The 132,187-nt window shown below is 47.5% G+C and overlaps 2 protein-coding genes across 9 annotated transcripts; both read right to left on the bottom strand.

Annotated features, from left to right (window-relative positions):
- Positions 1–18,203: 18,203 nt before the first annotated feature.
- Positions 18,204–38,020, bottom strand: TEF (TEF transcription factor, PAR bZIP family member). Of its 6 annotated transcripts, none has more exons than XM_074941689.1 (5): positions 37,737–38,020; positions 28,318–28,641; positions 25,874–26,094; positions 24,887–25,098; positions 18,204–23,114 (listed from the first exon to the last, which is right to left on the bottom strand). In XM_074941689.1, exons 1-5 carry the CDS (start codon positions 37,837–37,839, stop codon positions 23,075–23,077), a joined length of 900 nt encoding a protein of 299 aa, XP_074797790.1. In that variant the 5' UTR covers positions 37,840–38,020; the 3' UTR covers positions 18,204–23,074. The 6 variants fall into 6 exon arrangements, with proteins under 6 accessions (XP_074797790.1, XP_074797791.1, XP_074797787.1 ...); XM_074941690.1 differs by having other exon boundaries at positions 18,204–22,949; XM_074941686.1 differs by lacking the exon at positions 37,737–38,020 and adding an exon at positions 31,598–31,742.
- A 32,039-nt stretch (positions 38,021–70,059) lies between these two features.
- ZC3H7B (zinc finger CCCH-type containing 7B) lies at positions 70,060–131,967 on the bottom strand. Of its 3 annotated transcripts, none has more exons than XM_074941685.1 (23): positions 131,744–131,967; positions 124,068–124,128; positions 121,141–121,174; positions 120,445–120,642; positions 115,779–115,937; positions 111,071–111,151; positions 109,187–109,246; positions 106,962–107,004; positions 104,434–104,693; positions 103,620–103,965; positions 102,534–102,592; positions 101,555–101,717; positions 101,311–101,472; positions 100,366–100,571; positions 99,219–99,319; positions 98,519–98,700; positions 93,890–93,975; positions 84,192–84,325; positions 78,364–78,469; positions 75,467–75,575; positions 74,101–74,234; positions 73,132–73,295; positions 70,060–71,854 (listed from the first exon to the last, which is right to left on the bottom strand). In XM_074941685.1, exons 2-23 carry the CDS (start codon positions 124,118–124,120, stop codon positions 71,662–71,664), a joined length of 3,033 nt encoding a protein of 1,010 aa, XP_074797786.1. In that variant the 5' UTR covers positions 124,121–124,128; positions 131,744–131,967; the 3' UTR covers positions 70,060–71,661. The 3 variants fall into 3 exon arrangements, with proteins under 3 accessions (XP_074797786.1, XP_074797785.1, XP_074797783.1); XM_074941684.1 differs by lacking the exon at positions 131,744–131,967 and adding an exon at positions 131,233–131,353; XM_074941682.1 differs by lacking the exon at positions 131,744–131,967 and having other exon boundaries at positions 109,187–109,243.
- Between the last annotated feature and the right edge of the window lie 220 nt (positions 131,968–132,187).

Raw genomic sequence — 132,187 nt, 5'->3', positions numbered from 1 at the left:
TGGGTCAGCGCCTGTGAAGTGCAGAGCACCTGCAGTGTCCATTGACCAGCAGGCGTTGTTAGTGCAAAGCAACGCTCAGTATTCCTCTGTGTCTGGCCCTCGGATTGTAAACTCCAGGGGCCAACTGGATCTTCTTCCAGGCCTGTGCAGAGTTGAGCACATGGGCAGTGCTCAGCAAACACACTTGGCATAACCACATACTAATGAGTCAGTAATCCAAGGCAGGCTGGCTGCATGAGTACGGAATAGGAGCAGGTGATCTTTGGAAGAAGAGAGCAGACATGTGGCACAGTTATGGGGCAGAGGGCAGCCGTGAACGTGCTTCAAGGCCGCGCAGAGGGGCTGAGAGGCTCATTTTTACATTTAGATGGCACCAGGCTCCTCGCTTCCCCACCACTGCCCAGCCAGCCTGCCTCTGTCCATGTGTCCTCACAACCTGCACTGCCGTGCCTGCACCTCCTACTTGCTGTGGAATTTCCCTGAGTCATCAGTAGCCACAGCGCCAGGCAAAGCTGGGAGGGTGGGAAAGCGGCACATGACAGCAGGTCGGCATCCCAGCCCAAGAATGACCGGCATGAGGAGAATGGAATGCCAGTTTTCTCCTTCACAAGAAGTGGGAGGATTTGGCCCTTTAGCCCTTCCCACACCAACAATGAATGCACTCATTCGTGACCACTGACCCCTAGTCGTCTTCTGATAAAACCTGACCTTCCCCCCGCCACTATTCCCCAAGCACTCTGACCCTCCCCAGAATAGCTGATCTCCCTTTTTCCCCACGTGCCTCAGTTTCGGGTGCCTGCTAACCCAATCCCCTCTGACTGCTGATTTATCAGCTTCCTCAGTAGCGCCCTGGCCTGCCCCTCAATGGCCAATACCCTGATACTCCAACAAACTTCCCCACAACTGCAGATCTCTCCCTCTTCTTCCACCCCTCCCCTGTATGCAATGGAGCCTCTCATTACCTCTTGACAAGAAACCCAACATCCACCACAGCTGAGCTTCCTGCTCCCCCACAAAGCCGCCTGATCCCCGTCCAGTCACTCCACTTCCTGCAGTGTTACCCCCCACTTCAACCTGCTCTCCCCCTCCCAGGACCCTCCCATTACACCCATCGGCACTAATACACCAACTTTTGCCTCTTCCCTAGCCCCACTGTTTCCACATCCCAGCTGCTGGAACCTTTTCCTGCTCGTCACTGCCCCCATATCCTGCCTCCCAAACCCTTAGCCAGTTTCCAGGTGTCAGGCACCTGGCGTCTGCTCCATATTCACAGGCTTGGGCAGGGGCTGGAGGGACAGATTGGGAAACACGCAGCGTAAATGTCACGTCTGTCCCTGTTTCGAGGCTGAAGTGACGCCTGTGTGTCTCCCATTATGTAACTCATGGTATATACCGGTGCTGGGATGCCTCGGGGTGGATTACACATAGTGAGTGACAGCCACAAAAATTAGAAGGGGCTATTTTTAAATCTCCCCTCCCCGTCTCTTCTTTCCCCTCTCGCCCTCATCATGATGTGCAGCTGTCCCTTCACCCCTCCCGACCCCACACCCAGTGGAGAAACAAGGTACGGCAGGCCTTCCCCCAAGCAAATATAATTATTGCTTCTAATCTCAACAGCACCTCTGAGCCGGGAGGATTCCACAGGGCTGCAGACTCAGCCGCTCCAGAGAGCTCTCCAGCTCAGACTGCTGGGCTAGCCGCACGCCTGTTTGCTTCCAGCCCTCCTCCCCTCTTTCCTTTTGTCTCCTGGCCTCCCTGTCTTTCCCCCATCCCTCCACTGCCCCCTCCCCTCTGGACTCTTTGCTCTGTCCCCCTCAGCTTGCATCCCCTCACTTCCCCCCTTCCCCTTCACCAGCAGTACTGGCAGTTCCCATTCTCTCCTGCTGTAACATTAGAAAGGTCACTCCCTCCCCTGCATTCTCACTGGGGGCTGAGCAGAAGGATGGCGAGGGAAAACTGCAGTGTCATGTGGGAACATGAGGTCAAGAGACGGAGGGTCTGGAGCAGAGAATGCTGGGTGTGTGCCAGGCACTTCCAGGTCTGCCATGAGGCACCACAGGCCTGATGGCGCATGGTGCTGGGGCACCTCCAAGCTAGCTCCCCAGCAGATCTGGACCCCAGGGAATTCTCCAGGTGGGGGGGGGGGGGGCGGGAGGAAAGATGTCTCAAATGGCAAAAGGCCAGTACAACAGCCCTACACCATCCCATAACAGTCCCTGACGTAAGGGGCCTGCTGGGAGTTCTCGCAGGGACTGGGTTCATAGCCAGGACAGCACTGGCTGCTGTTACAGCCCCTCAGGGCCAGAAGCACAAGTTAGGGCAGCCCTGGGGCTGATCTAACCTGCAATCGGGGGCCCTGACCAGCCCCCAGACTAGGGGAAGTACAAAGGTCACATAAATCCCCCTTGCCCCATTCCCCATGTCCTTCGCCCAGCTCTGCTCAGGCACAGTGAGGAACTCTGGGCCCCTCTCCCCCTAACACCTTGAATCAGAAAGGAGCAATGGGGCGCCAGTCCCGGCGTAGCGTCCGGTGTCCGTGGGAGCCCTGTGCTCTCCCTGGCTGGGACAGAGACGCTGGCCAGCGTCTAGCACAGCAGGGCCCTGGGCCGTGGCGAGAGCCCCAAGCCACAAGTAACCAAGTATAATAACGGCGCCTTTGGATCAGCCTCCCCTACTCTCCCTTCAGCTCATCGAAGATGGCGGGGTGGCTTCATGGACAGCCAGCGCTTCGGTATGACCTCACGGAGATTGAGGAACGTTCCCAGAGGTTCCTTGACCTTGGTAGACAGGTAAAGACGCATCCATCTTCCTTGAGCCTCCAATTCCCTTGCCTACCACCCCCTTCTCATGTGTTCTCTACTGATGTACATAATCCCCTCCTCCCCCCGGGCCAGATACTGTCCCCACAATGCTGTGCCCCTGTTAACCAACCCCTTTAGTGATCCCCCCTCCCAGTCACAACCTTATCTGCCTCTCCCCCTCACCTTTTCTAGCCTCTGAGTCTAACCTAATCCCCACTATCCTCCTTCCCTGTCCGAAAAGACACACAGACACACACACACAGAGTGTGTCCATTTGTGTGTCTATCCGTCCCTCCCCAGGTTATTTTCACAGGGGATAGATTGTAGAGCACCCAGTAGAGGGACTGTTGCTTGAGCACTTGAACATGGGCCTCCTGACTCAGTTGTGGCTCTAACATCATTATTTCTGAGCACCCAGAGCAGCCCTTAAGAGCCCCTGGGCTTTTCTGAAAGTGCTGTCTAACATCCACCCTCCCAGCGCATACCCTGTCCCACCCCCTTAGAGCACTCATCCCCCTGGGCTCCCGGACAACTTGGATGTGCCTGCCACCAGCTTTGAAAATGCCATGGCCTCGGACTTGGGAGAGCCATGTTCAGTTCCCTGCTCTGACACAGATAGTAAGTGGGACCATGGGCCATTCATTTAGCCTCTCAGTTCAACATCTGTCCAATGCACTTCCCTATCTCCCAAGGGCGTTGTGAGGATAAACCCATTAAGTATTCAGAGTGGTAGCTGTGTTAGTCTGTATCAGTAGAAAGAACGAGGACTACTTGTGGCACCTTAGAGACTAACAAATTTATTTGAGCGTAAGCTTTCGTGGGCTAAAGCCCACTTCATCAGATGCATGCAGTGGAAAATATAGTAGGAAGATAGATATATATATATATATATATATACAGAGAACATGAAAAAATGGGGGTTCCCATACCAAATCTTAATGAGACCAATCAATTAAGATGGGCTATTATCAGCAGGAGAAAAAAAACTTTTGTAGTGCTAATCAGGATGGCCCATTTCAAATAGTTGACAAGCAGGTGTGAGTAACAGTAGGGGGGAAATTAGCATGGGGAAATAGTTTTTAGTTAGTAAAAAGAAAAGGAGGACTTGTGGCAGCTTAGAGACTAACCAATCTATTTGAGCAAAAGCTTTTGTGAGCTACAGCTCACTTAATCGTTGCATCCGATGAAGTGAGCTGTAGCTCACGAAAGCTTATGCTCAAATAAATTGGTTAGTCTCTAAGGTGCCACAAGTCCTCCTTTTCTTTTTGCGAATACAGACTAACATGGCTGCTACTCTGAAACCTGTTTTTAGTTAGTGTAATGACTCATCCACTCCCAGTCTTTATTCAAGCCTAATTTAATGGTGTCCAGTTTGCAGATTAATTCCAGTTCTGCTGTTTCTTGTTGGAGTCTGTTTTTGAAGTTTTTTTGTTGAAGAATTGCGACTTTTAGGTCTGTAATCGAGTGACCAAAGAGACTGAAGTGTTCTCCGACTGGTTTTTGAATGTTATAATCCTTGACGTCAGATTTGTGTCCATTTATTCTTTTGCATAGAGACTGTCTGGTCTGGCCAATGTACATGGCAGAGGGGTATTGCTGGCACATGATGGCATATATCACTTTGGTAGATGCACAGGTGAACGAGCCTCTGATAGTGTGGCTGATGTGATTAGGCCCTCTGATGGTGTCCCCTGAATAGATATGTGGGCACAGTTGGCCACCGGCTTTGTTGCCAGGATAGGTTCCTGGTTTAGTGTTTTTGTTGCCCAGGAACCTATTCTTACAACAAAGCCCTGACTGTTCAGACTACAGAATACTTTGTTCTAAGTGACCAGCCCAATGTCACCCAGTGAGACTTGGCAGTGCTGTGAAATACACAGATATCGTAGCCCCATCCCAGTCTCCCTGTATAAATTGGCAGGGTGCAGAGTCCAAATCAGAGGGTCAACACAGGGTCCAAAAATGGCAGTGCACAAAAACTGGACCACTGCCAGTTTTGTTATCTGGGCCTGAGTGAATTCAGCTGAAGGCACTGCCCCGCCCCACTGGTGCATTAGATAAGACACAAAAGATGGGAAGGGATAGACATGGTCTTGCCTCAGGCCATGAGTCTGTGACAGAGGTTAGGAGGAAAGGGCCTCCATGGGCAGGTTATTCAATAAGTGTCCATGGAAGGTGGGGGTTTCCACCTTCTCCTGACACACCTGAAGCTGGCAAAAAAAGGATAGTGGCCTAGATAGATCTCTGGTCTAAGCTGGTATAGCAATTGGTATGTTCCCAGTTCATTTTGCATGTGACATAAAAGGCTTATTTCACTCAGGCGAGCACGTTCCTGAGGGTTGCCCACTCATCTGAGTGAGATTTATCAGGGAAAGAACTTGATTGGAGTGCATTTGGACTCCTGCCCGATAATAACCCAGCACGCAGGTCCAAGAACAGAAAGAAATTGAAATCTCTAAAGGGAGCGTCCTGTGCCTTTAAATACCCACGCAGCCTGCTGACTTTGGCCTGGATTAATGGCTCTGGGCAAAGAGGTTTTTTTTTCCTCTCATTTTCATTTTAATCCAATATGAATAACCCTGGGATCCTTGCGCAATCCTGAGTTTGAAGGGCTTTTGCTTATTTTTTTAAAGAGACAAGGTCACCCTATTTGTTATGCTACCACAGAGCCCTCTAGTGACCAGTCACTGGAAACACAGAGAGATGTGCTTTAAAAAGAGGTTTAAAACAATAAAATAGAATTGTTAGGTTCAAAGGGCTAAGTGGCAGATGCTTGGAAACCAGGAGCATCAGGCTGTTGGAGGGAGAGGAGGGGGCGCGCTGCAGGGATTGCAAGAGGGTTAGACATGGTGGAATCATCAAGGCATTTGCTGAAGGGTAGCTGGACGTCTTGTCAGCTGAGGCTTTGGGGTGGGTAGTTCAGCATTGGGCAGTTGAGAGGGGATCAGGATGGTCATACAGGGGATGCGGACAGATTCAGCAGCTCCATAGGAATTGCCAAGCTAGTTAGAGGGTAGCAGGCAGTCTCAGGGTCTGGAAAGCAGGCACCAGGTGGAAGGCAGCAGTAGGATTAGGAAGCTTAAAAGAGGGTAGCAACCACAAGCAGTATCTGCAGCTGGTACTGAGGTCTGGCTGCTGGGGGTTACCGGTGGGATGAGAGAATTATGGTGCTGGAAGGAAGAGGGTAGAGATCAAGAGTACATGTGCCTGCACATGGGGCACATGTATTAGTTTACAAGCAAGTAGCCCTCGCAATGTTCTAAGGATAGCAGGCCAGTTTCTGATCTCATCGCTCATTCCTCTGTTACAACCGTGTAACCCCACAGGCTTCAGATTTACATGCCCTAGAAAGTGAGACCCGAAGCAGCTGCTCCATTTCCAGACAACATGCAGGGGTAAGCCGGACCTTGGAAGCACTGTGGAGGAAACATACTGAGCCCCTATTGTGTGGGTGGGAAGCACAGAGGGAAGGACACACTCCAGGCGTCTTCACACTGCAGGGACTTCACCCTCCTGCTGGCTCCAGCATTATGTTGGATCATATTAAAGAAGTTCTGTATTAAAATCACAAATGAGTTTGATTCCCCATAGTTTAAATTCCAGGGTATTACTAATTAAGAGGTCTCTTGGTTTTTGGTACTGTTTCTCTCCCTCTCTGTGTGAAACTTGCAAGCTGCTAATTGTGTTAGTACATTCTAAGACAGAGTCTGTTCTCAAAGCAATTCTTTGTAACAACAACTACTCACACAGAAAGAAAAGGAGGACTTGTGGCACCTTAGAGACTAACCAATTTATTTGAGCATAAGCTTTCGTGAGCTACAGCTCACTTCATCGGAAGCTTATGCTCAAATAAATTGGTTAGTCTCTAAGGTGCCACAAGTCCTCCTTTTCTTTTTGCGAATACAGACTAACACGGCTGCTACTCTGAAACCTACTCACACAGAGAGAGACTCAAAGCAATAATCTGTAACAACAGAAACAGCACCCAGAGGCTCCCCGCCCTTTTGTTAACAATTGTGATTAAAATAGAGATAGAGGATGTATGTGGATGGATGCTTGGTGTGGATAATAACTGAATGATCAGGGAGGTGCCAGCCTAAGAATCCAGTGTCCATCGGCTGAAGAAGGCGTCAAGTGGAAACAACCAGAGGACCCCCAGAGGGCAGACTGGAATCCACCCAACAGCCTCAAGGATGGGAGAACCGAAGAACAAGATAACATCTGGCAGCACGGAGCCGTCAGGAATGTGCCATCTGCTGATTGATTCAGCAACAGCATGATGAAGCAATTCCCATAGACTGGCATAGGAATAAATTCCTATAAAAATGGGCTCTAGAAAGTGAGAACTTTGGGGTCTGATTCTGCAAACCAACTTCCAGGAGCATCAGATGTGCATCTGACAAGGTCCTGTTCCCTCCTCAGGCCACCTGGCCAGTGGCTTGGCATGAACCACTCTAAGGCTGGTAACTATGATAACAACCTTGCAGAACCTGTGTGTGTGTGTGTGTGTGTGTATGAATGAATGTGTGAATAAATATGAGATTGAATGGAATGTTATAGCTATAACTAACTGCTTACTATGATTCTTTCGGTATTCACAATAAATGTGATATTTTGCCTTTTCCCCTTTAATAAGATCCTGCTGGTTTTTATTTTATTGGCATAACACCAGCACTGAGGTCCTCCAGGAGCTAGAAGATGGGCTGTGGAACAGAGCGGGTTGGGGAGGGGAAGAGGGAACCAAGCTATCAGGGGCAATTTTCTTCAGGGCTTTGAAAGCCTCCTCCAAATAAAAGAACAGCAAAAAATTGGGGGAGGGAGCTTCAGTTCATTTGGTAGTTGGTGCCATTGGAATGTCACAGATATTGACTGAGAGACTGAGAGAGAGAGAGAGAGAAATGGGGCTCTTCCGGCCTCCTTATATCTGACATCACCAATGTGGAAGTCATTTCAGGCCACGTGGTCTGGGCACGTGACTGGGAATCAGGAATTTCTGAGTTCAAATCCCTGTCTGACTTTGGGCAAGCCACTTAAACCTCCTCCTGCCTCAATTTCTCCTCCTGCTAAATGGGGAGAATAATTTTCCCATTCAGAAACATTTAATAAAATCATTTGAAATTTATGAATAGAAAAAAAATTCTGTTTCACCAAAATGTTGTGACAAAACCTCTTTGCCACCCTCACAGAGAGAGAGATGGGCTTATAATGTGGCTGGTTACAACCTCCCCGAGGGAGAGATGATCATCACTCAAAAATAAACTCAAAGCACTATTTTAGCCAATAATCCTTACAAATGCTCTGATGCTGCAAACTGCTCTATGCAATGATCTGCGTGTGTAGAGCAGTTTGCAGGATGAGGAACAAAAGTCCTGGGAGGTTTTTACTATTACTACTACCTAGATTATAAGATCTTCAAAGCAAGGACTTTTTTTGTGTGTGGTCAGCATGGGAGGGTGGGCTGTATTTGCAGGCCCAGATCCTCAAAAGTATTTAGGTGCCTCTCTTCCACTGATTTCAATGGGAGTTAGACACCTAATTACCTTTGAGGATCTGGTCTCCACTACCTAGCACAATGGGGCCCTGCTCTCTGAGCAAGGCCACTAAGCACTACCAGAATACACATAACAAATCAATATTAAATACATTTTTGCATATCTGAATCATGAATTAGTATTAGTATTCCACAATTAGAAGATGTGTATGGAGGTTGGTGAAAGACAGTTATAAGTACTATAGATCTGACGGCGTATTATGTGTTGAAAAGTCTTTTTTTTTTTTTTTTCTAGAACTTGTAAACTGAAAAACAGTATTTTTAGTAGTTCTGTCTTTGGGGGTCATAGTTCAGGTGCTTATTGTTTAGTGATGATGTTCACATATCAAGATTTTTTCCTAGAGGTTGTATGAATTGTAAAGGTATTTGATTCTTGATGCACATTAACCCTTACTGTATCTCCATATTGTTTAATGTTAAGGTTGCTTGATACCAACATTCCTGGTATTTATATTCTCCAATATCTGCTACTTACAGTACCAAAATCTTTATGTTTTAGGGTTTTTTATCTGGGAATTATACAGACGTTCAACAACTTCTGACTAGACTGCCGGTAACATTTTCAAAAGCAGCTAAGTTTCTTAAAGCCTAAATCCCATTGACTTTCAATGGAACTTGGGCTTCTAAGTCACTTAGACACTTTTGGAAAATGTTACCTTAGGTCTCATCATTGCTGATGATGACCTGGTCTCAGTCATATGCACTTTCATTACCTTCTGACTGGATTATTGTTGTGCAGTTTACCTGGATTTACAATCAAAGTTTACTCCTGGGGGAATTCTGCGCCAATGCGCGCATGCCGAATTCATGTTCCCCACAGATTTCTTTGCCTCCCCACAGCAAAATGACTTTCTGATGGGGAAGCCCTGAGAGTGGTCACACACTCCTCCCTAGCAGCGGAGATGCATCATTTTGGGCACCTGGAGCAGCCGACAGAGAGGTAATTCACTGCAGGGCAGAGGGGACTGGGGATGCCCCTGCCAGTGGCTTATACCCTGCAGCTGAGCCCGGCGCTAGTCCCAGCTGGGCTGGAGATAGGGGAGGATAGGACTTCCTTTTCCCCTGCAAGGAGTGACCAGGGCCCGCCGCCTGGTCAGACCCACTCCCATAAACCTCCCCTGACTGATGGAAGCTCCATACTCCCTCTCACACTTCCTTCCCCCATTGCCCCTCAGCTGTGGTGGGGAGGGATCACTGCAGGGGGAGCTGCTCCTCATCCACCAACCCCCATGCATCTTGACACCCCTCCTGTACCCAGACCCCCTGCCAAGCCCCCCTCACCCAAACCTCCACCGCATCGAGAGGCACCCCCTGCATCTGGATCTCCCCTGCAGCCAGACCCCCCTGCATCTGGACCCCCACCCATGCACCCTGACCACCTCCTTCTGAGCCCCCACATTTGAACCCCCACACCAACAAGCCCCAACCCCTTGCACCTGAACCACCCCAACAAGCCCCCCACATCTGGACTCTCACCCCACTGAGCCCCAACCAGCTGCACCCAGATCCCCATCCCACCAAGCCTCACTCCCCCAGCACCTGGACGCCCTTGCTGAGCCCCTCAGATGCAGACTCTCCCACCAAGCTGCATTCCCCTCCACACCCAGACCCCCCGACGAGCCCCAACCACCTTCACCTGGACCCCCCTGCAGAGTCCCATTGCCCCTGCACCCAGAATCCCCCAACAAGCCCCTGCGCATCCAGATCCCTCCTGTAACCACCACAGAGCTTCCCGCACCCGGATTGCCCCAGACGGAACCCTCTCACCTCACACCTGGTCCCCCCACACTAAGCCCCTCCACACTTGTATCCTGCCAGGCTGTGCCTGCCTGCCCACATCTGGTGTGCCTAGCATAGAGGGACAGGGCTTTGGGGCATTTCTGGGGCAGGCCCAACCCTTGTGCTATCAGGGTTGGGTGCAGCCTCATCCCCAAGTCCATATCAGGAGGGGGATGCAGAGTGATCTCCCACCTCTGTGCAGCCGGTGGCCAGTGCTCCCCACTGCCCTGCTGAAGCTTCCACATTTATTGACTGACAAATAATATTTGCAGAATTTTAAAACATTGCACACAGAATCTGTAATTGTTTTGGCACAGAATTCCCTCAGGAGTAAAATTTATGCCACTAAGCTATAGTATATCTACCTAGGCTCTCTTCCATGTTGTAAGCATAAAACTTAAAATAACACACTCTACTCACTTTACTTACCTGCACTTAAAAGCATCAGCCCTGAAAATAAATGTGCAGAACGCAGCAGCATCTCCTCTCAGCAACACAGGTTACCACAAACATCAGCCCTATACTCTGCTCACTCTACGTGCTACCTAGAGAACAAATTCACATTTAAGATTTCAGTCCTTATTAGAGTCCAGGGGAAGGTTGCCTGAAGGACCCCTCATCCTCTGAGGGCCAGATGAGCCCATGGCTCAGAACCAGCGGAGCTGTCTACCTGAAGGCAGAAATTTATATCTTAGGCCTGGAACTCCCTCCCAAAGGAAGTAAATACAAACACAGTCTTCACCACTTTCAGTTTCTAATGCAAAGCTCATTTCTTTGACCTCACTTTAACCTTCATTTATGATTTTTTTTAAAACCAAAATCAATCCCCTCATGTAACTTTTCCCTGTGAGAGAAGAACCCTTTATCTGACTGATGGTGGTCACCTGGTTTATTTTTAACTTTGGAGGATGCTCACAAACTCTGGCGATAGGCAGGGTGTAAGAATCTAGACAGAACTGAAGAGATTAGCTGTTTAAGTCTTACTCTGATTTACTTTAGGAGCCTGAAAAAGTGCTGCTTTTGGGTCAAACAGCTCAGGTCACTGACTCCACTGTCTCTCTCTCTGGAGGCAAAGTCCAGGGCTAGAAAAATCTAAGTAATCTTTGACCCTGAACTTGCAAATGTGTATGAAAGGGAAAAGGTGTGTAAAGCTACCTATTGCCACATCTAGAATGTTGCCAGAGTCTCTGCCTTTTACCCTGCTCTTCCTGCCTGTCCACTCCCCTCAGTTCCTCCAATCTCAGCTTTCTCTGTCCTCCCCCTTCCTACAGAGGAGAAAGGCTGGACACTAGCTCTTCTTTCACTTGCACTACGCATTATCCAGGATCCCCTCCCCTTCCCCTCCTCCTGATGTAATTGTCTCTTCAAATCAAACCTTGAAACTCTGCTCCTTTCTCTACATGCCCCCACTGCTTCCTTCTATTCCCCCTCATTCCCGACACACCATGGCTGCCTTCTGCCAGTCTCCCTTCTCAAATAATCATGAAACCTCCACACTTAATTGCGATTCTGAAGGGGAATTCAGTGTCACATTAAAGCTGTGATCACATATGCAAACTAGTCACCTGCTGGTGAAAGAACCTGCATCTCCAGATCAACAGACTATGCCCCAACACACCTGCCGAAGACCATGTGTCGTGCTTGAAATATGGTTCATAAGATGTGCTAGCTAGTAACAAGGGCTAACAGAGTAGCAGAAAAGAAGAGAAATGCCTTGTTTTAAATACACAGCAATTCTCTGCAGATTTAAGTCCTAGTTGGTTTCTTGGGGAGAAAAAATAAATCTGTTGGCAGTGCAATGCCAACACAAAACAGAACAGATTCCAGCTCACTCTCCTGTAGCTCTGCTGGCTTTGTGACAATAGCAGGAGCAAAAAGTACTAAGGGTTTATTCTGGTCACTGAAGTCAGCAGATCTGACTCCACTACAGACAGGAAGTGGACTGGCTGAGGAAGAGTTTTACATTGCCACTCTTCTGAGCATCACTGCACTTTCCTACAGGGAACAGGTAATAAAAATGTGCTTATTTAGCAAGTTTGTAAGTTTCCACAGAAGACATTGACCGGGAGTGGGGGAAGGAGCATCAATGAGTATTTCTACTGCTAGCAGCAGCCATCTTGCTAGGCACCAACCCCAAGTGTTCTCACTGGGATGTTAATCTGTTTCTAGAATGAGACCCATACGTACAGACCTCACTGCACCCACACAGTTCCTCTTAAAATGCGCTATCAAGCCCATGGGCTGGACATGACCTTACATGTTAAATAGGTCAGGTTCTTATTTCTAGTTAACCGATTGAGAGTTTGTTTACGCTCCTAGCCTGAGTCCCCATTGCCAGGTCATTGGCAATCATGGCATTTCTCAGGGGCGTGAGCAGAGAGAAGAGGGAGTAAATAATTTGTAGCAGGAGACAGCTCTAGCCAGTCATCTAGTCTATTCTCTGCAACACCTTAGGGATTTTGTTCAACATTTCATTAATGATCTGGATGATGGGATGGACTGCACCCTCAGCAAGTTCACAGATGACACTTAACTGGGGAGAGAGGTACATATGGTGGAGGGTCATATGGTGGAGGGTACATATATGGTACATATGGTGGAGGGTACATATAGGGATAGGGTCCAGAGTGACCTACACAAATTGGAGGATTGGGCTAAAAGAAATCTGATGAGGTTCAATAAGGACAAGTGCAGAGTCCTGCACTTAGGACGGAAGAATCCCATGCACCGCTACAGTCTAGGGACTGAATGGCTCGGCAGCAGTTCTGCAGAAAAGTACCTAGGGGTTACAGCAGACGAGAAGCTGGATATGAGTCAACAGTGTGCCGTTGTTGCCAAGAAGGCCAATGGCATTTTGGGATGTATAAGTAGGGGCATTGCCAGCAGATCGAGGGACGTGATCGTTCCCCTCTATTCGACATTGGTGAGGCCACATCTGGAGTATCGTGTCCACTTTTGGGCCCCCCACTACAGAAAGGATGTGGACAAATTGGAGAGAGTCCAGTGGAGGGCAATGAAAATGATTAGGGGGGCTAGGGTACATGACTTATGAGGAGAGGCTGAGGGAACTGGGCTTATTTAGGCTGCAGGAGAGAAGAGTGAGGAGGGATTTAATAGCAGCCTTCAACTACCTGAACCTGAAGGGGGGTTCCAAAGCAGATGGAGCTAGGCTGTTCTCAGTGGTGGCAGATGACAGAACAAGGAGCAATGGTCTCAAGTTGCAGTGGAGGAGATCTAGGTTGGATATTAGGAAAAACTATTTCACTAGGAGGGTGGTGAAGCACTGGAATGGGTTACCTAGGGAGGTGGTAGACTCTCCATCCTTAGAGGTTTTTAAGGCCCAGCTTGACAAAGCCCTGGCTGGGATGATTTAGCTTTGAGCAGGGGGTTGGACTAAATGACCTCCTGAGGTCTCTTCCAACCCTATTCTTCTATGAGTGTATGATTTCCATTATCCCTTAACCCATACCTGATAGATGGGCATTTAGTCTGACCCCTGGAGCATCTCCAGTGATAGAAATTCCACTTCAGCCTTCAGCGGTTCCTTCCAGTGCCCAAGCAAATGAATTGATTGCTGGTAAAAGGTGTGCCCCAAGCTGTTGCTGTAGCTTCAGCGCTCCCTTTAGTCCCCGGAGAAGGTAAAATGTAACACGAGTATCAGCAATGCAAGCTTTGTCCCTGCAGCTGTGCCTCAGTCAGACTCTGCTGGAACACTCTAGGGAGGAGATGTCAGTGCAGTCCTTGGACTCTCTGCTGAGACTGCCAAGGAGGCCGCTTGACACCAATGGTGAGCAGCCACTTCATGCAGACCTAGACTGAGAAACTAACTTCACCGCAGTAACTTTTGCTCACCACAGACCTGGGGAGGATCAGAACAAGCAAGAGCCCATCATCAAGCCCCTCCTCATCCAGACTGCAAGGCCATTCTTACAACTCCATGTGGCTCTCAAAGGTTTCATTTAAACAGCAGAGTATGGAACCTCCTGCCTCCACGTGTATTTTGTGTTTATTGTTCAGTCACATCTAGACGCCTTTCCCACCACTGCTTGAGACCTGGGGAAATTTGATTTCACGTTTCTCCCACACCGCACCTTCTGTAGATGAAGCTGACAGGAGATGGGGCTGTTGTTCAATAAAGGGAGATTTGAGTCCAAAAGAGAGATTTGCTGACATTTTGCAAACTTCAATCCTGCTCAGCACAGCTATAGAAAAAACGGGAGTTAGAAGCAGATGACTCAAGGGTCAGGCACGAGAAAAGGAGCTTTAAACCTCTAGTTCATCAGACTGAAGCAGTAGACATTAGAAATCACTGCTACTATCCTATGGCCAGTCACTGTGAAAAATGGTGAAGACGCCTCAGTGCATTTCCTAGTAGAGAGTTGTCCACATAATTTTTTCTACATTGTTCTTTGCAGAGGTAGTCCTCCCCCAGCCTTCCCTTTTATGGGACTGTAAATTTAGACAGTGTCATTACAGACAATACAGTTTTAGGTGCATGGAACAGGTCTTGGTTTGTTTTGTAAAGCACCATGTACATTTAAACAATGAGGAGTCCGGTGGCACCTTAAAGACTAACAGATTTATTTGGGCATAAGCTTTTGATAAATCCATTAGTCTCTAAGGTGCCACCGGACTCCTCATTGTTTTTGTGGATACAGACTAACACGACTACCCCTCTGATACCATGTACATTTACAACACCTTAATTATTCATACTAAAGTCACAACTGGCCCCATTTTTGATAGTCTCAGTGGGAATAGCCAAAGACTGAATGGGGCCAGAGACACCAAAGGCCTTTCCCCAGGAGTGGTCCATTTAAGTTAAGTCTGAGGCACAGGGTTGGGATGGGGGTAGTAAAAAGCATGTACTACCACTATGTAGGATTTACCTGATTGGGGGAATAAGTAATCCAGCACTTTTCACCAGCACCATTTATTAGAAAGTTTGGTTGTGGTTTAAAATAGGCAAGGGGAGGGGGGAAAAGGGAGCAAATCATTTTCAACATATTTTCTCCCTGGAGTCCTAAATAAATTCTGCTTCGTCCACAAGACTGCCAACTAAATCCTAACTACCTCATTGTAGTGCTGAGGCAGAGAGAGCACAGATGATGTTTGTGGCATTGGCAGGTTTTCTTTGGACCTTGCAAAGTGGAAGTTTGATCTGGAAGTGATCAAGGGACATGAAGTATGAATGGTGACATTCGTGACATTTCCGAAGTCAGTTTATAATCACAATGTAATAAAGGAAACAGAAGATGAGAAACTGCGTTGCATGTACACTGTATACGCATACAAAGGGACCAGTAGGACCTAATTTTGGAACATGAAGCACCTTCCAACAACAACTGAAGGATCAGCATCAGGCAGAATGCTGGCAGAGAGAGAGAGAGAGAGAGAGAGAGAGAGAGAAATACATGACTAGATCTTCCTGTAGTGGAATATACACTTTATTTTTTTAAAAAGGAAAAATACTAAACAATTTCATACAGTCAAAACTTTACATATTAAACAAAAAAGCATTAAAAAAAACCAGTAGTCAAGAGCAGAAAGGATTTCAACTACAGTACCCACAAATTCCAAGCGATTTTTCAATTCTTGGAAACTTCAAATCCAGAGTTCGTTCATTAAAAAAAAAAAAAAAAAAAGTCAGAAATGGAAATATAGGAGGATATTGGGTGTACAGTGAAATGCCCCTTTCCTCTTCAAACTGCAATTCAGGTACCTTTATTTTCTTTGATCAGCTAGCAAGAGCATGTGTACAAAATGAGCAGTTTTGGGTACATGATTAATAGCGAAGCTAGATTATTTATGATAACAGACAACTTTACTCACCTGTTTCACAAACATGATAATATCTGGTAAATAGTAGCAATTTTACATTTCTATAGGGCCTTTCATTCAGAATGACCAAAAAGCATTTTACAGACTGACTTACAAAACTATATACAGGAATTACTCTGCCTTCCTCAAAAATGGAGACACCCAAGAGGTGAAACACAGCAATTGTTTAATGACACAAAGCAAAACTATATATTAAAATATTTTGCAGTTAATAAAATATTCCGCAGTCAAATTTTTCCTTTTGAATGAGTGGGATAGAGTGGTGTCATCTGTAGATCCAAATAAAGGACATTTCAAAATTCTCTTGCTTCTGGCATTAAAATGTAGTGTAAACCAAACACACCAAATGCGATTCTTCCAGAAACACTAATTAGATCAAAACGGACTCTCTCCTCTTCTCCAAAAAAGGCTGACAGGTGCAGAACTCCAGTGAATAATTTGCACATAACTTAGCTGCTTCACAGTTACTTAACAGCTTGGGAACATAATACAAAAATGTACCACCATTTCTGCCCACTATAAAAAAAGTGTGTAATTTTCCATTGTTATTTCAATGGAATGCTGCAGCAGCAGATAATGGAGAAGAGGCCACTGCTGTACATCAGTTAAGGTCAGTGAGCTAAAGATATGTCAGCAGGAAGGTTTTATAACAGGGCTGTGGGCCCCAATGCTAGATAAAGTTTGAAGGACAAGGACAAGTTGCTTCCTAACACATTGACCATGATTCTCAACCATTGATTTTGTTTTCCTCTAGTCTAAAATTGACACAAAGAAGAATTTCACTGGCTGATGAAAGTTCCATCTCTGCAGTATCCAATGAAAATGCACTGAAAACTCAAGTCTTTAGTCAATGTATCTCTCCATGCACCAGCGGTGTGCGAGTAGGATAACCATATATTTGTGTGTACACACAACACGACTGATGAAGGTTTATTCTACTTATGTTATGGGTGAGTTGCAGTAACAGTCAATGACAGCGCAGTCTGGTTAGAGGGCTACGTTTAAGCCACAACCAAGCAATTTAAAAAACAAGTTACTGTTTTTTCTGGACTTGCTCAGTGCTTTTTATGAAACTGACCAATCGGAGTGCTTTCTAACTGTTATTGGCCAACAGCAAAACGGACAATCCAGAAAATGGGATTGTCTGAGAACAGTGATGAATGTCACCTCAGTGACTACTGTAAAAAAATAAAATGAAGTTTCTCTATTTGGGTGGTTTATTATTTTTAAATATTTTTGTGAACAGGAAGCATCACAATTAAATGAAAACTCCACAACATCAATCTCACTTTGATTTCTGCAATTCTCTAGAAAAAAAAATCCCAAGTCATATGACATGAAGCACTTTTAACAATTTTCAGGTGTTACAATAGAAGCGTTATTTATTACTTTATAGGACAGATTAATTTTAAAAGTGTATTTACATATTCTAAATTATACAAAATACAATATTCCAATAAATCACATCATCACATAAGAGTGTAGAAGATGAATCCTTCCATTACCCTGACCAGCAGCAAACAGACACCTCATCGCTTCTCTAAAAAGATAGATACCAGCTACCTGCTATTCCATTTAGGTAAGTGAACAAATCCTCACCTCATCTCACATATGGATGCAGTGCTGTCAAGCAGTTCAGGTAACCACATGAGCAAAGTGCAGCATTACTGAGATCTGCACGTCAGAATCAAGTGCCTTAATTTAATGGACATACAGTGAGTAAATTAATATAACTACAGTAGTTAAAAATAATAGCAACTTCCCCCACTCTCCAAAGTTCTTTTCACCTTCACTCTCTATCATGGCCCATAAGAAATATGAGCAAGAAAAGGAGGCACCCATCACTTTAAAAAGTGAACATCTTGGGTATGAGCCCAAGCTGTGGGGATGAGATCTGGATCTGAACTGCCCCGAAGTTAGAAGCAGGTCGCCTTCAGTTTCAGCATTCTGGCTCAGGCTAGTATTTTGCCTTAACCTTATCTTTCGGTTTTTCCTCTTCTTTATGCTCCGCTTACTTTTTTACTTCCCTCACAACTCTCCACTCTATTGTGACTGCCTGAACTTTAAAAGTTTGTATTCCAAAAAAGCCACACAATAAAATATAATGAACCATCCGGCTAGAAATATTGACTTTGTCCCTTCCCCCAACCTGTAGTGGTGGTTTTGGTAGATGTACAACAGACAAATTACTGAAGACCAACAAATCTGGTGAAGATTTTGTATTTGTGTGAGGGGAAAAGCCCTTAAAAAAAAAAAAAAAAGGATACTAAAATAAATGTTCTTTCCTCAGTAAAGATTTAGATCTAGGTTACTGTACCATATGAAGTTAATGGGTCAGGTCACCTCTGCACCTCCCCTTTGTCTTGGGTTCACCCACTACAGCCAGGAGAAAACAATACCGGCACACCCTGATTTTACAAAGCTTTGAGATAACTAAACACTTTGTAAAATCAGAACTTTTGATAACCAGGAGCTTCAATTCTGTAAAGTTTAGGAGCTCTGTGGATCTGAAGTTGCACAGCAGCACTGCTCTCCTGCTGACTACACAAAACATTTTTGTCACAACAATTGTACTTTTACAGTATTCCTAAAAGTATAAGCTGCTGGACCTCCACTGCACCTGCTACCTTAAGATGTACCTGGTACAGTTAGTAGCAGCTCAGCAGATGATGCGGAAAATAGTATTTCCAGCTAGAACACAAGGGACTTCCAAATAGCACAGCAAAGAAATGAAATGGATAATTATCAGCAGTGAAGACCTTATTTAAAAAAAAAAAAGTAAAGAACTATATGACACCTGGAATTAACACATTTCTTCTCTCAGCATACACTGCATATTTCTTCTTTACCCAGACCAAACAGCAAATCAAAGATTAATTAAGCAGACTGTCTGAATAAAAAAAGTTTTCTAGTTTGTAAGATAAACAAAAGTGATGGGAAGATCAGTCCACCAATATTGCACCTGCAATCACAGAGGTCTCTTCTGGTCCCAACTCAGGGCTTGTCTACCCTACAGAGGCAGAAGCTGTGCTGCCATAGCACTGTACACACTTCCTACAGCAACGGAAGGGGTTTTTCCGTCAATGTCACTGATCCAACGCTCTGAAGGGGTTGTAGCTAAGTTGACAGAATTCTTCTGCATCTATATGGGAAGTTAGGTCAACCTAACTATGGTGCTCAGGAGCATACACTTTTCACAGCCCTGAGTGATGTAACTAGGTCACTCTAATTTTTAAGTGTAGACCAGGCTCAGTGTGCTCCAGAGGAAAGCAAAGTCATCCACCGCTCCAATGTTTGATGAAAACTCAAAATCACCAGAGCAGAGAATAAAGACCTTTGTCTATGGAAGTTCATGAGAGCTTTGCCAACAACTTCAATGGGAACAGGATTTGGCTGTAAGTAAAAAATGTACTTAAGGAGTATTTATTGCAGATGTGCACTGCTATTAGATATCTTACGCTGTTAGACCTATTGGGAGACTTTGTATGAAACTAATGCCCATTGAATTCTCTCTTGCATCATTTATTGAACTGTTTTTTCTGGTTATGTAATAGAATAGACATTTTTAAAGCAGACGTTCCCCACAGGTAACCCTAGTAATAGCGGGGACATTTTGAAAGTTTGTAGTCTGATGGCTGTTCAGTGGAAGCTAGATTTAAACCACTAGTCATTTCACAGGGGCTACTGAACAGGCATCCCCATCAAACTGCTCCCTTCATGATAGTCTCTGAAGTAAGGCCAAAGATGCAATTTCCTTTTTTCCCTTTGAGATGGTCCCTATTAGTGAGGCATAGGACACATTGCCATGAAGCAGTGTATGTGAGAACCTTGCTTAATTATTGCTCATGCTGAACTTGTGCTGTTAGAAAACTTCAGGCTCTTGGCCTGTCAATTCAACCCCTTTCAATACTAAATTTGTTTGAAACAACGTGTCAGTATTCCACTGCAGACACTACGGTACTGTTACCAAGGGGAAGAGGCTGCACAGGTAAGATGGCAATCCTAGTTATATTATTGTCTATCACAATCTCAGAGAGTTCATGGTAATTTACTCTAAAAGGAGTGGAAAGCTCTGAAGCAGCATACCTAACCTCCAAGAGACTGTAAGAATTGGAAGAAGTCTGACATAATCTCGCAACAGAAAGCCAGAAAAAGACAGAGAGAGGTGTTGGCCCCGCACAAAGGAGGTGGCTGGTAAGAGCTGTGTTCATATGGGAATAAGAGATCACCACCATTACCTCAGAGAACTTACTGGATGTCTCACAGAATAGTAACCCATTTGCAGATGTTTAGAAACTTTCATGTACTATCCTAGCGAATCTTAAGAGTTCCAACTTATACAAGTACTAGTTGTGTTGTTCCATGGATGTAATTTGTAAAGTCACGTGTCCAAAAAAGCCAAAAATGGCTGTTAACTTATGACAGTAACAGATCACAGCAATGGCTGCACCTGCTGATATTCAGAACAAGAAGAGCTCTCAACCACCCGTGTAGCTGTTTTCCATCGCTTCACACTGACTCTACAGCAAGTTAAAGAAGTATAGGCTGGATGAATGGACGATAAGGTGGACAGAAAGCTGGCTAGATTGTCGGGCTCAACGGGTAATGATCTCCATGTCTAGTTGGCAGCCGGTATCAAGTGGAGTGTCCCAAGGGTCGGTCCTGGGGCCGGTTTTGTTCAATATCTTCATAAATGATCTGGAGGATGGTGTGGATTGCACCCTCAGCAAGTTTGCAGATGACACTAAACTGGGAGGAGAGGTAGATACGCTGGAGGGTAGGGATAGGATACAGAGGGCCCTAGACAAATTAGAGGATTGGGCCAAAAGAAATCTGATGAGGTTCAACAAGGACAAGTGCAGAGTCCTGCACTTAGGACGGAAGAATCCCATGCACTGCTACTGACTAGGGACCGAATGGCTAGGCAGCAGTTCTGCAGGGGGTGGTTTAGGTTGGATATTAGGAAAAACGTTTTCACTAGGAGGGTGGTGAAACACTGGAATGCGTTACCTAGGGAGGTGGTGGAATCTCCTTCCTTAGAAGTTTTTAAGGTCAGGCTTGACAAAGCCCTGGCTGGGATGATTTAGTTGGGGATTGGTCCTGCTTTGAGCAGGGGGTTGGACAAGATGACCTCCTGAGGTTCCTTCCAACCCTGATATTCTATGATTCTATGAATAGGCTTCAGAGACAATCCTGGAATCTTATTACATACATATTACACATTGATAACATTTCTTACTGGTTAGGAAAAGAGTTAAAGCGTGTTCTTTAACACTGAAAACATGGTCCACTTGCAAGACTAGATCAAGCAGTGCACTTGATGGATCAAGCCCATTCATCTTTTCCAGGTTCCACTGAAAAATTAATTGGTTACAACTTTGTTTAAAGAAAGTTTGCAACAGTCTGCTTCTCCCCATTACTACCTTTCCTCTTCACCTTCCTACTAAGAAGTTCTGGGGGCAGGAATCCCTCTGGGGAAGATGAAGACATGGTATTTGTACAGTATTAAACCATACGTCATAAGTTTCAGTTGTAATGGATCCTGAGTCTCCCATTTAGGCCCTTTCCGTTTTGCTGGCTTTCAAAAGGTCTTTATCAGCCAGGTGTCTGCCATTAATCAGCCTCCTGGCAGAGAGTTTAGAGAGTTTTCTGTGTGTCATACAGACACATAGAAAACCTCCTCTCCATTTCTATGTTATTGACATAACCTTGGATACAAGTGCAGCCCTACAATATTTTACTGGAAATAAGCCATTCCATATTCTCTTTCATCTATACATTTGGTTATGTCTGGTTAGGAGTCTTTTGCTGTACTGATGGCATCTTTCCTTCCATGGACATCCTCCCTTTTCTACACAGGGCCAACACCCCTGCAATGCTCTCTAAGTGCCTCATCTATCTCCATACATGCCCAGAGTCTGTTTTTAAAGCTGTTCCATTATGACACAATGGAATTGCTGGATATTTTGGGTCCATGAGACAGATGCACACCATACTCTCTGAGGTGCTTGGGGAATTAGAGTGAAGTAGGAAAAAGAGAAGGATGCACAGCATAGTAGCTGCTAGTCACTGTTCCTCTGGGGCTTCAATACAGACTGACTGGTCTGGCCTGCAGCCAGATACACGGTTCAGCAGCTCAGAGAGGTATACACCTCTCCTCTATTTTGGTGTAGCAGCCAGGGAAATGGATATAATTTGTTTTATTGAGATACAAAAGTATCCCCTTAAAAGTAAAAGGGGAAGGAGGTGGGCTCCCCATAGTGTACATATCAGGAGAGGAAGTAGTTAAGAAGTTGTGTGTCATCTGGGCTATATAACAGGATTTATTGGTTACTCTTTGTACAGCACACTCTATGGTGCTTTTTAGTTTACTTCAACAAATCTGTTGCATTTTCTTGCACTCCTAGACTATTTTCCATGGATGCCTCTGGTTCAGCACCCCCAGCAGTACCTCACAAGATGCTACGCTTGTCAGAACCCAGCTGCAGCAGTAGCTAAAACCTATTCTACTGCTCCCCCCAACCCCCAAAATCGGTGACAATATAGTTTAAGCCATTTTAAGTTAGAATCCCCCTTCCTCCCATTTCATTCAAGTATCAAAACAGAGTCACCATTCACACAAGTCATCAACAGATTGGACTGAAAGACATGAGCTGTGAGTGTCATTGACAAGTGTCAGTAAGTAACATTACTGTAGTTTGATTACAGAGAGAAGAAAAACATTAGTACAAAAAAAAAAAAAAAGAGAGATAAGAAAGCCATACACAGCATTAAGAAGACCTTGCACTTTTCATCATGTCAGCCCCCGTGCAGTTCAGATGGGATACTTGCAGGCAGTGTCCCCGTCAGTTGTTTTTGTTGGATACCTCTCACACATCTCACTGTTCACTCTGAAGACAGATGGTTTCATGTGTGCTTTTTAGTTTCTTTGTTTTTAGAAGTCTTTAAAGTTGCATCACTCGGAATCAGATAAGTCACTTTAAATAAAGCAAAGCAGTAAGTGTGACAATTTATTTACAGTATACTCCATCTACCACCACTACACACCACTCTGTGAAAGAAAAAACCCAGTGGTGTGGGATTCTATTTTCCTGCTGCAAAGTTATCTCCCTCCTTGATGCTCAGGAGGAATCAGACTGGCGCTGCACAAAAAAAACAAAAACAAAAACAAAACAGCTCAGCCCAGACAAGCAGGTAATAATGCAGGGAGAAAACAGCTCCTGTATAGATTTACTTTAATCATGCTGGATTAGCTTCCTTCCCCACTCCATTGGGGAGTGAACATATGAATTTAGACAAGCTGTTTTATTCTCACATTGAGCTCACAAAGCTGACCTAGTCAAAATCTGTTACAGAAAAGAAACCCCATAACTTCTACGTGCTCTTATAAGTTTCTAATTCCTTCACTCAAATCTATCCTAAAACCTTTTATCTCCCACACTCCTCTTGCTCCCAAATACAAACACCATCCCCAGACATCTAACCAACAGTTATAACATATTCACTGCCATAAGCCTGGGATAAAATACATATGACAGTGACAGTCTACTTTTGTACCAGGCATTTTACTAAAGCTCTCCATTCTTGCAGGTGGAGGCAGCCTCCAACATTCACAAGAATGCATTTTTTCTTTAGCACCATTTACTGTACGAGCAGTACCCGGAAGTAATCCATTCTCAGCACCAAGAGGGCAAGTCATGTGCTTGAGAGAAAACCAGCTGGCATAGAGAGACTGCCACCCAAAGAGGCTGTGAGAGAAGTTCTTCATGTTTAGAGTGGGTGTGGCTTCTCCCTTGCTTGCTCAAAAGGTAAAGGACCAAGTATCACTTACAGAGATGCAACTCTTGTACAACTGTGAGGGGTGCAACTCTTGTACGACTGCGAAGATGCATTAGAATGGTGGATTGGGTTTGTCCCCCCTTCCCCGCCCAAAACACAAAGTGCTGGTGATTCCCAAACCAGATGGACCTAAGATTTGATCTGATGAGGCCACAGGTAAATGACTCAAAGTTTGGTGGTGCCCTTCTCCTTCACTTCTGAATGAAGAGTCATTCGCTGCATAATTAGTAGTTCAAGAAAAGAAGTCCCCTAACTGTATTGGGGAAAGGAAGAAAAGAGCGATGCACTCCCTAAAACCCATTGCTGTGAACTCAGAAAGTGTTACCTCACATTAGTAAAGGAGAAGTACGGGGCTCTTTGCCCTGCACCTCATCCTATGCTTCTGGGAGCTAACCAAAGGAAAATGTATAAGTATTGTTTAGATGTGTTCACTGCACTATGGTTTACACAAATGCACGTTCATCTGAATGTTATCTTCACCTCTGCAGAAGACAGACAGTTCCCAGGCCTAGGAGGTTTCCCTGTTCCTCCTGAACAGGAGCACAGAGCCCTGCACAACAGGGGCTGCTCAGCTACGTTCCAGTGTCTAGGAACTGGGGAAGGAATTTTTTTATGATGCTGTCCAGCAGCACCCATTTGTATCCCAAATTATAAAACTAAATTTTAAAAAGAAAGGGGGGGAGAGAGAGAACGAGAACGAACAGGAGACTTTTGCACTTCAGCCAGCTCTCTTTCCATTTAAAATGGAGATTAGAACAGAAAGCAAAAGCCTTGTCCAACAATCTAAACAGATTCACTTTTATTTCCCTGGATGGATGAATCCATTCTCTTGGATTAGCATCACCAACTGCTCTAGCAGTGTTAAAACAAAGCTGTAAAGACGGACACAACTTAGATTCTGGCACCACGAGGGTCAGGAAAGGACCTGACCAAGTTGTGCCATCAGAAGCGGATCTTTGCTATAGATGCACAATGACAAGGCCTCCATGCATGTTATTTCTGGGAGTCTCTACAGAAGGCAGAGAAGTCCAAGAACTAAACAAGGAGCCCTAGCAAGGAAAGAGGGTGTGCTTACAAGGGTCCGTATCTGGTCTCATATTTAGAGACAATGTTCTTGCATTTCCCCACTTCCTTGCGCAGCTCTGCCACCTCTGTCCTGAGGGCAGTGTTCTCCTTCTCCAAGAAGGCTGCTCGGATTGTGATCTGATTCTCTTTCAGTCGCCGAGCGTCACGGGAACGCTTCGCTGCCACGTTGTTCTTCTTTCGCCTTGTCCAATATTTTTCATCCTGTAGGAAAGGGGGGCGGGGGGTGGGGGGGAGAAAAAAAGCCAATCTGACAGCTCAGTATTTCATATCCAGCGTCAAACAGCTACCTTCCTGCCCTACCACAAGGGTCATCCTACCCATAAAAGCCATCCTACTCGCTATCAGATTTCCTCCTGTAGCTCATGCAGGAAGTTGTTGGGTTGGCTAGACTCAGATACTAACTGAAGTTTAGACAACATGGTACTGGAAGATTGTTTAATTTCACCTCAATTTTACTTCCCCACCCCACCCTGAACTATCCTAAATAGGCTTCTTGTGAGGAGACAAAGGGAACATTTCAGCTAGACATCAAGAACAATTTCTTAATAGCTAAGTCTATTAGCCTGTGGAATAATCTCCCAGTGAAAGTGATTAACGTTCCATTGTCTGGGGCACATAGAATTGGACTAGACAAAAGCATTGGCAAATGAGCATGACCATTTGTGGGGTGCAAATTTGCATTAGTGAGGAAGAGCAAAGGAGGAATGAGCTGACACAACTTAGTTTTTCCATCCTTTTCTGCGTCTACCACCACAAGTCACTCCTGCCCAACAATTCACTCACTGTTCCAAGTTAAAGCAGTAAGGGCCTTACAGATGAATAGGAATCAGTCTTCCAACCCTCTTCTGAGCAACGTTCTCCACTCAACCCAGTAGGTATGGCCCACTGGCCTTGCCCCAAATGTATTTCAACATACAAAAAAAGACCCCCACACACTGAGTAAAGCCTTATCAGTCTGATATAAGAAGTCTGTTACCTTTTGCTCATCTGGGACAAAAACCTTCTTGGCCTTTTTAATCATGGGCTGTGGTTTCAGGTCCTCTTCAGCAAACTTGTGCTTGCGAGGATTGAAGAGCTCACCACCGGGCACGCTGGAGAGCACTAAGTCAGCAGGGTCAGGATTAAAGTTCACATCAATCTCAATGCACTCTGGATCAACGGGGCTCGGAGTCTCTCTCTCACTCTCTGGGGAGGAGTCTAGTAAAAGGCAGTAAACATCACAATAGGAGATCAGCATGATGAAGAAAATAAATCCAGGTACCCATATATGGGCATCTCTGCTCACTGTCCTCGTGTATGCCACATTTATCACTTCTATTTAATAGTGAACTCAGTACTGTACAAGACATAGTTCCATCCCCTGCAAGAGATAACATCGCAACCTTACACAGAAGTGCTGGGTAACCTGCGTCACCATGGAAGAAATACAAGCCCTGGGCATGCATGCCCAGAATGAGACACACAAGATAAAAATGGCAGAAAGATATCAAAGTTTCTCCCTTCAGCAAAAATCTTGCGGCCTTGTGCACCTCGCTACATATAAGAAGTATTTGCTCCAACAGAGTGAAATCAGAAATTCAGAGTTCTAGCTCCCTGCCATTTATGGCTCAGAAATTCCCACAGAAGCATGAGCTGGCCTAGAGATTTCTCTCACTGAGCCCACGGAAGACCATAAAAATTTGATTTGCAGCATGAAAAATAGAGGTTTGATAAAAATCCACACATCATGTTCTTCCTTATTTGTTATATGTAAATGGAAGAGTAATAACAGAGGGCCTGGTGTGGAAGAGATGTGTACTGTAACAGAAACAGATTGGTAGCATGATCTTTAAAGACATGAGTTAAAAGCCACATTACAGTAACTTTATGTTTATATACATCTTTCACATTGATGAACTGCAAATTTTAGCACTAAGTGAAATATAGGTAGGGATAAATAAATCTCTTCTTCCACCAGTGAAATGCAGCCACATATCTGGGCAGTAAAACATTAGCAACACTACACAAGAGTTTAGGAGAAGCAACATCAAAAACTATACCCAAAGGATAACATAAAACACATCATATATAAACATGGAGTCAATAAGTGAGCACTTGATGCATGGTTTCTTTCCTCTCTCCTGTCGAAAACCTTTGTACTCCATGTTGTGCATATGTCTACCAGGTTCGTGGAAAGGGGGTCAGGGTTCAGGCCCTTTCCATAAAGCCATCTTGCAGGTTCTTTTCCTCACAAAATAGCCATTAAGTCTGTGCAGTGTTATTGTGTGGAGTTCCCAAGTCCAGCACTAAACAGAAAAGTGAAGGTCCTCTCCAGATACGCACACTGCTATCTAGGATCAGGTCACGGGTAGCTAAGGTGGAGGCACCAGAAATGTGTTTTATTTCTTTGTCTCTCCTTTCTCACCTCAGGTACTCAAGAGACTTCCAAGCATTCCTTGGAGCTTCAAACTAAAGTATAAACAGCCTCTGTCCAAAAAACTTAGCTGTCACATTTCACAAGCCAAATGAAAGGCTTTATTATAACATTTCCATAAAGCACAGTTCATTGGATGTACACTAACTACTAATGGCTTACCTCAATGGACTGAACCACCAAGGTGTTCAAAAGCTTATCTGAACCTATCAAGACTGCAGATCTTATAGTAACAGATTCTTTCACAAGAATTCAAGGAATTCCAGACGCTTGCTAGGTCAGAAGTACCAATCAGAAAGTTGGTATTTCAGATTTGCCAATTCCAGCAAGAAACAAAACAGCACAGAAGCAATGTGTTTTTTGTTTTTTTTAAAAGACAGATATTAAAACCTTAAAAAAAGTCCAGCTTCAGTTGTTGGGGAATGTTTGGGCTGGTTCTTATTTTATCCAGGCTCATTCACCCAGCTCTAGCATCAACAGCCACAAGATCTGCAATCAGATACACTGAATGTGAAGTGGCTAAGCAGCAGTGGCATTAAGGCCTTGTCTACACTAAAGGGAAAAGTCGATCTAAGCTACGCAATTTGAGTTACGTGAATAACGTAACTCAAATCAATGTAGCTTAGATCTACTTACCACAGGGACCATACTACGTGATGTCGAAGGGAGCCGCTCTCCCATTGACTCCCCTTACTCTTCTCGATCAGGTGGAGTACAGGAGTCAACAGGAGAATGATCGACTGCCGATGCATCAATTGCTGCAGCGTGGATGTTCGGGTAAGTGTAGACAAGCCCTAAGTTATTTTGGGGCTGGGAAAGACCTCTTCATAAAGATTAGCAGGAACTTACAGATGAATGAGACTCTATAGGCTAAACACTGTTTATGCTGTTTACGCTTCTGAAGCTAATCTCCTCAGGATGGTAGTGCTTCTCCCCAGGTTAAGGAGGCCTCTTTACATATCACAACAGCAGAAACCATTCACAAGGCTTCAAAGTATTTCACCTACCTGTGCCGGAGGCAGCTTCAGATGGTTGGAAAACTACAGTGGAAGATGATGAGGGAGGAGAGGCAGCAGATGCGCTGGTGGGCTCTTTTCCTTCCAGCTCAGCCACAGGCAGAAGCGGGTTCTGGTTCAAGCCGAGGTGAGCAGGGCTGGAAGGGATTCCATTCTCCAGGAGGAACTCATCCAGATCCATGTACTCCAGGTGGAAAGATTCCCCATCATAAGGGATGGTTTTGTCCCAGATGGGAGGCATGAGGGAGGCAGAGACTGCCATAGTGCTGGCAGCTGCAGCTTCATCCTCCTCAAGTTTTTCCTTCTTTTCTTTATCTAAAAGACAAAAACATAAAGGTCACAGTGTAAAATATGGGTTAGAAGATTAAAGACTAGATTTAAATAATGGTAAGAGTTCAATACAGACTCCATCAGAGCAAGGAAATTAACTCGACATGTTCTACACCAGTTCACTCAGACCAATCTCCATGTGTAACGTTCGATGAAGTGGGTTTTAGCCCATGAAAGCTTATACTCAAATAAATTTGTTAGTCTTTAAGGTGCCACAAGTACTCCTTGTTCTTTTTGCTGATACAGACTAACACGGCTACCACTCTGAAACTTAACAGTTTGTTGGTCTCCATCTAATAGGTAGGCCACAGAGATTTACAGCTACATTAAAGTCTTTGAGTTAAGAGAGCAGGGTCTTTTAGCATAGAGGTCCTCTGTACAATCCGTGCTGCAAACAACCCACCCAGAGGTGGCATAATACACATAGTCCTAAGCACCATGATTCACCGCAGATTAGATTTGATTATCTTTAGGATTTATGGCAGATATTTTGTTTCTCCCAGGCTTTTCCTGGAAGACAGGAAAAGTAGATGTGGAAGGGTCAGGTTACAATGGAAACTATTAAGAAGCCTTTGAGGTAACAAGAGTTTATTACTATTATTATTATTATTGGGAGAGAAGTGCAAATAGGGAAAGATCAGGTACAAGTGGGGGGGGGAGGATTTTCATATTTGATTTGGAAATAAGAAAAAGTCCATCTATATTAAATGCTAACTGTAATGGTTCAGCTAAGCATTTATAAAAGCATTTGTTCCTGAAAAAATTCAGTGTCCCCACACAGTACTCCCTCCAACACTTAATTATACGTCAAAGTACCTATCACACAGCTCCCCAAAAGGGGAGCTTGTAGGAGAACATCTTAGAATTTTCCCCAGAAACTGATGCAATTTTCTGTTTAAACGACACTATAGGGTATACACAGGAGAAGCACAGTTTGTCTCTATGCTAAGCAAAGCCCATTTCTGACTGAATTCCTGGAAGCATCGTCAACTGGCTGCTGAAGGTCCTAGATAAGCGGAGTAGAATCTCAGCAAAGAATGAGGCCCATAAGAATTAGAAGACAGCCTTAAATAATGGCACTACTTTGTTAATGAAACCCACACTCACTCAAGGTCCCTATCTCTAGATCTTACTAGACTGAGTACCGTTTTGGGGGCAGAAACACATCCACAGACTGGTGAAAACATGATGGTGGAGACCTGGGATGAGGAGCAATGGATGCAGAGCAATGAGATCTTTTCAATTTTTGTGAGGTGCTCACTCCCACACAAGAGTACCTGGATGAGAGCTCCTCTCACTTTAGGCAATATAGTGAAGATTTCTCTCTGGAAGCCAGGAACCTCAAGTAATTACTGCTTGATGGGATGTTAATTTGGGGGTTGGAAGTCTACATACAGGCTATTGTGTGGGAAGTGTATACAGCGGTACAAATTCATGCAGCAGGTGTGATCAAAGTATAAATATATACTTGCAAGAATGCTCAGCAATTGTAAACTAAATTTCCTTATGCTGCAATATGGAAATAGACAGTACCGTCATTCGGATTCTGAATAAAACAACAGTGACCAGAATGACAAATTCCAGAGAGATGTAAATCCTGTTGCATCAGAGGTCAGCTCTTCAATGTTCACATAAGGTAGCCTGGCAAAGGGCACAATGCACAAACCTGAGAACACTGGGCTGTTCCAAAGCAGATGGAATAGATCAGTCAGTAGGGTCAACCACACACAGAGACAAGGATAGCCCTTTTTAGCCCTGCTGTGATTTTAGAAGATCCTGCCTACCAACCCTTAGAAAACCCTACCCCGATTAATCTGGCAGACATTACTTCAAACTACTTCCTTAGCAGGAACAGAAGCAAGGTGGAATATGTCTTTTGAAGGCTCAAGGCAAGAATGAGGTTTCCGTTGAAACGGACAGCACTGTGATAGAGTATCGTTACTTCAACCTGCTGTATTTTGCACATTATGTTTAAAAGCACAGAAGAAAATGTAATTCAGAGCAAATGAACAAACCTGGATGAGAAAGTAATTGCTTCGCCAGCCAGAGGCTCAGGACTCCTCAACAGCTGGCAGGAACACACAGGCTGATATTAGATCATAGGCTCTTCAGATAGAACTCTTTCCATGCATTTGTTCAGTACCTAGCATAATCGAGCCCATCCTGCCTGAGATGGCGGGGTACTAGCATAAGTATTAATCATAGAATACCAGGGTTGGAAGGGACCTCAGGAAGTCACCTAGTCCAACCCCCTGCTCAAAGCAGGACCAATCCCCAATTTTTGCCCCAATCCCTAAATGGCTCCCTCAAGGATTGAACTTGCAACCCTGGGTGTAGAAGGCCAACGATCAAACCACTGAGCTATCCCTCCCCCAAATGCACCAAACGACACTGACTTAGTTTTAAATCACGTTGATTCTGGCTGGAGTTGTAAGGCAACTGGACACTTGCATGCACCAAATGGCCACGCCTGGAGCAAAGCCCAGCCCTGGGGGGCAGGCCGCGCTGCTGCGGGGGAGGTTGGTTTTTGGTTTATGTTGCGGTACTTTGCATTGGCAAAGAGCCCCGAGGCTGCAGCCACACTCCGAGCAGGGCAGTCACCCAGGCCACAAGTCTCCTCAGGGCAGCCCTGGCCGCGTGGCTAAGGAAGGGGGGAAGACACTGGACGGGGGGAATCTCTCCCGCCCCCCCTCCATTGCTGCCGCCTGGGCACACCGGGAGGGCCCGGAGCTCCCCGGCCCGCAGCCACTCGAGCCTCGGGCTGGGCCCGGCCCTGCAGCCGGCGGGGCAGGGGAGCAGCACGCGCCACTCGCGGGCCCCGGCCCAGCCAGGGCGTCTCCTTGGCAACCAGGGAGATGGGGCTCGTCCCGCCCCCTCGAGACGCGCGCGTCCCACCGCTCGCGGGGTCGCGCCGTGCGTGCGCGCGCGCTCCCGCCCTCACCGAGGCGCGCGTGCCGCGGAGGATTCTCCATCAGCTTCTTCAGCACCAGCGGGAAGGTGCCCGCCAGGCTCCGCTCCTGCTGCGCGGAGGCGGCCGCCCCCGCGCTCCCCGCTGCTGCCTCCTGGCGCGCGGCGCGGCCGGGCATGCTCCCCGCTGCCCGGCGAGCGGTGCCAACCCCGAGGCCCCCGCAGCGGAAGGCTACGAATTAGGGCTGCGCCAGCAGCTCCGGGAAACAAACCGCCAAGGCGCACGCGCCAGCAGCTGACGCCGCGAACCAGCCTCGCCTTACTTCTTTATTCATGAGCGCGAGCTTCCCTCACTTCCCGCCCACAAGCCAGGCCGCCTTCTGTGATTGGCTGCGCCGCTCCAAGGCAGCGCTCCCATTGGCCGTGGGGGGGGGGGCACGTTCGGCCGGCGCAGGCCAGGAAAGTGCAAGGAAGGCGTGTGACTCATTAGCATGTTAGTCCCGCCCATCCGGCGCCCCAAGCGTTTGCGTCGCCGCTGCCGCTGTTTCTTCCACAGACCGCGCGCGCACGAGTGCCGCGGCGACCGCAGGGGAGCGCGCGGGCGCAGCCACTGGGGCCGGGAGTCGCGAGCCCATTAGCCGCCGTGCCCCCTCGGGAGGGGGCGGGGCTGCGGGCGCGCGCAGCGGCTTCCCCCCTTTCCCTAATAATCCCTTCCCAGAGACGCGGCCCCGCTTCCCTGCAGCGGGCGGGGCCGCGGCTCCGCACCCAGCGGAGATGGGGGGCCGGATTTCGGAGCGATCCCAGCTCGGGCTGCAGCCAGCGCTCGGCCGCGCGGGGGATTATGCACCACGTATGTCCCCGCGAGACCCCCTCAGCGCGAGTGCCTCGTGTGTGGACAGGATAAGCTGCTCCAGGCTGCGACGTGCATCGCCCCAGCTTACTCTGGTTTCAGGCAAACAGCCTCTGTCTACACTAGGGGTCGCATTACTTCAGCTCCACTCCGGGCTGGCCCCAGCTGGCTGTTCGCGAGTCACCTTTCCAGTGAGGACAAGGCTGATCACGTGACACGGGCTCCACTTGCGTGCAGCTGCTAAATGTCAGCAACACACACTAGAAATACGTTCGTTTCTTTAATATTCGTATCCTCTAGAGGCAATTATTGTCATGGCCGCAGCGGAGCTATGGGCCCAGAAATATTTAAAAAAAGGAGTTGTTTGTGCACAACCGGGGAGGGGAACATACTCTGAGATAAAGAACTCCAACTTCTTCTCTTTTCCTTTCCCACCCTCTGCTTCTCCCCAGCATTTGGTGCTTTTATTTTATCTTTATTATGTTAGTGATGAGAGGCCAACCAAGAATCCTTCCCTGTTGTTCCAAGCACTGTACAAACATAGAAGATGTCTGTCTGTTGTCAAAGAGATCATGTCATCACAGTGAAAAAAAATGTGAAATCAGACTCAGCCCCCTCCGTCCGGGGTCTGAAGCAGTGATGTGTATGATCATTCTCCTTGCACAAAAGTCATCATCTAACATTTGTGCCTGACCAGCACCTGCCTTACTTCTTGGAGTAGATTTTCAAAAGTACACAAGCAGGGGTAGAGTTTCAAGAGAGCTCAGTGAGCTAGGAGCTGAGCTCTTGACATCTGGCTGCCAGTACCACAATAGGACCTGCTGGATGCAGCATTCTTTTGAAAATCTTGCCCTAATAGTAGGCAACGAGCACTTGAAAGTCTGGCCTTGAGTTCCTTAGGAAATCTATTCCTTATTTTTCATCCAGGGAATATTGCTGAGTAAAGATGTGTTTAGAGTTCCATCTCTTTAGCTTTTTTTGTTATTAGGGGAGAGCACGGAAGATAAGTCACAGTCTAGTGATAATGATTTAGATTAATGGGAACCATAGCGTATTGACCGACATAAGGAAACTAGGTGAAAGGCAATGTAAAGAGGCAAAGCACTGTATGGTACTACCAGTCTGCTTAAATTCAAATGTCATGCAAATTTATTCTCTATGGCCAACATTGGGGGAGATCAAACCTAACACAACCTCCAGATGGGATACTAGCATTACTGCCTGCATCAGGCAGCATAGCAATTAGGAGGATACATGAAGACCGTAAGAACATTGAGGAATATAATTTGGATCCAGAGATCACCTATCCCCTGTGACATGGATATGATCTCCCCTGTCCTGCATCATGACAATAGCTGCTATGTGTCCTATGTGATGTCAAACTCCTAGGAGAAGGAAGAAACTTTGAGGTTGTTTCCAGCCCTCAAACAAAAAAAGGAAAATGGTGCTGGATTTAGAGGTACAGACCCAATATAACTATACTGGTGAAGTTGGTGAGAAACCACCCAGAGTTACAATCTGACATTAGCAGGCTTTGGATGGTGTGCTCTACGAGTTCTTGTTTTTCTTTCTTGTCTTTAGTAATTTCCCACCTCTGTTCCTGCTGAATGTTTCCTGTATCACTCAAATACATATATGACACTTGCCACCTAAATGCATAAGTGGAGGGACTACATCCTGTAATCTTCCATTTCAAAACACACGGATCTCTACCCAGCCAGGTGTTAAAGGAGTACCTCCAGTAGCTCAGCTAGCAGAGCTAATAAGCTCATAGACAGTGATATACACTTCAAATGGGCAATTTTTTGAACTGCAACACTGTCTTTTACTTGACTGTAAAAGTGCCACACACATCTACAGTGATGTATGAATAAATAATATATTCCAACCAGTGGAGGACAGTGTGACATGTGCTCAAGATGGTCCACCCCATATCTAAACGAGCCACTTCCATAATTCAGCCAGAAGGGAACTGCACTCCTCTGGCACAAGTGCCATTATCTACCACAAAGATGAAGCTCATTTATGCATTTTCATGGGTCAGACCATGACCATGGAACTCACTCCCATAGAATCTAAGAACTACCTCAGATTTCATCACTTTCCGTCCCAGTTGCAAGGCAAACTTTCTTTGACCTGACCTTCACTAATACAAGCTCATAGTACATCAAAATCAATTTCCCACCCATGCTCCAGGGGGATAAATGGAGAAGAGATAGCACATGATAAGTCATGTTGCTCAATGCATCACTGGAAGACATTGAGCATACCATGATGAGCAGCACAGTAAAAAAATCTAAGAAGAATAGAACTGATATATGCCCTCTACAGATTCGAAATAGTAGGCAATTAGTGCCCACATACGCACAGGCAATCTCCTCTAGCTCAGCTGGTAGAGGACAGAAATATACAGATAAGAAGATTTAATATATTTTATCCAGCAAGGGGCAATGAAAGGCATGCACAAGACTACTCATAATAAATCCTCCATTTGCAGACCATGATACTCCATGTGGGGCAACTGGACTGTAAATGAAGTTTCCACCATGTGCTAACTTCCTCCAGCTAAGACGAGAACTCAGCCTGGGGAGACTTAAAAGGAGAAGGAATCTCCCAGGGGAAATGAGATTTTGCAGAGGAGGTGTCACTGAGTGCTTGTCAGAGGGTTACTGTCCTCATATCTGCTTCCCACCATTTTGTTCAAGGCTGCAGTTTCCCTGGCAAGGCTGGTTTCCAGTGACCTACTGCACCCATCCACTTTATTCCATTGGTGACTAGACTCTGAGTATCTAATCCCAGGAAGAGTCCAAGGAAACGAAGATCTGTAAAGGAATCTAAACTACTGTACTTAGGCAGTGAATTAGCTCAACGGTGTCTTCCTCATCTCTCGGCCCCAAAAGTGGAAGACCGTCTGGTGGAGGTGCAGTGTTTGTGCCTAAGACTGACCTTGTTCCCTGACTTACTTCCAGATGAGTTCAGCAGATGCTGAACATTAGGATTAGCTTTGTACAGTCATAGGCATGTGCCTGTGCACAGGGAGTGTTTAATTTACGCAAAGATGATTTTTTGCATAGGCTTTAACAGGAGTTTCCAGGGAGCTTCTTGTGGGATCCTTCACAATGCACTCTGCATGGGTGTCAAGTGTCTGGCTCTTCTTCAGGCAGTGATGGGAGAGGCTGGTTTGAGAACGTTTCCTTGGACTCTTCCTGGGATTAGATACTCAGTCTAGTCACCAATGGAATAAAGTGGATGGGTGCAGTAGATCACTGGAAACTGCAACATCAGCTGCACCCTCCTGCTTTATTTAGATTTTGCAAATGTAACTGTCAGTTTCTCTTTAGCTGTGGTACTAAGAATTGGGGCATGCAAGATGGGAATCCTCAGTGGGCTTAGCTTTTACACTGGGAAGCTTGTGATGGGGAATTCAGCTCCAAAGGGGGTGAGGAGAAGCGCAGCTCTGATGTGACGGGAGGATCTGTACTAAGGAGCCTACGGCCAGGTAGGGGGGTATGTGTGCAAGCAACACCACTAGGAGGTCTGCTGCAGGATAGCAGAGTATGTAAAATGGAGGGGTGTGTGTGTGTGATGACAGACCTGGTCCCTGAAAAAGGGGGTTGGAAAGACTGGCTCTGGCAGGGAGGTGTACTAATAGGGAACTAAGAACTAAAGGAGACTAAGGGAACATGAGGGAGGTCCCCAGGCAAAGGGAGGGAGTTGTCATGGTACCATGTCCCCATGCAGCCAAAGAAAGTCATATCCAATAATCAAAGAATTTCCTCTCTAGCCCCCTCAAAAAATTCTTCCCAGCTCTCCTAGGTTGGATGGATTCCAACCAGTTGCCTCGCTCTGCTGAATCTAGATACCAAGGATCTAAGGAATTTACTTAATCCAGCCTTGGCCAGAGCAGCATCCAGGCACTTGCACTAGTGACACTGTTTTCCTAGCTCTGCCACAACTACACCCTCCTCTCTCAGTCAGCTTTTCACCATGGCACAGGATAGCTGAGAAACACATCCAGGACCAGCCATCCAGCTCCATATTATATAACAGTCTGGTTATTGTACAAGTCTCAGCAAGGGAGGGAGTGAATTTACAGGGAACAGACGGACTGTGCTACAGGGACTTGACAAAATGAATCCGTTCAGAGAGGTGGGGACCTACATTAATCTCTTCGTCATCACAGGTCTTCCTAATGCCACAGGTCCTTGTGTCTAATTATTCTGTGCCATAAGCCACTTACTACCAGCACTCCTGCCCCCATTTATATCCCATTAGCCGCTCTCCTTGGCTAAGAGATTCTTTCATTAATGCCTTTTCTGGTGCACCTCTCCTGTACCATGTTAGCCCCTTTTGCTGCCACAGAACCATATCTGTCCTGGCAGCAGTTTCCTGAGAACATTTAGTTCAGTGAACATCAGTCTGTGAGGTAAGGAGGCACATGTCCAAACATGACTGAGGTGTGCCATGGCATTTCCACGTGCACTCCCACCCAGAATGCTGCTCAGCCAGGAAAGAGTTAAAACAACCACAAAGCAGCCTGCAAGGGACATGTTTCAGAGTAACAGCCATGTTAGTCTGTATTCGCAAAAAGAAAAGGAGGACTTGTGGCACCTTAGAGACTAACCAATTTATTTGAGCATAAGCTTTCGTGAGCTACAGAAGTGAGCTGTAGCTCAGGAAAGCTTATGCTCAAATAAATTGGTTAGTCTCTAAGGTGCCACAAGTACTCCTTTTCTTTTTACAGTCCTTAGAGTGTATCAAGCAAGGGTGGTTTGATCTATCCTGCACTGCCCCGGAGAGGACAAGAGTTTGCACCGGGGGACCTCCTAGGTTTTTTACATCTGGTTTGTGCGGTGCAGTCCTAGGAACACAGCAAGAGGGAAAGTCCAGAAAGGAAGAGGCTCTAAGTGTACAGAAGGTGGGACATCGCTCTTGCTCCCTGCCCAGCTTTGCATTCGTAACCCCTCGCCGCAGCAGCAGACACAGAGTTTGCCCCACAAACACCCAGCCCCCTGGGTGACTAGTTCCCACCGTGGGCCCCTGGGGGCGAGGGGCAGCAGCAACAGCCGGAGGCTCGGCCGTTCTTGTGAAACGGGCCGAACAGGGCAGAGGATCGGCCGGTGGCGAGGAGTTGCGCCTATTGCGGCGCAAAGCCCGCCAGGCTCGCTGGGAGCAGAGCCCCAAAGGCTCGGCAGCCGCGCCCCTGTCCCGGGGCTGGCGATCCGTCTTACCGGGACCCCTGCCTCGCCCTCTCCCGGGGGAGCGCAGCCGGGCAGCGGAGCGCTGGGGGGGGGGCAAGGCAGGGAGGGGGGCCCCCGCCTACCTGCGAGCGTGTCGGCCCAGGGTAAGGAGTACTCCAGCAGGGACTTCAGCACTTCGGGGAAGTCCATGGCAGGCGGGACGCCGAGGTTGTCGCAGCCGGACATGCTGTGTCCCGGAGAGGCCCGCTGGGTGCAGGGCGCAGATGGCGCTAATGGGAGTCACGAGAGAGGTTGCGGCCGTGCCCGGCGCGGGATTGGCGGAGCAGCGCGCGGCTGGGCAGATGAGAGCGAGCGAGAGCAGCAGCCTGTCCCAAGCCGACCCTGCCCTGCCCTGCCCAGCCCGCCTCCGAGCCGCGTCCCCGCTCCGGGGCCCGCTGGTGGAAATGGCCTCCTGACTGGCTGGGCCGGGGCCGCCTGGCACGATTGGCTGATAGGGCCTGCCGCAGCCAACCAGGCTGCAAAGAACTGGGCCTGTTACCTAACTTTGGGAAAGAAGTCACCGGCTGCTTGGAAAGATGTTCGGACAAGTAATACACACACTGAGAGGCAGTCAGTCACACACACCGAGAGCAGACACATGCACAGAGCAAACACAGGTCATCACAGGCGCTGAGAGCAAACACACAGTGGGAAAACATGCACTGAAACAACAGACCGAGAGAGAGAGAGAGAGAGAGAGAGACACACACACACAAAGCAAACGCAAACACACATTGAGAGACAGTGGAACACACACAGAGATACAGCGAGCAAACACGCATACTGAGAGCACATACACACTATGAGACACAGAGCACAGGGACAACGAACAGAGGCAGCAAATACACAGTCACACATACGAGAGTATACATTACCCACTGACAGCAAACGCACAGAGACACAAACAGTAAATACATACAGACTGACAGCAAATACACACATAGATCCAAATACACAGAGACCACAGATCCAGCAAAAATACACATTGAAACACTCACATTGAGAGGCACTCAAACACTGATAACAGACACATGTACTAGTACCACACAAAACACAAATTGTGTATGTCTCCATCTTTTAGTTTGTAGGCTCTTTGAAACTGTCTTTGTATATTGTACAATGTACATTGTCTATACTTAATAAGTTATTGCCTATAATAATGTAAGACATTTTTCTTAGTAATCTTACCAACCACAATTTTGGCCAAATTTGCATCCCCCAAAATGTAGAATTTTACTTAAAAAATGACAAGTTTTTTCAGAGATAAAATGGGCACCTGAGCTGCCTCATCCCCGAATGCTGATTTTATGGGCACTAAGGTCCTGATCCTGTGAACATTTACTCACATGAGTAGCCTGCTGATTCATTGAAACTGTTCACATCTGTGAAGTTCAGCTTAAGGGTTTTGCTTTACCAGGGTCCAGATTCTTGAAAATTGCTTCTTCTTTTGTTGCTGTTCTCCAATAATATGTTTCTTTTCAGAGTGATAGTGAACTTGGTTAGATTTATTTAGATATATAACAAGAAGGTGTGGGGGGGTGGGTGGGAGAAGTGCTTTTTCTGGACTCAAGGGTTGAGATTTTGAAAGGAGAATAGGGGTGCTGTGGAGCTAAATCCCCTAATCGGCTTTGAAAATCTCAATTGAGATGCTTTTAACACTATTCTTAATTAAAATTTAATGATGTAAAACCTTAACAGCTCCCCCCAAAGCAGAAAATAACCAGCCAGCCAAACAACACCCTGCCAATACACCATCACAGCTACAAATACTGGCCTTTATTGTGCCCCTCTCCTGCTAAAAGGCCAGAGGGAAGGAGAGAGGCTTTGTAGAATTCCCTGAAGGACACAGTTTCTGGCTCTTTTGAATCAAAGGAAGGGGAATCAGCATTCCTCCAGGGAGAATAACCTGCCAGCAGCCCCTTCTCTTATATTGAGGCAGCTCCAGCTCGAGAGCCTCCACTTATCACAGCTGTTGCAGTATGCTACAGGGAGACAGTCTCTCAAGAAGGATGCCCATGTGCTTTTCTCAAAAAGAAAAGGAGGAATTGTGGCACCTTAGAGACTAATCAATTTATTTGAGCATAAGCTTTCGTAAGCTACAGCTCACTTCATCGGATGCATTCAGTGGAAAATACAGTGGGGAGATTTATATACATAGAGAACATGAAACAATGGGTGTTACCATACACACTGTAACCAGAGTGATCACTTAAGGTGAGCTATTACCAGCAGGAGAGCTGGGGGGGGGAAAGGGGGGGGACCACACCTTTTGTAGTGATGATCAAGGTGGGCCATTTCCAGCAGTTGACAAGAACAGCTCAGGAACAGTGTGGCGGGAGGGATAAACATGGGGAAATAGTTTTACTTTGTGTAATAACTGGGAGTGAATGGGTCATTACACAAAGTAAAACTATTTCCCCATGTTTATCCCCCCCGCCACACTGTTCCTGAGCTGTTCTTGTCAACTGCTGGAAATAGCCCACCTTGATCATCACTACAAAAGGTTTCCCCCCCCATCCTGCTGGTAATAGCTCACCTTAAGTGATCACTCTCGTTACAGTGTGTATGGTAACACCCATTGTTTCATGTTCTCTAGCTTGTCTATCTTAGTTGCTTAAGGCAAGTGGAGTAGCTGTGGGGGCCATTCATTATTAATGTCTGTTTAATGAGGGGAGGAGACAGACTATCCTCAAATATGCAGAGGCCTGCCCCTCCTCAGGGACCCATTCACTGACACTGGCATGCTTGCCTGTTATCACCAAGTCTAACTTATCCCCTTGATTAAAAAAAAAAAAAAGTTGAGCAGGTAGTGGTTATTCAGTTCCAGATGCATTTGTACACCCAGTGACATCCTGGGTTGATTCCAGGTGGGCTACAACCTCTCTTTGAAGGTGAGACGACACTGGTCAGGGACCAGAATTTTTTTTTATTTGTTTTTGATTGCATATAGCTAGCTATTTGGGGGCTAGAAGACTTCTCAGTAATTTGTGGAACAAATGCCTGTGGATTATTGCTTCTGCAAAAGAAGGAAGTTGCTAGTGTCTGAAATTGCCATCCAGTGGTTTGAGCCATTAACAGAAAAGAGGGGCTGTTCTGTGGTGATAGATATTCATGTGTTATTCACCAAAGGTCTAATAAGTAGTATCCCCCACCATGTGTTCACCATATAAATGAGGCCTTGTGAAGGTTTGGACTCACCCGGCAGCACCTCCTGCTGGCAGCCATCAGCTCATCCAGCCACTGGAGCACCCTCTGCAGGCCGGTGATCCACCTTACCACCGGCCCCTGTGTCCCTCCCACAGCTAGGCCCTTCTCCCTCTGCCTGTAGATAACTAGGCTCCTGGCTCACAGCCTCTTATAGGGGCCAGCTGGGCCTGATTGAGCTGACCACAGCTGTGGCTGCTCCCTTAATCAGCCTGGGCTTTTCCCCACAGCCCCAGCCCTCTCCCAGGGCTGGCCTCAGCCCTGTCAGGACCGGAGCGGGTAACTGCCCCGCTACAGGCCTCTTGCCAAGACTATGTCTTTCATGCTTCATAGACCCATAGTCCCTGCCCTGGAGAAATGCTTGGCTGATTTCACTAGAAGAATGCATCAGAGCGGTCTTGTTTTCAAGGCCTGGGGTATCAAAAATCATGGCAGTAGGTACTCAACGTAACAGGAAGGTTCTCTCTTCCTTTGGGCCCCTGCTGTTGAGGGGGCTTGCTCCGAGATAGTGAATAATGTTTAAAACACTGGCTCTGTCTTTGTCCATGGAAAGCTGTGTGTCAGACATCATAATAAAGTGTTTATTTCAGATGCACAGTTTGTCCTGGCCACATCTTTATCATCTTGCAATGCCCTTGCAGGCCCTCATGCTCCCGTGCAGTTTATTATTGTAATTCCATCTGAGTGGAGCTCTCAGCAGGGCTTCTCCATCATTCACAACTTGTTCAGCCTCTGGAAGCACGTTTGCTCACCGGTTTGAACTACCAGGGTCAAATTACGCCTGCCATGCATTCTTTATATCCTGTACGTAGACGTAGCTTAATTTTAAACTGGCACTCCTGGGTTTTAAAGCCCTCAGTGGTGTAGGCTTGAGTTACATGCAAAACCATTCCCCTAAACCTCATCCCGCCAGGTATCTGATCACACACACCACCTGCTGTGTGGTAATAAGCCTGTTAATCTTGCCTTTTAAATTTGTATGCAATGGTGGCTTGACCACACTGGGCCCTAACGTGGAATATTCTTCCCTTGACATCTATCTTAGTACATTTCTTCCCACTTTTACAGTTTTCACCACAAAGTTGGCTTTTCATATAAAACTAATGTTGAACACATATTTGTTTCCTTTACACCCCCTTCCTACTCTGAGCTTGGCCCTTTTTCCCAGTAGCAGACCCCTCAGTTTGCTTTATTAATTCCACATTTTAAGAAGGTATTTTTCTATAGAGGTTTATTGCATGTTGGTATGGCTTAAAGTGTACAGCAGAGCGTCCTGTTATGAATTAATCCAGTCAGGACACGTACAGTTCGTTGCTAGGCTGAGGCAACCAAATAAAGACAGACTGCAGAGCATCTCAAAGTTTGTAGGTTTATTACGCTCGAGCGTGGTACCGCTCTGTTAAGCAGAACGGGACCCCGATTACAGGTTACACACAGATTATATACTGTTGGCAAAACATCCTGCCTGTGTGCCTCGGTGGGGGGGGCCTAAACCAATAAACAGGCCTTCTCCTTATCTACCACCAATCCCCTGCAGCCACCTTCCCCCTACAAAAAAGCCGAATTAGCAACTGTTTCAGGCATGTTGGCTGGTTCCTGTCTCCTTTGTTTCCCTTATCTTGAAACTGTCCAGCTGTCCACCCTGAAGGATCCTCCCTTGGTACGTGATGTGCTCGCCTCTAGTTAATGGCTGAGAGGAAACCAAAAATGGAGTCACATATGCTAACTAGGTTGATTTCCCCTAACAGTCCTGAGTGCAGTTATTATTAATTCTTCATCTACCACTCCGCCTCTGTGTAGGTGAGGCAAAACTCTGTTCAAAGCAACTTGGTTATCCAGTAGTTTTGTCTCCTCTAGTAAACATATGCTATTTTTTCTTCAGCTGAGACAATTGATTTTTGCAGCATTGTCATTTGCTTTGGAATGTCACAATTGCCCTCACCGAGACTTCGCATCATTCTGCCACATGTCCTGTGGATCAAGATGACTCATAGCGTTCGCCATCAAGGCTCCAAGCCCTGAGGATGCAAAAACTCAGCATTGGCAGTTGGCCCCTCTTTCCCATTAGAAAAGTTTCTTGGAGGCCAGGCAATGACCTTTCCACATATTTCTTCTTTTCTTTGTCTAAACCAGGAATTGGGCTAGGTAGTCAATTGAAGTCAAGGGGAGTTTTGCCTACTTCCTTCAGGACTGAACTTGGCTTCTTTGGGGATTTTTGTAACTTTTGATGAGAGCCACCTTCTCTGCCAATGACCTAAATTTCACCACAACCTTTTGAAAAAGAATGTTTGTACCAAATCCCAGCTCCCCCTTTATGGTGGACTTTATCCAACCCAGTGCAGCAGGGGTTCTAGGACAATTTTTATAGTAGGGGTACTGAAAGCCATTGAACAAAACTGTAAACCCTGTATATGATGGAAACCACTTCTGCACTCCCAGCATCCCTAGTTCTTGCACCCCTGAATTGCAGTAGTTCATGAAGTAAGAGAGAGATGGAGATTAGAAGTGAGGGGCATTTGGCAGAGCTGCGTGGGACCTCAGAACTGCAACACAAGGGGAAGCTGAAGCTCAGGCTTGAAATGCATTGGCAGTAGGGTTGCCAATTTGGGTTCAATGTATTCCTGGTAGGGCTGTCAAGCAATTAAAAAAATTAACGCAATTAATGACATGATTAAAAAAATTAATCGCGCTTAATCTCACTGTTAAGCAATAATAGAATACCATTTATTTAAATATTTTTGGATGTTTTCTACATTTTCAAACATATTGATTTCAATTACAACACAGAATACAAAGTGTACAGTGCTCACTTTATATTTATTTATTACAAATATTTGCACTGTAAAAAACAAAATAAATAGTATTTTTTGATTCACCTAATACAAGTACTGTAGCACAATCTCTTTTTCATGAAAGTTGAACTTACAAACGTGGAATTATGTAGAAAAAAACTGCATTCAAAAACAAAACAATATAAAACTTTAGAGCCTATAAGTCCACTCAGTCCTACTTCTCGTTCAGCCAATTGCTCAGACAAGTTTGTTTACATTTGCAGGAGATAATGCTGCCCACTTCTTGTTTACAGTGTCACCTGAAAGTGAGAACAGGCGTTCACATGGCACTGTTGTAGCCAGCATTGCAAGACATTTACGTGCCAGATGCGCTAAAGATTCATATGTCCCTTCGTGCTTCAACCACCGTTCCAGAGGACATGCGTCCATGCTGATGATAGGTTCTGCTCGATAACGATCCAAAGCAGTGAGGATTGACGCGTGTTCAATTTCATCATCTGAGTCACATGCAGAAGGTTGATTTTCTTTTTTGGTAGTTCGGTTCTGTAGTTTCCACATCAGAGTGTTGTTCTTTTAAGACTTCTGCGAGCATGCTCCACACCTCGTCCCTTGGATCGAGTGCTGTAGCTATCTTTAGAAATCTCACATTGGTATCTTCTTTGAGTTTTGTCAAATCTGCTGTCAAAGTGTTCTTAAAACATGTGCTGGGTCATCATCCGAGACTGCTATAACATGAAATATATGCAGAATGCGGGTAAAACAGAGCAGGAGACATACAATTCTCCCCCAATGAGTTCAGTCACTAAGTAATTAATGTATTATTTTTTTAATGAGCATCACCAGCATGGAAGCATGTCTTCTGAAACGATGACAGAGGCATGAAGGGGCATACAAATGTTTAGCATATCTGGAGCATAAATACTTTGCAATGCTGGCTACAAAAGTGCCATGCAAATGCCTGTTCTCACTTTCACAGTAAAGAGATTGCACTACAGTACTTGTATGAGGTGAATGGAAAAATACTATTTCTTTTATCATTTTAAGTGCAAATATTTGTAATAAAAATGCAAAGTGAGCACTGTACACTTTGTATTCTGTGTTGTAATTGAAATCAATAAATTTAAAAATGTAGAAAAACATCCAAAAATCTTTAATAAATTTCAATTGTTAGGCTACTGTTTAACAGTGCAATTAAAACTGTGATTAATCGTGATTAATTTTTTTGAGTTAATCACGTGAGTTAACTGTGATTAATTGACAGCCCTAATTCCTGGAGGTTCATCACATGACAATCTTTAATTCCTGGAGACTCCAGGACAATCCTGGAGGGTTAGTGACCCTTATTGGCAGAGCTCAGTACTGGTTGGGGCTAGTGGGATAGCTGCCACATAAACCTGAAGTGCAATGCCCACATTGTGTTGCCCTCCAGTACCTTTGTAGGGGACATAATTTCAGCCTATTCCCTAGCAGCTGACTGTCCCGCACACTAAATTACCTGGGTGATGATATTGCTCATTATAGACAAATATCACCATAGATTGGAGGATCTTTCATTCAAGTATCATACAGGTTGTGATTTATTTATTTTTTAAGGGAAAATAATCAAATATCAAAGGCAGTGGATGGCTCAGAGGTCTGAGAATGGGAGAGGAATTTTTCCACAGTTGACCACTAATGACCTAGTTCAGTGACTGTGAAATGAGTCAATGAAACAGGAGTAGATTAGTGTATACTAGGAAACTTTCAGCGCATGGTAGCCGGGTCCACACAGACAGTTAGTGTGTGGCACCCTAGTGTGCTGTGCATTTACAGCCCAGCTTGCCACGCACTAACAGTTCATCTAGACAAGCCCTTAGGTAAGTGCCCACATGGCAAAAGCCCCATGACTACTGGCACTAATTCTCAGCACAGAAGCCAAGGATTGAATAGCCTGTAACAGAGGACCTCTCCCATAGGGGCTTGAGTGCCTAAAGCTAGCCAACCCTGATTATGAAGGAGCCACACCTGGGTTGGATCAGGTGGTCCCACTATCAGAGCAGCAGGAAGCTGCAACAAGGAGGAAGCCAGAGAGTGAGAGAAAAGCTGCAGCTGGAGCACTGAGAGAGTTGGTGAGACTGCCAGAGGCAGGAAACTGTGGAAGAGACACCCTGAGGCCAGAATTCAACACTAGCAGAGTAATGTTGTTTTCAATTTTTGTTTGCTGTACTAACAAAACGAAAGAGGACTAAAAGCCTGGCCAGAAGTGCCTGGAGACTGAAGTCTGATAAGAAGCTGGTGAGACTGTCCTTTTGATGTGGAAATTATGGGAGAGTCCTGAAAAGGGGAGGAATTGTTAGCAGGGGCAATGCCCAGGCACCCCTGGCCAGGAGGGGGTGCCCAGGAGGCAACTGACTCATAGGGTATGTCTACACTACAAAACTAGGTGAATTTTATAGAAGTTGGTTTTTTAGAAATTGTTTTTATATAGTCGATCGTGTGTGTCCCCACAGAAAATGCTCTAAGTGCATTAAATGCATTAACTCGGCGGAGTGCTTCCACAGTACCGAGGCTAGCATAGACTTCCGGAGTTGCACTGTGGGTGGCTATCCCACAGTTCCCTCAGTCTCTCCCGCCCTTTGGAATTCTGGGTTGAGATCCAGATAGGGCAAAAACATTGTCGCGGGTGGTTCTGGGTACATGTCATCAGGCCCTCCTTCCCTCCCTCCGTGAAAGCAACAGCAGACAATCGTTTCGCGCTTTTTTTCCTGAGTTACCTGTGCAGACACCATACCACAGCAAGCATGGAGCCCGCTCAGCTCACTGTCACCCTACGTCTCCTGGGTCCTGGCAGACGTGGTACTGCATTGCTACACAGCAGCAGCTCATTGCCTTGTGGCAGCAGACGGTGCAATAGGCCTGAAAACCATCATCGCTGTGTCCGAGGTGCTCCTGGCCACCTCGGTAAGGTCGGTCAGGAGCGCCTGGGCAAACATGCGCGCAGGGACTGAAATAGGAGTGACTTGACCAGGACATTCTCTTTAGTCCTGCCGGCAGTCCTATTGCACCGTCTTTTGCCGAGCAAGCAGGAGATGAGGATGGCTAACAGTCCTACTGCACCGTCTGCTGCCAGTCAAAGATGTAAAAGACAGATGGAGTGGATCAAAACAGGAAATAGACCAGATTTGTTTTGTATTCATTTGCTCCCCCCTCCCTCTGTGAAATCAACCGCTGACAATCGTTTTGGTGAGGTCTGTCAGGGGCACCTTGAAAAGTTTAATGGAGATTCAGTCCTGCCTGAAATACCAGGTGGAGGGATAGCTCAGCGGGTTGAGCATTGGGTTCAGCATTGGCCTGCTAAACCCAAAGTTTTGAGTTCAATCCTTGAGGGGGCCATTCTGTGTGACAGTTGTTTTTGTTTCTCCTTGATGTAAAGCCACCCCCTTGGTTGATTTTAATTCCCTGTAAGCCATGTCGTCAGTCGCCCCTCCCTCTGTCAGAGCAACGGCAGACAATCGTTCCGTGCCTTTTTTCTGTGCAGACTCCATAACACAGCAAGCATGGAGCCCGCTCAGATCACTTTGGCAATTAGGAGCACATTAAACACCACGCACATTATCCAGCAGCATATGCAGCACCAGAACCTGGCAAAGTGAAAATGGGCGAGTAGGCGGCAACAGCACGGTGATGAGAGTGATGAGGACATGGACACAGACTTCTGTCAAAGCACGGGCCCTGGCAATGTGGGCATCATGGTGCTAATGGGGCAGGTTCATGCGGTGGAATGCTGACTCTGGGCCCGGGAAACAAGCACAGACTGGTGGGACCGCATAGTGTTGCGGGTCTGGGATGATTCCCAGTGGCTGCGAAACTTTCACATGCGTAAGGGCACTTTCATGGAACTTTGTGACTTGCTTTTCCCTGCCCTGAGGCACAAGAATACCAAGATGAGAGCAGCCCTCACAGTTCACAAGCGAGTGGCAATAGCCCTATGGAAGCTTGCAATGCCAGACAGCTACCGGTCAGTCGGGAATCAATTTGGAGTGGGCAAATCTACTGTGGTGGATGCTGTGATGCAAGTAGCCAATGCAATCAAAGATCTGCTGATATCAAGGGAAATGACCCTGGGAAATGTGCAGGTCATAGTGGATGGCTTTGCTGCAATGGGATTCCCTAACTGTGGTGGGGCCATAGACGGAACCCATATCCCTATCTTGGCACCGGAGCACCAAGCTGGCGAGTACATAAACCGCAAGGGGTACTTTTCAATAGTGCTGCAAGCACTGGTGGATCACAAGGGGCATTTCACCAACATCAACGTGAGATGTCCGGGAAGGGTACATGATGCTCGCATCTTCAGGAACTCTGGTCTGCTTCAAAAGCTGCAGGAAGGGACTTTATTCCCAGACCAGAAAATAACCGTTGGGGACGTTGAAATGCCTATAGTTATCCTTGGGGACCCAGCCTACCCCTTAATGCCATGGCTCATGAAGCCATACACAGGCAGCCTGGATAGTAGTCAGGAGCTGATCAACTACAGGCTGAGCAAGTGCCGAATGGTGGTAGAATGTGCATTTGGACGTTTAAAAGTGCGCTGGCGCAGTTTACTGACTCGGTTAGACCTCAGCGAAACCAATATTCCCACTGTTATTACTGCTTGCTGTGTGCTCCACAATATCTGTGAGAGTAGGGGGAGGCGTTTATGGCGGGGTGGGAGGTTGAGGCAAATCACCTGGCCACTGGTTACGCACAGCCAGACACTAGGGCGGTTAGAGCACAGGAGGGCACGGTGCGCATCAGAGAAGCTTTGAAAACCAGTTTAATGACTGGCCAGGCTATGGTGCGAAATTTCTGTTTGTTTCTCCTTGATGAAACACCACCCCCCTTGGTTCACTCTACTTCCCTGTAAGTTAACCACCCTCCACTCCCCCCTTTGATCATCACTTGCAGAGGCAATAAAGTCATTGTTGCTTCACATTCATGCATTCTTTATTAATTCATCACACAAATAGGGGGATAACTGGCAAGGTAGCCTGGGAGGGGTGGTGGAGGAGGGAAGGACAAGGCCACACAGCACTTTAAAAGTTTAAAACTTATTGAATGCCAGCCTTCTGTTGCTTGGGCAATCCTCTGGGGTGGAGTGGCTGGGTGGCCCGAGGCCCCCCCACCGTGTTCTTGGGTGTCTGGGTGTGGAGGCTATGGAACTTGGGGAGGAGGGCAGTTGGTTACGCAGGGGCTGTAGCAGCGGTCTGTGCTCCAGCTGCCTTTCCTGCAGCTCAACCATACGCTGGAGCTTTTGAGTTTGATCCTCCAGCAGCCTCAGCATTGAATCCTGCCTCCTCCTCATCACTCTGCCGCCACCTTTCAGCTTCAGCCCTCTCTTCAGCCCGCCACCTCTCCTCCTGGTCATTTTGTGCTTTCCTGCACTGTGACATTGTCTGAGCTCATGCTGTCCTCCCACACTGACAGAGCACAGATGAATGTGTGGAGGCAGAGAACATTTCATTGCAAGTGTGTTTTTTTTGCCTTCTTATCTTCACTGGCCTCTGGGAAGGAGAAGATCCTGTGATCCTTGAAACACATGCAGCTGGTGGAGGAATAAAAAGGGACAGTGGTATTTAAAAAGACACATTTTATAGAACAATGGGTACACTCTTTCAGGGTAAACCTTGCTGTTAACATTACATACATAACACATGCTTTCGTTCCAAGGTTGCATTTTGTCTCCCCCGCACCACTTGGCTAGTCCTCACCCCTCCCTGCAGCTAACAGCGGGGAACATTTCTGTTCAGCCACAGGCAAACAGCCGAGCAGGAACGGGCACCTCTGAATGTCCCCTTAAGAAAAGCACCCTATTTCAACCAGGTGACCATGAATGATATCACTCTCCTGAGGATAACACAGAGAGATGAAGAACGGATGTTGCTTGAATGCCAGCAAACATACACTGCAATGCTTTGTGCTACAATGATTCCTCACTATGTGCTACTTGCCTGGAGTGGTAAAGTGTCCTACCATGGTGGACGGAATAAGGCTGCCCTCCCCAGAAACCTTTTGCAAAGGCTTTGGGAGTACATCCAGGAGAGCTTTATGGAGATGTCCCTGGAGGATTTCCGCTCCATCCCCAGACACTTTAACAGACTTTTCCAGTAGCTGTACTGGCCGCAAATGCCAGGGCAAATTAATCATTAAACATGCTTGCTTTTATACCATGTATACTATTTTAAAAGTTACACTCACCAGAGGTCCCTTCTCCCCCTGGCAGGTCCGGGAGGCAGCCTTGGGTGGGTTCGGGGGGTACTGGCTCCAGGTCCAGGGTGAGAAACAGTTCCTGGCTGTCGGGAAAACCGGTTTCTCTGCTTACTTGCTGTAAGCTATCTTCCTCGTTCCCCAAACCTGCTTCCGTGTTGCCTCCCTCTTCATTGAAGAAGTCAAAGCACACGGCTGGGGTAGTGGTGGCTGAACCCCCTAAAATGGCATGCAGCTCATCATAGAAGCGGCATGTTTGGGCTCTGACCTGGAGCGGCCGTTTGCCTCTCTGGTTTTCTGGTAGGCTTGCATCAGCTCCTTAAGTTTCACACAGCATTGCTTCGGGTCCCTGTTGTGGCCTCTGCCCTTCAAGCCCTGGGAGATTTTGACAAATGTTTTGGCATTTCGAAAACTGGAACGGAGTTCTGATAGCACGGATTCCGCTCCCCATACAGCGATCAGATCCCGTACCTCCTGTTCGGTCCATGCTGGAGCTCCTTTGCGATTCTGGGACTCCATCATGGTCACCTCTGCTGATGAGCTCTGCACTCTCCTGCAGCTCGCCACGCTGGCCCAACAGGAAATGAAATTCAAAAGTTCACAGGCCTTTTCCTGTCTACCTGGCCAGTGCATCAGAGTTGAGAGTGCTGTCCAGAGCGGTCACAATGGAGCACTCTGGGATAGCTCCCGGAGGCCAATACCGTCTAATTGTGTCCACAGTACCCCAAATTTGACCCGGCAAGGCCAATTTCAGCACTAATCCCCTTGTTGGGGGTGGAGTAAAGAAATCGGTTTTAAGAGCCCTTTAAGTCGAAAAAAAGGGCTTCGTCATGTGGACAAGTGCAGGGTTAAATCCATTTAACGCTGCTAAATCTGACCTCAACTCCTAGTGTAGACCAGGGCTTACTCTGAACCGCCTCTATTTCTGGGGGGAATCACCCACTGGCACTGTGCCTGCTGCCCCTGTGTTTCAGCTACAGAATTTGATTGCTAGGGGCACCAATCTCACCCCTTTCACTAGCGCTAAAGAAACATCTCCCCAGGCTGGGAGCTAAGGGTGGCCTCCCACCTCAAACTGCTTTAGCAAGCGGAAAGGCCCGGCCTAATTAATCAAAGTGCTCCTGTCACAGCATCCATGGGAGGGAGAATTAGAGTTAATACCCACAGGCAGGTGTCTGAAGAGCACCAGGGAGGTGTGCCTGGTGTCAGCAGCAGCGTGACTGCTTCTCCTTAATCCCTTCCCACGATCACTGGGCACAGCATGGTGTGGGTGTTCAGTTTCAGCTCAGCTCCCTTGAGACAGAGTGGGAAGGGCAACCTAGTTGTTTGAAGGAGGGAGGGAAGGGGGAGGCACTCCCTTACTTTAGCAGGGAAAGAAGCAGCTATGGTTTTTGCTTATGTGAGCTGCAAATGCTTCCCTTAGACATCCTGCTGCAATGATTAGAGCAGCATTTCGGGTGTCCTAGGCTGGCATCCCTGTGGCTCCAGCGAGGAGCTGCTGTGATCAGTACTTTGAGCATCCAGCTTGGCACCTCTGTAATGGTCATCAGCATGTGGGAGCCTGCAGCTCTTCATCTAAAATCACTACAGTCTCCCCCAGTCCCAGCCTAAATGGAACCAAACTGCACATGGGCAATATTAACAAGTCCCAGCAGCATATCCTTGGCACCTTCCTTCCCTTCCCCCAAACTGTCTAAAGCCAGCAGGCCTTACTTATGGAGCCCTGTGTTGGACGAGCAACTGATCTCGGTGCTGGGAAGAGGAATCACCTGCACCTCCTGAGGCAGAAGAAATTCCTTTCACATGTCTGTGCCAAAAACTAATCAGCTTTGCTTCAGTCCAAAGTTGTGTCCCCTCCCCCTCCTGGAGAGCTCACGTGGCAGCTGGCTTCACCACAGCTCTGCACACCCATGGCCATCTATAGCCCAGCGATGACTCACCCGTGCAGCGCCTCCTGCTGGTTGTCTCGGGAATTAGCTCTTCCAGCCCAGAACACCCCCTGCAGGCCGGTATCTTGCCTGCTGCTGGCCCGGTGTCCTTCACGGACCCCGGTGCCCCTTTCCTTGGGGGTACTGCCCTCTGGCAATGCCCCCACACTCTGGGTTTCACCTCCCAGGGGAACCCCCAACCCTCCATCTCCACCTCGCCTCAGTGGCTACTGCCAGTCACCATCTAGCCCCTGCTCACTGGGGCAGACTGCAGTCTGTAAACCAATCATCACTGGCAAGGGGGTATTGGACCAGCTGCCTCTGCCTAATCCCAGACTGTACCTCTGCAGCCCCAGTACCGTCTTTGGCCTTTAGCAAGGCCTCAGCCTGGGGAGTTGCCAGACTGGAGCTTCCCAGCTCCTCTGGTCTTTCCCCAGTCCTGCTCCACTACAGGCACCCTTTTCTCCCAAGCAGCCAGGTCCTTCTCTCTTGCTCTCCCCAGCTAGAGAGAGACTGACTCAGCTCCTGGCTCACAGCCCTTTTATAGGGCCAGCGGTGGCCTGATTGGGGCATGGCCCCAGCTGTGGCTGCTTCCCCACTGTTAGTCTCATAGGGAGCAGTGGAAGCCTTTTGCGTAGGAAGGCAAGGAGGGCAGTTGACACGGATTCCCCTCAGGGCAGGTCAATGTACTTCCTCTAAAAATAAGTGAGGCCAGCAGTGAAATTAATAAATTATGTTACAGCACAGACATACTGGGTAAGGTAATATCTTTTTCTGGACCAACTTCTGTCGATGAAAGACAAGCTTTCGAGCTCTTCTTCGCATCTTATGTTACAGCAGACATTTCTCCAGCACCTTTCACCCCCTACACATCCCAGAGCACTTTACAGACTGGATCACTCCCCCACCACTGAAATGTAGGGGCCTCTGGGGTGATGTGCCCCGGAGCAATGCAAATGAGAAGAGCAAGGGAAGACACTGTATGTGACTGAAACTGTGTATGGTGGGGGAGAATGTATGTCAGAAGGATGTAATTACCCAAACTGGAATTAGGATGGGGCAACACTTTTCCTCATATGGAAAGCAGCTTTTTTGATGACTCCAGATAGGGCCTCCATTTTTAGGTCTCAAAAGAAAGATGGCATCTGCAGCTGAATAGATTCCCCTGCCATCATTCTGAAATATTGGTTCCTTATTGACTCAAAACACCCCTGCACGAGTCATTAACACCACTTCCTGCAGCACCATGCAGTTTCTTGGGGGTCTCCTATTGATATTCTCATTGGGCCTGATGCTGTTCAGCATATGAAAACTGGTGCAGTCACCCACACACACTCCACGCAATCAGGGATTTCCAGTTCTACTGCACAACCAGTATTGGGTGCATGTTGTTACCAGGTGTTCAGTTCTAGCAACACATGGCTATCTACCCCTTCCCAGCATCTGCCTGTAAGGTACCAGAAAGTTAATAGTCACTGCAGACAGAGGGAATCTATAGGAGTAAGAGTTACTCAGGGTTCCTTTAATGTTAAATGTTTCCCCCTCTTCAGAGCATGAGGTGGCCATGATGGGAGTCATGTTTGAGAGGTTCCCCTTCCAGTCCTGGGTGAACTTCATTTATGAGTTCCGCTCATCTGGTACCTAACAGCCTGTTTTTCAAAGGTCTGGCCCACAAACTTGTAATTTCCAAGCATTAACTGTTACAATTTTTGAGCTGGCCCACAGGTTTAGCATCACATGTATATATTTCATCTTCATGTTTCATCATGGCTTGACATTGCTCTATAATCAATAAGTGATCATGCAGCTCGACTAGGAACCCCATTTACAGATTTTAGAGGGTGCAAGGGAAACTCCCCGTGCAAGATCACCACAGAACTGCCTTTTTCAGTTCTCCATCCTCCATATCTAGCTTGTGTTGCATCACCAGGGCCTCCACCACCTGGCCTTGAGAGTTCGTCACTGCTTGCTCTCTGTTACCGTTGAAAATCATCATATCAACACTTGAACTTCTTGCTCTTTAGTCATCACATGTCCTGCTGCCTTCAGAACACAAGAGTTCCCTTCTTTCAGTGCTCATTTTATAGTTTTGGGTCATATCTCCAGGGAGGTTCTCCTTTCTCAACACCGCACATTTAGCTCCAGCTCTTTCTCCTCGTGTTGTCCTCCAATCCTCCTATATTTGACATTTGTATTTTACGTAGCTTTTGCCTGAAGCATGGAGACCAAAACTCCACTCCGTATTCCAGACAAAGTCACACTAGTTCTATAGAGTGACACTTACCACACAGTTTTTTTTACAGGTGATACCTCCATAGACATCTTAAAACAGCATTGGACTTTTTTCCCTAAAGCTTTGCACTGCAGGCTCATGCTTAGCTTGGCATTGCTTGTTACCAGTAGGTCATCCTCTGTCTTCACCTTCCACATAGCTGTCCTGGTGCTTGTATCCTGCTGCATTCAAGACTGCAATAATGAATCTCAGCTAGTTGTTCATTGCATGTGGCCCACAGGTCCAGTAAGTGGCTGGGTATTTATACAACCGAGTTTCTTGTGTTTGCCACATCTCGATATTTTGGTATAATCGAGAAATGAAATCTCAGATAAGTCATTATTGAAAATATTTAGCAAGTGTCCCAGTATTGACCTCTTCCCCTCACCTGTGGTGCTCCACTGGACAGTGTTCTCTATAGGGGGAAGTCTGGGCAATTACTCTGCATTGCCTTAGCTGCTGGTACTAGGTGCAGAGGAATGTGGGTGTCCCAGGGTGTGGAATGTCCTCTTACAGTGAAACATGGGAGGCAGGAGAACTGGCTAACCCAGTTAAACAGATTCAGTTATTCAGACCAATCTACACAGCAGAACTCTACAACAGCCTGACAATCAAGTTACAGACTTGCTCACCCGCAGCCTTGAAACATGGGTGCCCCATATACTTAGGAAGGATGTGTTAATGCAGAGTGACCTTGTACAGGCTCAACACGCTCGGTAAAAATATGTCATTCAGATGGACCACTTACACAAAGATTTGCATGGTTGGTGGAGAATTGCAACACACACACACACACACACTTTTCCATACAAGAGGGCAGCTCTATATTATGAAAGGTACCAGGTTTGATGTTACTGTGGCATTGAGAATGAACAGATTCTTCAAGATGTGGAAGCTGACTGTTGGAAGAGGCAGTTGGTTTTAGGTTAGACTGATAGATTGACCTGAGTTCAGATGCTCTGTGTATATGTTAACTATGTATCTAAAAAAGACAAGTTATTAGCAATGAATAATTATGAAGACTGGTGAATTACATGAATATAAAACACAGGGTACCAGGAGAGATAGTACTGATAAAAAGAACTAGAAGTTAAAAAAAAAAACCCCAAACCACCACCACCCTGAGGTAAAAAGGTTACTCATAAGTGAAAAACAAGTTTGATTGAAATAAGATGGATCAATTAAGAGTGCCCCCATTCCTAAAAATGTCAAGAAATGCTGCAGAAAATTGGAAAAAGCTTAAATGTGAACTTGATTGATTTTTGAGGGCCTTGGGATCTACTCAAAAGGAAGATGAATAAAAGATTACCTGCAATATTCAAAAAGATGGACTTGAAACAATTATATAATTCATCTGATTTTAAGGTTAGAGAATATTCTAAGAGTGTGTCTTAATCTGAGGAATACTGTTTACAAAAAAAAAATTGAAAGATTTCACTCAAGAAATCAAATGGACAAAGAGACTTTTGAAACATTTTTAACAGATCTGAAGATAAGTCAGAATATAATTTCCAGAATTTGAGTCAATGAAAGAGATGAAATTGTGATGGGTATATAAAGATTTCAGCGTAAGCAAGTTGACTAGAGCCACATATAAATCTGGAAAAAGCAGCAAGAATGTGTCAAACTGCTGAACTTAATCAACAGTGATTGCCCATTTAAGAAAGAAAGAAAACAAACTGAAGAATAGAGAAGTTAAAAAAATAGTAGTATGGAGGAAAACAGAGTGAAAGTATTAAAGTTAAAACATATAATCATATGAAAGAACGTTCTAGATGTGGAAGGAGGTACCAACCTAGGCAATGTCCAACATATGGTCAAACTTGTTATATCTGCAAGAAACAATCATTTCACAAAAGTTTATAAACAGAAGTCTGGAAGAACTTTAACTTTTGAATGTTGAACTAAATGTATATTTCTCACACAATACCAAATAAGGACAACAGAGCTGACATAACAGAAGAAGAAACTTGTTTCTAGGTATTTTGAAACAGTGACTTTGAACTACAAGGAGGATTGGTCAATTACACTATCTCCTATGTAATAGATACCGGTCCACAATCTAATGTAATTTCAGAAAAAAATTTAAAATGTCTAAAAGTAAACTCTGTAGTTATAACAAATACATATTAACTTACAATATTATAGGGATGAAAAAATTCTTATTGCTATTTATGAATTACAGGTCATAGTTAAAGGTAATTTAGAAAACAAGATTTGTAGTAGTTAAGGGAAAACATTTCTATATTAGATTTAGAAACAATGTTTAACACTAAATCTACCTGGTAGAATTCAGACTATTCAGGATTCCAAGACACTGGAAAGAAAACAGCCACTTACAGAGTTATTCACTGGCATTGGTAAATTGAATATAATGTGTAAAAAAAAGAGTTAAATGAAATAAACCAGTAATACATGCAACTAGAAAGATGTCCTTAGCTTTAAAAAATAGGATACAAAAAATTGGGTTAGTTAATTTAGATATAATTAGAGTAGGTGAATTCATTATTAACAGTAGAAAATAAAGATGGATCATTACATTTATGTTTAGATCTAAAAGACTTGTTTAAGGCTGTTAAAAGGAAACATCTTAAAATACTTACTAAGAAACAGTTGGACAACTGTCAGGAGCAAAATACTTTCGATGCTTCAAATGGATTTTGGCGAATACCGTTGGAGCAAGAAAGTTGATTGCAATGTATGTTTAATACACCTTTTGGCTGTTACTGGTTTAAAAGATTTTTTGGATTACATTCAGCTCCAGAGGTATTTCATAGAGCAATACAAAACATTTTTGAAAGTGTACATAGATAAAATAATAAGGGACAACTTTAGAAGAGCATGATATAAGATTAACTAAAGCATTGTCTAGAGCTGGCACATGATGGCATATATCTATTCAGGGGACACCATCACAGGGCCTAATAACATCAGCCACACTATCAGAGGCTTGTTCACCTGCACATCCACCAATGTGATATATGCCATCATGTGCCAGCAATGCCCCTCTGCCATGTACATTGGTCAAACTGGACAGTCTCTACGTAAAAAAATAAATGGACACAAATCAGATGTCAAGAATTATAATATTCATAAGCCAGTCGGAGAACACTTCAATCTCTCTGGTCACGCAATCAGAGACATGAAGGTCGCTATCTTACAACAAAAAAACTTCAAATCCAGAGTCCAGCGAGAAACTGCTGAATTGGAATTCATTTGCAAATTGGATACTATTAATTTAGGCTTAAATAGAGACTGGGAGTGGCTAAGTCATTATGCAAGGTAGTCTATTTCCCCTTGTTTTTTCCTACCCCCCCCCCCCCCGACGTTCTGGTTAAACTTGGATTTATGCTGGAAGTGGCCCACCTTGATTGTCACGCACATTGTGGGGAGAGTGGTCAGTTTGGATGAGCTATTGCCAGCAGGAGAGTGAGTTTGTGTGTGTGTGGGGGGGGGGGGGGGTGAGAAAACCTGGATTTGTGCTGGAAATGGCCCACCTTGATTTTCATGCACGTTGTAAGGAGAGTGGTCACTTTGGATAGGCTATTACCAGCAGGAGAGTGAGTTTGTGTGTGTATGGGGGTGGGGGGGGTGAGAAAACCTGGATTTGTGCTGGAAATGGCCCACCTTGATTATCATACACATTGTGAAGAGAGTGGTCACTTTGGATGGGCTATTACCAGCAAGAGAGTGAGTTTGTCTGTGGGGGGGCGGAGGGTGAGAAAACCTGGATTTGTGCTGGAAATGGCCCATCTTGATGATCACTTTAGATAAGCTATTACCAGCAGGAGAGTGGGGTAGGAGGAGGTATTGTTTCATGGTGTCTGTGTATATAATAATGTCTTCTGCAATTTCCACAGTATGCATCCGATGAAGTGAGCTGTAGCTCACGAAAGCTCATGCTCAAATAAATTGGTTAGTCTCTAAGGTGCCACAAGTACTCCTTTTCTTTTTGTAAAAGTAATAATTGGAAATGGGACTGTCAACAGCAACAAGAATTTAAGCATCTTAAGCAACTAATAAAAACAGCTCCAATATTAAAATGATTAGATAGTAACAGACTTATAAAATTGTCTTCATATGCCTCCAAACAAAGCCTAGGAGCAGTTCTATTACAAAAGTAGGGTGATGTATGGAAATCACTCTCTTATGCATCCTAGAGCCATATCAAAAATGGAATGTCAGTATGCTCCGAGAGAGAGGCTTTGACATTGGTTTTTGCATGCAAAAATTTCACATGTATATAGGGTAGACCAGTATTGGCAGAAACAGATCACAAACCATTAGTTAATATTTCAAAAAGGAACACGACAGACATACCGTCTCAGTTCCAAAGATTATTTTTTCAATTATTTAAAATTAGGGTATCAGCCAAGCAAATCATTAATTGTTGCTGATACCGTTTCTAGAGCTTATTGCATAATCAATGTAACTGAAGAAGGGGGATGTGGTACATGTAAATGTACTTAAACCGTTTTCTATATCGGAGTGCACAATCCAGACCACAGGTGGTTCTGCAACCTTGGGTGCCTTATGCCTTGCTGTAGTATCTTCCCCCATGACCCGCTCACAAACAGCCTTCCAGCATGCAAGCCACACCCTGAGTGTCTGTGTATAACTGCAGCCTGCCAGTTACACTCTGGCTCTCACCAGCCTTGGTTATACTACAGGGTGACCCCAACATTTCTCCAGAAGTGTATGTGCTACACTGCCCAGGCCTGAGTTGGACAATACAAATATATACAGTCTGTTAATCCTTAAAGGGAATAATATGCCATTTTATTATTTTAAATAGAGTACGCAGACACTCCCACTTAAACACACTGGATTAGATAACAGTAAAACAAGCTTATTAACTACAAAGAGATTGACTTTTATGCCTCATTACTTGTACTCACTTAATCTGAAATGGTTACAACTAGGGTTGCCAATTTTTGGTTGGACATATTCCTGGAGATTTCATCCCATGACATAATCTTTAAAGATTGATCTTTAATTCCTGGAGACTCCAGGACGATCCTGGAGGGTTGGAAACCCTAGTTACAAGACAAAACAGAAAAAATGTTGACTAGTGCCTAACTATATTAGATTCAAACAAAAATTCTCAGCACCTGCTTCCAGCATGGTTATTGTCCAAACTCTTCAGGTCAGGACCCCGCCCCCAAAGTCCAACAGGTGTTTCCTTTTGTCTTCTCATGTGCTGACACTGCAACGGGCAGGGGAAGAGAGAGGTGTCTTGGGGTGGCTGCCCCCCCTTGAGAAGCATTTCCAGATTAATCTTTAATTTAAAAACATCATGTGAAAAAACCTCCAGGAATACACCCAACCAAAATTGGCAACCCTACCAACAGGCAGTCTGGTGAAGAAAAGAAACTCCATGCTGTTTCTTAGCTAAGATGTAGATTTTTTTGTGCCTGCCTCTTCCTTGCCAAAAAATGGCCACTTCACAGGTAATGGTCCATCAGCCTCATTGACACCTGGCTGAGGCCTCAGCTTGCCCTTTGCCTCAGAGGAACTGGTTTAGTCCCTCCCCAGACTTATCCAGGAAACATACACTTCAGTCATGATTTCAGCTTATGTTCATAACTTTACATATAATGTTGCTATGTGCATTTTGCCATGACATTATTGATCAACAAATTGAGGTTTTTTTAAATACCATATGTCACGGAGTGCCCGGGCGATGCTCTGGAACTGCTCCCCATGAAGCCAGTCAGGACTCTGGGGCAGTCGCCTTCCGGTGAGCAGCCTGTCCGCAGGGCAAACAGCTCACACGGCTTCCACCTTCCTGGGTCTGACCTTGGAGCATTCAGCATCCTCTGCCCCTCCGTGTGCTTCCCACAGCGAGACCGCTCAGGCGGGGCTCCTGGGGAAGCCAGAGGGTCCTGCACCCCAACTTCGCAGTCAGACGGGACTCTCAGCCAGCCAGTAAAACAGAGGTTTATTAGACGACAGGAACATGGTCTAAAACAGAGCTTGCAGGTGCAGAGAACAGGACCCCTCAGCTGGGTCCATTTTGGAGGGCAGTGAGCCAGACAACCACGTCTGCCCTTCACTCCATGTCCTAGCCAGCCCCAAACTGAAACTCCCTCCAGCCCCCCCTCCTCTGGGCTTTGTTCCTTTCCCAGGCCAGGAGGTCACCTGATTCCTTTGTTCTCCAACCCTTTAGCTCTCACCTTGCAGGGGGGAAGGGTCCAGGCCATCAGTTGCCAGGAAACAGGGTGTCGGCCATTCTCTGTGTCCAGACCCCTGCACACACCTGCCCTCTAGGGCTCTGCAGTGATCATACACCCTTACCCCACCACCTAGATACTTAAGAACTGCATAAGGGAAATTGAGGCACCCCCACAATATTCGGAGGAACCATTAAGAACAGTCCCACTTCGTCACATCTCTCCCCCCTTCGAGATCGAACTGAGCGGGGTCACTTTAGGCGGTGACCTGGGGAAGTTCGAAGCCACCAACGTTCCCATGGATGCCCCAGCGTCTCTGCCATTCCTTGGTAGGAGTTACACCAGGCCCTTCCAGTTTCACGCCCTCCCTTAGGTCGGGGGTGGTCGATAGCACTCGCAGGCCGCATGTGGGAAGGTTTCTGCGGCCCGCCCTTTGGCCACCCCAAAACCCCAGGGGGTCAAACTTGGATTGGGTCTTCTCCCCAACAAGCTGGCCAAACACAGCCACTTGGTTATAGGACTGTTTAAGTTTCTTAACAGCTTTCACTCCATCTGAGACCTTCTCAAAGCTATCCACACTGGGTCTTTCAACAGGACAGTCAGTGGATCCATTCACAACAGAAAATTTCTGGCTGTTAGGAACTGAAACTTTCTTGATTAAATCACTTTCACACCCTTCAGTTGCAGTAAACTGCTTGCAAAGACTCCATGAGGATTCCTTTCCCGAGGGCTTTTCTATGCAACAATTCACCCCTCCCAGAAATTCTGCTCTTACCCTCTTTACCTAGGGCTTGCTCTAGAGGAACACGTTCCTGAGCAACAACAGACTCTTTCTGGGTCTCCCTTACATCCAGAATTACCTATGGCCCGTCCGGTGGATTCCTACACAATCCCCTTTCAGGCAAACTGACAGACTTCCTAGATAAATGGTCAGAAGCCTTCTCCTTCCCTTTGCCACACACAAGTTCAGGAATCTTTTCCTTCTTGCTACAGGTTTCCACACCCTCCATAGGTAACACAATCACATCACCTTCACGCTCTCCTTGTGCCCTGGCTAGGATCTCACCCTGATTAGACAGAGTTGCGACACCCTTTCCCAACCACACACGAGCAACAGGCAAAATACAAGCACCAGAATTGTCTGGTCTCTGGGATTTTACATAGACACTAACTGGATGCGACCTAGTTACAGGGCCATTCTCCTGAGCAGACACAAACTTAGGACCCTTCCCTTCCTGGGCTTTAGCTGAATCCAGAACCAGCTCTGAGACAACTGCACAACGCTCAACCATCACAGGCTGCAAGGCCCCTTCTGTCTGCTCCACAGACCAAGAAGAGCCGGACACACTTTCTCCTTTACCAGACACACAGCTTGGGATCTCATTCCCCTTGTCCCAGCACACAAGGCTGATCACAGACACCTGCTTGGAGATCAGGGTAGCTCCCTCCACAGGCAAGTCAATACCTCTGACAGGCACAGGCACGTTTCCTTCACTGTCCCAATTGTCCACCCAGCTAACAGGTAAGGTCCAGGGACACTCATCTTCCACTCTCCTCGCCTTCCCACCCTGCTGACTAGACAAAGCCATCAGATCACAAGGCTGCCTAGGCTCATCCAAACTTTCCTTACCAAGCACCTTGCCACTCCCCACAGATCCCCTCCCCTGCCTGTGTCTCCCCCCACTCAGCTGGGGTCTCAGCTCCCCCTGTGCTCAGCGCTGCCCTTGCTGTGCCAGTGGGGGTAGGCAGCGAGCTCGCTGCTTTCCTCACTGCATCAGAGCCAGCGTGAGCCCCCTCTCCGGAGTGCAAGGGCGCAGGGAGCATCTCTCTGTCCCACCCAGCCCCAGGGGTCTGCTTACAGGCAGGCAGGTAGCCTGAGCCTAGCGGCTCCTCCCTGCTGCCAGCCAGGTCATCTGCATTTTCACTGACCGTTTCCCTCTCCACCGATTGGTTCCCTGGATTCAAATTCAAACCCTTGGCCGTTACAGGAGCAGGGCCTGGATCCTGTCCCAACGAGACACAGTTGCCCCACAACAGGGTCTCGCAGCTGGTGTCCTGGAGCACCCCAAAGACCAGCCAGCCCCACCCCTCCTGGGTCTGCACAGGGATCTGGGCCATAGGCAGGGCGAGGGGCTTCGTCCCTGGGACCCTCACCCAGCTCACACAGCCCCTCAACCTCTGAGGCTGCACCACCCAGGGCCTGACAACAGTTCTCTCTGTCCCAGGATCTCGCCACCCCAGGAATGTCTCCCCATTGACCATCACCTTCCGCTCCCACTGGGGGTCCGAGGGGCCTGGCCCCAGGAAACTCCACACAGACCTATAGGTTGGGGTCAGGAGTGGGAGCCTGTCCACCTCCCCACCCATCTGGCCAACAGAGTCTATGGCCTTGGGACCCAGCAAGGGAGCTAGACACCGGGGCTTTTCCGCAGGGTCCCCCTGGTTCAAATCTCCAGCCTGCTCAAAGGCAGTGAGGTGGGCATCCACATCCCCCCCCCCTTAACCAGGGGCAGCAATTTAGTCTCGAGGTTCCCTGCGGAACTGGCCCCCCGGGGTCTATCCCCACTCACCCCGGGGAGGTTCCCTAGGCCTCTCCGCTCCCCCACCGCCAGTTCATGCTGCTGCTGCTTCTGCAGCTCTTTCTCGGGCTCTCGCTGTCTCTCACAGTCCTCTTGCTCTCTCGGACTCAGCTCCAATCCCGTCCATCTCCGATCCCCGGATGGGGAACCCGATCGTGAAGACCCTCGTCTGGTCGGGGACAGGAGTCTTGGCGATGCCTGGCTACTACTCCAGCTGCTCCCAGATCCTGCTATAGCCCCATTTGGGGTCAGGAATCTGTCCCTTAGAGCGGTCATCCTCCTCCAGCTGCACGATTAACTGTGCTTTGGTGAACTTTCCAATGCTCAACCCTCTCTTTTTGCACAGGGTTACAATGTCCTTCTTAAGAAGACGGTGACAGACCATCACTCCACTCTTCCCAAGTTGTTGTGGACTCACAGGCCTGTGTGCTCGCAGCTCCCCACGGTTTCCAGGGAGAACCCCTAGTGTGCCAGCCCTTCTCGAGGTCACCACCTCTTTGCCAGGGTCGAGCTGCAGACTCCTCCGCCCCTGGGACCGCTCGCTGCAGTCCCCCGGGGGACCCTGTTACTGCAAAAGTCCTTTTCTCTGGTCACACAATCCTAGGGGTTAACTGCCCCCTGAAACCGTCTCTCTCTGAATCTTCAGCACGCCTAGTCCCCATCAATCCCCCTTTGTTTTACTGCTCCCCAGTCACTTACTGCAGGAAGCGCCATCCACGGGGTGCAGTAGATCCCACCGCTGCCACCAGTTGTCACGGAGTGCCCGGGCGATGCTCTGGAACTGCTCCCCATGAAGCCAGTCAGGACTCTGGGGCAGTCGCCTTCCGGTGAGCAGCCTGTCCGCAGGGCAAACAGCTCACACGGCTTCCACCTTCCTGGGTCTGACCTTGGAGCATTCAGCATCCTCTGCCCCTCCGTGTGCTTCCCACAGCGAGACCGCTCAGGCGGGGCTCCTGGGGAAGCCAGAGGGTCCTGCACCCCAACTTCGCAGTCAGACGGGACTCTCAGCCAGCCAGTAAAACAGAGGTTTATTAGACGACAGGAACATGGTCTAAAACAGAGCTTGCAGGTGCAGAGAACAGGACCCCTCAGCTGGGTCCATTTTGGAGGGCAGTGAGCCAGACAACCACGTCTGCCCTTCACTCCATGTCCTAGCCAGCCCCAAACTGAAACTCCCTCCAGCCCCCCCTCCTCTGGGCTTTGTTCCTTTCCCAGGCCAGGAGGTCACCTGATTCCTTTGTTCTCCAACCCTTTAGCTCTCACCTTGCAGGGGGGAAGGGTCCAGGCCATCAGTTGCCAGGAAACAGGGTGTCGGCCATTCTCTGTGTCCAGACCCCTGCACACACCTGCCCTCTAGGGCTCTGCAGTGATCATACACCCTTACCCCACCACCTAGATACTTAAGAACTGCATAAGGGAAATTGAGGCACCCCCACAATATTCGGAGGAACCATTAAGAACAGTCCCACTTCGTCACACCATACCAGGCATACCTTGTACAAACATTATTACAATAGTGTGTAGGGTGCATGAACACAGGAGCATATTCTGTCACACAGTCTGGGAAGAAATTGTACAAGCAACTAGACAGAATGAGAATTTATAAAGGATTATTACAGCTATTGAAAGGCTAATAATACTAATAAAATCATACTGAAGCCATATAATCAATTTATTCAAGGTTTACCAGTAATTGAAGGAATTCTGTTTAAACGTAATGGTAGTAATTCCTTTTAGGGTTAACAGCAGAGATGTTGAAACACACACAGGAGGGACAGTTAGGCATAGAAAAATGTAAACAGAGCAAGAGAGGTTCTGTATTGGTGACAAATGAACAAAAACAGAGCATTATATACAAGAATGTGACATTTGTAAAAAAGATGTAGAAATGCTCAGTCTAGAAAACCTGACATTTATTCATGAAAATTCAAGACCTTGATCTAAAGTAGGTTTAGATCTATTTGAATATAAAAGACCTGCATATGTTATAGCTCTTGATTACTTGCATTTTCCTAAATATATCTATACTGGAAAACATGCCAAACAAGTCATTAATAAAATGAAATAAATTTTTGCAAGGTATGGCATTCCCAATATAGTAACAACTGATAATGGATCTTAGTTTCAAGAGTCAAGAGTTGAAAAGCTTTGCCATAGCATATCATTCCAAACATATTACATCAAGTCCAGGTTACCCATAATCTAATGGGCTAGTGAAAATTGGTGTTAATAGTAAAAAGATTATTAACAAAAAAGGTGAAGAAACAAACACTGATTTATATCTGGCATTATTAAATTACAGAACATCACCATTACAAGGTTTATCACCTGCACATTTGTTGTTTAACAGAAACAGATTACCTATGTTTGTTTAAAAAAGGATATAAAGAAAAGAATAAGTATGAACAGTCGAGTTTGTATCAAAAGATTCATTATGATACAAGATTGCATAAACTACCTTATTAGAAATGGAATGATAGAGTGTGTGTCTATACTGGTAGACACTGGGCTCAGAAAGCCGTTGTAACAAAAGAGGTAGCACCTCAGTCTTATGATGTCATGACTAATAATGGTCAAGCGTATAGGCGAAATCAGAGACATTGCAGTTGTTACCTACAGACCAGACTTAGTTGAAAGAAGAAATGAGGTAGTACAGTACCAAGAGCAGGAAGAAAATGACCTCATCCCTCTAAATAATAAGAGCAACTTCATTAATACAGCAAATATAGAATTTAGACGGCCACTGCCTCAAAGAAGATCTGTTAAGACAATTTTGATATGAATAGATTTGTATTAAAAAACTAGAAGACAGATGAGGTGTTTATGTGGATTTAAGAGACTGAATAGAATTTTCAGGGTGTGGGAGCGACTCCTGGAGAAGGCTGTTGTTTCTCACGTTAGACTGATAGATTGGCCTGAGTTCAGATGCTCTGTATATACGTTAGCTATGTCTCTAAGAAAGACTGTTAAGCTACTAGCAATGAATGATTATTAAGACTAGTGGATTACTTGGATATAAAACCACACCAGGTGTCCTTCAATCCCATCCGCTCTCCCCTCCCACACCACTCTCTTCCTGGAGCAGCGATGTCATTTATCAAGGAGGCCTTGAGGCCCAGATAAGGCCTTTCACAAGCTCTTTGCAACACAGACACGCAAGTCATCTGGAGAGGGTTTAAAGTGCACACTTTTATTTTCTATTACAAAGGCTAAAAGAAGCAAGTTTGTTTTAAGAACAAAAACAAAATTGTTAAAACATCTACATTATTATCTTGGTACTAGACCTTATGAAAGGTACTAAGGTTTTCTTTAATAGTAAAGCGTGGTATTCTTAAATTATATTAATACAAAGACATTTTAAAGGACTCCATCTCATTACTATCCAGCTTAGAACTGCAGCAACCCCTTTGCTATTTTCCCCTTTCACGTGCCAAGAGCACATCCATTTCTGATGCACTGTTCATATGAGCGGATTTGTTGTTTTTTGCTTCAAACATTTGGTTACCTCTGACACCAACTTCACAAATCCCTCCCTTCACTTAAAGGTTTGGGAGAAGGATTTGTATTATATCCCTCAGCACTTAACAAGCTGAACTAAATCAAAGCCTGGTGTGTGTGTTGGTTTTTATAAATAAAGGGGCAAGATATTTTTTTAACACGTTAGCCCTCAGATTTGTTTTCTTGCTGAAAATCCTCCCCTTAGCCCCCACATTGCACAGGCGAGATTGTTATTGTAGGAGGAGTGAGTGCTGGGCTGAGCATACTGGTTCGTTGTCGGGTTCTTTTCGAACACTGGAGCTTATGATTTAATTATCGTACAGCTGATAGTGCTGAGTATTTTTGGTGAGATGAAATATCACACTGAAAAAAGCTAAGCAAAATAAAACAAGGGGTCAAATCTGGAGTCTCCTGCCCTTTACATACATATAAGCAAAGCTTTTAATCATAACTTTTACTCATTAGCTAAGCACCTGAATGTTCTTTCACTAGGGTGGGGTAGGAAGGTCATCACCGGAGGGTTTTCAGAGGTGTGATCAGGAAAACCTGTCCCAGCTTGAACCTTATACTTGTCTATAAACTCCTCCCTTCCTCCTCCTTTCTGCCACCCCAGCTGGGGGTGGGGAGGGGGGGGAAGCCTTCACATTGAAACAGGAGATGCTGCATTTCCTGGATTGAGTCCTTTTCCTTTACCCTCATTAAAAAAGATTCCTTCGATACCACACACATATATAATATTATATAGAGCGATATATTTAATACCTGTGTATATATGCTTCACAGGGGTCACATATATACACACTAAAACAAGTCTGTGACAAAATACTGCAACACCACAGATCAGGTTATCATATCTGGGAAAACAAAAATAGATACGCAGTGCCCATGAGCATCCCCAACCCCTGTGCCCCCCCTCCCCAGCCAACACTATCAGTCTGGAGAAGAGTGGGTGCAGAGCAGTTATTTTGATTAAAGAGAAGGGGGGGGCATCACCCCGCTCCATAATCTAAACAAATGATCAACTCTTAAATCACGGCGCAGCAAATGCAACAATTACACTGTAAATGCAGATTTGTTTTTAAAATAAAAAACAAGCATTTCTCCCCCCCTTGATTAATTTTTCCTCTCTTCTCCCCTGCACACGTGCCTGCTGCCACTCCAGCGAACATGGTACAAGCCTACGCACTGGTGCGAAGATCACTTTTTTGGTAAATTCTGCAGAGGGAGTGACCGGCTGAGCACGCGTTGGTAAAGCAGGGATTAGACAGCTACAAAAGGGGTGTGTGAAGGGAAGGCTGGATTAGCTCATTTAGCAGCAGTTGGGTTCCTGTTACTTTGCTTAATCCAGTGTCTCAGCAATTCTATACATTATGACTATACTTGGCAAAATAGAAGACAAGCATCCCTCTCCCTTGCCATCTAGCCTTTACAATTTCAGTGCTTGAGACAATGAAATGTACGTACTAGGAGATGAGGTGCCCAGTTTCAAATCTGAACAGAAATCGCACCTCACCCCTGATCGGTGGAAACAAATACAGCATCAGCCTGTTCAAAAACCATGGGCATCCAATAAAACTTGGGATTGGGATCAGTGGAGCAAGGATCTTTCCAGCTGCTCTGCCGTCTCCTTGGGGCATGCATGCACGCGAGAAAAAGTATCCTCCCTTCTCCCACCTCTCTATCATAAACAACGAATACATACTCAATCTTTGTGCTTCAAGTGCCACTTCCAGGCAAGGATCTCAAAGAGCTGTACACACACTAATGAATTAAGCCTCATATTGTTATCATCGCAATTTGGCAGAAGAGAAAACTGAAGCATGGAGGGGCTAGCAGCTTGTCCAGGGGACCCAGTGACTTAACAGCAGTGGCTGGAAAGACCAGCCCTCAGGTCTCATTAATACCCCCAGGCTCTAATCACTATGCAAGAGCTAAGCCAGCTGCCTATGAGTTGTGTACGTCCAGAGTTAGGTCTGTATAAAGATGCCAGGTGCCAATTCAGTAACTCCCATATATTGCTCCCTACCTAATATCTCTTGTCTAGGGACACGTGTTCTCAGAGGCGGGGTGAAGAAAAGGGGACCCATTGCTGCTTAACCACCATGCAAAATACAGCCATGTTTTATTTATTGTCCATACAGCACTGAAGGGCTCAGACTTCTCACAGGCAAAACAATCTCATGAGACCCTACAAAAAAAACAAAAACAAAAAAACTACACACACATTGCTTTAAGAAGGTGGAACTGTTTGTTCTTGAGCTGATGGTGCTGTATCAAACTATGTACACACATGCACACTGTATTAAACTGTAATCAGAGTGAGGGGTAGGGAGGCTCAGGACAAAGGGGGAAGATGTCAGCGCACCCACTCCCCAGTTACAGGTGAACCAGGATGAGGCACAAAGCTGACCCCCAGAGAAACTCTGGGGTGTTGGCATAAGCTCATTATTGCCATTATAAATACTGAGATCATGACCTCAGTGGAGTTATATCTGAGACTCTACTCTGCACCCCAGTTTGGCCAATCGGGTTCCTCTGTTTGAGCTGGCTTGTTTTAACATAATTTAGATCATACCAGTATTGGAGATATAAAATCCAGCGAGACGTCCTATCACCACTCCTCAAATTAACAAGGCAAGAGTGCAGGTGGTATAGCATGCACTATGGACAGTCTCTGCCATCTTCTTAACATATCCCTGCATCAACCCCATCCCACCCAAATGATGTGGGGTCACCCCGCCAACATGCTGACAGACGGCAAGTGTTGGGCCACATCATGGATCTTCCCTCTGGAGCCATGCATGCCACATGCACTAATGAATCCCTTCAGCCGGGCTCAACGGAGAATGGTACCTGCTCTGACAGGAACAGCATTCAGCTGGGTCACTTCATTTGGCAACACTAACTTCACTTACAGTGGACACAGTCTAAGGGCTGGTCTACACTGGGAACATACAGCCGTACAGCTACAACTCTCGGGGCGTGAAAATTCCGCACCCCTGAGAAACGCAACTATGCCAAGCTAACCCCCGGTGTAGACAATGCTGGGGTGACAGAAGAATTCTTCCATTGTCCTAGCTCTCCCTTCTCAGGGAGGTGGGTTATCAACGCCAATGGGAGAACTGCTCCTGTCAGTGTAGGAGTGTCTACACTGAAGCGCTACAGCGGTGCAGCTGCAGCTTTGCCCCAGTAGCATTTTCAGTGTAGACATACCCTCTGAGTGTCAGCTGCTCCCCCTAGAGCTGACCTAATTCAAAACGAAAGTCAGCACAATACCAGCAGCGGACCTGACAGCTGTTCCCTTTCTTGCGCCACGAGGCGGAGTGATTCTATCAGAGGCTCCTGTATCCCCTGCGTGCCTGAATGTTCCCATGACAAAGAGGCACTCCTCTATTCTTCCTGCTGGGAGGGGCCAGTTTGCTGAAAAATGACCTTACTTGCAGCACCAGCAGTCTAGTGAGGGGAGGGAGGCACAAAAGCTTAGAAGCCAGTTTAAATGCAATGTTCGTAATGATTTAAAAAAACCACAATCAGAAAAGCACACTTCCTACTGCTGAACATTCCCCACCAAAAAAGCAAGGTGTAACCTGATGGGGACACTGCGTCTGGGTGGTTGTGTGTTTCTATTTACCCTGAGGGACCCTCATATTACAAATATGATCTTCCTCTTCTCTTCCAGACAGTTGTTGGACATCTTGGCCTCTGTCTGACAATGGATACAGGAAGAGCTAAATTTCCTTTTCTTTTGGGGGAGGGGAGGGGAGGGGAGACTGCAAGGGGACACACAGTCAACGTAAAATCACATTCTAAGAACAAACATTCTCCTTACTTGCATTAATAACTGGCTTCAGTTTAATAATCTAAAAGAACCTTTAAAATTGGTCTCTTCAGCATGCTATTGGTTTGTGTTTTGCACTTCACTCAGCTCCAAACTACCCTGGTCGGTTTGGTCTTCCATTTCTAGTTAGCTTTGTTTTCTGGTTCCCACACACTAGTCGAATGCTATTGAGCTTGATTTTGCAACACTGCAAGAGAAGGTTTCAAGCCTCTCCAGCAACCACACTGTATTCATTTCAATTGTGAAATCATTTCCAAACGCGTTCTTTGTCAAACACAAACTCTGAATTTTGGGCCTATGCTACTTGATAGTGTCCTTTAATTGATTTATGCCCACTTCCTCTGACAGCACATTCAGCCTCTACAGACAAAACCCGTATCCAAGTAACCAAGTATGTAGACTATTTAAAGACGTAATCCCCGAAGCAGAAGCTGACTGACTTTACACTGCTGACAAATAAAAATACAAGTTCTTTTTCTGTTACTTTGTTTTTTCTGGCTGATCCCAAGGCCCAGAGCACACAGATGACAACAGCACCACAGTATTAGCTATACCCTGTGGACAGACTCAGTCTTACTTACATAATCACGCTAGTTTAAAAAAAAAAAAAAAAAACCTGCACTCTTCTGTCCATGAGAGAGACATCAAATGACCCATTACTAGTTTGTTTTTGGGTACAATCAATAGTAATAGCAAAAAAGTCATCCATGATCACTTTCAAACTGCCCCTTCTGCAAAAAGCACCCTGCTTGTTTTCTCAGCTATGCTCCTTGCACCCATGTATGTGGGGGGCTAGACAGCTGTTACCCTCCTCAGTTGTCGTGTGCCTCAGGGGAAGACTTGGGATGTAATTTTGCTCCTTTGCGGTCATCCACAGCAGCTAACAGGCCAGGAGTTTTAAAACCACCCTTTTAAATCACATGGACTTAAAGGCTTTCCTCACCTGCATCTCAGCTATAATTGTTTTTTATATTGTTCTTCCAGGAGAGTGTGAAAGAGAAGAGGAATTTGCTCCTTCATACTGAGGAGAATGAGCACAGAAGACTGCAGACACATATGCTCCAGTAACCCTTTCCCCAATCTCGGCTCCCCCTCTCAGATGCATTCATGACACTGCAATGTCCCAAAAAACCTCCCAGCTACACTTAGAGTCTAGAGGTGGGGAATTAAAACGAAAGGATTTTCTCTCTCTCATGTCCAACTGTGTTCATTCTTTTCAATTAAAAAAAAAGAAAAAAGAAAAAAAGAAGAAGGTGGGGAGAGAATAAGGAAAGAAAAGAGAAGATAGAAAATAAACTTTATGAGCACGGCATTCACTGGCCACAGGGAATTGGGTCACAATTTCATTCACCACTGGAAAATCATATTGGTAATCTTGAGACAAAAGGAAAAAATAAAGTTCTCCTTGTGAGACATGTATCTCAGTTGCCCTGCCACTGTCTCACTCTTTGAAAACTTGCTTCTGCTTCTGCAGTCAACGGATAAAAACCACCCCCCAACTATACGCCGTCCCGCAATAGGAAGTTGTATTTGCCGAAGTCGTCATCCCTGGGGCACAGCAGCATGTCCTTGCGAGCTTTGGCCAGTTTCTGCTTCAGCACCTCCCGCCGATCCAGCCACTCTGTCAGTTCGTCCTGGCCATGAGCAAAGCAACATTTCTCCCCCTCAGGGCAGGCCTTGGTCTTCTGGAACCTGCCAAGAGAGAAACACAACTCACTGGACTATTTTTTTTAATGGGGCAAGGTTTAAAGGGTTGCTCCATTTCTCTAGCATTAACATTGTGCTGGATTCTAAAGCACTTTACAAACTCTCTCCCTGTATCGGGCTCATTCTCTGACTGAAGACATGTAGCACCACCTCCGGGGTGAAGCCTGGAGGTTGTTTAAGAGAGTATAGCAATAACAGGTTTGGCCAAGAAGTGATGTATCCATACCCAACTGAGACTAGAAGGGGATTTAGGGCTGCAGAATGAAATGACAAGTTAGAACTGGGCTAACATTTAGGGTTGAACAGCCCTACTCTTGAAAAAAACGCCAAGGGATCTTTAAACAGACACGAGTGATCAGGACCTCAGTTTTCTATTTCACCTCCAGCGGCACAATGCCTCCTGTCACCATCTTGAGGCATGGACAAAAGAGAGAGGGGCACTCTAGTGAGACACTAAACCCACTTACTGAAGCAGCTGGGTTTCCCAAAGAGATGTCTCAGACAAGCAAGGACCTAGCCGGGCTCTGATTAGCTTGTGAGAGCTGATGTCACCATAGTCATGGGTGGCATGGCTGTTGGGTTAAAGGTTCTTTCATTTCCCAAAATATAAACAGACTGTGTGAGACTGGAGAAGCATCACTCGTGCCTTTTAGTTTTGTAGTTTATCACTTTTAGGTGCGGGGAGGGAGTGTGTTCCCAATAATGCAAGGGTGGGCACACTTTTTGGCCTGAGGGCCACATTGGGGTTCCAAAACTGTATGGAGGGCTGGGTAGGGAAGGCTGTGCCTCACAAACAGCTTGGTCCCTGCCCCCTATCCACCCCCCCTCTCACTTCCTGCCCCCTGACTGCCCCCCTCAGAACTCCCGACCCATCCAACCCCCCCTGCTCCTTGTCCCCTGACCACTCCCCCCGCCGGGACCCCACCCCTATCAAACTTCCCCGCTCCCTGCCCCCTTACCATGCCACTCAGCGCGGCAGCAGGACGGGCAGCCGTGCCGCCCTGCCGGAGCGCTTGTGGCGGGCAAGCTAAGGCTGTGGGGGAGGAGGGACAGCAGGGGAGGGGCCAGGCAGGACGGTGCGGCAAGCTGTAGTTTGCCCACCTCTTCAATAACATCTCCCACTTTTCGACCTCCCCAGAACTTCCGCGAGCTGCAGTTCCTTGGGGCTCCCCATTTAGGAGCAGAGCGACTCAGTACCAGGTCTGCTCTCCTTTCACCGGCAGCGGCCCCCGTGTGGAACGGAGGTGTGGCGCACGTGGTACCTGTCACAGAGCCGGAATTCGCCCATGGGGAAGCGGTAGTTCCAGCAGCTAGAGTCGTTGTCGGAGGTGAAGACCTTCTCCTTATGCTTCTCCGACTGGATGTGCTGCTGCCATTGTTTCTTGCTGTTGCTGTTCTTCCCACACAGCCAGCAGTGGTATCCCATCTAACCGGCACAGACCGAGCAGCCCGTTAGCGGTGCCCACCCTGACCTGCCCAGCACTGGGGAGTGGAGAGGAAGGGATGTCCCCTCTCCGCCAGAGCATCAAGGGTCTCCCCACCCCACCCAGCACCTCCCTCCCTCTCCTGACACATCAGTGTTGGGAACATCAAACTGCTGGCCACAGGGGACAGGACTAGATTCTTTGTCTGAGCCCACCAGTATCACTCCCTATAGCCATAGGAGGGATTGTTGAGCAATTAGATATGGTTTCTCCAGACCTTAGTGGCCTGCCCATCCCCCTTCCCCATACCTCTCCTCTGCCACACATTAGTATGTTGCCTATGCACTCTCCCCCTACTTCTCTTCCCACCCATTGGTGGGCCAGTTACACCCCCACAGATCTCTCACCCCCAACCAATTCTTTTCAAAACGGCCAGCCGTGGGGCTTTGCCATTCCAGGGCTCCAGGGAAGGGCGGGAGCCTGGGTGGAAGGCAGGGGCCAAGGAAGCAGGAGTTCATGCGTAAGATACAGTTTCAGCTGACTTCTTGGCTAAAAACATGTTTAACTGACAGAAAAGTCCTGGAGCAGCCTTGCTGACCCGGGCCTATGGCCTCCTGCCTCGTCACTGCTACCCCGGCTGTCCTCCTCCTAGCTGGCAAAGATCACAGGCTTTTCCCCAAGGGAGCGTTCCAACCCTGCTGGATTTCCAGTTAGCACAGCCTCCTCTCAAGAGACTCCTGCAGGGACGCACAGGAGAGAGGGGGAGATGTCAGAATGAGGAAAGGTAGGAGGGAGGAGAGGTATTACCATGATGTCAGCATAGTCGGTGGGCATCTGGATCTGCTTCTCTCCTTCCCGCGACGTGAGTGGTGTCCCCTCTCCTGGCTTCCCAGGGTTGTGTTTCTTTAGCCACATGTCATAGGTCTGCTGCATATCCAATACTGTGAGGAGGGAATCAGCCAGGTCAGCCAGGCAACTCACCTACCCACCCACTATGGACACAGTCAGAACAAGGGACCTGTACAGATCTGGTGTTGAGTGTGCACCCTCCCTTCAGTTACAGGCACTCCTTCTGAGGTGCGGTTACCTCCTCAAGTGAGAGGCTGGGTAGGGAAATCTCTTCCCTTGGTCTGGGGGAGGGAGGCAGATGCGAGTTCTGAAACTCAGAGGGTACTGTGATGGCAGCTTTTATAAATACTGAGAGAGAAGGAAGGAGGGCAAAGAGTTAGCGATCGCTCTGGACTTCACACCCACAAGGAGGTGCCAGATCAAACCTGAGCCTGGTCCCTCTCACTGGGTAGCTCACCTCCTGCTGCAACAAAGCAGGAGACGCAACAAAAAAAGAAGTAGCGTGTTTGGGTTTCAAATGTTGTGATTTTCTAAACAAAATATTAATTCAAATTGACATTTTCTTCAGAAACAAAGTATCCGAACACTGACATGGGGGCGGAGAGGGGGATCATTCTTTTTTGGCCAAAACTATTCACCAAATTTGACCCACATTTTTGAATAGTTTTGGAACCCCCCCAAAATGCATTTTTTAGCAAAATTGCCATTAGGTAAAGCATTTTGGCCAGCTCTACAACTCAGCTGGCGGGACAATGAGGTGGCAAGGGTAGAAGGAGAAATTTTGGCCAAGACCATGGGGCATGGTGACCACCTACATTTCCAAGAACTATTAACAAGTGAGGACAAGCTTGTTTGTAAGGGGCACTGCCCAACAGTGTCCTCATTCAGGACACAAAGTTCACACACCTGTGTACGATCTTTCACACAATCAGCAGGGAGTGCGGCAGCCTAGGCGTGAGGGACATTAGCAGAACAAGGTGAGAGGCAAGGACAGGGGCAGAGGTCAGGAGTGAGGTGTATGGAGCCAGGCCTAGACTGGCAGAGGAAGAGCAGAGCTGTGGAGCCTGCAGGCGAGAATGGAATAGCACCAGGTGCAGGACTTGGGTGCGCTGGCAGAAGGGTGATTGCGCAGCTGTGCGTGGCTGTCGTTTGAACAGCTCTAGCTCACGCTCTGAGAGTCTCATTTTTCAGAGTAATTTCACCCTCCTGCTGGAAAGGCGGGGGTGCGCGACATCCTTTTCAGCTCTGGGACGCCGGGGAGAAGGGGCGTAACATACCCTATGCTCTTCAGCGTCCCCATTCCTGCCCTCAGCTCACCACTCACTTTTATTTTCTTTCATGAAGGTCCACATGTCTCTCTCCTCAGGGCTGTGGGCAAAGGAGCAGTTCCCAACATACTGGCACTTCCTGCCATTTTGTGCATGGATACACAGCTGTCAAGAGACAGAAAAGAAAACACAGCCCCCCCCACCCAGACCCTTCTGGTTAGGGAGGCAGAAGAGAAAGGGACAGACCAACCAGCAGAGGCACTGAGCAGGTGATGCTGATCACTCGTGCCTTTTTTCCCTGGGTCCCGTAAGACTTTGGGGGACGAGATCTCTGTATAAATGCACAGGAGGCTTGAGTTCAGTGACTTTCCTCTCACTACCTATCCACCAAGCCCATGGCTGGCCCGCTTACAGATAAGGTAACTCATGGAGCCAGGTGAGGTGGTGGAAAGCAACTTAAGGGGACTCTCACTATGTCCTTTCCAGCCTGGTGGATGGAGGTCTTTAAGAGGTGGAGAGGCTTTCAGAGGGAAGTGGAGAGATGCCCAAGGTGAGTTTAGATTCAGAGCAAAAGTTCCCAATGACAAAACTCTACTAGGAACAGCAAAGCTTTCCCTGCATTCTTCCAGCCCACCATTGCTAGTTACACACTCTCTCCCTTTCCCCCTGTAAACAGTCCTGCCAAGGAGAGTCCGGAGGGCTCAGCCAACAGCGGGTGGCATATAGAGCCTTTCCTCTCCATTCACGGCTGTCCTTATGCACAGCCAAAGCAAGCAGCTGGTTGGGGCGCTGCCTCCTTCGCAAATCACCAGCTGCCCTTATCTCCCGCTTCAGCGCCAGGAAACGGGTCCCCTCCAGATCCCCTCTCCTCTTCCAGCAACCGGGCTGGAATTACGGCTGGGTTTCCCCCCCCATTTCAGCAGCTTAGCCCCTGCAAACTCTCAAGCTAGCCCTGACTAAGCTGATGGCTGCAATCCAGCCCAGATCAGCAGTGACCCCTAATTGTTACCCACCGGGAAGCTGCAACATGGACCCACATGAAATGAGCAAGGCATGGTATGAAGAAGGGAAACTGCCTTTCGGAAGCACCTGACCGCAGAGGTTTTTGACACTGCAGCCCCCCCGCCGAAGCGTCTACCTTGCAAAAACCACCCCCGCAGTTAACACACTGACCCCCTTGTTGCAGCCTCAGCAGCAGGGCCAGGGACTGAAGGCGTCACTGGAGACATAACCATTCTCTCGCCCATTGGAAGCGAGAGAGAGCGCGAGCGCAGCAGGGCCGCGGTGGGAAGCTTGCACTCTTGCTGCCCATGCACTACCTATTGTGGAAACAAACCAACGGGTTCACTCCCCAGCAGCAGCCAACGTGGCTCCTTTTCCACAAACACTAACCACATGTGTCCACCCACACAGGAAAGAGAGGAAAAGCCCCCCAGACACTCCAGTAACATCAGTGCCAACGGCAGCGTTTGGGGCCGCAGGTCAATGATTCCCTCACAAGCTCAGGAAGAATTTAGAGCCAGGCCCAAGGCTCTTGTCAGGTCCTTCTCTCAGGACACAGTTTACAGACTCACAAAACAAAAGCTGTCACCCTAGAACACATGTGCTGCCCCCGCCCAGGGGTCCTTCCTTCTGCAGCTCTCCCATGGGCGCACCCCCCTTCCTTTTAAAGCCCCGCTCAACCACGTGACAGACAGGCCTTAGCCCCCTCCTGGCAGTGCCTGTCACAGGCTCTTTAATGGAGGCACGGTGGAGAAAACAAAGGGCTACTTCTTCTGCCAGACACCGGCTCCCATTTGCCATAGCACTCATGCCTCCTTTTGCACTACGGGGAATCTTAAAAACAAACAAAACCAAGTCAGCTAAGCTGCGAGTCCAAACCCTTCCCCTCTCCCCACCCCACAGCTGGGATCTCTCCTGGGTGATATCTCAACAGCAACTTAGTCTGACCTATCGCCCCCTCCCACCTCCAACACACACGTGATTTTGGCTTTGGGCTGAGAGGGGAGAGACACAAAATCTGATTAGAAACAGACTGAAAAACCCAGGACAGTTTCCCAGAAGTCAGCAGCCACTCCAGGAAGAAACTCCCACTCCCCCAGGCACTGCCTGCGACTGCCATGGCAGCACATGGAAATCTTTCATTGCGAGGCAACGGAACACACTCAAGCCGCTGAGTGATCCGACTGACAGAGGTCGCAGATGCTTTATAGCTACCCTGGCTGTGAGCAGAAGGGGATCCCCAGCATTTTCACATGGGCTCCCCTCTGGCTCTAGATTAAGAGAGGCCAGACACCTCTTAATTGAGGGGAGGGGAGCTCTCTGAGGCAGAAAGGAGAAGAGCACTATCCCACCTCCCATCACATGCTGAGCTGGGATTGGGCTTTACAGCTTTTCACATAGCTCTGGGGTTTTAATTTGGGGTGTGAGGGGTTTTTTTGTTTGTTTTTTTTAAAACATCAGTTTTCAAATCACCTTTCAAGAGATCTGTAAAAACTGGTGGAAGTGGCTGGATTGGAAGCCTAGAAGACTAGTGCTCTCTTTACCAGCAGAACAGGAACAGCAAAAGCAGGGACAACATGAGCTTATCCCATGCCTACTGCCCCACCTGTGACCTGGCCTGGAAAGGCGTGACCTGAGGTGAAGGGCTAGATCCCATCCCCTGAGCCGGCCAGTCCTATAGGCGGTGATGGTGTAAAGAGCAGTGTCAAAAACCTTCCTGCAAGGGTCCTTTCATACCATGCCACGGAGCTGGCTGTCTGAGATGGAACTGATCTCTCTTGGCTTTCAGCTGGTCTTTGCTTTCCACCCGAGTCCACGTCTACCCACCCACCCGACCATTTACAAAGCACCCGCCCTCGGAGCATCGAAGCACTGGCTCCATGCTTGGTGCATGCAGTGTTGCAATAGGAAGGAAGAGGATTCTGGAGCCACAAAGGGGTACAGGGCTTACATCATATTGCTGTGGGAAGTTGCGGATGGAAGGCAGCGGTCGGACGGATACCCACTTCCTCTTTGCTTTGGACATCACCAGCAGGACACGACGCTCCTTTGTCCAGCTAGGAAATGGGGAGAGGGGGAATTAAAACAAAAAGGCAGGATGGGAAGCAAAGGGGGTTTAAAATATCCCATCACCACACCAGGACCGTCACTCAGCCTGCCCCTTGCACTGGTTGGTAGCTGGACTGGGACGTGTGTGCGCGCATGTGCTACCGGTAACTACAGCAGACACACCAGAAGAACAGACTGTAGCTCTCCAGGGTGAGCCAAAGGGACCCTTTCCTCCCCCCCACAACCCACTCTTGTGAACTGCTGAACATCTGCAGCACTCCATCCCCAGGGGTGGCTGAACCGGTCCTGATCTATACAGTCTGTAAAAAAAAAAAAAAAAAAAAAAAAAAAAACCCACTTCGGGACCCCTCAGGGTGAGAGATGCTGTAGAACATCCTTACACACAGACACTGCACTGTGAACAAGATCCTACAGTTAGGCAGATCACTCTTCCACAATGCCGTACAAAAGGATCAGAAGAGGGTATTGTGGCAAAAAAAATCCAGGCCAATAGAGCACAGACAGAGAAATGACATCCCAGGAAGGGAAGGTGACAGTCCCTCTCTATGTAGCACTGAGGAGACCTCTTCTAGAGCACCACATTCACAGACCAAGGCAGACAAATTGGATGCGTTTCAGAGAAATGCAACAAAAATGATCAAAGTACTCATTTAAAAAGGATGTAAAGTACATACCATGGCTAAAAGTACAACCAATAGCGATAGGATTGCCACCTACAAACAGCGGACGTCTGGAAACAAGTTTGGAGATGAATTGTTTTGGGTGCTCCAGCTGAGTATAGCTAGGAGAAATGGGATGAACTGAACAAAGGGAAAGTGGGCTCCTAGAGTGGGGACTGTGTCTTTTTTCTCTCTGCAAAGTGCCATGCCCAAAGAGGGCCCTGCATACAAATGAAAAATAACAGAATCTGACAGAAGAAAAAAAAACAAAACAAGTTACCTACCTTTCCGTAACTGTTGTTCTCGGAGATGTTTTGCTCATGTCCATTCCATTCTAGGTGTGCGCACGCCCACGTGCACAGTCGTCAAAGATTTTTGCCTTAGCGGTATCCCTAGGGCTGGCTGTAGTGCCCCCTTGAGTGCTGCACTCATGCGCCGGTATATTAGGCGCCGCCGGCCCTATGCCCTCAGTTCCTTCTTGCCAACTCCTCCGACAGAGGGGCAGGAAGGCGGGTAACGGCATGGACAGGAGCAACACATCTCGAAGAACAGTTACGAAAAGGTAGGCGACCGTTTTTCCTTCTTCGAGTGCTTGCTCACGTCAATTCCACTGTACGTGTCTCACAAGCAGTATCCGTGGAGGTGGGCTCGGAGTTCACAGTCTTGCAGCACTGCTCTGCCAAAGCCAGCGCTGTCTCGAGCCTGCTGGGTAAGAGCGTACTGAGACGTGAACGTGTGGACATATGACCAGGTAGCGGCCCTACAGATCTCTTGGATTGGCACCTGTGCCAGGACGGCCGCTGACAACGCTTGCACCCTAGTCGAGTGTGTCGTCACGATTACTGGTGGAAGCACCTTCGCCAGTTCATAGCAGTGGTGGACGCAGGCTGTGATCCAGGACAAAATGCTCTGAGCAGACACTGGGTGACCTTTCATTCGGTCTGCCACTGCAACAAACAACTGCACTGAGTTACGGAACGGCTTCGTTCTATCTATGTAGAAGGCCAGCGCCCTCCTGACGTCCAGAGTGTGTGGCCTGTGCTCCCTCTCTGACGTACGAGGCTTTGGAAAGAAGACGGGTAAATATAGGTCCTGGCCAGTATGAAACTGGGAAACTACCTTGGGCAGAAACTACCTTGGGTGCGGTCATAACTGGACTGTATCCTTGTAGAAGACGGTATAGGGCAGCTCTGAAGTAAGCGCCCTGATCTTGGACACCCTGGGGGCCGACGTTATCGCAACCGGGAACGAAACCTTCCAGGAGAGAAGCAGGAAACCAGAGGTTCAAAGGGAGGCCCCAGACGCCTCAACAGCATGAGATTCAGGTCCCAGGGAGGGATGGGATCCTGGACACGTGGGTAGACACACTCCAGACCTTTCAAAAACCATGCCATCATGGCATGAGCGAAGAGCGACCTGCCTGGGAACGGAGGATGGAAAGCCGAGATAGCAGCCGGGTGGAACTTGATCGATGACAGGGACAACCCTTGGAGTCTGAGGTGCAGCAGATAATCCAGGATCTCCTGCCGTGGGGCCTCCTCGGCTCAGATACGCCATTCGGAGGCCCAGCACATGAACCTTTTCCACTTGGCCAGGTAAGTCACTTTGGTTGAGGGTTTCCTGCTACTCAGCAAGACCTGCTGAACACAGGGGGAGCACGCCCGTTCGTCTGTGCTCAGCCATGCGGTAGCCAAGCGGTCAAGTGCAGTGCTGTTAGGTTCAGGTGCAAAAGGCTGCTGTAGTTCTGGGACAGCAGCAGCAGGGTGGCTACCGAAAGGCTCAACAACGTGCCACACCAGTGCTGGTGAGGCCACGCAGGGACTATTGGGATAATTCTCGCCCCGTCTTGCTTGATCTTCACAGGGACCCTGTGAATCAACGGCACTGGTGGAAAGGCATACGTCAGCGCTCCCGACCACAGAACGAGAAAGGCATCTGATAGGGGGCCCCTGTTCATCCCCCCGGATCAAACAGAACACATGGCATTTTCTGTTCTGGAAGATTATGCTGACCGCCTCCAGATGGAGCAGACACTTGTGGCGAGATGAGAAAGTCTTGCTAAGGTGATCTGCTATGATGTTCCTGGTTCCAGGCTGGTGCGCGGCTATCATGCCGCACACAAAAAAATCCCGAAGGCGGAGAGCTTCTTGACAAAGGGCCGAAGACCCGGTGCCACCCTGCTTGTTGATGTAATACATCACGGCAGTATTGTCCGTCAGGATCTGCACCACCCTGCCCTTCAGGAGGGTCAAGAAAATTGCAGAGTACAGCCCTGAGATACTCTGTCCAGCACCCAGCAGTCCGAGGTGACCTGTGACCAAACGGTAGGGATGAACATGATCAAGGAAAGAACAAGGTGGATCCGGGGATTTGACTGGGGCGTCGCTCTCGAGCGCACCTTCAAAATGAGCAATTTCTGGCCCTGGGATGCTTTGCCAGGCTGGGCTGCACGGGTGGCAATGACTAAAGCTCGTGTCTCTATCCCTTCTCCTTGCAGACCCCTGGAGAGGCTGCCAAGGCCTTGGTAGTGGGTGCAGCCAGAACTGCTTCCGTGCAGACTGCGGCATATGCATGTCCAGTGAGCGAAGGGTGGCCCAAGTGTCCTTTAACCTAAGCAGCCTTGCATCAGTCTGCTTCGAAAAGAGACCATCCTCACAAGTTTAAACTGTACCTGCCAGAGAGGGCCTGTTGGTTCACCACGTGGAATTGCAGGCTGGCTGTTGAATAAATTTTTCTCCCCAAAAAGGTCCAGTCTTTTGGCCTTTTTATTTTTGGGAGTTGAACTGGTGTGTCCCTGCTTGTCCTTTTTGTTGGCCGCAAAGACAACCAGCAAGCCCAGAAGTGGATGGGTATAAAAAGGTACTTGAACCCTTTGGCTGGGATGAAGTACCTCTTTTAGGCCCTTTTGGAGTGGGAGGGATGGACGACGGGATTTACCAGAGAGTCCTGGCAATTTTCAGGACCCCATCATGCACTGGAAGTACAACACATGCCGGGGTAGAGGCTGAGAGGACACTGAACAAGGTGTCCACCTGCCTGGCCATCTTCTCCACTTCTAGGCCCAAGTTCTCAGTCACCCATTGAAGCAGGGCCTGGTGTTCTTCTAAAACTGTCCTGCAGGCTGGCCCTCGAGGGTCCCGTGACAGCCTCATCCAGGGTTGAGGACGACAACTGTACTGCTGGGGGAGGCTCTGGAGCATCATCCCCCCGTGGAGGAGCGGGGTTTTGGGGTGGATGCCGTCTCCTCTACCCCGACCTCCAAGCAGGTCTCATGCACCTAACCCGGTGCCACCGGCTGTTGCTCCAGGTGGCGGCAGATGAGCGGTGTGAAGGGGGCATTGTCATTACCAGCATGCCCCATGCACTCCAATAAGGCCACTGCACCGGCCACGCTGCCAAGGCAGCGCTGTAGATGTCAACACAGCATCAGGTGCCCAATCGCGCTGGTGGGGTCTTGGCGAGGGGCTGAACTGCCCTTCTGTGCCGGAGGAATCCCCTTCCGGTGACCACGGCAGGGCCGTCACCGCCTGTGTCTGCCTGCTGACTGCCGCCGCCAGAGACCAGTGCCTGGAGTGGGGGGGTGGGGGAGAGGAGGAAGAGAGACTGGTGCCGGCATAGAGGGGACTGGAATCGCGACGGGGAGTGCTCCCACGGGGCAGGCAACCAAGATGTGTGTGAGAGGATGACTGGCGGGAGGGTGAACAGTGCCAGTAGAATGGAGACTGGTGCCTCCCCCTAGGTGATCAGCGTTGAGATGGTGGGGACCGTGATCGCAGTGCTGCTGACCGAGGGCAAGCCCCAGAGGATCTGGGCTGCGATGCTGTAGATCTGCGGTGCAGAAATGGAGAGCGCTGCCTTGTCTTGGGGGATTGGTGGAGCTCCACTACCCCCGGAGGGGTCTTAGTGGCTGGCTTGCCCTTGTAGGGAGCCTTTGCCACTTCCTGTGGCACGGGAGGAGGCCTCTACTCTCTCAGTGCTGGGGGAGCTTGGGAAGGCGTCAATGCCGCCAGAAGTTTAGGTCCCCTAACCCTCCCGGGAGTCAGTGGTGGCTCCTTTAAGGGGCTAAGGGCCCTGAACGGAGAGGCGCGTCCACCTGGCTCTGGAGTGTCCGGGTGGCCCAAACTGGGTCCTTTGCTTGATGCCCCATGGCCCTTCTTGCCCCGTGCCGGGGAGCCGTGCTTCTTTGTTTTCTTTCTGGGCACCGGCGACAGGGAGCGGTGCCGGAGGTGCGCTGTGCACTGAGGCTGAGGTACTAGGTGACTCTTGGTGGGACGGCTCGGAAACCGGACGAAGGGCAGCCTCCATGAGGAGAGCCCGGAAACAAATATCCCGCTCGGAGTCCTGGGTCAAATTTTTTTTTTTTTTTTTTTTTTTTTTTTTTTTTTACAAATATGACACTTGTCCTCCACGTGATTCCAAGCACTTGAGGCAGCTGCTGTGAGGGTCACTTACAGGTATAGGCCTGTTACAGCCAGTGCAGGGCTTAAACCCTGGAAACCGGGGCGTGCCCTGCCTGGGGCAAAATCCCCTCCGGGACTCTAACTTCTAACTACACTTAACAGCTACTTAACATTAACTACTATAAACAACTATTTACAAAGGCCCTAAGGCTCGAAGTCAGAAGAAATGAAACTGCTAGCCCTTGCTATGCAAGGAAAGGTACTCCGACTAACCACCCCGGGCAGTAAAAAGTAACAGATGGCATAGTGCTGGCGGTACCTGACATACTGACGTATGAGCGTGGCAGTCAAGTGGGCGCCACAGCCGACCCTACGGATACTGCTAAGGCAAACATATCCAACAACCGTGCACATGCGTGTGTGCACACCTAGAATGGAATCGACACAAGCAAGCACTCAGAGAATGTTTGCTAATGGTGATGTCTATTAAACTGTGGAAGAGTCTCCTCAAGGGAACAGTCTGCCAGGATGGAAGCCCTCACAGATATTTCAAAGTAGCCTGTACAAAGCACTGGAGAATGAATACATGGCGGGGGGAAATCCTGCACTGAGGCTACGGGGGAGACAGAGGAGAGGGCAGGAACACTCACCAGTGGCGGGCTTTGGCACTACAATACTTGAGGTCCTTGTCTGGCTCCACCACCTGCCCGTTCCTCCAGCATTGGCCACAAACAAATTTCATCTGGAGGTCAAAGCTGCTTGATGTCGGAGCCCGGGGGGCAGCCTGTGAAGGATCACATGAAGAAGCAGGATTCAGGCAAATGACCTCAACACTTTGCCCCAGTCATTACTGTGTACAGGCATGCGTATGCCCTGGGATAGATGCCTTTCCGCATAGGCACTTGTACACTACAGCAAAGAGCATAGTATAAAAGCCAAGACAGAGGCAGACTGAGCTCTCATTTGGCAGTACAAGCCCTTGGTCCATCAAGATACCAGATTAGATCAAACCACTGGTCAGTTTAGTCTGGTTTCCTTACCTCTTGCCATATGATATAGGGCCATTGATCCCTCCTGTTTGTACCCTCTCTCTAACAATGGCTAAACCCAGGTCTTCAGAGGAAGACACAACCACCTCACAATGCACGTAACCAGGCCACACACACCACTAGCGCTGACCGAGGGCTCAATCCGGACCCACTGGTGCAGCTGCAGACAAGGGGTGGGGATTCATTCGCAGGGAGGGTAGGGGGCATCTGCACTGAACTTCCTGGGGATGCTGTCTATCTGGAGAAAGCAGTTTAAAGTCACAGTTTGGGCCCCTTAGGAGCTCTGATAGCAGGAGGCGGCCCCCCAGGCTGCACTGAATTAACATGTCTCCTGGCCACACTACATCCAGCCACCGCCACCCACTCTTGGGTCACAGCTGGATGATGCGGGCCCCATCTTGTGCCTCTAAACTCCATTCTGGGCAGACTTTCCACCCCTGAGGTTCCTGTGCCCTGAGTTGCATGGCCAGACTCAACCCACCAGCCTATTAACCAACATTTGACCCGACGCTTGAGAATTCATAGCCGTTACATCATGATCCTTAGCTGAAAGAGTCACAAAATGTCCGCAGTCCTTTCATATGCTGTCTAGGGAGGAAGGACAGTCTTATGATTAAGATACACAATTTGCAATCAAGAGGCCTGAATTCTGTCCCTGCCTCTTCCACGCACTTACGGCAGAGTTACATTTGGAATTCGCACCACTAACTCAGGCACTTATATCTGCAACAACAGGGAACACGTGATGTTTGAGTCTACAGCTCATTTCCCAAGGAAGAAGCAAATGCAGATGCAAGGAGCTGTGCTTAGCAGCCAACCACCTGGGGTGCAGCCAAGGATCCAGAGCCAAGGCAGAATTCCCAAAGGAGTGCCCCTAGAGGTGAGCAGGCTGCGGAGCCCAATGATTTTGTGCCAGTACACGTGACTGTCTACCTGTGCCAGCTAACCAGCTTGCACCAGCTGTCCCACATTGACTTTCCTATGCTGGGCATTTACCAGAGAGCAAACAATCTCCATCAGCAGCAGGTTTTAGTCAGTTTGCTCAGCAGCAATGTGGATCCTAGGGACGTTTGGGCCAATATCTGGCAGGTGGAAAGGTCCAATGGACAATGCAGAGCCCATCTGTACCTCAGTTACGGACCTACAGGCCTCCAGTTAGCAGACTCAGTTCTTTTGATTGAGGCAGATCTGGTGGCATATTCATTTTCACCAGCCCTGCAAGGTCTGCTGTATTATCCTGCCATGTGGTGTATTTCCCAGCATAACCATGAGATGCAGGTTAGCTCTACCCGACAGGCCAGACTGACATGTCAGATCCAGAGCATGACAATGTTCAGGGACCTGAGAGGATTAGCTGAAAAGGTCCTAACAGTGTCTGGCTGCTGTTCCGAGAACTTCAGGCAGGAGCTAACCAAAAGTCTTCTGATGTGAGTAGTGCAAAGACCATGAATATTTACTGTGACGATCAGGGTCCAGACACCCCAAGAGGAGAAGAGAAGGTTTAAACCCACAAAATGAGCAGTTAAACCAACTGAATTATAGCATAATACAGTACGCAAAATCTATCGAATAAGGTCTTTCACGAAAGCTTGTCATGCCCTGAACTTGCTGGTCAGTATGAGATATGTACAGAATGTGGTTATGAATCTTTGTGTACAGAAAACTGCTCAGAAGCTGTACTACAACTCCAACTACATCCCACAGCAGGGCAGTGAGCAGTCAAGCAGAAAGGGGCACCACCCAAGCCAGGTGTTTTAACATGAAACCAGCTTTTTTTCTCAGCCCAGAAAAAGGCAACGATGGACCATTAGCGATAATGGGAAGGCAGAGAGACAGCCTGGCTATCAAACCAAGAAGGAATTTCCCCACTCTGGCTAAGCAGGAGTCATCATGGATAGAGAGAAAATAAAAGGGAAAAAAACCTTTTAAAAACAGGCTTGAGACTGAGGGCTTGTCTACACTTAAAAGGCGACAGTGGCACAGCTCTGCTGCCGTAGTGCTTCAGTGTAGACGCCACCTACACAGACGGGAGGGTTCTCCTGTCAGCATAGGTATCCACCTCCCCGAGAGGCGGTAGCTAGGTTGACAGAAGAATTCTTTTGCCAACCTAGGGCTGTCTACATGGGGACTTAGGTCGGCTTAATTATGCCGCTCAGGTGCGTAGATGTTTCACACCCCAGCGACGTAGTTAAACCAACCTAATTTTCCAGTGTACACCAGGCCTAAGGTTTTTTTATCCAGAACTTGAGGGACAGTCTCTAGGCAGGAGGCTGTCCATGAATGCTGGATCCCTTCTATAGCTAGAGGGTATGTGGAGAAACTGTTTTAGGGCAATAGGTAACTTGTATTTGAAAAGGGATTTTATCTAATACGGAACAGTAAAGTCGGAGGTTGTGTCTATGTTTATTTACTATGTAACTTGTACAGGTTTTCACGCCTTTACAATTTCATCTTTGAACCTGTAGTTTAACAAACAAAACTTTTGTTTATTTTTACCCCAAGCGGGTCTCTAGTGTGCAAACTGGGTGGAGAGTGGGGGCCAAAGTGAACTGATAACTGGGAGCTGGTTTCATGCCTTTAGGGGGTGAGGAACCAGATGGGAACAGTCTGAACGTCTGGTACTTAAGAACCGGGGGAGGATGAATTTGGGACTGGAAGGGCTGGTGAGGATCTCTCTGCAAGGAGTACCTAGGCTGTTGAAAGCCAGGGTGAGACCTTGTGCTTGTGGGCAGGCTGCTGGTGTCAGGGGATTGAATCATAGCTGCACAGCACAGGGACACAAGGTTACAGGGCAGGCAGTGACAAAACCCCTAACCAGGCGGGTGATCCCCAGAACGTCTCACTGACCATATGCAGTAAATCCAGCATGCATGCATGCTCAGAGGGGACTGGGCGTAAAGAGTCAAAGCAGCTGCTGCTATACACAGCTGTATTTGTAAGGACATGCTACACGTCTCGCAGACTGGTAATAAAACAAATCGCCGTGACATGGAAATTAGGGTCTCGAGAGGTTGCCACACATTAAGTCAGTCAAACGGGCTTCAGGTTATAACAGCGCCCATTGTTATGAAGCCCAACACAGAACACTACAACAAGGTTAGCTACTAAACTGTAGCAACCAAATGAATCAAGACTTTGGCACGGTCATTCTTAGCTTCATGTTCCAAATAAGGCACCAGACACATGATAAAGGAGGCAAAAAATTCTCCTTCCCACATTTTCCCTCAGTGTCTAGCTACCAACTCTGATGCTCACCTCAGATGTTGTTCAGCAGCCGGCCACTGTGATGTGGCACAGTAACTTCTGGAGTTGCAAAGACCTCCGGGAGTCAGGGTAAGTCTACTGCAGATTCCCTAAACCACCTCCTCTCCCACCCACATCCAGCAGCCGTTTGCTTCTGCACTGCAGCAGACTCTGATCAGAAACTTCTCTGACCAGCTCTGGGTGAATGGTCAGAGAGCCCCACGTCCTCTGGGACTGAGCTCCAGCACTAGCCTGCAGAGCAGGCCTTTGGCATGTGACACCTCCTGTGTGAACCTCCTCGTCTGCACAGCATTGCGGCCTTACACTGTTCTTCTCCAACCAGAGGCATCTAGCTGGTTTTGGGGCTCAATTAGCTGCTGTGACAGTTTAGGTTGCTCCTAACCCTATAGGAGATGCCTTGTTCCTGCTGTCTGAAGGACACCCTGAGAAGCTGACCTCAGAGCTGTTCAAGTTAAGGGTGGGAGGAGGGGCTAGTCTGCACAGTGCTCCTGGGAAGTTGCCTTTGCCATGCAGCTGAGTTGTGAAGCTGGGTGGATGTTATGCCAGATTAATCTGCTCAGGCTGCAGAAAAATAAAAGCAAAAACAAACTTCTCTCTGCCGAATGGGCTAGCCCTGCCCTGCAGCAGTGAGTTGCTGACTCTCCTGAGCCTACTGTCCGAACACTCACTGTTGCCAGAGCTGTGGTGCGCTGCCAGGTATGCATGTGGCTTTAATTGACTGCAGGACAGTCTCTCTCTCTTTTTAAAGACACAAACGATGCCGTGCATTGGCGTCAGGCTGGGACACCGACCAGCTCCATGCTCGTGACAAGGGACGACGTGATAAGCAAGCACCTTCCAGCTACACTGACAATACATCCCACGTGTCCCACGACAAACACAGCGACACAGGCCCTGCAGCTCTGTTATGTTGCAGACCACCACAAAACTCAGCGCCTGGCTGTCATGCAGCTTTATGAAACTGTTAGCAAAGGGGCCTGGAAATTGTCAGCTCGGTCTTCAATCCCCACAGGCACTGATGTCCTCCTGATCCTGGCACTGCACATGTCACTGCTATAGGCCTTTAGCAATAAGAGGAACCCGCATATTCCAGGTGTTATTTCCTACCTCCCTACCTTTGTCTTTATTGTTTGTACATTGTCCATTTTAGGACCTAATCCCTCTGCTAGGCCGAGGCACCTCAATTCCCAGTGATTCTGATGGGAGCTGAGGACGCTCAGGGTCTCACCCGACTGGATTCTAGCTTTTCAGCTCTGCAGGGAGGGAACTGGCTCCTGTGGTCTCTACACTGCCAACAAAGTATTGTTGCTCTGCCACCCAGGCACGGCCCCTACATCCTGGGTGAGCCACTCGACTCCTCGGTATGTTGCAGATGGAAGCCAAGACCCCCCCTTGTGGCAGGAGGGTTTAACAAGGCCTCCCCCGGCGGGGTTTGTACGCCAAGGCCTTGATTGGAGGCATAAAGAGACTCTGCTCCTACTTTTCTCACCTTGTCAGCTGCACCAGGCAAGTAAAGGAGAGAGAACTCTGTGTTCTAATGCAAAAGCAGCTTTAATCTGACCCCAGGGCGGGGCTGGGCTCAGATGGTTACTCACCAGCTGGGCTCTGCTCCACAATGCAAACAGCCACCACCACCAAGGTAGAGGGCACGTGGTTAGGGCTAGGTCTGCCTGACACCACCCAGACCCTACAGCTCAGAAGGAGGCAAACGTGGAGCAATGCTCTCTACTTAAACACCCCTCTTCAGGGTGAGCGCTGCCTTGAAAGCCTGGGGGGGAGGAGGAGTACGATCAGGGGGACAAGCAATGCCTTCCATTTGCTCTGCCCTGCAGCTTCCCCCAGGTTGGTTGGCTGGCATGACCAGCTTCACCAACACCTGAGCTTGAATGTCCCTGGACTTGTTTTTAAAAATGGGCTCCTCCACCCTAAAAGGTGTGTTTGAACCTGGCACCAGTATGACAGTTACTGCTCCCCATGGGATCTGGCTTGCATTAGCGGGATGCCCTCCTTCCCTGCAGAGGCGACACAGGGGCAGGAGGGAACGTAGGGTCACGTGCTCTCCCCCCCCCCCATTTCTCATGCCACCTCTCGCCGGGATGCCTAGCAGCAAGGAGGCAGTGGCTCGCCCTGGTGGCGGTGCTCACCATGTACCCATGCAGCGTGGGGAGGGAGGAAGCAGCAGGGTGGCTGTGGGCTGAGCTCCCCCGCGCACTACATGGGGCTGCTTCTCCTTCTCTGCTGCTGGAGTCCCAGCGCTTTGCAGGCTGCCCGCTTTGCAGGCTGCCCGTTAAGGTGAGTTGGGTGGCATCTTCGAGATCGGGAAGAGGAGCTGTGACATGGTGCCCAGCACCAGGTAGCTCAGGTGGAGCCTCATCCAGCCCGAGAGCCCCGGGGTGAGTGAGGGGAGCAGGCGGGGGGAGGGGGGCGGGGGGGGGGGGAAGAATTGGAAAGTGGGGGCTGACCCTGCTGCTGCAATGCACCCCTAGCAGCAGCTTGCAGCTGCTGGGAGTGCATTGAAACAGCAGCAGCCTCCAATGTGTCTATTAAGGAGAAGGTGATTTGGGGGTGTCACATCCCCACTCCAACAAAAAATGGCTGATAATTCTGCAGCTTCTCGTTAACTGAGATGAGCCAGCCCCAAGCACCGTTCCACCTTGGTGCCACCCATCCCGGACTGCACATCCCAACTGCGTTCAAGCTCTGCAAGGAGCTGGCCAGCCACAGGGCAGAGAGCATGAGGAGGAGGAAGTTCCTGGTGTATGTTGTCTACATACAGATCAAGTTTTAGGGGATGGAGACAGACGCAACACGAAGGGCGGTCATGTTGCGTGACCCCCACTATCTACACTCATGACTCACCTCTCATCTCCCCTCCACCCCCCCCATCACAACAGGCACCATCCTCTTTGCTCCACCCCTGGCACACAGCAGGGGGGAAGGCAGCCCTCACTGTGACTGAGAATGCTGGAAGCGATGCCTCACGCTAGAGAGAATCAAATGAAGTGAAAATCTTAAATGAATTCACATCTTCCATAGAATCTTTATGGATAGTAATCCCATGCTCTAATAAGAATATAATAGTAGGGATCTATTATCGACCACCTGACCAGGACAGTGATAGTGACGATGAAATGCTAAGAGAGATTAGAGAGGCTATCAAAATAAAGAACTCAATAATAGTGGGGGATTTCAATTATCCCCATATTGACTGGGTACATGTCACCTCAGGATGAAATGCAGAGACAAAATTTCTCGATACTTTAAATGACTGCTTCTTGGAGCAGCTGGTACAGGAACCCACAAGGGGACAGGCAACTCTCGATCTAGTCCTGAGTGGAGCGCAGGATCTGGTCCAAGAGGTAACTATAACAGGACTGCTTGGAAATAGTGACCATAATATAATAATATTTAACATTCCTGTGGTGGGAAGAACACCTCAACAGCCCAACACTGGCATTTAATTTCAGAAAGGGGAACTACGCAAAAATGAGGAGGTTAATTAAACAGAAAATAAAAGGCACAGTGACTAGAGTGAAATCCCTGCAAGCTGCATGGACACTTTTCAAAGACACCATAATAGAGGCTCAACTTAAATGTATACCCCAAATTAAAAAACACAGTAAAGGAACTAAAAAAAAGAGCCACCGTGGCTTAACAACCATGTAAAAGAAGCAGTGAGAGATGAAAAGGCATCTTTTAAAAAGCGGAAGTCAAATCCTAGCGAGGTAAATAGAAAGGAGCATAAACACTGCCAAATTAAGTGTAAAAATGTAATAAGAAAAGCCAAAAAGGAGTTTGAAGAACAGCTAGCCAAAAATTCAAAAGGTAATAACAAAATGTTTTTTTAAATACATCAGAAGCAGGAAGCCTGCTAAACAACCAGTGGGGCCCCTGGACGATTGAGATTCAAAAGGAGCACTTAAAGATGATAAAGTCATTGCAGAGAAACTAAATGAATTCTTTGCTTCAGTCTTCATGGCTGATGAGGTTAGGGAGATTCCCAAATCTGAGCCGTCTTTTGTAGGTGACAAATCTGAGGAACTGTCACAGACTGAAGTGTCACTAGAGGTGGTGTTGGAATTAATTGAGAAACTTAACAGTAACAAGTCACCGGGACCAGATGGCATTCACCCAAGAGTTCTGAAAGAACTCAAATGTGAAATTGTGGAACTATTAACTATGGTTTGTAACCTGTCCTTTAAATCAGCTACTGTACCCAATGACTGGAAGATAGCCAATGTAACACCAATATTTAAAAAGGGCTCTAGAAGGTGATCCCGGCAATTACAGACCGGTAAGTCTAACGTCAGTACCGGGCAAATTAGTTGAAACAATAGTAAAGAATAAAATTTTCAGACACATAGAAGAACATAAATTGTTGGGCAAAAGTCAACATGGTTTCTGTAAAGGGAGATCATGTCTTACTAATCTATTAGAGTTCTCCGAAGGGGTCAAACAAACGTGTGGACAAGGGGGAATCCAGTGGACATAGGGTACTTAGATTTCCAGAAAGCCTTTGACGAGGTCCCTTACCAAAGGCTCTTATGTAAATTAAGTTGTCATGGGATAAGAGGGAAGATCCTTTCATGGCTTGAGAACTGGTTAAAAGACAGGGAACAAAGGATAGGAATAAATGGTAAATTTTCAGAATGGAGAGGGGTAACTAGTGGTGTTCCCTGAGGGTCAGTCCTCAGATCAATCCTATTCAATGTATTCATAAATGATCTGGAGAAAGGGGTAAACAGTGAGGTAGCAAAGTTTGCAGATGATACTAAACTGCTCAAGATAACTTAAGACCAAAGCAGACTGTGAAGAACTTCAAAAAGATCTCACAAAACTAAGTGACTGGGCAACAAAATGGCAAATGAAATTTAACGTGGATAAATGTAAAGTAATGCACACTGGAAAAAATAACCCCAACTATACATACAATATGATGGGGGTTAATTTAGCTACAACTAATCAGGAGAAAGATCTTGGAGTCATTGTGGATAGTTCTCTGAAGACGTCCATGCAGCGTGCAGTGGCAGTCAAAAAAGCAAATGGGATGTTAGGAATCAATCATTAAAGAAGGGACAGAGAATAAGATGGAGAATATCTTATTGCCCTTATATAAATCCATGGTACGCCCACATCTTGAATACTGCTTACAGATGTGGTCCCATCATCTCAAAAAAGATATACCGGCATTAGAAAAAGTTCAGAAAAGGGCAACTAAAATGATTAGGGGTTTGGAACGGGTCCCATATGAGTAGAGATTAAAGAGGCTAGGACTTTTCAGCTTGGAAAAGAGGAGACTCAGGGGGGATATGATAGAGGTATACAAAATCATGAGTGGTGTGGAGAAAGTGAATAAAGAAAAGTTATTTACTTGTTCCCATAATATAAGAACTAGGGGCCACCAAATGAAATTAATGGGCAGCAGATTTAACAAATAAAAGGAAGTTCTTCTTCACACAGTGTACAGTCAACCTGTGGAACTCCTTGCCTGAGGAGGTTGTGAAGGCTAGCACTATAAACAGATAAATCCATGGAGGTTAAGTCCATTAATGGATATTAGCCAGGATGGGTAAGGAATGGTGTCCCTAGCCTCTGTTGTCAGAGGGTGGAGATGGATGGCAGGAGAGAGATCACTAGATCATTACCTGTTAGGTTCACTCCCTCGGGGCACCTGGTATTGGCCACTGTCAGCAGACAGGATACTGGGCTGGATGGACCTTTGGTCTGACCCAGTATGGCCATTCTTATGTTCTCCATGGCTGTGCAGAGCACCATTCGCACTGGGGTGTGGCAACAGCAGGACTTCACCCTTCCCTGCAGAACCTCAGGTCCAGCCCAGGCCGCTGTCATGCGCTCACTCCCACCCTGCTCGCTGTAGCACACGGGAGGCAAAGGGGGCCCTGGCGGCGCCATATTCTCTCTCTGATTGGTGGGGAGCGGCAGTGGGAGGGGAAGGCACAGAACTGGCTGGAACAGGTGCAAGTAACAGCTCCAGAAAAACACAAACCAGTCCCAGGGTCCCCGTGGCTTCTTACCGTGCCGCTGGTGGCTTTGCTGACATGCGCCTCCATCAGCTGCCAGTACTTTTTAGACTCCTGGACAATATCTTCATGGGTCATCCCTGAGAATGACAAAGCAGAGACACGACTGAGCATCCCCACACCAGTCTGCTGACCCAGGCACCTGAGCGTCAAAGGCACTGAGGGAGGGAGGGAGGGGAAAGGAGCCACATCACCACCACCGGTCCAAGACTCCACTTCTAGTAATGCTTCAGTTCATGCCTGCATCACATGGATCTTTAGTTTACAGGCTAAAAAGGTGCTGGAGTCACATCCCTGGAGACGCCAGCCTTTTACTTATCACCAGAACAGGTTCACCGCAGGCCAAGAAAGTTCAAATTTCCTCCACACTCTCTCTCTCGCCCATGTGAATCAACACCGCAGAGAGAGAGAAAAATTCAGTCTCCATGACTCAGTCAGTCTTTGGCCTTCTTGCTGAGACAGCCACTGGCTCCTTTGCTGGCAATTTTTAAGATGTGGACACTTGTCCTACAAAATCTTGACAAAAAAGATCCACCACACAATGTCATGCGGAGCACTGACCAGCCAGCAGAGGCCACATACATTACTGCCAACCTGCAGCTGGGTTGGAGCTGGTGCCTTAAGGATGAAAGGCTGCATACAGTAGAACATCAGTGTTCGGGACACCTCGGGAATGGAGGCTGTCCGTAACTCTGAACAAGACGTTACAGACTTCAGCCATGGGTGGGCCTGTCAGGGCTTCTGACCCTCAGGAGCACCGGGGCTCAGGGCTTTAGATCGGGGGTGGGGGAAAAGAGTGTGCTGAAGCTCGGGGCTCCAACCTCACAGAGTTTGTTGGGGTTTCTGTCCCGCAGCTCCTTTCCTGGCTTCAGGGGGCACTGGGGCGTGGGGCTGGTTTCAACCCCAGCGTTCCCTCTGTAGCTAAAGCTCCGATCCCTGGCGCCTCCACAAAACCAGAAGCAGAGCTGTGGGGCTGAAGCCTCACGCCCCAGTGCCCCCCAGTCTAAAGCCCTGAGCCCTGGTGCTCCAGAGGGTCATAAGCCCTGATCACCCCCTGCCAAGAGTCCTGACCCCACCCCCCCCACCACGCAACTGCAACCCCAACCTCCACCCCCCCCACAAAGCCTTGAGCCCCGGGGCTAAAGCCCCAAGGCAGTAAATATACCGGGGGGGGGGGGGGGTGTCTGTTGGTCTCTCCACTGCTGCCTGATGACTTCCGGTTCCAGAGGGTGTCCAGAACTCTGGAATTTGTATCTTTGAGGTTCTGCTGTATATCACATTCCCCTGAGTCAACCAGTCTCTCACAGATCTTGAAAGTCTAAGCTAATTCCTGGCTCCCAGATTCAGTCTGTCTGTTTATGGAAAGTCACCCAGTTTTGATTAGGGACTTAACAAATCCACTTTAAAACAAAGCAAAAAACCAAAACCCAAACAACAGGCCGTACATTTTATTAGATACCAACTATGGCTCCTCCCATTAACAAGACATTCACATATTTGGTTGAAGATAAATGTCTACAGTTTTTGTACCGATATAGCTATATTGGTTAGGGTATGATTGTTTACCAGTATAGCCCCTAGCGTGGACAGTTATATCAATCTTGAGACACCTTATACCAGCATAGCTTTTCCTGTACAGGAAGAGGAATAAGCACATTTATACCAGTAAAACTGTCTCCAGTCTAAGAGGGATGTGACACTTAACCGTAGTAGTGTAGGTAAAGCAATTCAATTTGTGCGTGTAGACAAGCCACAAGGGCTGATCTACACACAAACTGTCACTAAATAACTAAATCAGGTGTAATTCACACCTCGTGGTACTTTGCTGCAAGTCTGTGTGTAGACACTTGTTTCAAAATAAACGTCCTTTTTCAATTTTGATCAAGTTGGTAAGAAAAAGACTCTTACGGAAACATTGCCTTGGTCACAATTTATCTCAGGAGTTAACTCCTCGATGGGTTCAAGGATCTGAACCAGAGCCTTTGCCAACACTACCAGCGTGGAGACAACCAACCAGCATTAAGAGTCTCAGAGCACCGAACAGTGAGAACTTGTTAATTTTCTAGCAGGCGTACAAGCATGTAGTCAGTGGAGCAGTATGTGGTAAGACATCTTTAACTAGCTGGGTTAATGCCAAGCCTAATTATCTTGTTGCCGTGCAGTTTAGAGATGGCGTATGAAGGATGTTTAAGATGTCTGACCAACTTCCAGCTCACTGAAACCAAAAACACCAGAGGGTTGCTTTAATAAAGCCCCACTGATACAGAAAGGCAGCAAAGCTGTATATATTACAGTCACTGAAAGCTGTTATGTTAGCTTTGCTATTACAGAGTACCCTGTGAATGCTCTCTTGGCTCTGAGAGCCTGTGTAGTCCAGAGGGTCGGAAGCCAGGAACCTCTATACTTCTTATGACCTGCTGCATGGCACTGGACAAGTCAGAACATTCCGTGCCTCAGTTTCCCCATCTGTGAAATAATACCGTCTGGCAGCTTCCCAGGCATGTTGGGGCATTCATTTTGTTAAAGTCTGTACAGTGCGTTGAGGAAATCCAAAGCACTAGATAAGCATTTTTATTATTCAAGCACACCCAGAAATGCCTCTGAAGCAGCAGCTGCCCTGTGTTTGGTGCTGAAATCAGTGTTTTGCTGGTGATGTCCTTGTTGATACAACGTGGTGTTAGCCCCCAGGAAAGACTGCATCATGTCATTCTGGGTCCACTTCTCCCAGCCCTCATGGATTCTGCAATTCCAGAATGTAGGGTAAAACCAACCTCTTACCAGAAGATCCTGCTCAAAAATCTTGTTAGTTTTAAAATTACATTTCTTGACCTCGTGGTTGTGTAAAAAAACCTTCCAAGTGCAAACAGCGCTGTCCTCTTGAGTCTGCAGACAGCCTGAAACAACGGCTCTGAGAGGCGTGAACTGCCCAAGCATCTCAATGGGATAGGAATGCTGAAACCTAAAGCCAACTATTTACGTTTGGACATTATCAGCTGTTTCCCCTCCTCTGTACCATCCACCAGTATGGAGGGCAACTGCCTGAGGAGTCCAGAAAACCTCAAGTGTTGTTGGATGGTGGCAAAAGAATGCCCACTACCATCTTCTACTCACCAGAAGATTGCACCCATCTGGCTGTCGTGGCCCAGGCATGTGTCCCCTCCAGGCCTGTCAAGTGCAATTCATCAGCCCTAGGACACAGCCTGAGAAAGCTCAAGCGGCTACAAAATGCAGCAGCCCATCTGCTTAGCAACACGGGTCACTGAACACATCATCTCCAGGACAGCCACCCTTGCACTGGCTCACCAGTGAACAGAGTCCAAGTCAAGCTCCCAGCCCTACTGGTCAAAGGTCTCCATGGGATTGGCCCCAGGTCCCCAAGAGAGCCCCTCTCCCTCCGTAACCATGAACTCCCATGGCAGCTACATTTCACTGGGACCATCAGCCACGGAGGGCAGGCTCTTGAGTGAGCCAGAGACAAAACTTTCCCAGGGACTGCCCCTACGTAACAGCACCCACTCCTGAAAAGAAACAGGAATGAGCATGATTTGAGTCCCCTGTGCAACTAAATGCAAAACCCACGTCCTCTCCTCACACACAGACACACTCACTTGCACCCAGGCTGAGGAGGGAGATTATATTCATAATTTCTCTTTTTACTTACTCAGGAGGAGCTTAAATACTACAGAACCCATCAGTACGACAGGCCACACAAGCACCTCGAGAGGCAGGCAGATATTTCTGTGCTTTCCCCTCCGGATGGGCACCAAATGGAACTGTCACAGGTTTAGCAGCCTGCTTAAATGTCCTTTGCCTGCCTAAATATGCCTTCTAATTTCAGCCGAACTCCTCCAAGCACACTGCTGGGTTCTCCACGAACTGTTCCAAGGCAGGAAAAAGAGTCGGGCTTCATTTTGGGACAGGACAGTGAAAATCTCTGCTCAGCATGCAGTGAGTCAGAGAATCAGACAAAGCACTTGGAGGGGAGAGAAAAATCAGACTGAAGAGATTTCCGTGCCATTATGTAAGTGACCTGAATTGAAGACCGCACTCAGAGGGGGCAGATGGCCTGTTGCCAACTACTTAGTTTCCATAACAGCCTCTTGGGAGCGGCTTTATCAAAGGTTTTTTGAAAGTTCAAAGAAATCTCACTGGTTACCACTATTTTGTGAACGTGTTCGAAGAAGCAAAACATCAGAGGGGTCCGATTTCCTTTCACAGCAGCTGTGCTGGCTTGTCCCTACCATATCCCGATCACCTAGCGGTTCTAGGACTCTGCTTCTAACGACCATTTCCTCCAACACACGTGGTCCTGAGGTAAAGGCTCGCTGGGCTGGAATTCCCAGGATTGCCCCTAGACAGACAAACCTGGCAATAGCACTGGAAGGGCTGACCTCCCAGTCAGAGCATTTCACGGCCCCACCTCTATCTCCTACAAGCCGAGAGAGGGAAGGGAGTGCATGTATGTGAGAGAGAACGTAAAATTTCCTGAACTCTGCCAGACCCCCCTGCAAGGCCCTCTCTCTGTCCCCAGTGGCACAGTACCTAGGCTGGAGAAGGCACGAGCACACGCTCTCTCCTCCTCTTCCCTCCCCACCCCAAAGCCACACCCAGCGGCGCACTTACCCGAGTATTGCTGCAGCAGCCAGACCTTGAGCTCGATGAAGCTGTGAGCGAAGTGGCAGCTGTCCTCACGCAAGCAGCCGTAGCGCACCTCATGCCGGCACACATCGAACTGGAAGTGCTCCTGGAACTGGCGGATCTTAGAGTATTTCAGGGAGGTGGAACGCACAATATGAACCAAACACCTGCAGTGGGGAAAATGGCCGAGCAAGAGAAACACAAGGGATCAACGGATTGACTCTTCACCCCTCCTCCTCCTCCCCCCCCCATTCTCTGAGCTGGCCGAAGCATGGATGGGTGTTAAAGCCGATCCTAGGAGTCACTAACAATCTGATAGTGCAATGAGCAGCCACTTGCACGGGTGGATCCAAGTCCTGGGTCATGCCTTGTCCCCAACCCTGGAGCACTTCAGGCAGACACTTTACACCACCTTGTTTAAAATATCTGACCTCTGAACCCCTGTGCAGCATAGGCCAGATCCAAGCTCACTGGAGTCAAGCTGCAGTCTTTCCACTGACATCAATGGGCTCTGATCTGGCTCCAAATCCCTTGGCACCAGGTGTCAGACATGCAGGGCAACATATCGCACCTTGTGCTTTCATGTGCTGGGGACGAGAGGAAGAAATGGGCAAGTAACATGAGCTAGCTGGCTGGGCACTAGTAGGGTTACTCCAGCAGGCACTGCACGGGCCAGTTCACTCACTTGTTGTCATAGAAGCTGTGTTTGGCAGCAAGGTTGGAGCAGACAGCTGGAGAGTCCTTGGTCCCTTTGCTGATTATCCGGGGTTTGCTGTCAAAGCAGATCTGAGAAGGGAAGAAGCAGCACACTAGGAAATCTCAGAAAGCAGGAAAAAGGAGAGATGCTGCCAGAGAGCTCACCCAGACTGGGATCATTTCACTTGGAAGGGAGAAGAGCTAGAGGGAACTTACTCAAGAGGTCCAAAAATTAGAACAAGCCTGATGGAAACTTAGCACTAGAGCTGCTTGGAAACCAGTAAACACATTTTGCAAAAATTTCCAAACAAATTTTTTGGCGCTTTTTTTTTTTTTTTTTGGACATTCCAACAGTTTTTTTCATCACAGTTGGAAAAATTTTAACCAGGTCAACTTATAATTCCCTTCTTTTCATCCAAAAAATGCAAAAGCAAAGGGAGTGATGGGGAAATTAAAGACGAGTAAGTCCAAAACAAAAGTCATGTTGCTTTACATACACAGTTACCCTGGGGAACATGCTTCTGCAGGAGGCCAAGAGAGAGAGGGCCAGATCCTCAGTTAATGTAAATCAAGGTAGCTCTACTGGTTTCAAAAAGCATGTGTTGTGCAAGAGGTCAAACTAGATGACCACAATGGTCCCTTCTGGCCTTAGAATCTATGAATGAAGTGACACTAATTTTGCCCATCACGTGGTTATGGTTTTTCAAACATCTGGGTCAAAGTTATGATTATTAACAACCTTGCTAGCTATGAAAGCCCAGGGTAGTCAAACTGTATGCTCCAGGTGTGAGCTGACCACCTGCAGAGGGCAGAGAGGAGTTACCCCCTTCCACACCTACAGCATCGCACAATTGCTCAGGTACATCACGGATTGTTCAGTTCTGTCACCTTCCTCTGAAGCAATAGGGACTGGCTGCTTCTGGAGGCTGGATACTAGCCAGGATGGACCAATGGTCCAGCTGCACACTGACAGCTGATCTAGGGTGGGATGCAGCAGAAGGGAGCCTGCCTCCTTCACACACTTACAGTAGAGTTACATTTTGGCATTTATATCTGCCACAAGGAATGTGTGAGGTTTGTGCCTATAGCTCATTCCCCAAGGAAACAGTTCTCCCCGCTCCTCTTCCTCCCTGTACCTCACAGAGGAAGGTGAAGATGCCCTGGTGTTCCTTCAGGAGCTTGGCAATGGTCAGGTTGCCCCTCTTGATCCCTCCCAGCGGGTCAAAGAGGAGGTCGCGATTGAGTGTTCCCTTCCTTTCCTCTGTCCACACGTCAATCTCCTCCTGGTGGTACGCGAAGGTGCAATTATCCCCATACTTACAGTCCTGCTTGTTAATCATATCTACAAAGCAACAAAAAGCAGAGCACCCCACAGAGAGGGGGGCCAGATCAGAAACTGAGCTCGCCCTCGTCACCTTGCCCTGTTCCCCACAACTCACAAGGAACTAAAACTGAAGAGTTAAGACAGACACCAAGCCTGAGCTTTTGGCCCCTCATTAGACACTTTATGGTTACACCACCTCAGAGACTAGTCTGGTTACATCTCATACACGGAGCAGGGTTGGGCCTGATCTGGCCTAGGATGGGGAACTTCTTGGGAAAGTCCCAGTGCTCTGCAGCAGAGCTGGTTACTCAGCAGGGAAGGCTCTCGCCAGAACCAAAGTCCCAGCCCGTGCTGGTGGGAGCAGTGTTAGTAGTTCAGTGCCAGTGGGAGACAGGCTCTCCCACCTCAGCGGGGCACCTAAAACTGGTTGCTTTGAGAGAAGCAGGCTGCAGTCTTGCCATTCCCACCACCCTGCGAAATTTCCAGAGGCCAGTCGCATCGCTCTTTCCAAGCTGTCCTGTACCCAGAGCAAAAGCACCAGCTGCTGCTCCACTGTGCGAAGCTCCCGTTTTCTACCATGTGTTACAGGTTCATCCGTCTCGTCTCTGTTTCTCACTCCGTCTCCCAACCCCTGAAATCCAGTGATCGTTTCACGAAGGAGCAAGAAGGCTCCCGAGGGAGCACATGATCCATGCTGAAAGGTCCCCGATACCTCTGACGGCATATGCCTCACAGTCCCGTCCCGCCACCAGCTCACCTTTGCACAGATAATAGGATCCCACAAAGTTGGTTTTGGTGGGGCGGGGCCGGATCCTCTTCCAGGTCTTGTCTTCAGAGTTTCGCAGTCTCCCCAACAATACATCCCGCTTGCATTTGTGCTCCAGGCCTTCCCGGTAAGTGTAGTCACCAGCCTTGGGGCCTATGGGAAAGGAGGACCCGATCAGCAAGAAGGAAAACAATCCTCAAGCACACAACTGCTGCAGTTGTTACAAGCACATCACCTGTTTTGGGGTAGCAGAGGTGGCAGGCTTGTTTGAAGACATGAGTGGACGCCAGCGGGTTCTTCACAAGCAGGGCAGTGTTGGGCATCACCACCTCTGGCTGAGGCTGCAGGAGCTCTGCCCCCTTGGGGATGATAGGGTGACCCACCCCACTGAGGCTGACCTGAAAGACAAAAAACACATACATCCCTCTTCTAATCCTCACAGCCAATGTACAGAAACTGGCCCCCAGACTAATGCTGGGCCCTTCATGACCCCGCAAACACACAACAGCTCGTGCCTCAGCAAGATGGCCGCCACCAGCAGCAGGCGGCTCAGAAATGGCATCAGGAACACCAGTTATGTTTTCAAATACACTCGATGGGCAATTTATCTGCAGCAGAGAAGGACCTCTCCCTCCCCACAGAAGGGCCAGCAGCTCAGGGGACAACAGCTCTCTCCATCCCTGGAGGAAGGGCTTCTCTCCCCCACCTTCCAGCACTTGAACAGAAGAACTAACCCTGCCGTGCAACGTGTCAGATGGAAATAAAACAGGAAGGACGGAGGTTCAACGATGCCCCAGCCCCACTCAATAACCTAGTTTAGACAGAGGCAGATCATCCCACCCACAGAGCTCCTGAGAGAAAAAGCCTTAGCCCAGCCTCAGACCCGGAGAGACCAACGTGCAATCCCATGCATGACGGAGACTGGAATGGAGCATTTGACTCCATTCTCACCCCAATAATACACTGGGGGAGGGGACAAAGAAGGAAGGGGAAAATGCTGTGCTACCACATATGGAGAAAAGTCTCCATACAGCCCTGCCACCACAGGGGGCGAGCGGGCAGGAGGTTACGCACACAGGCCAGGGTAACTGAAGCCACCAGATTTTGGAACTGATTAAGAAAGGGCCCAGAGTGCAAGAATAGCCCCGTGCCCTCCCCACTCCCATGGCACACGGACACCTTGGTACATCCAGCGGGGGTAGCAGCTCACTCACCGCAGAAGATGGTTTCTGGCTGCCAACAGTGTGTCGCAGTTCCTGAGGACCAGCTTCTTCTGGGCAGAGGAAGAAAAATCCCAAACACACACATCTCACTTTTGGAAGCTGCTCTGATGCCCGAGACACAGATTTATGCTTGTTCAATAGTTTAATTCTTTTCATCTTCCAGGAACATCCAGTACCCAAGGCAGAGACTTGAAAACCTCTGCAAGAGCCTCCCCTTTTTCTGAAATCCCTGAAGGCAACAGAACTCCACTGCCAGCTGCCTTAAGGGTGCTTTTCACAAACAGCAAGGGACCAAAGGAATTCAGCACAGACAGGAGCCGAAGTTCCAGCACAGGCCTCACTGGGCAACCTCTTCTCCACTTGTGATGCTCTAGCATTCAGTCTGCTGTAATGTCCCCATGCTTGCACAGTCACCCATGGAGCCTAACTATGCCCCAAGGGGCTGAAATGCTCCTTACCCGATCTCCCTCCAGAGCCCAGCTCCACAGAACATGACTGGAGTGCTCTTTGGGCTATGACACTTATTGCTCACAGAGATCAAAGGAGGCAAAGACTGACGAAACCATCTAGTCCACCCCACCCTGCCCAATGCAAAATCCTGTCCTACAGTAGATTCGCCAAGACTTTGCCAAAGTCTGTTTTAAATGACTTGGAGTAAAACGGCTCCCACTACTTCCCTTAGGAGACCACTCACACTCTAGGAGACCTCAGTGTCAGGCAATGTTTCTTGGATATCGAGCCTGAATGTCCCCTCATTACTCTAGCTATACCTCCAGGATAACCCTGAACAACAGCTCTGCCCCCTTGGTGTCTACACCCTGCAGATGCTTGTAATCAGCGGTCACACCCCCCACCACCCCCCCCCCACAATTATCGCTCAGACAAGCTGTGCTGATATTTAGTTCTGTTAATCTTTCGTCCATCTCAATCAGTTCTCTGGAAACTTAATTATTGGTCTCTCGTCTCTAACATTGACATCTGCCTGCTGTGGAGACGCTCAGAGCTTAACACAGTGTTCTAGGGGCACTGTCACAGTCAAACACCTGCAACCCCCACTCCTCTGTGCCCTGCACCTACCTATAGCAAAGGAATCCAGGGCATCCAGTGAGCCCCTGCTAGTCCCAAAGGCGTCCAGGGCATCGAGCCGTGGCTCTGTGTACGGGAGCAGGTCCAGTGAATCCAGAGAATCCAAGGGGGAGCCACCACTGCCCCCTGTGGGCTCAAAGGCATCCAGAACGGAAGAGGAGAGCTGCTTGGTGGGATCCATCACCAGGCCGAAGGAGGCAGGTGGCAGAGGATGTTGGTTGATCGGGATGTTGGCTGTCACCACAGGGGGCAGCAGAGGGGTTCCGCCTGGAAACACGGGGATCAGCTGGGGCATCTCAGTAGGCAAGTTGGTGGGAATGGTTCCCTGGACCAGAGACTTTGAGAGTTGGGAGGAAAAGGGGGCACAGACAGCATGTTAGAGAAAGGACTGGAGGAAGCATGTGTCAGAGAGATGGGTGGATGGACAGAGCACACTACAGCAGCAAGTAAAACACGGTCTCCCACTCCAGAGTGCACAACACTTAACTTCAGAGCAATAAGCCAGCCTCCACCCTCCAGGCCCATTTCCACCCCCAAACACTTAAAAGCAGGGGGTGAAAGGGGGCAAGGTGCTATCTTCATTCCCATGTGGGACTAGCCCCTCCATCTGGATTTATGTATTTCACTCACACCAGGCCACCCAGTGAGCCAAGATCTAAGATGGGCTCCTTAGAGACACACAAGCCAGCGATGGGAAGAAAGAAAGTGACCGAGCACACACTGCCAGAGGAACATGCAACGGTGAGGAGAGAGAGAGAGAACATGCTCTAAAAGGATTAATTCAGAACACGACCGGAGCTCTTACTAGAGGGTACTGTGACCCATCAGCCAAGGAATCCAGAAGAGAGTCCAGTTCTTCCCCAATAACCTCCCCATCTGTGAAGTCCTCCACACTCTCGGGCACAGGCAGGGATACGCAATCCGGAGAATGGAGCAGTGTGGCGGCAGGGAGAGAGGTGGGCAGGCCCTTTGCATCCACGTCAGAGGCTGATAGGGCTGCGCCCTCGCTCACAGGGATAGAGGTGGCGAGGGGAGCAGGGATGCACTGCAGGTCCATGGAGAAGTCTGCGGGGTGGGACGGGGACACAAAGCCAGTCACATGGCGCCTGGGGGTGAGCCGAGCGTGGCTTGGCCAAAGAACACAAGACGTACAACTTAGTTGAACCTCAAGCCCCTAGCAGATGAAACCTTTACAGACTGGTGGCTCCAGTTTCAGAGATTCTTGGCCTTTGGTTTTTGTCTCAGACCTCCCAAAGGCCTTCGCAGAATGCCTCGTGAATAGCCAGACAATGCTCACCTCCCATGATGATGCCTGGGAAGTGTCTGCAGGCCAAATCTTAGTCTCACTGAAGTCAATGGCAAAACTGCTATTGAATTCAGTGATGTCCAGTCCTGGCCCCATGAGTCCAGAGTCCTATACCCCATTTTCCGGTGGTTTTTAAACGCTTCTAAACTGCCTCCTCCTGCAGAGCTCAGTTGTCCTCCTAGCACCTCTGCTCCTTGCAGCCCCTGTGCCCCCCACTAAAACCCACTTCCCCGCAGGCTCTTTAAGTTTTGAGCTTCCCTGGCGGGGAAGGGAGGGACACACACAAACCCTGACTGGGGAGGGGAGCAGGGTAAGGAAGCCCAGACAAGCCTCCCAAAGATCATACAGAATACTGGGTCCCCAACAAACATTAGAAGACTCACCAGATGCCCTTGCCAGAGTGGTGCCTCACTCCTGAGTACCCCTCCCCTCAATGTCTCCAAGAGACAGGCTTCCTGCCTTAAAGATCTTTACTGCGTTACTGAGGCTTCCCTCAGTAGTTTTAGGGGCAAGGGGGGGGGGGGGGAGAAGAGACAACTTTCCCTACAGCTTCCTTCACCCTCTGGCCCAGTGTTCTGACTATTCGAAAATGAGGCAATTCCGCCCCCACCCCCACAATACTTTGTTAAGGTGGCAAGCATACGTTGGTCATCTGAGCACGCTTTATCCTGCAAAACTGTTAGAGTTTGAAAAGAAACAGTCCAAACGTTAGACCCCCAGAAGATGCAGAGTTACACATGTAAGTCTCAAACCAGGCACCCAAACTACCTTCATTCTGCCCCGTAGCGATGCCCTGAAAAGAAAAAAAATCAGAAAAATACTACCACCTTCTCCATCCTCTACTAAAGAGTTCCATGCTCAGAGATTTCAAGGCCAGAAGGGACCACTGTGATCATCTAGTCTGACCTCCTGTATAACACAGGCCATAGAACCTCCCCAAAAACGTTATCAGCAACCCCAAAACTAGAACGCCTTCATCTCAACTGATTAGTGATTGGGCTGCTTTATGGTCTTCCACATATGTCAATTCCTGATCAGACAAATAGCAAAGCGAAAGCAATCATTCCTCACTCTGCATTAACAGCCCAATTCTGTGACGTACTGAAGGCTCATAAGAGACGCTCATCACCTCACAGGTCTGGGTCTTATGATTCCATGTGATAGTCAATTATTCAAGAGTCATTAAGCACAGAGCTAATGTGTTTCCACATGCAAACTTCACACACCCAGATCATAAAATGGGGCCCTTTACCAGGGCCCAGCAATAGTTAGTGCAGTGACAAAGCTTCACACCTAGTATTGCAGACATTTATGCAAGGAACAAATAAAAACCAATGTGCTGTGGAGCATGGTTTTCAATACGCTGTTAAGAAGGGTGGGTGTTGGGCTGGCATTTCTACGGGGGATGATAGAGTTACGGTAGTTTAGTCCCTGGCAGGAGGACAGCAACCTTGCAACGTTCACTCTGCATTTCCTGGGGTTCTAAACATATAAGGCTCCAATTCTAATGTTCTTGGAGGGTAGCGTGTATTCAAAGCACGGCTCTGTGTCTACCGTCTTAACTTTAAAGTTGTCTTGTTTGGGAACATACAGAAGAATCGCATTTGTTCAAACCCAGCTTTAGAGCTGAAAATCGGTTACGTCCCCATGTGTTTGTAATTTGCATGGATTAGTCCCCATTTATCCAAAAATATGATATGTCCCTTGTTCTGCTTGGATAGCTAGAGTTCGATTGTACAAGGTTCTCCTAGTAAGTGCCTCTTGACCTGGTTTTCCCCTCTGTCAGTGTCTTAATAGTTCACTGAGGATTCTGAAGAAGTGAAGACAAACCAATATAAAGAACAGCACCTCATACATTCCTGCTCCCCACCACCTCCTGCCCCCATCCCTGCTAGGCTGGTCTCTTCCAGTCTCCAAAGTCAGGAAACGCAAAAGAGGTCCAAATGAAGCCAAAGCAACTATTAGTCCACCCAACCCGGGCAGGTGCCTTACTGCTGCCATGAGAAACAGAAAGGAGAAAGCTTTACCTGTTTCAATATCATCTATGGAGCCCAACCCATTGGAAGTCATCTGCAAGGCAGGGAGAAGGAGAAGAACAACTCATCACTACAAAGACATCTTTTGAAAGGTGTTAGTGCTTCATAGCCCCAAATCTCCCCTCCCAAATATCTTCAGTGCAGGCTGCTGCTGCTTCCCTCCTCTCCCCCGCCCCCGCCTTTCAGTGCTGGAACAATTTAACTGATATACTTTTAGACCACTATTCCACCTAGCCTGGTATTTCACCTTCAGCAGTGACCAAAACCTGCATTCCTCTGAAGTAACAAACCCCCATAATACCTGACCTTCTCAGTAATTCTGCACATGGGATTGCATGTGGGTGAGAATATTCCTTCCTGATTCCCAGAGCCAATCAGCTAGCCCCACAAAGCATGAGATCTGATTAGCTTTATCTTACATAACTAGCCTTTCTTAGCTTATATATCTTTCCATTTAATAAACCACTAATTTTTACAGCAAGACTAAAAACAGGAAAAGGTTCCCGCCTAAACAACTGCTGACTGTGAGCCCTAGGCAAGGAATAAATGGGCAACTTTACAGAAGTATGAATGGTGCTGCTAGGAATAATTTTCCTAATAATTTTATTAGGCCTACCATGACTCCATTTCCACACAAACATTCCTGTATTAGTCCAAAGGCCACTTGGTGTTAGTTATATCCAAAATACAAATATAAGCAAATATACCTATATTCTATACTCCAGCAACAGTACAGTTAAGTATTTTGGCCAAACAGGCTCCGGCTCGGGAAGACACCTTCCCATCATGCCATCACTCTGACACAGAACCCACAGAAAACCTTGCCTTTATGCACTCTAACAAACGAGTGATGTCATTGCTGGTTACCAGACCTTGGCCAAGGCCAGATGAAGCAGCTTAGAGCCGAGCTCTATCCTCTGCTCTGGTCAGGACAAGATTAATGACTGGGCCTCTCTCCTCAAGGTTTTCTTATCTCATTTTACCATATTCCTAAACTAAGCATTTCTTTACAATCAATTCAACCAATCATTTACTGCACCTGGTACCCAAATAATAATTTAAAAATTTCTATGACCTCAGCCCAAACCTTAAATAAGATAACACAAGTAGTTTAAGGGTCACCACAAGTTTAACACAAACAACTCTTCCTTCTCATGATCTGACTCTCTTTAAAAATCACAGGCTTTGGGCCTATTCCTTATGCTAAGATTGAAACTCAAGTTAAAGCCACAGTTCACCCTAATGTGAGCCTATAGTCCAACAGTGCAAACACATTTTTCTTCCTACTTTTAGTTAAAAATGACAGACGTCAGTATGACAAATATTAGAGATTACACATTTGCAACTTCATCAGTTACAACTTCAGCTTTTGCAGTGTTCTAATTTTTCATAAAAGGGAACATTTTCAATGGAAGAAGATTATGGGCGGCTACAAGAAATGATCCAAGGCTGATTCTCATTGCTAGACAGATCTTAAGGCAAGTCACCCAGCAATGTAAACTTCAAATTGTACTGCTCTAGCATCTTTTAAGGGATTTTTAGGTTCATTTAAAAAGGGACAATGTCATTTGTGTTAGGCCCCAAATTTAAGAGCCTAAAATGATTGTTAAATATTTTTTTTAAAAATATGAAGCGTTTTAATGAAATCTCTTAAAAACCTGCAATGAAATCAGTGATCTGATTATCTTTCATTCTGTGTTTGTACAGTGCCTAGCACAATGGGGTCCTGGTCCATGACTGGAGCTCCTAGGTGCTACGGTAATACAAAAGAGTAAATAATAAATTAAGCAATGTTTAAATTGGCACACTTCATTCAGCTTGGACAGTGAAATCCCCCAGTCTAGTTTCATTTTATAAGTTTCTTCATCTGTTTCACTTCCTGTTCTTGCATATTAGCACTTTGTAATTGTACCAGAACCAGAGAAGGAAACAAAAAGTGAAGTCATCCAGTCTAGATAAGTGAAATGCAAGCTTTGACAGTGAAAAGCAAAATTAGATTAAGAATTTTTCGACTTTAATAATGTAATCAGCACTGCAGCAAACGGAAATATTTAAAAAAAAATGATTTTCTTGACATTGTTCCTTGAAAAGGGAAAAATAGATAAACACTGATCCTTTATTCCTAAAAGATGTTAATAAACTTGCATGAAATAAAATATAGAAACTCTCATGTAAAATAACGTACGGACATTGAGAATGTCAGACAGGAACTGTACCTGATTTGCTAAGCTGGCTGATGTGCCATTACTGAGTAGAGAGAAAGTTTCCAATTCCTGCTGCAAGGAAGAGAGAGATTTCATGACACAGGGATTCCTTGAACTCCTGCAAATTAGGTAGTGACTGATTGTATCTTGTTAGCCACTGCTATCCAACAGTACACTTCCCTATCAGGTATTCTCTACAACCACAAACCATAGGGAGAGAAATCAGGACTGCCTGCTTTTCCGCAGTGTGCACCAATCATCCCAAAATTCATGTGATTGTCCCTGAAGCCTGTTGCTTGCAGGATTATGAAAGAGCCCCAGATTCAGTCCAGCCATCCTGGTGCAAAATGCACATCGATGCAATATCCTGGTGCGAAAACACCCCTGTTGCAATGCTGCATAAGGAGATGGTAAGTTTGAACCCCACCCCACGACAGACATTCCGCCTTGTAATTTAAAAAATTAGTTGTGGAGTGCATTAAAGCACTGGAATGAAAAACAGAAGCTAGAGCAAGCTGTAGCAAAATGCTACTAAAATGTTTCAATTAATTAAAAAAGGGAGTCTTGTGTTTTGCTTGCATAGACACAGTTTAGACTCATCTCTGTGGAGTAACGAGGTAGAGGGAAAAGTGCAGAGGGCCAATGGGGTGAGTAAGTATGGAAAGTATTTCAGGGAAAGTTTTCCTTCTCTCAAGATTCAATAATTTCAACATTTTTAGAGATCTAGCAAGTGGAGGATTTTCCTCTAATCCAACACCACTTATTATTCTGCATTTCAAAACACGCAGACTTGATATTTATATAGCATCAGTTACCCAAAAGCTCTTTGCCAACTACTACAAATCACTTCACTTAGCACTGAAATGCAGCCACTTCTCAGTTGGAATGTGCCAGCTGTTTAACACTGCACAGCAAGGTTACACAAGAGTTGGAGACAGGAACTGAAGAAGAATGTTGCATCTAAATAAAACCACAGAGAGGAATTTGAGGGACCAGAATGTCAATCACTCAAGCTGGAATTCAGCCAGAGCCTTGGGGCTAACATTCCTATTCTTGAGAAATGTGTCACAGGAGCGTCAGTGACCAGAAGTGATTTTGCCTTATCTAAAGGACAGCCATAGCAGTAGCTCAGCACCCCTTAGCACAATCCTGGGGTGTATGTTTCTTGCTGATAGGAGAGAACAATGCTCCATATTGAACCACCACATCCATTTATTGCAGCACTACGGTTTTCCTTAGAGCAGTGATTCTCAAACTTCATTGCAATGTGATCCCCCCCCTTCTGACAAAAAATATAAAAAATTACTACACGACCCCAGGAGGGGGGACCGAAGTCTGAGCCTGGTCAACCCCTGCCACTCCGGGTGGGGGGGAAGCCCCACTGCCCAGGGGAGTGGTGGGGGGAACCACTTCAGCCCCAGGCAGGGGGCCTGTAATCTCAGCCCCACTGCTCAAGACTGAAGCCCTCGGGCTTCAGCCCCAGCGTACGGGACTCGGGCTTTGGCTTCGACCCCTTGCTCCAGCAAGTCTAAGCCAGCCTGGCGACCCCATTAAAATGGGGTCGGAATCCACTTTGAGGTCCTGACCCAGTTTGAGAACTGCTGCCTTAGAGCTATCCCCTCAAACAACGTCCAGGCTCCATTCTGCTTAGCTTAGGATATATGAGATTCCGCACCAAGCCAAGATGCTTATGGCTGCAAGCCCGAAATGCACCTGCAGGGGTGCTGCAGGCCAGGACTGAAGAATGATTGGCAGATCTGGGGGTGGGGCATTCCCAGGAGTGGAATAGCAGGAGGTGCTGAAGGCTATAACTATGGCAATGCAGCCACTCAGAATCAGTAGCCTGTACAGAAACATATCAGTGGACTCCAAAGAACAGTCTAGAAAGAGTCATACCTGAGGCCTCTTATATGCTTTCCGAACCCTTAAACCCAGCTTCTGTGCGAGCTCCTGACCAAGCTGCGTAACGCTCTCATCCTAGGGAAAATGTAATTCAAGGACATTGTCATTTTAAAGCATGTGGTTTTATTTTCCTGCACATACAATAACCAACCAGAATCAGACCACAAGTTACACAAACAGACTACACAGACTGAATTACATGCTAGTATTCTCATTGGTATGCAAGTCGAGAGGTAGTCAATTGCAGACTCCATTCCAGGAGAGGCCGTGCAGATTTAAGATGTCATTCTGCCCTGCAGAGATACAAAGCTGCGGAAATGGAGAGGCAAACAAAGTATCGAGTCTCCAAATGCAGGGCTAGTGATCCTTACTGACACAAGGGCCCCACCTTCAACCCCGCTCCCTCTCTCCAATCCCAGGATCTGGGTGGGAACACTGGTTCAGAGGCACCTTTGACTTTCCACACCCTCTGCTGCACTGAGCTCTGCTAATGATTTAGCTCATCACGTCCAGTCTGCATTCACTTTCTCAGTTCCTCTTTAAAAACGTTTCCAATGTACCAAACACATAGACGCTACTTCCTGGAACTACACAAGCCACAACGTAAATTCAGCCAATCACTGCCCCTCTCTCCCGTTAGAGTCCACCCTATTAACCCACAGCACTAGGTCACTCCCAGCATCCACTCCTGCTACCATGTCGCTCAGCACCGTTGGAGGGAGGCCCATGACCACACTGCATCCCCCACTACAGTTTCATTCTCTCCTCCTTCAACTCTGTCATCTCCCTGGCCAAACAAAAACAGGTTTCCTTCATCACCAAGTCCCACGAGCACAATCCCCAATACTTATTTTCACCCTCTGACTGCCTCCTTCAGCCTCATGTTCCCCATCCTTTCTTCCCTCCTTGCAAAGTATTTGGTTAACTTCATCACATGGAAAAATCAACTAAATCCTCTATGATTCGCCCCCTGCAAACAGCATCTCCCTCATCACCAAACTTAAAATTTTGAAGTCTGCTGCCTTCTCTCCACCACTAACCCCTCCACCTGCCCCAGTGAGTCCACTGATGCTTGGCTCTTTACCTACGTTGCCCCCCTTGCTCCTCCCCCTCCTTGTCAACCTCTCCCCAGCCTTTGGCTCCTCCCCCTCACAAATACTAGTGTGCCCTGGTTTCCCCTCTCTTTAGAGCACCATCCTTCAACCAGACCTGTCTCTCCAGCTACTGCCCTGTCGCCATCCTCGCCGTCTCTGAACCCACTGAGCACAATCTAAAACCAACGCATTTACTTCCACTCCTCGGTCTTGGACCCCTTCCAATCTGGCCCCCCACCTCTCCTCTCTACTGAAACTGGTCTCACTAGTGTCTCCAACAACCTCCTCCTGGCCAAACCTCAGGGACGCCAACTCTGTGCCGCTTTTGATACTGTCCATTACCCTCCCCTTCTTGACATCTTATCCTCTCTGAGTTTTTGAGATACCACTGTCTCCTGGTTCTCCTTCTATCTCTCTGTCCATTCCCTCAGCTTCTCTTTCAGTGGGCCCACCTCCTCCCCTCTCCCACTCACAGTGGGGGTTCCCCAGGCCTCTGTCCGTGGCCCAGAGACAGGATGTAAAGTGAGGACAGCACAGGGCCAGCTTGTCTGCTTACTCCGCTTCTCAACCTGTCTGTGACATCTCCTCTTGGACGTCCCATCTTCAGTTAAATATGTGGTCAAAACTGAACTTCTCTCTCCTCACAAACCTCCTCCACTTTCCCATCCTTATCTCTGTCAACCACACCATGCTGTCACTGTCACTCAGGCCTGCAATTCAAGGGTTTCTTTTGTACCCTCCCACTCTGTTGCCACAAATACTCAGGCCATAGCCAAATCCTGCTACTGCTTTCTTCTTAACAGCTCCAAGATCCATCCTTTGTTTTCCCATTTCCCACAGTAAAAACCTCCATTCAGGCCCTCATTACATCCCATCTCGACTACTGCCGCACACTCCTCTCTGATGTTCCAAACACACACATTGCTCCCTTCAGTCCGTACATAATACGGCTGTTAAAATCATCTCCTTTACTCATCAGTGTTTAGTCTCTTCCCTCTTCAGATTCTTCTACCAGCTGCTCATAAGCTATTATAGCAAATTCAATCTGCAGGTCACCACCTTTAAGGCTCTAGAGGACTCTGCCCTGCCCCAATTATCCTCCCTTCTCAAACTCTGTGTTTCCCCCTCAGTCTATCCCAAAAATGCCTCCAGGACCCCCATACATGGGCCCAGCTCCCTGAACTTAGCCACAAGGCCCCGACTCTGTCCACGTTTAAGTCTCTCTTAAAGACCCACTTCTGTCATGCTGCCTACACTGAATCTAATGATTTATTTAAACAGTTTAAGGAATACCTATACCAAATGCCCTAAAAATTCCTTAACATTACAACAACGAGGACCACACAGAAGCATACTATATAGCACCACAGTATTATTTACTATTATTTAGATTTTAAGCTCTTTGGGGGATAGAACATCTTTTTGTTAAGTAGGTGCACAGGGCCTAGCACAATGGTGCCCTGATCCATGATGCTACAGCGATATAAATAATATCAATAATCATCATCATACTGGTAATGTATTAACCACACAAGCCAGCAGCAGGAAATAGCAGAACCAGGTACCAAATTAACTCAGTCAATCACTTGAAGTCTTTAGATAGTCTATAGTTCAAAAAGGAGTTACAGGATTGATGCAGGAGTTCCTGGGTGAAGCTCTCTGGCCTGGGTTATACAGGAGGCCAGACTAGATGGTTACAACAGTCACTTTCTGGCCTTAAAATCTAGGACATCAAAGCAACATTACAGAATCCCAGAAATGTAGAGACTTTGAGAGGTCATCTAGTCCAGCCCCCTGCACTGAGACAGGACCAAATAAACCTAGACCATCCCTGACAGGTGTTTCTCCAACCTGTTCTTAACAGCCATCAGAGATAGGCTTCCAATAGGGATGGAATCCCCATTCCAGAGTTTTACTATCCTTATAGTTAGGAAAAACTTTTTAATACTTAACCTAAATCTCCCTGGTCGCAGATTAAGCCCATTACTTCTTGTCCTACCTTCGGAGGACAGTCAGTCACAGTCCCCTTTATAACAGCCTTTTCCTCATAGAAAAGGTTAAAAAACCTAAACCTTTTATCATTTTTGTTGATCTCCTTTGGACTTTCTCCAGTTTGTCCACATCCGACGAAGTGAGCTGTAGCTCACGAAAGCTTATGCTCATATAAATTTGTTAGTCTCTAAGGGGCCGCAAGTCCTCCTTATCTTTCCTAAAGTGTGGCATCCAGAACTGGACACAATACTGCAGCTGAGGCCTCATCTGTGCCGAGCAGAGCGGAACAGTTACCTCCAGTGTCTTACATATGACACGTCTGTTAATATACCCACATTAAAGCCCCTTTCGCACACTGACACCTCTCACCCCAAGAAACACTGGCCACTGAGGGCCTGAACTCAGCTCTTAATGGGTAAAACGACTGCTATTTATCAGTTAAAACATATTTATGGTGCTCTACTGAGGCTCAGGGGATTAGGAATAGGGTATGTCTACACTAGAAACTTAAGTCGACCTATATTAGGTTGACTTACAGTCAGCACAGTAGTTACTGCGGTGGTGCATGTCCACACTTCCCTCCTTGGGTTGGTGGTGCACAGCCTCACCATGAGCTCTTCCACTGACCTAAGAGGGGCACTGTGGAGAGATGAAAGCCTGATGTCTCAGCTCTGCTTGTAAGTCCCTGGCCGGAGCCCAGCTGTCCTACAGGCTCCTGGACTCCAAGTGGGCTGACTGGGGCTTCTCGCCTCCCGTTCCCTACTGAGAGTGGGGTGGGCTGGAGAGAGAGAGGGGAAGTCGCCCAGGGCTTCTTGCCTCTGGGGAGTGGGATCCAGTGGTCCCAGCTTCTTGGCCCCCTGCATCCGCTAGGAGTCAGGAAGCCCTGTCAATTTCACAGCTACAGCATGGAGCCATGAAATTTGACAAGACAGCCAACATTTCCAGCCGGCCCGGCCCGGCTCCCAGCTGGAAGCAGGATCCATTCTTGTCCCGACTCTCCTGCTGTGAACCTGACAAGACAGTCAACAGCTGATGTAAGTAATGCAGTGTCTACACAGTCACTGCATTGCCCTAAATACACCGACTTAAGCTCTAAGCCTCTTGTGGAAGTCGAGTAGGGCACTTACACTGACGGGAGCAAGGCTGTAGTGTAGACACTGACATAATTAGGTGGACATAAGCTGCTTTATGTCCATTTAAAACGTGTAGCGTAGACCAGGCATGAATCTCTCTCGTCCATGTCTCCAGTTCCCATCTCTCCTAGACTGGTAGTGACTAGCAGTCATTCCCACCTGATAGCTGTTCCAACATGGACATGAAGCGAGTTGATGATCTCAGCTCAGTTCCAACTGGGGCAGGCTTTCACATCACAAAGCCATCCCAATGGGAAAGAGGCAGCTTTTTTGTTGGCAGCCTCAGCAGAGATGATTTGGGCTGACAGGGACATGGAGTTGGAACTCCCCAAGAGATGCGATTACTGGGAACGGGTGGGTCGTATAGAACAGCCAGCTTCTCTCTTCCACTACCATCACCATTCATGCCGCACTAGACCGCGGGAAAGGAAAGATGGAAAAGTGCCTCAGAGGCTGGGGTAGACACGCATGTCACACACTTACATGTGGGAGGGACAGCAGGCAGCGGCTATTACATTCGTACGCCTCCTTGTGCCTCCCCAGCTCATTTAAGGAGCGGGCTTTGCGGAAGAGGGCACGGATGTTCTCCTTCTCAAGCACCAAAGCCTTCTCGCTGTCTTCCAATGCCTTCTCGTACAAGCCCTGCATGAGAGGAAAGAGACCACCTGAGCAGGCAATGGTGTCTGTCACACACTGGAATCCACCTCCCCTCCCTGCGTGAAAGTTCTGCCCAACCATTTACTGCAGTTCACTGGGAACATACGTCATCAAAACCCACGAATATAAAAGCAATTGGAGATTAGATTTAATGCAGTTGGGGGGGGGGGTAATTATAAGGTTACAGAGTCAAGCACTCAAAAGTTAGGAAATGCCAGAATTAAGGGCGTCTGTGTGCATCTTAATTCAGCCCCTTCTGTGTATGCTGTAGTCTTGAATTACATGATCCCATACTACTTTTTCCACAGGACTTCCTGCACCATTCAGTGCACAGGGTGGGCCAGCTCTAGGGATGAATAAGGGTTGTGTAGTGAAGGGGCCTGCCCCATGTGTTGGGGGGAGTTGGAAGGGGTGTAGTAAAAGAGGCAGACGATCGAAGGAAGGGCAAGGATGGTCTCACGGTTAAGGCAGGTGAATGCTGCCATGGAGAATGGGAGTCTACCCCTCCCTCTGTCACAGAGTTCCTGTGTGATGCTGGGCAAGTCACTTAAACCAGACTTTTTACAGATGGTCACTACTTATGTATTCCTCATTTTCTGGGTGCCTGAGACCCTGGGGTCCATTTTGGAGAAGTGCTGAGCTGCAACTGAACTCAATGGGAGCTGCGATTTGAACATTAAAAGTGCTATGTAATGCGGAGTACTCTGAAAAATCAGATCCTAGGCATCTCAAATTAGGCACCCAAAATTAGAGTCAAAAGTTCCACTAATCATCGTGCCTCAGTTCCCCATCTGTAAAACTGAGATAACACCCCCCCTCCCATCTTACAGGGGTGTGTTGCGAGAATAAATTTGTTAATGGTTGTGAAGCACTCAGATAATGTACTTATGAGCACCACAGAATAGCATATGAGGAAATTAACAACTCTGTCTTCAGAGCATTAAATAAGGTCTGGGGCCATTCTCTGACCAATGAGGAGAAAACTAAATATTGAATAGCCGCTCATTCGGTAAGCGCTGCCTGTTCTGTGCTGCGCACCATCCACACTGAATGAGGCAGGGGTTCTGTGGAAAAAATAGTATGTAAACATGTAACTAGAGACTGCATCATAATACGAGGCACAAGGGGGCCAAATTAAGATCACACAAGCAACCATAATTCAGGCATTTCTTAACTTTTGAATGCTTGACTTTACCACCTCAATGTTGTTGTTTTTTTAACATGCATGTGCGTGTGTGTGTAATTTCCTAGGTTTAAAATAAGCAATCGAATACCATCATATTGATAAATTTCTAACAGCGAGGGTAATTAACCTCTGGAACAATTTACCAAGGATCATGGATTCTCCATCACTGACCATTTTTAAAACATGCTTTGATTTTTCTTCAAAAGATATGCTCTAGTTCCAATAGAGTTACTTTGGGAGATTTTTATGGTCTATGTTATTCAGGAGGTCAGACTGGATGATCACAGTGGATCCTTCTGATCTTGGCATCTAAGGGTCATCAGCAGAGTTGGAACCTTTAGATTTACCACACAGACCTCTGCCACTTGAGTTACTGGAGTAACTGGTAGCAGAAGTAGGCTGTCATCCTCTTTGTGTACCAGCACTACAGGGAGATGAGAGACACTGTCAGTGGATTTCACAGATATTTGCTGACAACAGAGGAATGCCGAGACTCAGGAATCCTAGGTTCCATTTCAGGCTCTGGAGGAGAGTATGATCTAGCAAGCACAGACTTTTCCACCCACTTCCTCCAAGCTTAACCCCTTCTGCGCCTGGCCCCTCCAGCCCACACCTGGCCCAGTCCTGTCTGTCTCTTTCTCACCCCTGGTTCCTCATCCCAGTCCCATTCTCCGCCCACCTAGCCAGTCCCAGTCTCCACTCCTCATGCTTTTCATCCCAATCTCCTTGCCCAGCCAGTCCTAGTGTCTCCCTCCGGACTCCTTATCTCCCCATACCCCTGCTCAACCAATCCCAGATCCCCCCCAGATCACTGTCCCTAGTTTCTTTGCTGAAACAGTCTTACTTCCCCCTCCAAGCTCCTCATCTGCATGCTGGCCTCCAGTCATGCCCACTCATGTTCCAGTCTCCCTCCCCAAGTTCCTAGTCTAACCACAGCATCAACCCTACAAGCTTCTCATTCCAGTCTCTTTATCCAGCCAATCTCAGTTCTCCCATTGCACTTCAGCTCCTTGTCAGATCTGTCTCCTCTCCCCCCACAGCTACTTCCCCTCAACCCACTAGTTCACAGTTCAGGTCTACTTGCACAGCCAGTACCAGTCTCCCTCTACCCCAATTTTCAGTCCCAGTTTCCACCCCACCTCACCTGCCTGCAGTCCCTGTCTCCCTCCCATCAGAGTCCTTGTCCCAATCTACTCTCCCTTCCCCACCCCAGGTCTGGCTATTGTCCCCTTTGTATTTGAATCAGTCAGCCTCTTCCACACTGCATCAGGCCAGCAGAGGGTGTTCACTGTTAGCATAGGAGAGACAGGCCCCTTGCTCCAGTGCCTGGCTCCAGACTAGCCCATAGCATCAAGGAGCAGTAGCTACAGGTAAAATCCTTCTCAGCCCCAAGATGGAGCATGCTCAGGGCCCTTAGAATCTTGGGGAAATTTGCTACAAAGTTTAACATGTCTCAGTTGGGTATGTGCAAACTTAGAATTTTTCAAAGGCTTAAAACTGGGCTGGATTTTCCTAGGGATGGCAAAAGACACCTCCCTTCACAAAGGCCATCTCACTGCCAAATTAAAGTCCCCGCTCCAAAGAGCGAGATAGCAAGAGCATCTTCAAGAAAAACTTGTCAGAAATTTTGAACATGGGCAAAACATAATTTTTCCCCTCGCCTTGTTCTCGGAAACAGTTGAACCATTTCAGCTGAAGTTTTCCCAAAACATTCAGCCGAAGGCAGACACCCAGTGTGGAAAATTTCAGCCTAAACAGTTAGTTTGGCAAAGTTATAAGCAACTTGAAACAGGATCTTATACTGGGATGAAAGCAACCTTAATAATAGGCACTGCCTACCAGTTCCACCTATAACAACTTTGAAATGGGCTTCTGAAGGGAAGAAATCCTACTGGTTGACTGAAGCTTCTACTGCAAGAGTACTGGTATGACCACATTGGGATCCTGGAAGGGTAACGTTTAAAACCAGTTAGACAGGAATATAGAATATACTACCACACCAGATCACAGCACTGGTCCATCTAGTACAATATCCTGCCATACCAGTTCAAACAAATAGTCCACCCAATCCAGCACCCTCTCTCTTACCATACCAGTTTTGGCCACTGGTCTACTTAGTTCAGGATCTTATCTCCACCAACGGTTGATACTTCAGAAGACGGTGGCCCTGAAGCCAGAGGATAAGAAGAGAAAATTTCCCCACAACTGCCTCCATTTTTCATCTTGTCTTCAGAGACACTGCAGCTAATAACCCTTCTCTTGACATGTAATGTTTTATTAAATTTGTCTTTAGGAGGAGTTATAATGGATGCCAGCAATTTAACTAGGAGGGTACTGGGGGTTCATGGCATACTTTGCTGAGAGAATTATGAAGTTAGAGCTATTAGAAATTTTTTCCATCTGATGATTTGCGGCGTGTGTGTGGGGGGAGGATGTTGACAGAAAATTAGGTTTTCCTAAACAAAACTTTTGCAAAGTGTCCTATTTCCACATCAAACTTATTTTTTTCCCCATTGAAAAACTGAACATTTGAAAACCAAAAAATTGATTTTTTTCCCCTCATACAAAAAATGAAATATTTTAGTTCTGAAATGCCTCATGGAAGCTGTGGTTTGGGTACCTCATGCTCCTATACCCCTCTATAGGCTGAGTTCCCAGCCAGACTTCACCTTTCGTGACTCATTGTGGTCATGACACTGCCATGATGCACCACCTCAGCTCCCCTCTTGGTAAGTGGAGGTGCATCATGGGATGATGTAGTCTGACCAGGGAACCTGGTGTATAGAGAATGAGGCCCTTGAACTACAACTCCTATGAGGTACTACAGCAGTATTCAGAATCAACATATTTCAGTTTTTGGTTGAAATATTTCAAAATTTTCTACGGAAACCCCACACCCACCATGTTCACACCAGATATAGATTAAATATATTTTCTCAAGCACAGGAGAAAGAATAATTTACAGAGCAATGCTCCCAAGATTGTATTATCATCATGGAATACTTGAAGGAACTGGCCCTTTATAGCTCAGAACTCCACAGCACCTCAACCTCTCCCCCAGCACTGTGATCTATATGAGTGCACTCTCAAGGCCTGTAAGGGCACCCCCTCACATTTTCTGTCTGGATCTTGTGACACCAATGTCATAATGAGAAGAGTTCAGAGTTTTCTGTATTCCTCCTCCAATGCTGGAGAAGTGGACGAGATCAGTTCAAACCCCCATCCTATGCATGGCCATCTGTTGGGTCTCCCCACTTCCCGATGTTTTTTGTCCAGCTCTTGGGAATGGCTCAGGTAGGTGCTCACCATGGCAAAGTAGCAAGCAGCCCGGTTGACGTGCAGCTTACATAGGAGCTCCACTGGGATGGTCACCTCGTCCGAGGCCGCATAATCCGCCACGTTCAGCCCTTCTACGTACTGCACCAGTGCCAGCTTGAAGTCCTTCTCCCGGAACAGGTCATTCCCCTCTGCAAAAAGGTTCCGCACCAGCTTCTGTAAAAAGGCCTGGGCGGAAAGAGAATATAAACAGAGTGGAGTGGAGATTCATAGATTCCATGGCCAGAACAGGTTATTGTGATCATCTAGTCTGACCTCCTGTATAACATGCCCAGAAACTGAGAGGGGTTTCCCAACCCCCAATTCATCTTCACGTGTGCCCTCAAATCAAGTCCTCCTGTCAAGAAATTAATTCCCCATCCTCAAACTCCATCCGTCCCCTAGTGGGGAGGCTAATTCAACCAAAACTCCTTCCCTCCTAAGGCTAAGTGCCGTCACCCAAATTCCCCCTCTCTTAGAGGTTAACTCCTCCCAGTATTCTTCCCCTTAAAGATCTTCCACTATAGACAAATGGCACTAGACCACTCCCACACATAACTAGCCCCTCTTGGCTCTCAAAAGCAAGGACACTAATTTATAACATCTGTGCAAGAGGGCAACATGTATTGACCAAAAGCCACCATTATGTGGTTTCAAACGCCTTCAGAAAAACAAATCTTAAATTACCTCATAATCTTCTTGGTTTAGGGGTAATGTGGACCTGAGGAGAGAAGAGGAAGGTTTCATGAAACATGGGTCTGTGCAAACTCATGCATCTCTCTCAGCTAAACAGGCAGTCTTTCTGGCTCTGTGTTATGGATCTCATTACGCATTTTACTCCACATTTACTATTGATTACTTGTATCGTTGTTGTACCAAGAGGGCCAGTTAGAGATCAGTACTCCACCGAGCTAGGCACCAGACAGCCACAACAGGAGATGGTCACTGCCTCAAAGAGTTTACAATCTGACTAATTTAGGAGACTGCATTTTCATGGCTATTCCCTATGCAAACCAGCTGCTCTAGGGGCTGCATTCAGGCAGCCAGGTTTTAATCTGGGATCAGAACAGATACTGTTATGCTAAAATGTTTTTATAAAAGAACATAAAATTTTTTAAGAGAATTTGGTACCAGTGAAAGATGTTGGACTGGTAGGTCCCAGAACACTGAATCCCTCTGTTTAGCCACGGAACAAGTAAGGCCCAGAGCGCAGCAAGTTGCTTCCATGCTTCCCCCGACAAAGGGTCTAAACCAGAGGTTCTCAGGACAAAATTTTTGGTGGCCTCAGAGTGTGGCCACCAACTCTTGGCAGTGGCCGCTCTCACACTTTCCCCTAAAATATTTAATTAGCTTTAGGACAACCAAATAAATATGCACATATACACGTCCAAATCATTGTAATTTATTTATTGCTAGCTAGTAAGTCTGTTGTGAAAAGTGATATTAACATACATACAATTATCACTATTCACAGAGATTTATTCAGCTCTGGCAAGCCAGGAACAGATTAAGCCCTGGATGAGGGGCCAAGGGAGGCAGCGGGGGGCTAGAGCCTGAAGCCCAGCTGCTGGAGTCTGGGGCCTGCTGCTGCACAGTCGGAGCCCAGAACTGGAACCTGAAGCCCCTCACCCACCCACCCCACCGCCCCAGGGCTGAACCCCAAAGCCTGAGATCCACCATCCATAGGAAGGTGGAGAACTGCTCCTCCAGCGTTGTGCCCCAGGGCCCAACCCCCTTGTCTCCAGAGGGGGACAGGGCCCCAGCAACCAACACCAGGGCAGGGGCATCCAGGAGCAATAGGGTGGGGGAGTGGCTGCTACTTTGCCCCACCCCCCACCCCCAGCCCAGGAGGCTGTGGCCACAAGAAAAGTTCATGGTGGTCACATCTGAGCAACGCTGGTCTAAACCCTCCCCTGGAGGGAGCACCTCACAGGAGCTCTGGCTCCATAGGCCATCAATCCTTGTCTTTTCTGCAGAGACCACCAGCCAGGGAGCCAGTAGTGCTGGGTGGCTACTGTGGTGAGAAAACATGTACCACAACAGGACTGAGACCACGCCATTTCATACGGACCACCAAACAGCAGTCTGACAGTAAGGACTTTTGGTCACTTTCAAGATGGGGCCAGACTAGAACAAGTGACCCAGAGGTGAAAGACTCCATATCCCAAACCCAATCTTGAGATCATCCAGTCACCTTCAATAAAGTGTCTTTTGTTTAACCATCACAAGATAAGCCATGTTCCTTCCCCTTGATCAATGCACCAAAGCCCAGATCCACAGTGTTTCTTTTCTTCAGGGAAGAGAATGCCAAGCCCCGCCAAGAAGGCTTTCACTTTCCCCATACCTTTCTAACCCCTGTCTATTCTCGGAACACTACATCATAATCATCTCATTAGCCAGATACACCAGACTCTCTTTCTAGAGCTCATCAGTTATTGCGCCTTAAAATTAGGCAGAAGAATTTTCATGGACTTCATAAGTAAAGTGTGTGGGGGCGGTGGAATCATCAGGCCACTAAAATTTGAAAGCCCCTCCTCCACAGTGACCCCTCAAACCAAGCCATTAAATGAAACTTACACTGCTCCAAGGTTCAGGACATGCTATACAGGAATACTACTACTTCATATTTCTAAAGTGCCTTGAGATCCACATCTGGAAAGTGCTGTAGAAATGTGAACAAATTAAGCCTCACAACTTCCCTTGTGAAGTAGGTAAGCATTATTAGCCCCACATACTCAGTCTGGCAGAACTAGGGCCAAAATAGCACTGCAAGGTCAAGGCACCGGCAACAGTTTTGAAGTCCTATATGTCACAAATTGATCCATCAGAAGTACAAATACATATTATATACTATTGGAGAACTAGCCTTCTCAGCTTTCCATTACAAAACGGATCTTTAAAAAAAGAAAAAAACAGAACACCAACACATAATTCTCATTACCACCTTGCTTCTCTCTCACACACACACTGGAATTTTGACCTGAGTTTTCAGCATTTGCTGAAGTAACTGTTGGAGAAAGAATACAAAGCTGTATTCCATGTAAAAGCAACTTAGGCTCCTAGCTTCCAAACACTGTACAAACATTCATCTCAAATTCATAGATAGTCACATAAGAATGGTCTAGAAATTAAATCCCAGGACTGGCAGTTAAGGGATCAGGATTCTTCTTGGGACATATGGCACCTCTTGTGCCTTGGTTTCCTCGTATCTCAAATGGAGATACTACTCTTACCTACCTCACTGAGGCAGTGAAAGGCTTAAATTATCAGTGCTTGACCAATGCTTTGAAATCCTCAGATGGAAGGCTTTGAAGAAGTGCAGAGTGTTAATATTATTATTACTTCTGCTGCACTGGGTATTAAGATCACATTGGAACGGAAGTAGTGGGCAAAACCAAGACAGGAATTGGAATGACGTGATTTTAAATGTGGACATCTTGCTGGACTAGCAACACTTGGAAGAATCAGGACAAATGCTCTCTGGACCTTTCCAAGCATCAGCCCTGGACCAGTGAACAGAATGAAAAGAAAATGTTGTTATTTCTCCTTATACCATACGTTGGAAGGACTATATCCAAAGTCAAAAGAAAATAGCAGTGAACCTGCTCACTTACTGAATGAATTGAAGTCCCTTCTCTATTTCCTCTTTCCTTTTCTGTCTCTCCATTATAGCGTCTGCAGAGAGAAAAAGACAAAGCCAGTTATTACAGATCTTACTGCCAAAGTAGCAGTGCACTATTTAAGTGAATATAGCACTAGCAAAATGTTCCAGACTGACTGCCTTAGACACCAAAATGTTTTATTTACCCACAGCGTGGGAGGCAGCACCAATGCAAACTCGCCACCCATGCATCTCCCCCATGATTTGCAGGAGACCACCCAATGGTGTGAAAAGGAATTCATTCACACCGGCCCATTCAGTCCAAGCTCTCTGCTTAGACTGCCAAATACATGCATGGCATTCCCCAGGACCAACCATGCCTGCAGGATGATTCCATCCGGCCCCCAAATGCACATGGAGGATGCCTTTTTGAAGAACAAAATGGCATCTTCTGCACAGCATGACCTTGCATGCACTGTACATGCAAGGTCACGCCACATCAGGGATACAATTTTGCATGCAAGTGTAGAAGTGCATGCCTGACTAAAAATGTACCGGTATGCCATTGGCCAGCAAGGAAGTCAATTAGTGAAAATTGTGATGGTGGTTGTTCACTAGAAAATTAACTGAGACCTTCCCCCCACTAACTAATTTAATGCAGGCTACCAAGCAGCCATCAGATGATAAGCAACTTTGATCACTACTTACCTGGGTTAGATTTTAACCTGGTGTAAGATGGGGGAGGTTGGATACCATGGGGATATAGATAAACTGCCTACAGTATTTGAGAGATGTAAGCACCATGGTAGCTGAGGAACCGATTTGTGTGGTACAAATAAAAGTACAAGGATGAAACTGGGCAAAGAGAATTTCAGGCTGACTACTGGAAAATGTTTCCTAATGGTGACACCTGTTAGACTATGGAATATTCTCCTAAGGAAAGTGGTGAAAGCCCCATCATTTAACATGGAATGGACAGAGCCCAGGGGAAGCCACTGTAGAGAACAATCCTGCATTGGCCAAGGATAGAAAGAGACCAGATCCATTCTCTTGCACCTCTATTTTCCATGACTCTATGAACGAAAACAAGTTAACCATACAAAGGGGCCAATATTCCCCCTACCTTAGATTTGTGAGTAGTGAGACCTAGAAGGCCCTGTTCTCAACTGAAATGGGTTAGATTCAAACAGTTACGTTTGCATTGTTCATCTGCTGCAGCTTTGGTGCAAAACCAGGAATAGCCCACTCCCCACATCTGCACTGCTATCTTAGCGAGAGCATAGGAGTAGCAGAGAGAGATAGAAGGCACCCTGAAATTCTGTGCCAGGAAAGATCTGTTGAAGCCCACAGATCCACACTGACATAGAGAAGCCATGTTCATGAAAGGTGTTCAACCTGGTGCACGGGGGGAAGGGAGAGAGGCAGATAAACAGAGTAAGGGCAGAATCAGGGAAGTGAGGTGGAATTCAAGCTGCCACGTTCTTCAAGGCATGATTTATGCTCCCATGCTAGGGTTGCCACCAAAAAGGTTCTGGGGGTGGAGGAAAAATCAGCCACCCCTCCAAGTCCACACCAAAACATCAAAGAGATATGGCCTACTTCTTATTTACATTAAGGCCATTTCCACCCATTTTAAGTGTTCTTTACATTAAACCAGAACAGGCTGAAGGAGCCTTGTTGTAAATGAGAATTAAGCCCTTGACGTCTAAGCAAGAAATGGCAGCAGAATCCAACCATTATCATTTACTGAAGCCCCCTCACCATGCTCTGCATTATACAAAACGTAGAGAAAGTCATGGCCCCTACTCCAAGAAGTCTTTCCATGGAAGACTGGATAGACACTAGTGCTCAGATATGTAACACACCAGGGATCAGAGGGTAAAGTGGGGCAGATAGTTTAAATCTTTTTGGGGATTCTCTTTACTAGGACCTGTGGAAGAAGGGCAGCTTTATAAAGGGGATCTGGATGAGGAAAGAGAATATGCCTGATGCAAATGAGGGGACTGTTCCATGGGAAAGTGGAAGAAAGTATGAAAGCTAGAGCTGGAGATGGCTACAAAGGGAGCAGTGAAACAGGAGGATTGGGCAGAACAAAAGGAGCCAGAGGGAGAGTAAGAAGAAATGCAAGCAGATGCTGAGCTGGGCAGAGCCTTGAAGGTGAGGCTGGGAAGCAGGGGACCTGCCCCAGGTGATGGGAAGCCAGAGGTCATGTTCAAAGAGAAGAGTTGCATGGTCCAAGCAACAGGTGGAAGAGACTATTTTAGCATCAGCATTTTGGATGGACTGGAGGAAAGAACCAATGAGGTCAGAGAGGAGGACAGTGTAATAAATGAGGCAAGAGATTATCAACGTACAGACGAGGGTTTTTAGTAGAAGGTATGGAGAAGACTGGATAGATGTCAGAGAGGTTGTAATAGAAAAACCAGTAGGATTTATCAACAACCTGGCTGTAAAAAAAGAGAGGAGATAAATGTAACAATGAAATTGTGAGGCTGGGATGATCAACTGTGATAGAGAAGGGAAGGCTTGGAGAGGGGAGGATATGGACTTGAGTTTGGGCCAAAGAGTTTGATTTGATGTCAGGAAGCGGTAGATTTAGGAAATATCCACATAGAGGTGGTAGTTGAAGTGATGAGGAAGAATAAGGTCACCCAAGGATGAAGTAAAGAAGGAGACAAAGAGCCCTAGTCAAAGAACCTTCAGGGACATGAGAAAGAGAGGAAGTGGAGAAGCCACCACCAGAGACACTGAAGCAGCAACGAGAAAGGCTGGAAAGGCAAGAGAACACAGAATCACAAAAATCCAGAGAGAGGAGAGAATGTGGAGGAAGAGGGAGTTACTGGCCGTATCAGATAGAACGAAAGATATGAAAATAAAGCAGTTGCCTATAGACTTGGCCCACTGGGGACCACAGTGAGAACAATCAAACATTGGCACGTCATTCCAAAGCTAGAGGCAAGAAGCCAAAAAAATGCTATGGCAGCACTTTGAACTCCTGTTTATCCACACAGCAAGTACAGCATGAGCAGCAGCTATGAAAGTTTCCTGTACACATCACCTAACCTAACCTTTGCCATTTGCATCAACCTTATTCTCAAGGGACCAGTAGGAGGAGTTGGCGGGGGAAGAGGAGTTCAGCCTCCATTCTATTACATCCTTAACCTTCCTGCTCAGACACCCCATGAGATGGCCAAATGGGGCGTGGACATAAATTACAACAAGATCTGGACTAGGACTCCTGACCTATTTCACACATCACTGAAAAAGCTGTCAACGGAGAATGACTTTCAGTCACTACTAGGACTATAGGATTGTTATGGCGGTGACAATGTGATGGACACTGTGCCTCTTCAGCCTGGAGAGAGGGCGCATTGACAACACACAGCAGCATCCTCCGTCCCAGCACAGCAACCCCAATCCTGGCCAGGTCCCAGGCACAGGGGCTGCAAAGCCAGCTTGCCTCACACTCACTCTGCAGCAGCAGCTCCTGTCCCACAGGGCTGGGTCTGGTTCCCTGCTCCAGGGTGTTGCAACCTGGGAAACAGAGTCACAGTGCCGCTCAGGTTTGGCCTGGCCGTCGCTCTGTCATGACTCATACCTCATGACTCCTACCCGTGACTTTACACGCCATTTCCCCTTAAACCCATGATTTTTATTAAATTTACCATGACTGCTCTGTGATTTTTGATAAAAAAAAATGTCACAACAAATCTGCACCCCTAGTCATTACCGATCAGAGGCCTGGTTGGAGCCACGGACTTTGCGGGGAAAAGGCTCCATAACTCTTCTCTGATCCCCCAGACTCACCCAGCTTCCCTTGGAGCTCATTTCAGATTTCTCCCCTTTTTCACCACCCCTGTTTCCCCCACACCCATCTAACCTGCCACACCCCACATGCCTCCCCTCCAGAGCTCCCCACTTTGATGACTCACCAGCCTAATCTACCCCTGCTGTGACCCTCGTACCTGTCCACTGATCCCCACTGGATAACCCCACATAAAGGACCACTATCTCTGCTGAACCCTGCATACTGTCTCCTCTGCACCATCCTCTGTGCCTGAGAGGCGCTCTCACCTCCCTGTACTGCAGGCATAGCCAGCCCTTTCACTGGCCTTTCTACGCTCTGCATGCCTAATAGTGCCCCTCCTACCTCACATGGTTAACCAACCTCCTCTACTGCTGACCCTGACCACCTTCCTTTGCTGTTGAACCCACCCACACCTTTTCACGCGCCTCCACCCCTGCTTTATATAACCCCACACACAAGAACTGTCCTCCTGCATCCCACCATCCTGCAATACTACCCACTCCTTTATGTATCTCAGACACAACATCTCCTTCCACTATCTTTCACTGAACAAGGATCACCACCACTTTCCACTGTGCTCCACCCCATGAAGCTGACCACTCCCCCTGTCTCCCTCCATAACTGCTGTGACCTGCCTGCCTGACCACTCCCCTATCCCACATATGACCACGCCCCCAACTCCTTCTGCCACCCCTCACTCTGCAAATCTGACCACTTTCTCATCTCCCTCTGTCATTACTTACTCTGTGAGCCTGACTATTCCCCAGTCCCCCATACCATGTCCCATCCTCTGCCTCGCAAACTTCAAACCTGCAAATGTGGAACACCAGCAATCCAAACGCGTGAAAAACAAGCAATATGTGGAGCACGTGGATTTTGTGGCATGTCATAACATAACTGACAGATAATTGTTTTTAATTATAAAACCTGTTTTAAAGGATGTGTTCGCACCATCTTAATTAAATAAGCTAGTGTTTTTTTGTTTTAAAATAAAAATGGAAAACTATGCTATACCACATGCAACAACACAATACTCCCTCTGACTCAATCGGCAGGAAGGTTTAAACCCTGCACAGACCTCTACCACTTGAGTCACAGAGGTTAGCTGCTACCATCTGGGTGGATTAACCACTAGAGGGGACTTTACACACATTTTGCCAAGGAGTTACAAACTATTTACTAGACAGCAGAAAAATATTGGCAACCACGTATCCTAAATTCTATCCCTGGCTCTGGGAGGGAAATGTGGTCTAGTAGTTAGACAGGGTAACCGAAGCACATAGATTTGGCACATTCAGTCTGAAAGACAGTATAACTCGGTGGAAAAGACTTGAGTCTGCCATATTAGAGATCTGGTTTTTATTTCCAATTCTGTCTGTGCAAAGTTTCTGTGAATTTATTTGAAAAATGGGGATTGAGAAGGCCAATACTTGACTGCTTTCCAGGGTTTGGTTACAATGCTTTGGTCAGTAATATGGGCTATAAACACGTTGAAATATAAATGGTAATCAGTAGAGGTAAGATCAGAACTCAGGTCTTCTCACTCCCAGCTTTTTTTTTTTTTTTTTTGGCATCAGGTACTTTATGAAAAGATAAGAAATCAATCTACAAATTAAAATTAAACAAACATAAAATAGGATCTCTTTAAATAGCTTCTGAAATACTTACTGTCCTTGTTTTAACACCTTTAAAGATTGATTATTTAAAGATAAACAAGTCACTAATCCAAAAATACAAACTTCCTGATTTGTCTCATGCCCAGAGGTGTCCCATCTCCACACAGGTTTGTAACCATGCTGCCTGGTTAATCTTCAGTGCTTTGGAATAAATGTGAATATCCGTAGTCCATGCATTGCTTTAATTTCTTCACTTAGTGCCTGATTAACCATGGTGCTGGACAGTTCTCTTTTCTTTAAATCCTTTAGATTCTATATGAATTTCATAAATTGCTCCACAGCCTCCTGATATATCCACTACTTTGATGGCCAAAGCCAAAGGGAATTTTTCTCGGAGGACCTGCATCACCCTGGCTTCCCCATCAGTCTGCGAAGCAAACGTTCTCCACATGTGGCACGGCAGAAGGATCCTGGGGCCGCGGCCCAGGATGCCGGCGGCCATGTCCCAGCGAGCGGGCCACAGGGTATTTAGATAAGGAGTTGCTAACCTGCAGAACTGTACCTGATTTGGTGCAGCAAAACAGACAACCTAATTCAACTCAAATGCAGAACATTCTGCATAAGCCAGTACACCAAAGAGCTCTGCCCAATCCTGCACATTTGATTGTCCTCCGCTCCATGTGCTTGAACTCTTCCCCAGTCCTTCTCCACCATGGCCCATGCCTGACAACTCTCCACGTCCACCCTGTATACCTGACCACCTCATCCCATACCCCACTCTCCATGTCTGACCAACCCCCATCCCTTCTAACATGCCCCATCCCATATACCCAGCCACCCTCTCTCACCCTACCACTCCTCTTCTCTCCCTCACGCCGTGCCCATTAGAAATGCTGCAAGCCACCAAGGTCATTAGTGGTGTCTGGCAAGACAGCGTCATTGTTACAACCTCTCTGAAATAAATATGGGGCACTTCTATAGCCACCCCTGTGCCCAGAGTACCCGAGTGCCACCCCCCCATTTAAAAGCACACACAATAATGCCATTTAGACACACCGCCCAGCGCACCAAGCCTTGGGGATCCCCACCCCACAGCATGCTCAGGCCTTGCCCCACTTTATAGCAGGCTCCCACCTGCACTGAGCCATGTTTCCCCCAGTCGGTGGGTCCATGCATCTCCTGAGGGGGTGGCATTTCAATGCAACAGGCACCCAAAGGGGCAGGCGGGGTTTTTTCCCCAAGCCACTTCTTTGTATTGCAGGCGCTGCAGCCCTTCTCCCCGCTCCTCGGGGCGGTGTCACTCCCCTGCCCCACTGAGGGCCCTAGCAGCAAAATAGCCTGGTTTGAGCTCCCAGGAATAAAGTCATCTCCTCCCCTCCCCCACCAGCCATAGGCCGCCGATCCCCGGGCTCGCTTAGCAGAAGCAACGGGCGGCAGGAGCATCTCGGGCGGGGACATGCGCTAAGGCAGCGCCGCCTTCCTTTGGCAACTACAAACGTCTCCCGTCTAGTCTTCCAGGCGTTGATCACCCCGAAGTCAGCTCTCCCTATTGCTGGGAGGTGTCTCCCATCACCAATATCGCCCAGCTCCCCCACCCACTTAAAAAACAACTCCCAAATCATTTCAACCAAAAAACGAAAACAAAAACACCTATTTCCAAGTGTTTTGGGAGACGACTTAAAAAGGGGGGGTGGGGGGGCTAACAGCAAACCTCCACCCAGAAGCCATAAAAAGGATCAAAGAATAAAAATAACCTTTCTTATTTGATGAACTTTCCAACCCCTGAGAAATGCACATCTGAAAAGCTATGTCACAAGCATTTCTTTGCTGTTTCATGGGGCTTATACCCACAAAAGGGAAAACTGCAGGCGAAACACAGAGAAGGATAAAGCTTTGAAATCTGAAAACCACACAAACATAAAACCAGTTCATACCCAGTGTTCACATCAACCCTAGGGGCTTTTTTAGCTCGCTAGTAACTTTTAAACTCCAGTTGCATTTTTTTTTAAAGGAGGGGATTAGGGTCTTTGACAATTATTTCCTGCAAGCCCCACATCTTTTTGGTGGGAGGTGGCCTCGAAAATAAATCATTTTCTCTACTTGTTTTTTGCTACTGCAAAACGTTTCCTCTATTTAATTACTATTAGGAAGGGGGGGATTTTGCTAGTGTACACAATATTTAGCTTTTCTTCCTATTTCTCAGACCTGTCCCCTTTTATGTCTGGAGTTAGGAAAAAAAATCCAAAAAAATAATAAAGGACTCACCTCTGCTTGGGTTTTCCCCCACTCACACTATGTATAACTTTCCTTGATAAATGGTATGATATTACTAGAGATATTATTAGAGTATTATTACTGTTAGTAATAATAATAGTAAATGCTATTTAATTACAGAAGGAAGCATTCTGCTTCCGGATCTGCTGCCCCTGCAGCTCCCTCCATGTGCCTCCTGGTCTCTTTACTTTCATTTCCAGGTCTCTCTCTCCCCCTCCCTCAGCAGTAACAGCAACTTCCCTGAGCTTCTTCTAGGTCCTAGTGGTAACCGGTTTTGCCTAAATAGACCCTTCCCTCATGGCGTTGGAAATCGGTTATTTGATTTTTACCAAGATAACTGTCTTACTACCAAATTGTCACAGTGTTTGTTATGGTTGATATTATTTTGATCACTGATTTCAATAACTTTTACTGCTCTTTTTAGTAAATACCTGT

Source organism: Natator depressus, chromosome 1 (assembly GCF_965152275.1).
Source record: "Natator depressus isolate rNatDep1 chromosome 1, rNatDep2.hap1, whole genome shotgun sequence".
Taxonomy (NCBI): domain Eukaryota; kingdom Metazoa; phylum Chordata; order Testudines; family Cheloniidae; genus Natator; species Natator depressus.
Note: the sequence above shows the minus strand (reverse complement) of the source record. Positions and strands in the feature narration are given on the sequence as shown.

What these genes read in the sequence shown, in the direction of transcription:
- TEF (XM_074941686.1), bottom strand. Translation starts at nt 31,742, where the DNA reads ATGCCCGGCCGCGCCGCGCGCCAGGAGGCAGCAGCGGGGAGCGCGGGG. An exon ending in TGAAGCTGCCTCCGGCACAG is followed by an intron (nt 26,095 to 28,317) that starts GTAGGTGAAATA and finishes GCCTTTTACTAG; the next exon opens with ACTCCTCCCCAGAGAGTGAG. An exon ending in GAGACCAGATACGGACCCTT is followed by an intron (nt 23,115 to 24,886) that starts GTAAGCACACCC and finishes TTTTTTGTGCAG; the next exon opens with CGCCAGTCTGATTCCTCCTG.
- ZC3H7B (XM_074941684.1), bottom strand. Translation starts at nt 131,314, where the DNA reads ATGAAACAGCAAAGAAATGCTTGTGACATAGCTTTTCAGATGTGCATT. An exon ending in CTGCTTGCTACTTTGCCATG is followed by an intron (nt 115,938 to 120,444) that starts GTGAGCACCTAC and finishes CCTCTCATGCAG; the next exon opens with GGCTTGTACGAGAAGGCATT. An exon ending in CATAGATGATATTGAAACAG is followed by an intron (nt 104,694 to 106,961) that starts GTAAAGCTTTCT and finishes CCCACCCCGCAG; the next exon opens with ACTTCTCCATGGACCTGCAG.